Source organism: Leptosomus discolor, chromosome 9, assembly GCF_034619465.1.
Source record: "Leptosomus discolor isolate bLepDis1 chromosome 9, bLepDis1.hap2, whole genome shotgun sequence".
In the NCBI taxonomy this organism is placed as follows: Eukaryota; Metazoa; Chordata; class Aves; order Leptosomiformes; family Leptosomidae; genus Leptosomus; species Leptosomus discolor.
This window is the reverse complement of record NC_141399.1, coordinates 47,260,402-47,404,580: the sequence shown is the minus strand read 5'-3', so window position 1 is coordinate 47,404,580 and position 144,179 is coordinate 47,260,402. Positions and strand designations below refer to the sequence as shown.

The 144,179-nt window shown below is 44.6% G+C and overlaps 1 protein-coding gene across 1 annotated transcript; it reads left to right on the top strand.

Moving 5' to 3' along the window:
• The first annotated feature begins 29,575 nt into the window (after nucleotides 1-29,575).
• LOC104352162 (vascular endothelial growth factor receptor kdr-like) lies at nucleotides 29,576-125,301 on the top strand. The gene is made up of 30 exons (XM_086470695.1): nucleotides 29,576-29,774; nucleotides 30,287-30,383; nucleotides 34,385-34,593; nucleotides 47,459-47,583; nucleotides 51,841-52,000; nucleotides 53,182-53,318; nucleotides 54,799-54,958; nucleotides 55,537-55,654; nucleotides 57,481-57,656; nucleotides 69,493-69,643; nucleotides 72,575-72,680; nucleotides 81,451-81,559; nucleotides 88,618-88,911; nucleotides 91,071-91,217; nucleotides 92,984-93,109; nucleotides 93,210-93,316; nucleotides 94,563-94,698; nucleotides 96,022-96,126; nucleotides 98,533-98,649; nucleotides 101,894-101,982; nucleotides 103,251-103,416; nucleotides 103,972-104,069; nucleotides 105,021-105,143; nucleotides 105,252-105,363; nucleotides 110,372-110,471; nucleotides 111,065-111,170; nucleotides 112,867-112,991; nucleotides 113,244-113,322; nucleotides 116,547-116,641; nucleotides 125,091-125,301. Exons 1-30 carry the CDS (start codon nucleotides 29,576-29,578, stop codon nucleotides 125,299-125,301), a joined length of 4,083 nt encoding a protein of 1,360 aa, XP_086326821.1.
• Nucleotides 125,302-144,179: the final 18,878 nt, after the last annotated feature.

The window sequence follows — 144,179 nt, the reverse complement described above, 5'->3', positions numbered from 1 at the left end:
AGGGTGTGTGTCACCAGTGTCCAGGGCTTTTTAGTGCCCCTCAGCAGCAAAGCTTTTAGCACTGAGGAGTCCTTGACATTACTGAGCAAGAAGGAAAGAACCTGGTCCAACCCTTTGAATGATGAAAGGCTGAACAAGCCAGTTTCCCTTTGCGCCCGGCAGGGAATGGCAAAAGCATATGGTCCCCAAGATTTCAAAATTCAGCCAAAAACTAAACTCAGGCCCAGAATGTAAAGGAAATATAGGGACCAGCCTTCTATTTTCAGATCATTTGCCTTTGTCTTCTGCATTTCCACATAGGTTTCCTTAGATCTTCCTGTGTTTTTCTGAACTGTGGGAACATGATTGCCAAGGAAGTAGAGAGGGGAGTTTTCAGCCCTGCCGGGATTGTTCTTGATTTGAGGGTCAAGGAAGCTTGACCTAGCCATTACCTGTTCCACTTTGTTAAAAATCGCCACGAGTCTAAAACACCTCAGTCAAAATGTTTGCTTCCTTAGAGCCCGCAGCTCCGAAGCTGCACACCTTAAACCCTTCCTTACAGACACACCGAGGTCAGTCTGCAGGAAAATCACCAACCACCATGGGGCTACTTGGCCTATTCCTCCATCCCTGCGAGCAAAATGGGACTGCTCATAGGGACATGCCACACAAGCACGCAGAAGCAGCTATTCTGCAAGGCGTTCATCCTGTTTGCCATTAACTCGTATCTCATTAACTGAAATCAGTGCTGAATACAATAATTTAGGAGTTAACAGCAATTTCCTCCCTGTCCCTGGAAGCCTACAGCGGGTGATGTGAGCATGGGGCCTCCCCAGAATCCCAGTTTTCATCCTTGATTCCCTCACAGCTACTGAGAAGGGCTCACTTTGGCCCTCTGTAGCCATAGGGATCATCCCTGAAAGCTGATACCGAGCCTGGACTTCGCCAGCTTTCGCGTTGGGTTGCGCAGGCGTCGGTGTTTCAGACTTTAATGTGCCGAGCCTACTACAGTGTGTCCTCCAGGAGTTACAAAACGTGTTTTTCCCCTCTGCTTCTTCACTTGTTCTTCCAGCTGCCCGAAGCCGGCTCCCCGAGGGGCCGTAACACATGCCCACACAGTAGCATTTGAAGTCCTTCTTGTGGGCAATCCTAATTACAATACGCCTTCGTACAGGAAATGGCTGTTGGAAGAGATTGCCCAGAACCCTGCACAGGAAAACTGTGTTTGAAAGGAGGGAAGTAAAGCACCGTGGATTATCAGTTGCAAACCTCAAGGTCTCTGTCTTTCCTTGCAGAAAAATAAATCCCACAGGTGCCCGTGTTGTCCAGCACTGGGTCACTTAGGTACATCCCCCACCTCCTCTTAGGGAAGGGCGCGCGCTCCATTCACTGCGCTTCGCTCCCGAATTAAAGCTATCACCATTGCTAATTTGCAAAGATAAGGGAAAGGACTTCATGAGTATCCACTACTTAAAAGCGCAGGTACTACTTTGCTCCTTAATCCGTGAGGAATATCGGAAGAAATAGTACTGCAGTGCCCAGATGTGGGGAGAAATGCTTTTTCCAGAGCTCCTTCTGGATGTATACGAGGCAAGGAAGTTGTATCAGCTCTTGCTGCATGACACAGCAGGACGGAGCTAAACAGCAAATTTGGCTAGTTAAAAGGGTTTTGTACTGTTACAATTAAAGGATGATTCAAGTGAATGTAAACAATGATGTCACCCCGAGAACCTTTCAAACACAATTTAAGCTATTACACGGTGTGAAGCAGAGAGAATTTCTAACCTTTTGGCCTGTCACATTTTTTTCTCTACAAATGGATGATGTCTGGATTATTCTCATTTCATGTTCATGCACTTGGGACACGCTTTGCTCTCAGTTACACAGGTTTAAAGCTGTAGCTTGGCTGAAGACAATAGTCTGTCTTTGAATTTGCCTTTGTGTGACCGAGAACATTTATTTCATTACGGTTGTTTATACATTTTGCGGTAGAATTGGAGTGAGGAAAGAACTGACTGAAAGCTGCTCTCTCACTGCATGCTTTATGAAGGTAGAGATTTTACTGATCTTGCTAGAAAATCCTGATTTGTTTTGGATGTGAAAATCACTGTGAGAAAGCAAAGTAACCTGCTTACTTTCCTGTGATGAAGGAAAGCCCATGTGTGGCCTCTGCACGGAGGCTGCAGCAACACCCAGTTGTGTGAGGCAGCACAACAACCCCTACCACTATTCCTGAACGCTCCAGTGTGTGCTCTCACTTTGCATTTATTTTGGCTTTAAAGATCCCATTCTGCTTCTGCTTAAAACAACTTTCCTTCAGTCTTGGCAAATATTCTATTGAGTAAGGACGGAGCAACAGCTAAAGCAAGAGAACAGGGTTTGGCCCAATAGGAATTACCAGAGAGAGTAATTAATCCCCAGAATCTTATGTCAGCATGAACGGAGCGGAGCGTGCAATGGGGAGGGATTCCCTGGGGCAGAGCCTCCTCTGGCTGCCATCTCAATGCCGTTGGCCCACCTCACTTTGAAAGAGCTGTGTGTTTCTCACAGCTCATCATCCCACTCAGTGATGACTTTTCCAAATATAATGATCCATGGGTCTCTGGGAAAGTAAGGCCCAGTTGTTACCGCGAAGCCGCTAATGATCTCGTTAACAGTTTTATTACTTAATCCACTGACAGATACATCAGGTTCTGACTTCACCCAGAAAGGAGATAAAGCAAGTCTTCAGTGTGATGTATTTACAGTTTGGAATTGCTGTGGGGTTTCTAGGCTGTTTCTTTGGACTGTTTTCTCATGGCTTTCCCACCAAGTCAAATAAACATGGGTGGCTTCATTCTCTGGGTCAGTTTGGACAATATCACCCTGCCCTAACGAAACAGAAGCGCAGGTCAAAACAAAAGACCCGGTATGGCACGACTCCTGGGGTGAAGGAACTGTCTGGGCAAGGTGAATTCAGGAAGAGAGCAGGCAGCTGAGCAGGGTCTGTCAAAGGTTCCCCCCATCTGGCTCCAGACAGTGTTGTACCCTGCAATCCCCATCAGGAAATTCTGTCGTTACGTTTGAAGGAGGAGGTATACAAGGCTGATTTCTTCGCCTCAGTATTATGGAGACATGGGATTATTCTGATCTATAGACTTCTCACACAGAAAGACCGGTAGAGGTGGTTGTTTATATGCTGTGGCTTACATCAGAAGAGGATTGTTAGGCTAGAAAAAGGAGCTAGACCCCGAAGAGAAATTTGGGGTTTCACGATATATTAATTGGACTGTGATCTTTATATCAAGGCTAAAAATATTTGGTACAAATTATCCATGTACTTTGCCTTTTTATTGTTGTCTACTTTGCATTTGAAACGTAATGTTCGAACCTACACGGTGAAATGCCATTATTAATTTAATTTAATAAATCATTAAGTAGTGTGCCTCCTTCTGGCTACTGAAGTTGATCTCCATTTAATTTTGTGCATAACTATGGTTGTTATATTGTGATTAAAAATAAATCACGAACTTTCTTTTCCTAATGTACTACCCAGCATGTCAGAGCTGGTATACAATATCATCTAGGGCAGGCAGCCACAAACAGGCACTACGACATCTCACAAGTCTACAAGTGCAGACTGACGCTCCCGAGAGAAAGGCTCTCCTTCTCCCGTCCCAAGAATACGTGCACAATTTGGTTTAACATTCTTCATGACAGTATCTCCAGCTTTCTGGAGAGCTTCTGGCAGAAGGACAAAAGAAGAGGAAAGGAGACAGTTTTGTCTGGGCATAAATCTCAGTTTTCATTTGCCAAACCTGCCCTGCACTTTTGAGAAAATCAGTGCAGTAAAGCTGAAAAATCTGTGCTCAAAGCGGGATTAGTGGGAAAAGCTAAAACTGAGCTAGTTTTGATTTCCATGCAGTGGAGTTTGCATAGCTGCTGTTCAAGGCCATTTGCTCTTCCACCGTCCAATACCACAGTATCAATGTACTTTAAAACATTCGTGTCGACTTTAAAATGCTACGTGGATTGTGTCTGGCATTGAGCAATGCAACTCTGACATTCTGCCTTTCTCTCTACCTATGCCTGGGACGTCCCGCAGTCTGACCACTTGACCTAAAAATTTTGGTCTCAACATTTTCCGGATTTAAGTGAAATTTGTTTATAAAAATCTTCTTTTCTAGATAGTTTAGATTACAAAGATGAAGGTAGCTAAACAGGCAGCTATTGCTTGGGAAAACAGGAATAATCATTGTAAGATAAATGACTGGGTAGAATCAGTTGGGCCAGAAATAGGAGACACAAAGCTGCCAGCATGAACCTCTCACCAGCATAAACCAGACCCCTTCGTAAACACGAGCGGGTCGCGGGGCTGCGAGCGCCCTGGGTAGCTCACACTGCCTGTGCAGCACTGCAGAACGTCCTTTAGGGGCTGGTCTGCTTCGTAAGAAAAGCCACTAAAGATTTTCTCCTTGCGCAGAGAGCGGGTAGAGGGACGTGCATCCAAACAGTAACGGTGCTGTCGCTACCCCTCCTCCTCAGGTGGCTGCTGCTCCTTTCCTGGGTCACGCCTAGTGCGACCACACTTTGTAACTGAGAAGGTGGAAACCACCTTGTCGATGAATTAGCCCTTCTCCTGAACAAAAGGCCACGTGTAATCTTTAATCCAGAGGCCAGTGCTTGACAACCCGGACAAGGGCAATACTGAAGGCTTTATTCTACAACGCTGGGGTTGCCATTACAGGATCTGGACATTTTTGATATAGTGGTTAAACTCCTTCTATGCGTTTCTTTCGCATCCTCGGAGCAGCAATTGTAGTTAATATTAACATTAGTACAGCCACCACCATTCTGGTTCAGGATAAACACTTCACCTTGATGAATCAGGTAGCTAATGCTTTGCAGAGCCCTTGTTCTGGGCTGCTGATTCTTTAATTCCCAGACTGACCAATATATCTGGTCGTGTCTGGTGTCATCATATGCAGCCTCCTTGAATTTAGAGCTAGTCTAACCAAACTTAGAAAGAGACAGTAAAAGGGATTAGAAAGCATCATTAGGAGAGCCCAAAACAGCCTAATTCCTTTAGTTGTCTTTCCTGTTTTAAAATCTTTCTGCTTATCTCGGTTCTGGTCTTGACATCTGCCAGCGGTGAAAGCAAAGTAGTGACACTTGGGCGTGGTGGGATGTAAGGAGGGTATCTCATACGCTGATCTTCTTGCAGCGTATACGATAAAGGAATCGAGAGGAATTCTCAGCATACACAGGGCAAAGGTCTCTCTCTTGTGCTCCTTCATTTAATGGTCGGAGTGATGTCCTTCAGCGTGTATTGTGCTGCTAGCCTTTGAAAGGCTGCCTTTTTGTTTTGATTCTATATTGTTCTAAGTTAAATAGTAGGAAAAGAGAAATTTGTGCCACCATAACATTCTCTTATAGGTCTATTCATTATAGATCCCGAGAGGAAACGGAGAGTTCCCCTGGACAATGGTCTGATATACAAACGAGCATACATTAACTTTCTGCGGTTGTATAGTTCATTTTGGCTGCATTTCCTTTACATTCTTAGGAACATGAATTCAGGCATAATTTGGTTTGATGTCTTCCTCTGCCTTCAACCGCTGTCTTGTTAGACCTACTGCATGTCAAGCAGCCTCTCTGCAGCAGAGGCCTGAAATGGAAGTGCTTCGGGGAGACGGGGGGGTGCACTGAGGGACACTTTCGGAGGGAGCAGGAGGAGCAGAGGAGAGCAGGCCAGGTCTGGGGGGTTTGGGCTCAACTGGGTGGGGGATGCTGGCCAGATGCCATGCTCCAAACCAACAAGGATGTCAGGTGGGTTGGACATAAGCCATGATGTTTAAGTAACTCAACTTTGGTCCCCTGTCCTTCAACAAACGGGGGGAGCTCACTTGGGGCATACCTGCAATGGCTTTGGCAGCACTAACTCCACAACAGGGGGTGCAGCAGGGTATGATACAGGAGCACCCAGAGTCTGGATGGGAAATGCCTGATTGCAATTACAGCTGTGGCGCTAATTAGCATGGACCCTTTGCTCAGGACCACAGCTCAGTTGCTGTGTGAACCGTCCTCTCCAGTTTGTAGGTACCACTCGGACCTCTCGCGCTTCGGGCGCTTTGGGTGTTGCATTCCTCTCTGGGCACAGGTACATTCTCTACTTTTGTGCCTCTGCTCTTCTCCTGTAAATCAGGGAGATTAGCACTTCTCTTCCTCCCTGGAGGGATGGGGCGATAAATGTTTTGAAGAGAAAAAGCAGCTCAGGAACTGCAGTAGATTTACTTCATCTTTCACTTCCATCATCAGAGAAAAAAAAAAAACATTTGAAGCTCCAAGGATGCTGAGGCATTTCAGGTTGTAAGGATTAGGACTGGGATACCACGATAGGCTTGGCCTGAACTGCCAGAAATGAATCCTCTCCTGTCCTCCAGACAGACTCCTATAGAAGTTGGGTTTGGCAGTGGCTCCTTTGCGCTGACATGTTGTGCTCTCACTTACTTCGCACGGGAACAGCGCCAGGGAGATGAAAAGATTAGAGACTAGATCAGCCGCTGCTACCTTGCCTTCTGTAAGCAGCTTTGCACAGTCTGCGGCCTGTGACGCCTGCTTCTGCAATGCTGCCTGTCCCATCCAAAAGGTGGGTCTAACACACCACCCCCTGCTCGTGCAGGCCCGCAGAGCCTGCTTCCATGTCCTGGGTACCATCAGGTGCCTGGCAGCGATGCACAGCACTTGCAAGGCTACAGTTGTTCTGGAATTTCTTTTAACACCCTACCTCCCTCGGCCTCTTGGCCCACACACACGTGGCAGGTTGCTAGTCTCCTCGGAGGAACAATGAAGCGCACACACGCGCACCGGCATCGGTGCAAACGGATGCAGTGTCACTCCGACTGCAACTAGAGTCCAAAAGGCCTCTTGGTTTTCATTCTGACCGTGGCTTCTGGCATAGAGAAATTTGCAAAGCTCATTTTCAGCTCCCGTCTAATGGATTCCCCTGCTGAGTGTCTGTTACAGCTAAAGGATTCCAGATTGAGAGTTTGTTCTCATCTCCCCTGTGCGCATCTACGTTGGAGGTACTGCTTGGAGAGCTGGTTAATGAGCCTGGAGTGTGACTGAGTGTTTGTGCTGACGTTCAGGAGGACTTTCCCCTCCTCCTTGGAGGAAGGTAGCCCTCACGCCCTCACAGCCCATTTGCTTTCTTACTGCTTTCACCCCAGTAGAAAGAAGGTGGTTATAGGTATCCGACTGCACAAGGGAATATTGGCTTTATCAGCTTGGGAAGCAAAAGGAGAAATCCCCCTCGCTGGGAGCTCGCTCGTTCTCCAACTTGCACGCTTTTTGGGAGGAGGGGGAGCTGCAGTTGAGCAGCATGCAGCAAGGGTTCAAACCCCACTGTTGCACTCCTAGCCCCCTGCGCTTGTGCCACTGGCCCCCCTCAGAGGAGAGGGCACTGCCATCCACACCAGACCACTGCCAGATCCTTCCAGCCCCTCTAGGAACCGAAAAGAGCCTTTCCCTGGATGATCCTGCAGCTCAGCACAGAACCCGGAGCCGACTGAGCTCTAATTCCTGCCATGCTGCAGGCTTCCTGTATGACCTTAAAGTAAGATACTTCCCAGTCTTCAGCTTCCAGCAGTCTTATTACTTACCAACCTCACAAACACGTTGCAAAGTTAAATCCCTTTGTAAGCCATCTCGTAACTAATCTTAGAAATGCAGACTGTTACGATGATGACTATTATTATTCTTGTCATTTTGTCACTGTCCTTTCTCAGCCATGGATGTTTTGCTGTGACATCTGCACTTACCCAAACCTACAGCTAAGGTTGAAGCATGTTTCCACAAAAGATCTTCTCATTTTTGAGCACAGTATGTTGGATCTTTACCCCCAAAGGCCCTTAGAAGGTGGGCATAGCCATGCAGAAAACAAAGGATGAACGGCGCACACACACACGTACCAACATGACAACCCATTTCATGTATCATCTCATACCTGGATACCTCTAATGCTTATTTTAGTATCTGTTAAGATTTTGTCTGGAGGAAGGGTGGGAAGAAAATCTGTATATTTTGACAAAAAGAGACATTGTTCCTCTTCGGAAAGTGGTGTTTGTTTTATTTTTTCCCAAGCATCTGACCAGGCAGATCTTTAAGTATTTACTTTAAGTACACATCTCTCTCTCCAGCAGGTACAAAGACATCTCAGCTGGGGTATCTTGGTAGGACAGAAGCCAAGAGGACAAAAGAAGCCCAGGTGGGGTCAGTGTTGGGCCTGGGCACTGGGTAGGGTTAGGATTAGGGTCAGGGTTGGGGTTAGGATTAGGGTTAGGAGAGAGAAGCGACAGCCTGAGTGTGAGCAGGGTTGTGAAGGGGCCAAACGAAGAAGAGGGCTGCAAGTCTCTGGGAATGAAGTGAGCAGGAGGCAGCGGAGAGAGAAGGCTGTAGTAGAGAAAGATGCCCAGGGACCAAAATGTCCCCCTGAAGCTCTGTGTGGTGGTTTCTGGAGGATGAGGGAGGCATCAAGGTGTGCTGGCCATGCCCAGCTGGTGAGGGAGAAGTCTGCCTCACAGAATGACTGTCACAGACACCTCTCAGTGCCCAAAGACCAGGGACCAGATGGGTTTATGGATGATGGTTGTCAGGAATTCCTCCCCTGGAACACAGTATGTTTGTGAAGCCAGCCTGGAAAGGCTCCTGAACACTTAGCGCTCATTCAGCTACTGCTCTGGATATACGTATATGACCAACGATCTGGCTCTTTTTCACATGTAGTTAAGCCATTTTAAAAAGATCAAATTATTGAAGAGGTAGAAAGTTGATCTTTACCTCCAGGCTAAGCTAGCTAGAGTTACAATGCCTTAGTCTCTTACTGAGCAGTTTCTCTCACTTAAAAGGGAACAGCATAAGTGAGTTTTCACTGGAATATGCTATCCTGCCATTTTAATTAAGATGAAAACATACAGGAAAAACAAAATACCTGGGCATTATCAGTTTTCATGCCTATTATTCTATTTGTCAGCTGGGGCAATCCATTTGCTGTGTGAACTGCAGCGCTAAGGGTATGGTATCTTTGTGCTCAAGAGCAACATATTCCCAAGCATGTTGTCTTTGGCATGGCCAATATTTTATCTGCCAGAGCCAACGTTAATGAAAAATTCCTGAAAAATTCCACATTTCAACACAGCAACACTCTGAAGGGAATAACAATCTCTCCTGACCTCGTTCAAAAGCAGATATCGGGCAGGATACAAAACAGGGAGGTATTACTGAACCCCCCTACCCAGGACTTTGGGTACTTTGTGCTAAGTTTGTTGTGCTTGCCTGCCTTTGTAAGTGATATCAACGCTGTCAGGTTGTGTACTCCTCATAGTACCTGCATCCAAACCCAGCCTTTCTTGGAACAGACATCCACGCAGCCAGAAACACTGGGCTGGTGAAACTAAGAGCTGCCTCCTAGTTTTGTTGCACAACAGTCTCATCTCTTTGAAACAGTCAGAGTGATGCAGCAATTTTATAATGAGACCATGAACTGAATTCACACAGCTAGTCGTTGCCCCTAGATGTTCAGAGTACCACGCACTTTCATGGTGAGCAGGGCAGCGCTAGAGGTTAGCTGGCATATGGGCCGTGCCACAATGAAATTGCTGACTTCAACAAGAGCAGAACCACCCTGAATTTCTCCTTCAGTCCCTTCGCCTGAGCCTTGCACATCCAGACCATCCTTCCTGCTCTGAAAAGGCTCCTTGTCAAGGCAGTCCCTGTGATGTGGGCAGGCCAGGCAAGGCAGAGCTGTGGGAACTGATCCCAACATAGGAAAGAGAGGCCGTTCTCCGGAGACCTCGCCACAGAGCTCAGAGAGGCGCGCTGGATTTATTCACGCAGTGTAGGTCACTCAGCAAGTGGAGAAATAAGTGAGCCTGTCAACAAGCAAGGAAAAACCCATGTATAAAGCCTCTCCACACACTGTCCTACAGCTGAAACCTTTGTGTTACACGCACACTTCGTGGACCAGAACACAGACCTACAACTAACAGGCATCCAAAGTCAGCTTATTACACCCCCCCCCCCCCCCACACCTGACAAAAGGCAGGGCAAGCAGTGTAATTTATCCCCCTCCTGTTGTCAGAGTCCCTGATAGCATCTACTATCAACAACTGTCTGTCATGCCCTAGAGACAGGAGAAAGCCTGACAGTAGGCAGATAAGAGCAGGTGCTAATTTGATGCTTTGGTCCATCACCTAGACACAATGCTGTGTAAATGCTCCTGTTTCAGCCCCTGGAAGGTCCTCTCTTGCCAAATTCTCCCCTCCTTTGGAGACTTTTTTAATGGCAGTCGCTCAGTCGGCAGTGAGAGCATATCGTGTTCCTCCTGTGTAGATGAGATCTTTGATGCGCTCACGCTCTGAGCTGCTACCTTTATTTCAGTTTTAAAGGGGATGCAAAGGGAGGGACAGGTTCTTGCCAATCACGGACTTGCCTAAATATTTATCTCTGCTAAAAACAGTTTAGGTTCTGGATTTAGCCCAGGGTTGATTCTGACAAGAGACATCAAACACAATATACATGAATCAGGGACAGCACATCTGGCATTGCCTGTGTGCTGTAGGAATACAAATAGAAGAGCCAGTAAACTCCAGCTGGTGAGTTTTTTGTACTGCAACAAGGCTGTCAGCTTTCTAATATCACCACCCAGTAAGAAGAGGGTGCCATGAATCACTTGGGGCTGCTCTGTGGTCCCCCGCTGGCATGTGTCTTTCTTCCTGCATGAGAGGACTCAAAAGTAAAGGATCATAAACACTTTCTTAAAAGCGATTTGCAAGAGTGCCGAAAAGAGTGGCGGGCCAAGCCAGCAGTGCTGCCAATATTTAGAACATTTCTCCGACATGATATTTTATTTTTGGAAGTATCTGATACAAATGTTCTTTTCCTGGAAAGATTCCTTCTCCTGGCCTGCCTCCCCCGCCTCCCGCAGACGGCTGGTGCCAATATTTCTGTTGCAACTTCCTTGCTCCCAGCCGTTTCCTACTATAGATTTCCCTCCCCTCTCTCCTGGAGCTGATGGTCCAGGTTGCACCCTGCATTGTTCTGCTGGCCTGGAAGGAGGCAAATGTCAGCGCCTGATTTCAGCTGCCTACGCAGAGGCACCCAGTGCTGCTCGGGATGTCGGCCGGTAACCCTGTAGGCTTCTGGGTAGTGCTATGGAAGGGCACAAGCATCACAGAGATGTCCTGTATCTGCCAGCCCTGGGGGGATGTCTCAGATAGCCACGCGAGCCCCTGGTCATCTTCTTCACGGTGTCAGCAGAATTTACAGCGCTGCAAGGCCTGGCGGGTGCAGGGAACGGCGGGAGCTCCGGACCTTTGTGCATGGGGGGCACTTCAGTACACGCTGCATCTCACTCCTTCCCATCCTCTCATCCAAGGGGAGCACTGCCCTCAGAATGGATAGTGTCCATTAGTGCCCTTTTACTCCATCACTCTGCACACTGATGAGTACAACCTTCAGCTGGGCAAAATTTGGCATGGAGACATGAACAGAAGCCTTGCAGCTGAGGGTTAAAAAAACCTGCAATGCCCAAAGCGTCTGTTTTGATCACTTGAAACACGATCAACATGCAGAGAGACTTACCACATGACTTCCCTGATTAGCCCAATTTTAGGTAGTGTAAAAACAGCAGAGGTCAAATTTACTATGGAGGGCAAAGACCAGTGATTCATTTTTCCTTATTCCTTATAGTCACTTTTCACCTTGAAGAACAAAAGGGCCTAAAGTCAGAGAACGTTTGTTCTTGAGTCTTGCCAAAGCCTTTTTTTTTTTTTTTTTTTTAATAAACCATCATTAAAATCTGGGCCTATTGCCTTGACAGAAGAAAAGAATATATTTGTGTATACTTAAGAGACGGGAAAGAGACTGTGCGCCAGGCCTAGTCACAGATAAAGGAATTCCGGACATTATTCCTTGTGCTCCTAGGGGTTGTGACATGGGATTTCCTTTCAAAGTGGTAAATAGACCTACAGTTGTTGTAGGACAGGGTGGGGCGATCACTGCTTTCTTTAAAACGAGGAGAGATGAAAGCACGTTATGAGAAGAAAGACAGGCTGGATACACGTGCACAATGAACCCTTGTGAATGGGGCCGAGGGGTGCAAATTCACCCCCACCCCAAGCGCCAGCTCAAAGCTTTGCCCCCATAAGCTTCCCGTGGTTTAGAGGTGCTCCCAGCTGATCTCTGCTTTGGGAAGAAGAGCTCATGTCACAGCAAAATATGTTTAACTCTTAAGAGGGAGCCAAAATCTCAGGGCTCGTCAGCACCTCACGTGTTCCTCCTAGATCCGCGGGAGACAGATGGAACTTGTGGGGAAACAGATCTCCCAAAGCCAGGCAGCCTCTCACTGCGCCCTGTGGGACGCTGACTGCCCATCCCGGCCTGGTATGGAACAGAGAGGGTGGCGAGGGTGGGATACCACGGCTGTGAGCTTCAGGAGGAGCCTCACCATGGTTTGGAACAAGAATCAGACAGTCGAGGTCTTTCGTAACTGAAAGCACCTTTCTCCCTTTCGCTGAATCCTGTACAGGATTGGGGTGAGCAGTCTCGTCTTTTATGTAAACAGAGGAGCTAAAGCTGCAGATTTTATTCTGTTTGTATTTTAAATAGAAAAACATTCAACTTTGTACTTGGATTACTTTTTCTGTTGGAGTTTGCATTAAGGACTCACCCAAGTGCACTGATGGGGGGAAGTCAGAAGGGGGGGGAAGGAACGTGAATTGCTTGATGAGGGAGAAAGGAACATCAAGCTGATTTTATATTTGGATCTGAATACAAAGTGATTTCCTTTCCTCCCTCTTCCTGTGGCTGTCCTGGAGGGTCAGCAGAGACTGCAGATTCTAAACCTCACAGTTGGAGCAGGGCTTAATGAGGAGGGGAAAGAAGATTTGCATGTTACTATTCTCCAAATCCTCAGGATTCAGGTCTTCAATAATAAATGTTCATTTAAGGTATCATCAGAGAACAGATAAATTAGCATATTGCAGAAGTTTGCAAATGAAAGGTTCCTACATGAGCCTTCTTGTTCCCTTCTATTTTATTGCTAGATATCTGAATTACAACTCTATAATCCTACCATGTAACAACACACCTGCAGAATTATTCTCCCTTTAAACTACAATGATCTCATGTCAGTATAGGGAGGCACATGATAAAACTGTAAAATGCAGCTTGTAAACTTCATGCAAAGTGGAAACATCTAAGAGGTTGAACTGCTGCTTCCAGTGCAAGAGTCAGTTTGGATCTGCTGCAAAGGATCCTGCGCCACTAGTGAGTAAGACACCCAGGAAAGGCTAGAGAGACTGAAGTCAGAGCTGCATTCAGTCCCTACTGCAACTCATTGGCTTAAGAGATTGTCTCAAGAGGGTCTAAGTCCACACACATGGAAGGTTCTCACCCAGTTCAGAACTGGAGACTTCATAGGAAAAATGACAAGTTTTCCTTCTTTTTCTTCAACGCCTTCCTAACATCCCATATTTTAATGAAAACTGGAGAAAAGAGAAAGTTTGCTTGTTCACTGCAGCTTCTAAAATAACTGTATGGCTGGTCTAAGGCACAACAAAGACAGCAAAATGAATCATACAGAGAGAATTACTCACACACACGCATTTTCAAAGAGTAAACAGGTCATGCTCAGCATTGTTAACTCGCAAGCAGGCCAGGCTGTACAGTCCACATCGCTGCTCGTGCGCGTTCGAGGGGACCAGGAGAAAATCCGTTGGTGCACAGCAGCAACACTGATCTGAATGAGGCCCTGGGACTGCACACGGTGTGGGGCTGTATGGCAGTCACACACCAGGAGAGCACCGTTATACCTGCCTGAATTGGATCGTGTTTTCCGAGCCCCACAACAGACTGTTGAATCATGCTTTTTTGATATCCTGGTACGATCACATTAAACCTCTTAAGATGAACTATATTTTCACGGCCAAAAGCCAAACAAACAAAAATCTCTGAGAAATAAACAGAGAACCCTTTTAGAAGGATTTTTTAAAAAGCTAAACAGATCTAATACTTGGGTTAGGGATTTGTAATTTTAAAATAGCTGAGATAAATCAAGAATACCAAAATTGATCTGCTGTCCCTGTTCCCAGCGGTGACGTGAGCACATGAGAGTTGGTCTTTCCTCGCAGTGGAAACTGCCCCTTAATTATGGTGTCGTTGCCCAGTGTCATGATCTCTTTGTCCTGGGCTGCAAGGTGGAGCCAGCCTGGGCTCACAGGACTATCCCCGCTGGCTGGATGTTCAGATCAACACAACAGCTCTTGTGAATAAGGTTTGCAGGATTGGTGCTTGACATACAGCTCTTTTTACTCTCAAACAGTATTTTTTTTCCTCCCAAAGCTGCTTACATTCTGTGACCTTGCACTAAAGCCCAAATGAAATGCCTCACAATTTTCCTAAATACTGTCTTTATTCTTATGGCTCCTGTATGAACCACTGCTATGCAGTTAATGCTGTGCAGTTGTTTCTACCCTAAGACCTTTCAGCCAAGGGCTTACAATTTGGCATCTGAGGTCTCAGCCTGAAAATTCATCTTTGTTTTTGTACTCTCCCCAAGAGTCTGTTTTAAATTGATATAAACATTTCGATAGCTTAAGAGTGCAACAAAATGGTCAGCCTCCCTTTCCAGCTGGAAAACACGCGTGTTTCTTTGAGTCAAAGTACTGCATGTCGCTGGCTACACTAGTGGCTTGGTCATGCAGATCCAGGCATTTGCATAACCTCATGGCACATCCAGAAAAAAAATAAAAGCCCACCAATACTTGCTTTTTCAACATGTCTGTTTCTCTGTAGTGGGTGTTGCTTCCCTCTCTTCCCGATATATGTCAGGCACAAATACCACCATATTGAGCAAGAGACGCTAGGAACCTGCGGATTTTCTTCAGCATGTGGAGAAATCCCTCAGTAACATAGTTCACATCTGCCAGACCAAAATTCATATGCTGTACTAAAAATGTTACTGACTAATCAAGACAAGAGGGAGCAGACCTCTGAAAGAAGCAAGTAAGCTTATAACCCCAGTTTATAACCCCAGCAAATGCTTGCTCTACCTTGAGAAGCTCTTTGCTTATTCTAGTCTCTCAGATCTGGGTTTCATTATTTGGATTAGTTCTCTGAAATCTTAGAGCAGCAAATCAAAGCTGTGTGTGCGGATTCAGGATGGGATTAATTGCCTGCATGCATTTGCATTATTCTTTCTTCTCCCACCTTGGTACAATCCTCATCCTGAATCCAAATGGTACCATTTTCCTTTCCTGGTGACAAAGTTTTCACTTTACTTTCATCCAGTGCTCGCTTAACTTCCATGATTCTCTTTTCTCTCAGTCATTTTCCTATAGTTCTGTAATTCTTACCAGAGCTTCCGACACTCTGCAAGAGGTACTCAGGAGACAGCTCCAAAAACAGGAGCTGTTTTCCTCATTTAATTACTTTTAGAGTCATATTTGTTGATTTTGTTGACTAGCAAGCACTAGAACTAAATTTATTGTTCAAAGGGCAACTGCACATTTTGTCTGTCTATAGGAATTGCAAAAAACTCTTGGGCTGAGGAGAGGTGAGATTTTTAGGAAAAGAAAACAGGGGTGTGCTTGTTTCTGCCCTGTTTGAAATCAATAGTAAAAACAGAACCAGTTAGGGGTTTTGTAACAGAACGGCTTTTCATTAGAAAATTACACTGTGGCAAAATTCTGTGTAGAAAGCGGCTGGGTTAGATGCAGTTTTCCAAGAAAGATTCTCCAGCCAGGATCAGGATGGTGTTTCTGGTCACAACTCAGCGATGCCACGACCTTGTCATTGAGATGCATGCGTAGGATGCTGGAGACACCACGTTCCTTGGTGGAATCAAGCCTCTAAATCTGTGTCTCCCACTACCGAGGCTGCCCTAAATATCTGGCTATTTTTAGATGAGTCTTTTTCAGTTGCTGCTTTTCATAATAAGAAAAACCTTTGAAGGATTTGTGTTTTATCCCTATGCACAACAGGAATTAAAATAAATAAATAGATCTTAAATATTTAGACATGAAGAGAGAAGAATTTCCTGCCGAGCTTTTGCTAGGCAGCGTAGGTGGCTTTAATGCAAACCCGGTCTGCTCCTGGGTACCTGGCAATGTCTTCTTGGAAGACGACTGCAGTAAAGCACCTTTAAAAGCAGGATCCCACCAAGCAAACGTGCCGTTTCCAAGATCACCGTGCAATCATCTCCCCTGTGCCATAGTTTTTCCAGATGATGAACTGATCTGCTGCAACCTAACCAAGCTGTTAGGGAAGGAAATTCTCTAGCTAAGGGGCTGCAGCAGCACGGAGGACATAGCCAGCACCAGGGCAGCAAGGCGAAAGAGTCATTCCAGTGTCTGACCCCCCGCAAAGCCCCTCAAAGTAACCCCAAAAGTCAGGATCTGGCACTAAAGAAGCAAGTCGAGCTCTGGGCAGCACACCTTGTGTATCACCCACCTGCTGTCCCTCCTCTGGGCTTGCGGGAGGCTGCACCCAGGCACCAGCAACTGCTTTTCCTCTGAACCTTCGGAGGTCAAGTGAGCTAATCTGGAAACCTGCGGGGGACAGAAGAAGGGACTTTTGTCAACAGTCAGCCATGCTATGTAGACTTGATAAATATGTGCAGCGCTAATTCGAAGCAGATTCCTGCTTTGCCACAAGCAGAATTCCTCCAAACCCTGCCATCAAAAACATTATGTCACAGCTGCGGAGAAGCCTAACAAACAGGGGAGAAGTTGGGGTCATGTCAGGGTAACAGTGTGGTGGAGGCTGTAAGGAAGTGATTGAAGCCCTGTTCCATGGCCTGATGGAGTTTGTCATTAAGAAGGATTTTACAAACGATTTGAAGCCAATTCCCTGGGTCCGATTGGTACTTTCCAGCTTAATGCAAACCAGTGAGGAAACCAGCTTCAAGACCTAGCTAGGCCAAACTACCCAGGGAGGTTGCAGGCAAGAGACAACATAACATCGCCTGGGGCTGCAGAAATGTAACTGAAACTGGGATTGGTTTTTAAGGAGATTGTTAGGTCCTCTCTCCCCATCTCGAGCAAACAGCTTTTATCTCGTCTCCCAAAATAGCAACCTCCCATCCTTCAAAACAAACAAACAAAAAAAAAGGAAAACCTCTTGAGACAGGCACACAGACAAAGCCGACAGAAGTGGAACACAGAGCTGATCGAAAACAGATTCCAGCGTCAAGTCCAAAGTCGGTTTCAGCCCATTTCTTCTTAACGGGTAAAGTTAAGAAACTGAGAAAACAAAGCAATTACCCACCAAGCAGATTTTACTGACACTGAGCATTTACGTGTTTCTGACACACGAGAGCCCTGTGAGTTGATCAAATCCGCCTCTGTTTAGCATGGCACGTCCATTGAGTTGGTCTTGGGAGGCTCTAGCTCATTTGCTTCTGGATTTATAGCTCAAGGAAAAATGATAAAACAATGCCAACAAGGGTGGGATTTTCTTCTGCTTCGCTCTGCCCATCCACCTTCCCCATTCTGATTTCATCTCCATCCCTCTTGTGGCCTTCCCTTGGCCTGCTCCTTCGGCAGGTCAGTGATTCATCACACAGGAGGACACAGATGTTCTTTACAAAGAAGTGTTTCCATGCAAGCTGATATTTTTCCTAGAAAAGAGGGCTGGGGATGAGGAATGAGATGGGGAGGAAGAATTCACCCCTGTGCAAAAGGCCTGAGAATACGTATTGCCCAATTTCCACCAGTTTGTGTGATGCTGCCCACACGACACACCAGCACCCCCAGGGAGCAGGGCTGACTGCCAGATTCACACCAGCAAGGCGCCAAGTAGGAAACCTTGGAGCACGTGGCCTGAGAAAAGAGGCAGTCTTTCTGAGCAGCTAGTCCATAAGGATTTGGTGGTCAGCGGACAGTCATCTTGCCTGGTGCCTATACCAGGATTTAGCTATGGAGCACGGAGGTTGTTTTGCAAGCCACCCTCTTATCATTCAGTAGAACTTCATCCAAATTCCCGTCAGCTCTTGCATTTCTTAGAAAACAGCCACAGTTCTCTTTTGAGGTCTGGTTTATGGACACTTTTGAGTCCAAAGCTGAGAACACCCACTCTGCCTTTGAATCTCAGCAGTGCTGAGGTGGCACCAAAGGGGAAGGGAAGAGACCTGTACCCCAGGTCAGGCCCTGGTAGGCCATCTCAGCAGAACATCATGGCCCTAATAGTGCCTAAATGTGGCAGCTGAAGCTCTTAGAGATTACTTCATGTAGGTCACCAGCAAATGTTTTCTGAAGGACATCTCTTAGCGCTTTATCTTGTCTAATTTTAAATATTCCTAAAGATAGGGCTGGCATCATTGCTTCCTTTGGGAGATGAATTACACAGGCTGATATAATTCAACCTTGGGAAGACTTTCTTTTCTCTCCCTAGACTCTTACCAGTGGCAACAGAAAAAGCAGATAAATAGCTGCCCTTGGTATCAGATCTCCCATGATTCCAACCTCTCCTGTTGGAAGGAGACACTTCAATTTATAAAAGTTTTATTATTGCGGCATCTAAAGGGCCCCCTACAGTGTGCTGTGCAAGAAAGTAGTATCAAACCTATCAAAAGGGCTCTTGGTCTTCAGGTTAAACAATGTGGCAAATAACCAGATTGGCAGCAAAAGGGATGTGGGTTTAAACCACACCGACATATTGCCTGAGAGACAGAAGACTGGCACAACACTCATACAACATTGAGGCAAAATCATCTATACAAGCACCCTTGACACCTGAGATGTCAGGGTCAAGCTACAAAACCGAGATTCGGTTGCATGTAGTTAATATCTTAACTGTTCCCTTCCTTAGATTGGGTCATTGATCGAATATCAAAGAACGCAGAGAAATGATTCTCTGAAATAATAGCTCGCAACATTCAAGTAAACTCACGTTTTCTTAAAAACAAACAGCTCTGTGGCACTGAAATATTTTTGTCTTCAGTGGAGTTGAGCCACCAGCTTAGATGTAGGGACAAGTCTCCTTATTCTTTGGCTTGTGAGCCACTAAACAGGTCTCCTTACCGAACTCTGCATGCGTTGAAGGGCCACACTAGTGTGTTTAGGAATGTGTTGGTCTCATCTAGAAGGTTTTCACCAAACCAAAACAAACGAAGGGCTGTGTTAGTCTCCCTCTTGAGCCTCATCCAGCTCTACCGACTCAAATCATTGCAAACAAATCATTTCCACATACAAAGATTTCTGGAAGGAAGGACAGGGCCCACAGCAGATCCACATGGCATATCCTGGTAATTCCCATCAGTCAGGCTTAAACCATCTTTTTTTTCAGATCTTACAAGGGCATTCTGCACTGTACAGTGCTTAAGGATACGGCACAGCTAGGTTGGGGTTTTCCCAACGGTCTCAAGCACAAGTGGCTGATGAAACAAGAAGAAAGACTTGGGAGTCGCCGATTTAGTCTGCAGATGGTAGAGACATGAGTGAGCACCTTCGTCTCATTTGATACATGCAGCAGAGGCTGAATGCTGGCAGGGACCACACAATGCTTTCGAAGAAACGTACTTTCAGCTAAACCAAAGTTTCAGGGATTTTGTAACTTCTCTCTCTTCTTCTCTGGTCTTTTTAATGTCTCCTTAGGGCACCCACCTTACACTTTTCCAAAGTCTTTTACTTAGGATGAGTTATCATCACATTTTATTGTCAAAGGAGTAAGCTGACATACAGTATAATAATTTAATTGACTCAGTAATGTTGCTTGTTAATATTACCTTATTTACATGAAAATTTCTCTGTTAATGCATGTTCTGGCTAAGAACTTAACCAGCCAGGCTAGGTGAATTCAAAGTTCTCATCCCTCCACAGCCACATAAATATGTATATATGGCAAGTGGGATTGTATTTTGAGTTAATACTGGCCAGTGCTTTAATTTGTGTGGTATGGCCAAGTGAAACAACCTCTTTAACTTAAGGAACTTTCATTTTAATCTGTTTGCTTTTAATTTACGTGAGTGTGATTTTCCAAGCCCCCATGGTACAAAGGCTGTCGTTCAGAAACAAGTCTGACAGCTCTAAATTATTATTGAAAGTTATTTCATGATTATACTTCACAGCTGAAGGGGGCTAGATTAGCTCGATGGCTCCGGGTGCTGTACAACCAGATACCAGAACAGATTTTCAACACGTGTGAAACCGGCATTATTTCAGTGAATTCTGGCAAAAATTTTGTTTCCTGACAGCAACTTTCATGGAAACCTAAGGGAAAGCCCTCCCTAATATTTTATGTCGCCAGCTTAAAGTCAGAGCCCTGCGGGCAGTGGGGATGAACTACAGGCTGATGGATGGGCGGGTTACTGCATTGCCTCCTCAACACTCAGTCAACTAAAGGCAACTTCTTGCCTACAGAAAAAGAACCCCCGCTGCCTTCTCCCCGTCTCCTGCCTTGTGAACAGCCTGACCCGCACGCAGCTTTGCTGTTGCCTTGGTGCGCCATGTTCCCTCCCTAGGAAGTGCCACCATAGTGTAGGAACCATTTCCAGACTGCCAAGAAGGGTGCAATAACGTTGTGATTAACATGTAATAAAAAAAAAAAAAAATCGAAAAATTACCATATCCTACCCACATAGAGAAGAAAATGATTATTGGTGGTTTTTTTTTAATCTGATGGCTATTGTCACTTCAATAGACAAATACGAGAAAGGTGTAAAACTGTGTAGAAGTCCTACTGAAAACTTTTCTACTGCTGCCCTAACTTAAAAGAAGTCCATTCTCTTTAACGAAATATCCTGCCTGAGAGCTGTACCCTTACCCTGACTATAGGCCGTCCCTTTAATCCAGGTTAAAAGTCCAGTATACATGTTAAAACTGGGTAGGAACAAGAGAGAAATCACTGCTTGCATCAATAGAGATTTACTACTTGTTTTTTCATGAGAGGTCCTGGCTCACACCAAGATACATTTCAATAGTGACTGATTCCTCCTGTGCACATGAGCAGGTTGGGGAATAGTTCTTGGAACAGAGTCAGCACAACAATTGCTTTCATCATTTGCAGCTGTACAAAACAAATACATTCAAAAGAAATATAAAGAGGTGCCAGACTGAATCCCATTGATGTGTGAGTGAACACAGCGTTTAGTGCTGCACCGTGACACACATGAAGTCTGTGAATTACTGCTGTTGACTTTTCAGCCTTACATGTCACCTTTGATAAATGAGCTAATCTGCTGATAGCTACTCAAAATAATAAAGTAATTTAGTTAAAAGAGTTTTAAAACATTCCTTCCTTAGCATCTGAAACTTTCTAAGTAACTACTCACCGCATACAAATTACCCTGCATAGAGCAATTCTGATTAGATTAAAGGGAGCTGAATGTAGGGTTTTGACAAGCTGGAATCATAACTCGATCCATGCTCTACTGTCTGTAGCTATGAGGAACTGTTGGGCTGACATGCCATAAAAATATCCAGCTATCTATCCGTCAGTACACAAATATGCTCTCAGGGGTTCACCTGTAGTGACAATTCTGAGTTGACACAGGGACACAGGGAATCCTGGAAAGGACGCAGCGGAGGCAGATCTCCATGGCCTTCCACCTTCCCATTTTCCTACCCAGAGCTCTGGAGAAAGGGGAGAAATCTTGGCTAGGTTCACCTCCAGATAAATGCTGTATTATATATGAAGACGGAATAGCAGTAAGTCCTCGTTTGTTGAGGCCTCTGCAGGAGGTGAAGGGCGGGCAGAACATGTGCCGTGGTGGAGTGCAGTGAGAGTGGAGGGTGAGCCCCAGGGCCAAAGCCACCAGCAGGGAGGTACGTCAGGTTCTTGCAGGGGTTGTTCCCCACGGTGGTTCATCCTAGAGACCAGTGTGCGCCCTTGTTCCTCCTCTCACTCGCAGCTTTGTCTGAAGAATGTGCCCTCTCCTCAGGATGGTCAAGTCAAGGAAGAATGAAAGCTATGTCTGGAGTGCCTATGGAGTAATCCTGTCTGGGAATCATTGGAACACTTGCATCTGCAGCCCTAAAGCTTTTCTCAGGAGACCACATTGGGGGAGAGGCAAAGACAGTTTCATACCTCACATTTTTTGATTTTTTTTTTTCCCCTAAAGTCTTTAGCACATAGTGTGGTCTCTTTTTTTGTGTGTCTCGTTCCCACTGGGTCTGCATATTTGCTAATCATGGAGATGTGCCAGGTCTTCTCTTTCCCAGAGGAATTGCCATAATTTGGACCAAGAAGTAACAACATTCCCAGCCTTTTTTTTTCCCATTGACAGGGGATTACTGCATTTCCTAAATACTTCAAACTGTGCTTGAGTGCATGGCAGATGATTTCAGACGTTGCCACCTCCTTTCCCAGATTCCATGTTTATTTTATGGCTGTAGATCCAAGTTCTCGACTTGCCATCCAGTTACAAAGAAAGGACACGTCCCCTCACTACATAACTCAACATAAGCACAGGGTGGTGATATCTCTGTCATTCTTTAGGACTCTACACTCCGCAGTATCAGAGGGAAAACAACGGCTCTGATTAATGAGCTGCTGCCGCCAAAGACCAAACAATTTTGACCTAGAGTTGCTTTCTGTGACCTCTTTCCATAAATCTGCAGCTGATACAGCGATCCATATCACGGACAGGCCAGAAAGCACATGGCATTGTATGTTCAGGGAGTTGCCTTTGAGCAGGTGTAGTCGAACTCCAAAGGTTATGTTTTGATTACAGAAAAACAGAGGAAAGTTCCTTAATTGACACAGGGGTTTTTCGGCATCAGCACACAAAGCAGTAAGGTGGCCTTGCTGAAGAGTTTCTGCTGATGACAGAAGGAAACCAGAGTGACCCTGTGCCACTTCATCAGGAAATGCTGATGCATCTACGGGTGAGGAAAAGCCTTGTAGGAACAAATCCCAAGAGCAGGGCCAATGTCTTATCTTATCGCTAAACACTTGCTCTACTTAGCAGTTGTTTTTACTGTGCTGTTGTTGATGTCTCCTCTGCTTGAGACTAATGATTTAATTTTTTGTTGTTGTCACTACGAACATTTACACCCAAACTGCTGTCTCTGGCTGAGCTACATAAAACTTCTATTTGCGGCAGGCGGAGAAGAAGAATGGGTGTGAACTACTCCCCTTTCTCATGAGTCAGCTGAACAAATACTGGCTTCTCCGGCTTGGAAAATCAATGAAAACACGAAGCCTGTTGCTTTGCCAGCAGATACTCTTGGGTTAACACTAGCATTCGAATAGCCTGAAAGAATCTTAGCCATCTCTCCTGATGAGTTTGTGATTGCTAATTTCATTTTGGATGAACTTCTTCAGCTTCTGTAGGAATGGAAGCTCTGGCTCCGGCCTACAGGTTGCTAGTTCTGTGCCCACACACAGTATTTCTCTGGGAGATTCCTGGTTGTTTCTAGGTGGAAAACAACAGGAAGACATGCTTCTTGTAACCATTCCCCTTCAACAAACAGAGAAAGCAGAAACTCTTTAAAAGTTGCTGAACCATTTCCCTTAAAATTAATTCTGCTTGAATAACAGTAGTGTGGGCAAGGGAGACAATTTTGGCAAAAGATAGTGATGGGTATTCCAGGGACCCTGGGGCCCACCTTATGTGGGCTCTTTGCTCTTCGCTTTTCTCACCAAGATGATGCGTTGGGCTTGCAAGAGCCAGCAGAGAGGAGCACACTCCTGGGTGGAGCATTTCCAGGTGAACCCTGTGCTCTGCTCGTGCCCCTGTGGCTAAGTGTGGGGGGTGGGAGGGTCCTTGCACGTTCAGCGGTCCCACGGGTGGCTTTCCCAGCTGGTAGGAAAAAGGGTGGGTTGATCAATGGCCAAATGACAGTGATGGTCCCCGGGCAATGGCATGGAGAAGCAAGCTGCCCACAGAGCGTGAGCTGGATTTTCCTGGTGGATCTGCAACCCCTTTCCCATGCACTTTCCAGGCACAGGCTTTTCAGGGAGGTTATTTTTTCCCATTAGGTCAATCCTCCTTCTTGGGTTCATTAATCATCTGCTTTCTTCGTGTTCCACTCTTCAATTGTGAGCGTTGTCACATGTCTATAGTTTGGATTCCGCAGCGAAGGTGGTGGAGCTGTCTTATTTCAGTTTGCCCAGTGCTTTGGGATAATTTTTCTTGATTTTGCAATTATCTTGGAGGTATCATGTAACTGAGATATCCAGCCTGGGCATATGGAGAATAGCTTGGCTACCAGCCTCCAGCACATGAAGCACTCCTAACTCGTGTCAGACAAGGACTGAGACAAGTTCTAAACCCCTACTCATCTCCTCCTCTAGGAAAAGTAGTTCAGCAGGGAATAAACCAGTAACCTACAGGGGTCTGGCCTGTGTCAGCACCTGATGAGGAAGTCACAGCCCCCCTACATTAAGCATTGTAGAGATGCATAGGAAAAGATGAAGGGTTTAAATCTTTACGGACAAGTTAAAGCATTATCCTAAATATACACACAGAGATTTGAGGCTTAAGAGAGCAAATAACCTGATCAAAACCAACTCCCTGAGCACATCAGGAGAGAAATGAAACGGGAGAGAGGCAATCAAACCACATGAGGTCTAGAGGGCAAGTTACCCTCAAACAACCATTTCTGACCTACACATTCCCCATCCACAGCCCATCTCGGGGGGCTTTGGCCTCTGTACTGACTCAGTGCCCATCAGGTGGCTTGACACAGAACTCACTAGCCAGCAGAAAAGAAGAAAATTGAGAGGTTTCTTCCTGACCTACAGCCAAGATCTTCACCACAAGAGCACCCCTTCTTCTTTGCTGGGAAAGTCAATGCTAGCAATAGTATTTCATGTAGAAAATTCTGCATTTTGACTAGAGAGCGTAAACCATTTTATTAATGTCAAAGCATGAGCCTAGCAGGATCAGAAATTCTATGTCCTTCTCCCACCCAATTCACCACAAAAAGGAGGGGAGGTGGGTCTTTGTAGCTATTTGCTACTGTCTTTTTAAGCCTTTAAAACAATAGAAAACCACTCAATCATACGAGTGAAAGCTGATTCCAGGAGCTGAAAGACTCAATAAACACACCGAATATTGCAAGGCCTGTGATACCACAATGCTGGCAGTATTGTCATGTCTTTTCACAGGGGGTAACCTTGAAATGAATCCTAAAATGATTACAGGCCGTTGGTTTAAGCACACGCAGCTTTTCAATGAGACCTTGAGCTTTGCAATCCCAGTTAAAATAGGATTTCCTTGGGGATATAGTAATGAAAATACCCTTTGAAACGGGTACCTGTTAATTTTTCAGGTGTGCTCACAGTGTGTGCTTGTGATGAGGTACCCTGGCACCTCAGAGGGAAGCCCATTGTCTCTCCTTCATGTCATTTACTGCTGCAGACACGAAGCCATCTGGAGAGACTGAGCTTCAACCGGTTTCTCCATGGCAGGCAGCATAGGTGACAGCTCCTCATCTGCACCATCCACATTACTGGTGACCACTGTATTACTGATGACCAGGGCCACCACGCTGTTCACCCAGCCGCCATGGATTCCAGAGCGCTTTCAGGGCACAGATTATGCTCCCGATCCAGGCTCTGACTCAGAAATGCTATAAGGTAAGCATGGCTTACCGCAGTGTCCCCAATCTATTGCCAGCAATGAACAAAAAAGTTTCTAAATGTTGTGCATATGCCTCTCCCCTTCCCCCACTAAAATCAGCTCTAAAACTCTGACTTCCAGTCCTTTCTAATAGGACCTGATGTGTCCTAGGGCCCAGATCTACGCACAAGAGTGACTTTACACACGTGAATAGTCCCCGGAGTTCAACCATGTGCAAAAAGCTATTTGTGAGCCCAAGCCCTTGTGGAATCCGGGCCTTAGTCTAACCTGCTTCATTTAGCTGTCAGCGCAGCAGTCTCTGGTTTGCCTAGCAATTATTTCTTTGCCATCTGATGCAGAGGTTAGGTGCTCTTTGATACTGTTCTTTCAGCTTTCCCCTCCTCTGTGCGCTGCGGTGCCCACAAGGGATATGTGGATCTCTTAATCAGATATCATATTGACGTTGGCTGTCACTATGCACGATACCTAGATACGTTCAATCTCACAAGCACTTGTGAGTGCTCTTTTGAGAATAGCTACTGGGTAGTTACAGTGCCTAGAGGATGCTTGAAGGAAGGCTGTTACAATAAGAAACAGAGATTAAAAATAGTTTTTATCCATGCTCACTGATGGTCCTAGCATGAACAATCAGGCATTCACTTAGCGTGGGAGGGATCTCCCTCAGCCAAGCGAGACAGAGTTAGAAATCATCTGACAGAGAGGTGAGGGAGGTCACACATTACCCTCTGCCTGGGGATCCTCCCGTGTTTAATGTTGGCTCTGCTGCAAAATCAGATTATCCCAGGAAAAACAGTTTTCAATATACTTTTCTTCCCTGGATAATGTATCAGTCAACTTTCATATTACACTCCCAAGGATTTGTGTGGTTGTGCTGTGTTTGGGGTTTTCACCACCAAAGGCAGAACGTTAAAGTCTAAACTGAAGGTAAGAATAAACGCTCAGAATTAGAAATGGTGCAGTGAGGCTCTGGACAGAAGGTCTGTCCTGACTCGGGGCTCTTCCTAAGGGCTACCTTTAGCCTGGTGACGCTACGCTCCTGAGTCTTGCTGTAGCCAACTTGCGTTGGCAACAAGTAATTGAGGGCAGGAACCTAACATCAGATGCAGCCCCTCACTTGCCAGGAGGAGCCTGTCGTTGTCCCTTGGTTTACACAGGGGATGTTGTGCTAAGACCTATTCGTAGCTCTACAGGAGGCAGTCGGCTCTAGAGCACGACCAAAAGTGTTTAGTAGAGAAGAGGAAAATGTTATTTTAGGCCTGGACATAGTAATTTGAGCTGTGCCATCAAAGCACACTAGCTTCAGCAGGACTTTGTCCAGCAGCATGGGTCTCCCACCTCTGGACAGGCTGTAGGTCTTGGTTTTACAGCGTACCACAGAGAGGTGTTCTTCAAGTCCGAGAGTTTTTGTATAAAGTGCAGAGTAGCTGTGAAGAATGTTTTCTGAGAAGTGTGAGACATTTATTGATTAACACCATAAAACCAAACCGAAATACATTAAATGGTGAACATTCACATTTCATTCTAAAAAGGAAAAGCACTGCAACTAAGCCACACGGCGTATTTAAACGACGCTTTTCTATGGGATGCTGACATTGAGTTAACTTTGCCCTTCCCAAAACCAGATCGCACCTGCCTGTGTTTCACAACTCCTGCAAGCAAAAGCTTACCAGCGAGTAAGAGACCTTCACACAATGTCCCAGAAGACTCAGTCTTTGTACAAGCTGAACAGTATCTACCTGCAACCCAGGTCTTGGCACCACTGGCCGGTGAGAATGAGAAACCAAAGCTAAACAGATGTTAGGGTGCAGGACTGTGGAAAGGGAGGGGATGCACTGCCAAGCCCGGTGCAGCCTACATGCCTGCTTCTTTCTGCCTCCTAACGCCTTCTTAAAGCCACGAGTCTCTTCAGAGATATAAAACAAATACGAAAGTGGAGTAGATCCCTTTCTTCTCCTCCAACATGCCTCGGGACTGTCCCCAGCTCTGCCTCTGAAAAATGAAGTCTAGCTCTAAAGGGACCATGGGAGCTTAAAAATTTTGCAAGGCATCATCCTGCCAGTTTTGGTGTCCTGGTGTAGCCCAGCCTAACCTTCTCCCCCACTACCCCATTTTGCCCTTCAACTTTTTTTTTCCATTCCATGCAGCTTTGGCTCTGGTGTGCCAGAAAGGGCACACGCTGTGTTGATATAAACCCTCTGTTACCTGGCAGCAGCGATCAAATGTGTGTGTGGCAGGGGAATTTCTCCTCCTGTCCTCCATGGGGTAGAAAAGCACTGAAATTACACTTTGCTTATTCTTTTCTTCAGCTCCTGAAGCCAAAAAAAACTTTGGGAAAGAAGTAGCTTAGAAGTATAAACAGAATAATTGAAAAATACGGTTCTTTCTTTTAGCAAAAACAGTCTCAAATATTATAAAAGCCCAAGGACTGCATTGCTCTCGGGTCACAATAGCAGCTCAGTCTAATGCCAGCTGCCTGGCACGGCACGCCAGACCCCTCCAACAGTGTCACACTTGCTCCTGAGAAGTAAAATTCAGGCCTGTTCAAAAGGCCAGCTCGAGACATCAGCTAAGCCCCCCTAAGCCCTAAGAACAACTGAAGGCACAAGAGGAAAGAAATAAAGGATTATTTCAAACCCCAGGATTTTCTAAGTCGAAGCAGCACCTGGCCGAAGTCACAGCATAAACAGCCCAGAGCAGATCACAGGAGTGGCTGTGTCCTGGGAGAGCGACATAGGACTCAAACCACCCCCAGCTAGCAAATTAATTGACACTTGACAAACATGTTCAAAGCTGTTGGCCATTTTTTGGATTGTTTTTGCAAAGCTCAGCGCAAAGCTCAGCTCTTAAGACGCTGAAATACCTCAGCACCGTGAAACAACACGTGCCAAAGCCCAGCCTACGTTCAGTGTGAACGGGGTGTTTCTTGAAACCGGAGGGGACTCAGAGTCAAGTGCCAGAGTGTACTTGCCTGATTGTGTCTCCTCCTGCAGAGTTTGGGGCTTTTTCTGTTGATTCTTTGCTAAATGTGATGCCACACCCTGCACGCATCATCCTGAACGTGTTTAGGAATAACGGTACCTCTTGAAAGAAACAGGGGAACTGCAAGGCTGGAACCCACCGGCTCTTTTGCTTCCACAGCATCACACGTAATAGCAGCTTTTAGGTGGGGCCATGCTAAATAGTGTCACACAGTCGCACTGGAGGGTGTTCATGTGGGCCAGACTCCAACTTCTTATTCTACCAAGAACTTTGGAGATAGAGCTACAGTGTCATCAGTTACACAAAACTGGGGGTGGTGGGTATCTCTGGTGCTGAAGCAATGGCCAGGACTAGTTTAAAGCCTCCGCTAGGGTTCAACGGGAAGGGTCAGTACGCCTTCAAAGGGAGTCCAGCAACACGCTGCCTGGGCAGGATCCCCTTGGGGAAGGATTCTCTGGTGCCATGAGATTAGCTGGCCTCCAGTGAGTTGCTGATGGGAATCTGAATGGCTCATGGAAGAAGGCAGACTCTCCAAAGTGGGAAAGATTCACTCCCCACACTGAGAGAACATGCCGGGCTAAGAGCATTTTACTCAAAATCTTTACGGCAAAAAAGAGACGAGAGTTGGGAGGTGGGAGGCAAGAAAATCACTGTTTCATCCAGTTGAAAAGTTAAACCCTAATGTTTCTCTTTTTGCTAGATATGTTATCTTCACTACTCTGCTGAGAATAATGCCTCTGTTATAAGCCCAGCTAAAGATTTCTGGCTTATCAAGTTCAAGGCAAAGGAAAAGATAGAGATTTGAAGAGCAGGAGGGGAAAAAAACCATACAGCTTTAATGTCAGAGCTCTGGAAATTGAGATACTTATCTAAGTCTGTTTTCTCCTTTCCTTGATTATGTTACTTTGAATTTGGACGAGGAAACCAGCCTGGCCAACCTCACTTCTGCTTCTTTCACTTTCTGAAAACTATATTGTCATAGATGTGCACACAGATAGGCGTCTCATTGAGGATGGTTTCGCATTCAGAAGACATTTCCTGAGCCAGGAGACGATGATCAGAGAGACCTTTATCAGTCCTGTCATTAAAGACCATTGTCATCAGAGACTCGACAAACCTTGTCACACTAGCACTGATGATGGTGTCCCGCACCCCACTGCAGATTCGCCTTGGAGCACCACACCAGCATACAGCCACGATGCCCACCAAGCACGCAGCTCGCTAGTTAGTTCAGATGCAGTATTTGTGAACGGTGCTCTGGAAAACAGCAGGGTTTTGATTTGCTTTTAATACAGCAGATGCTTCACAGTCGTGAATCAGAGAGTTGCTCCCCAGAATTGTGTTCTCCCGTTGATTAAACTGTAACGTATGAGCTCACACATCAAATTATTCCCCAAAGACCTGACTCCTTCCACTTTTATATGTGTGTAAAATCCTTTTGAAATGAATCTGTTCTCCAAAATCTGCAATAATTCAGTAAGGGAGCTAGCTCTAAATAAAAGGAGAGAAAGATTATTAGCAGGAATGCAGGTGCTCAATGTTAGAAAGGAAAGAGATTAATAAAGGAAACTGAAAAACAAACTAAGGGGATTTCATGACTAACTCCACGCTCAACTGAATTGCATCAATATAAATGCAAGCACTGTGTGGGCCCCCAAATTAGGAACTATTTACAAAACAAAAAGCTTGCCTCAACTGCATTGTGCCTGTTCTAACCATACTGAATAGCCTGCCTAATGATGATTTCTTCTTTATTTGGGTCAGGTCTTGCTGAGGAAGAATTTTTTGAGAAACCAACGCTAAGCATTGCAAAAGACCACATTGTCATCTTACCAGGAGACACCCTAAAAATAAAATGCAGGTAAGGATTGCTCCAGCAATGCTGGATTTCCTCCACTGTATTGATTGCCTTGGCAGAGCGCAGCTTCTGGGTAGGGTAGAGCAGAGACTGCTGCACGGCCAGCTGGGAACTGGAGCTGTTTACCCTCACACGCATTTCTGCGTGGAGAAGAATTTGATGGGCTGTAATACAGCAGGGAGGAAAGTCTCAGGTCAGCATTCAGCTTGGCCAGATTCTTTATGTTGCAAAGGGGCCCAAGCAAAATCCTGAGTCAGCACATGGGAAAGCTTGTGGGAGGGGGATGTACCACGCTTAAGGACATGGCTAGAAAATCCTCGGCTGGAAATAGGTTCAGATTCAGCTCCTCTGCAGCTAAAATCACTCTTTCACTCCCTGTCCATAAGTAAATGACAAACAAGATCACCAGGGCATGTCATTAGCTCTTTACATATATATATGTATGAGCTTAAACTTCCTAACCTCAAGTACCATCTAGCCTGTAAGATGACAGTTAAATAAACAGCAGTTAGTGTGTGTACATTCAAAGACCTGACCTGTTTAAACATATCATATTCTTTAAATCAAAGATAACCAGGACTCGTAAAAAAACAGACTGCTGATATTGTAAATTATGGCAGCTCTTCAGTTCTTGGCACAACGTGTAAAAGCTAGCCATGCAAGAAACAGCAAAATTTTGGTAATGACGTGTGTTTATAGGGAGATGATCCTCTGGAAATGGGGGCTATAGCATCTGCCCACAGCTGACTGGCACACAACTACATATAATACAGAGTCAGAGCACTTTCTGTTGTGTCAAACATACATTAGCTTGCCCGGTCACACAAAAGGCCTCAGACTGAGATGTACGTAGGTGCTGCTTGCTCTCAGTGTGATTTATATCCCAAGCTACTGTGAGAGGCTGTTTTATAACTTCTTCCGAGAGCGTTGTAGGAGAGAAGGCTTAAGGTAATACAGACTATCACAGTTTCTCTCTCTCTCACACACACACACATTATTTTTACACCTTCTTGCAAAGTCCCCTTGACTGTAGCCACTACAGGGGCAGTTTCCTGCAAAAGAAGTTACTGGATACAGTAAGAAAAAGCAGTGGGAAGGTGAATCTAAGCTGTAGTTTATTCTGACACATAGGTCTCTTCTGACTTTTGTCCTAGTCTATTTAATTCATCGTTATAGTGAAAGAGAAACTGACTCATACTGTGTAAATTTGTGATGTCTCCTGGAGTGTAAGGCAGTTTTTTTCCAAATACCTCCAGCTAGCCGTGTGGCTTCTGAGGTCGCAACAACCTTACAGTGGTATTTTTAGCTCGGCAAGCAGCAAGCATGATGGCAACAAAGTTTAAACAGTCCTTTAAAATCTAGACGCAGCGCTTGATAAAACACGTTACGTGGGCCTGAGTTCAGTGTAGTGCTCCAGGCCAATTAATCCAGTACTTCTCAGTTCTCCATCCACTGCCCTTTCAATCTATAGGAACACCCTATTTTTCTCATACCACCTGATGAATAAATAGATGAAGAAATTATTAGCACTTCAGTCCCAAATTGCTTTATGGATGCAAAGCAATAAATCCACACGACAGGTCTGAGAAACAGAGAAGTATGCTAGGATGCTGCTGTGCTAGCCTGGGAACAGAGGCCTGGAGCTCTTCCGTTCCTTGACTCAGGTCACACAAGAGCCGGGAATAGAAGCTACAAGTGTGATTTCTGCACTTTGAGTGCGAGATTGCCTGTATCGGGTCCTCTGCGGATCTCTGTCATCCTGTCTTCTCTGACACACCAGCATCCGCACACTCACAGATCAGCTCCGGACTGGCCCAAAGGGAGCTCTGAAGTCCTTCGTACTTCCAGAGGGCATAAGGGCTGTGTGGAGCACAGCACGAGCGAGCAGACCCAGCAGGCAGCTGCTGAAGGCTGCGTTAACTCTGTGTGAACATCCCTTCTCCCTTAAACTCCATTCATGGGAGGTTCTTGGCGAGGATTTCCTGATTTTCGGCAGCCAGGTCAAAGCTACTGCTGCGACTCCCCTCTGCCAGATGTGCGAAAATCCCAAAGCAATAGCCAAAGTCTCCATCTTCCAGCAGGATAAAGTACCCAGAAGGAAAAAGTGGGCACATGGAAGGAAGCACGGGTGTGTGAAATCCCTGACCCGCTCTGCAGAGCACCCTTGCAGATTTCCAGCCCTGAGGGACACCAGACTGGGTGACGGTAGATGGGCAGGAACGTGATGACACGCTGGGAGTTGAGTGTCCGAATGTGAAGTAGCATTGTTCCATATTCCGGGCCAGGAGTCCCCTTTCTTAAGAGGCGGTCATTACGTCATTAATGACATTAGGAAGGTAGGGAAAGAGCACCGGGTAGGGACCTCTGCGTCAAAATAATTCAGCGCTCTGAAGGACAGGAAGGGGGTATGACGGATGAGGTGGGGTTGTCCAAGCCAACAGTGCATCCAAAATCGAGGGTGAGGCTGTTCACCAGAGAGGATATTCACACTTTTCCCGGTGCTCTCATTCGGCTACGTGCTGGGAATAACCTCAAGCGTTCAGCCCCGTGTCCGCATCATCTTCAGGAAGGCGACAAAAGGACGGGCAGAAACGGGGGCCAAGAGGATGTTTGTTTAAGTGTCACTGAATTTGCTGGCAAACGCGTTCCCGTACTGCACCTACGGCAGCGCTACAAAGCCACTGGCACAGAAAGGGTAGTTGGAGTTATGAGCCAACTGGAAACTTCACGCAGCTTGCTCGCTGGATACGTTGGGTATTAGGATCTCTGTACTGAGTCCATGTGTCTAAACCGGATTTCTCCCTGGTGACACTCAGCTGGGGAAATCCAGAGGTTCTTACTCCTTTCTCAGCTCGGCAAATGCCATGGGGTCAATGGGAATTCACTGAGCGAGAAGCGGTGAGACAACCCCCTGTCCTTTCAAAGAGTGGCCTCTCTCTCTGCAAACACAGACAGACCGAACTGCCTCCCTCTAATACTAACTTCTTCCCAAGAAAAATCCATGGACGACTACCCCCATACCCCACCAGTTTCCACATTGACCACTAAAAACCAGTCTGCTACAAAAAGACCATAATCTTCATGTCATAAGTAAGTACATCATGTACCAGTACATCACCAGAGCCCTCAAAGCGCAGCCCAAGCAGACGAGAGCTCCAAGAGCCGCCACGGTGCGGCCTGGTGTGTCCAAGCACCACAGGACCAGCACAACCAGTGCCCGCCAGCGAGCTAACTTAGATCATCAGTTGGAAGCTCTCTTTGAGTCGTGCAACAGGTTACCAAAAGGCCTTGTTTTCTGTCAGTGAACTACGTAGAATTGCATTTGACGTTAGCTGTGATCTTAGATAAGAGAACGAACGCATCAGGTGGGTGAAATGGCGTATCATCTGCCCTGCGAGCTTTATGTTCTGACTGCCATGACAAGGTGAATTGAACAAAAATGTGTCTTGAGCAGATATTCTAAGATTTGTAATCTGATTAGTTCCAGACCCTTCACAAAAATCAAGATTGAGTCACTGCTGATTAAGCAAGAAAGGTGATGTGCAGTTACATAAATGTTCTCCTCTCTCCATGCAGCCTTAGCAAAAGAAAATGTAAGTTAATTTAGCTGTTAAAATATGCAAAGTCCTCAGCTTGGAAGAAACATACAATTTTATCCAGTGCTTTCTAACGTTTGAAGTGGCTAAAATATAGTGTTATAAAAACAAATTCACAATCAGGAAATTAAAATGTTAAAATAAAAATTAAACTTTCCTCCAGGAGCTAGCTTGCTACAGCTCCCACAGACTGCTCCAGGAATCTGCTCTGCTCTGGGGAAGAATATGGGGTGATCCACCTTAATTCCTTATGGGTGGAAAAGCAAGCACCCAGCAACCTTTATTATTCATTTCCAAATGACAAGAGTAGGAACACTGGGAACATCAGTAACAGTTAGCCAGAAGGAAGCCCAAATTGTGTCTGAAGTCATGACTCTTATCTCTAATTTTGGTGTGTTGTATTGACAGGGGAGCACCTTCTGTAAGCTGGCTTTTGAGGGGGGACCAGAAGAAAGATCCCCGGGTGCACATAAGTAATTGCCACAATAACACGAGGCAAAGCTGCAGCACGCTCGTCATCAGGAAAGTCACAGCTAATGACACCGGTTACTTCACCTGCATTCATGACTCCCCTTCTAACGAGGATCTCATGGCCAAGATTTATGTGTTTGTTAAAGGTAAGAATTGCACTTTATGTGGTTGTAATGGCTTTTTGGAAACATAAGTTGTTTTCAGCTGTGGGATCTGTGCTATGCGGAACAAATAATCCAGTTCAGATGCTTTCACAAATCCCACCTCCCCACTAGCCCAGCGCTGGAGCGAGCAGCAGCTCCGACATTCTGAAGTGGCTGTGAGAACCAGAAATTACCTATTTTCTTCAATTTCAGGACTTGAAAACTGGATTGTCCAATCTAGTTTTGTGTTCCAAATAACCGACACACTGATTTCTTTCGAGTTCTTTTCCTTTTAAGATAAAACTATTTTATCCTAAAGGGTTTTGCTATCATGGTGCTTTTCCTTAGGTTCATCCTGAACAGCCAACTCCTCTCTCTCTCTCCCTTCCTCCCCAGGCACGAAACTCCCCACCAACATTCGTTGTAATTCCTCTCTCTCCTACACATTTGTGTACTGCTTTGTCCTTCATATCTGTGAGATGTATTCAGTAAACGTGGATGACTGCATTATACATATTTTATTGTAAAAAATGGCCCATTGCTGGTTTTTGTCCTCTTTGAGCTGCCTCTCCCCCATGTGTCAGAATCATTGAATTCAGATCCAATAACAAATGGAAGCAGAAACTTCAGAGGAGCGTGGTCCTCTGTGATTAAGTGAATATAACATACTGAACAACCATTTCAATAACACGACTTTTTGTTAGAAGACTATTCCCCAAAAATGCTGATTTTTTTTTTTTTTTTTCCAAATCTACTTGACAAATGCATTACCAAACCACTGAATCATCTTGGACCTTTCAAGCTGAGATTGTGAGTAGTCAGCCACAGGAGCTGACTTTTAGTGCCTTGAACAGGGGATGACATGAACTCCAGTGGTGCTAAATAGGCTGACTGTTCAGCTCCCCACAAATACTCATGAAAACGAATTAATTTCATTTTTCTAGTAAATGCTAAAACGTGATTCTCTGAATCCTCTTACTAAAACAAATGCTAGAGAGGCAATGAGCTTGTCTGATACTATTTGAATAGTCCAGCAAACTTACCCTTACAGAAAACACATGTATTTGCTGGGCAGCTCTGACAGTCTCATGGTATTGCTAAGGATGGTGAAACCACCACGAGGCGTGATGTCCATCCAAGGGGACCGTGATATACCCTCACAGCTAAAGTCAACTTCTGCACTACGAGGTGAACACACCTGTGTGATTCATGTGGATGACATTTTCCTGTCTCTTTATGTCTGTCCAAAATAGTCCCATTTCTACCCTTATCCTGCTTTCCCAGCAAGTCTTCCTCTTATCGGAAAGTAGCTTTTTGGTGTTACTTGTTAGTTCCTGCAGTCATTTTTTTTCTCCCTTTCTATTTCCTTTTGCTGATTTTTTTTTCTTGTTACTCTAAGCCCTGGTTGCTTTATCCACCCTAGTTCTTGTGCTGAGCTGTTTCCTTTTCTCATCACACACTGCTCAGATGCCCCACATCTAATATTGCTAACCCAGCCCAATGCCTACGCTTCAGGAAACAGTGCATTGAAAACCCCAGTTCTCTGTCCTGATTCAGTGCCCTGGCTGGCTACCCAGGCCTTCATTACTCTACGGCGGGAGCACGTGCAGGAAATGTTATGGATCTTTTGGGACCCCCTGAGCATTTTCCTTAAGAAAATATCTCCAGTTATGAAATGCCTGCCGACGATGCACTTGGAACGGTGCTAATCTGAAAAAAAAAATCACAGGATGTCCTCTTGCTCGCCTGAGGCTGCTGGGCCAAGGTTGCACTGGATGGCTGTTTTCTCTAAATCACCCTCCGAGATTGTCCTCTCTCAGATGCAATTTAATCGTGTCATAAGCACCCCCTGCTCTAAAAGCTCTTGCTCAGAGTCCTGTGCTTTAAAAGTTACTGAGGGAAAAGTGGGTAGAAGATGAACCAGCTTGTACTAGGTGCTCCATGGGTGAGGTAGTGAGAAAGGCAAGTCAGCAGGGATCCCTCTGGTCCATGTCCTAGCGAGCCAGCTGCTCATCCACCCCAAAGCAGAGCTCTGCCACAGCAGTTCAGTCTACAAGCTTGCGAGTGCCTGCTGGGATCTGACCCGCCAGTCTGAGGAAGCTGCTTGGCCCCAGTGAAATGAAGCTATTTATACCTCAGCATGGATGCTGTCCTGAGGGCACGCTCTTCCTCCCATTCAATCCCTGTGTATATTTGTTGAAAGCCAGCAGGCTGTTTTGGGGACAAGAAACGTGTTCTTCAGTGTGGGCTCTACGAATCGTGGAGTTAAGCAAGGCATTCAGAACGTACCTACAATTTTCTTCAATATTTAAACATGCCTTTTGAAGGAAATTGGTCCAGCGGTGTCTGGACATCGCTGAGAAACCCATCAGTTGTCTTCAAGTGAAGAAACTCACAGTTCCCTATGAGTGCCAGACAAGGGTGAGGTGCAAAAGACATCTCTCTGGATGTTTTGTGGAGAGACCAAGTGCTCAGCAGGGTGTTTATGATACTGAGCCAGGTGGAGTGAGAAAACTTTGAGCCAGACCCCAAAGGCTGGAGATTCCTCTGAGGTTACAAGCCATTATTGCCAAAAAAGGAAGAGGAATGGTATTTTTTCCCTTCATTCCTGGCCTGCTGCTTGACACCGAAATGAGAACATGATTGTATCGGAAGCCCTGCTTATTGGCTATTATTTCCTGTGCTTGCTTCTGTTTTTACAGCCTCCCTGGTAGAGTTTCTAAGCTCTGTCAGAATCTGGCATTCAGCAGCTCTCCCCCCGCCCCGGTGCAATTGAGCTGTGACCCCTGCACATCAGTCAGATCATAAGGGACCCGAAGGCGGCAGGGTCAGCCGCCACGCCTCAGCTGTGCACCGACAGTCCGGAGGGAGCGAGAACTCAGGATCTTAATCCTGAATAATTGTTCCCGAGGCGTTTTCTGCTTCCCGCTGCAGCTGCAAGTCCCAAGGATCTTAATTAAAAAGCAAGACAAGCCCCTTCTCCTGTTGCCCATCTCCTCGTTGAAAATACAACACAGAACAGAAATAGCCAGGTGTTGTTTAACTGCGTGGTTTAACTTCACCGCAAGTCTGAGGGATAACCTCTGCGGTGAAACGCGGCGTCCGGTCAAACACGGCGCTGCAGTGCTGAACGGGAAGAGCAGCCAAGCAACTCTCTCGTGGCTGCTGTCAGAGACCAGGGCGACTGGGGGAAGTCCACCCTCAGTCCCCAGAATGTGACGTCTCTGCTGAGCCAGCCCTCGACCAGCAGCAATAAAGACAAGTCTTCACTGCAAACCAGCTGCCCACGTAGGAGCCCACGTCAGAAAGTCTCACGTGGTCGGCATTTCCACGGCAAATGCTGCCAAAGCCAGTCAGCCAATGTTCGTTTGCTTCTATCTATCTCCTGCAATTACCCTTCCCAACCAAATGGATACTTCCCTGTGAGGAACATACTCATTTATTTCAACCTTTGAGATCCCTGTGCCAAAGGAAAGGGCAGGCTGTCTGTTTTGTGTTAAAATACAGAGAGCCCTCTCCACAGTGTCTCCGAGAGCACATACAAAATGGAACACGGCTTCGAGAAGGAGGGAAAAAAAGACAAATCAAGCAAAGATTCACTCCACTTTCCCAAAGGGCTATCCCAGGCCCCAGCCTAGACAGAAGTCAGGACTTGCAGCTCTCAGCTATTTGAAATACTGTTACTGTCAGCAAAGCGACTGTCTCCAAGTAAGACAGTCCTCAGGGTGTCGGCTGGAAGAGCTCTGTGTACCCGCTGAAACGCTGCCTCAGCTTTTGCAGTGCTTTCCCCTTGCAGTCCTTAGCTCTGTGCAGCAGTAAAGGATTTGCTGCACTTTTTTTTGTACCACTCAGTCAATGCATCAGTAGGAAGAAGCATGAGCTCAGTTCTGTTTTGCTTCCCTCCATCAGCAACTTGTCCAACACCATTCCTGTGGTAACCGTAACCGGTCGCATCTTGCCAAACAGCGTCTAGAAAAGTTCACCCAAGTTTTCCAGCCGATTCCTGTCCACACACACCAAGGGTTCTGCTTTGGTAGAACGGCAGGGCTAAAGGAGGCAACCTCCTCAGCGCAGACGTGGGACACGCAGGCCAGCCACAGACATCCTCTATTATTTTTTATGCTTATTCTGTTTCTTGAAATAATTATGGCCATGATAGGGCTGGCTCTCAAATAACTACTTCAGCAACACGAGCCCCACCACCTCTGACCAAGATACAGTAATTGGCACAAAATGATGTATGTGAGCCCAATGCCTCAGCGTTGGCTGCTGCTCAAGGGTCCAAGTCCACTGGTGCAGAATCACCGATTCCCGTTTGTGCCTACTCTTTGAACACATAGATTGTTGAACATTTTAACAGTGTCTTCCCACCCAGAACAACTCAGCTGCTGGTGTTTCCCCATCTCAGTGTTACTGTGAGTTAGGAACACGGCAGGATTGAGGGAGTAATTTATATCCATGTATTTGGGTTTCAGCACTGATGTTCGCAGGAACACGGTGTAACTAGGAGATACCCCTGTAGAGAATTTGAGTTCTGGCTCCTTCTGAAGATCGTATGGACACCATGAAGCACCAGCACAGCAAGCCTGAGCTGTAGTGTAGTCCTGCCAGGAGTCCAGAGCACAAGAACTGGAAATCAAATTTGAAGGAAGACAGACTTTTATATGGGAGCACAAGTCCTGTTAAGGCCATTCTGAAGGGAAAAAAAAGGACACATCCAAGCAGCTTGTCCTGTCAGAGCATGCATCTCGCTGCTTCTCAGCTCCAGCAGCAGCCCCAAGGAAGGGTACGAGCTCTCCCTCACTATTGCAAAGAATGGGGAGGAGAGGTGGTACAAGCACTGCATCAGGGTAGGGTGTCACATCAACCACAGTCTCTGCCTTATCAAACAGTAGAGCCCAGAGCTGTGAAGCTCCATCTTCTTCATCCCTTCCCCACCAAGAGAAATCTGAAGAGGATGGAAGTGCATGAAAGCACCCCTCACATGAGATCATACTTGGGTTCTGATGTTCTTTGAAGCTGATTTCTGCCTCCTTAATTCTCTTGACAGTTCACAGAGATAATCCGAAAGTGAGAAGCAGAAATGCAGGGCCAGGGTGACAGCCCTGACTTGGGCTTTGGCTTGCTTTCCAGAAGATATTACCAGTGAGAACAGAGCTGGAGCTGCATTTCTTCTTTCTTTCTCGCTGGAGACACCGAGACAGCTACACTTGCTGCCAGACACTCAGCAAGCTGAGATAGGCAAATGCTGTCCTGTCTGCTCAGCGTGGAGCCCAGCAGATAAGCTGGCTGTGTCGCACAGACTGGTGGAAGGGTTTGGCACCACATCCTAGTTAACAGGGTTTAGGGCCACACGATGTGGGAATATAGGCTATGTCACTGTGCAGGACCCTCTCCATTGTTCCTCAAGCATTAAGGGCTGGATGCAAGGGGAAAGTAAGATGCTTTCAATTCTGAATCAAGACAGGCAGTATCTTCAAATCATATCCTAAAGGGTCACTTTTAAGTGGAGGCGCCTTGTAAGATACGATGTTGAGTGAGCAGCATATGTTCCTGGCACTAGGTCAGTGACAGCGCTTGACATCCCAGCAGGAAGAGGTAACGATCCCTCCTGCTCATTGATCTCTAAATGAAAGCCTGACAGCCAAAATCACACACACAGTTCCCTCACTTCTTCCTTCCCATTTCTTATCCACTCGGCAATTACTAATTGCTGAACCTTACCCAGGGCTCTGCTGCTGGCAGCTGCTAATGTAGGGGACTTGTACTTAATGACGGGACTTCAGGTAAAGCTGGTGAATATTTTCTAGGAAGTCTATGCCTGCCTAAAACCTAGTGTCGTGGGGAGTCAGAATTTATGAATTCTTCTGATGCTTGAAACGTAATTCCAGCCAAAGTATGGAGACTTGGGTTTTTTTTAAAAATAAATCTTTCCATGTTGGCTTTCATTTGTTTGGCAGTGAGAAGCATTTTGCTTCCACAATTCTTGAAGTAACACTTTTTAAAGTAATGTTTTTCTCTACAAATATTCCTGTGTTTCTAACAGTAATCTCCAGGGGAAGAATGTATTTCATTTGCCCAAAACAGAATGCTTCATGTTGACTCAGAATGGCTTCTGGGGGTTTTGCAGTCACTTTTGTTTTGCCTAAAGATAAAATATTCTGTTTTCTGTTTAATCTAAACATTCCACCACCAATTCTTTTCATTGTCCTGCCAAACTGAAAAGTCCTTTATTTTCAAAGACCCAGTTTCAAAAGAAGTGACCTTATAGAAGTTACTCCTGTACCTAGAAGAAGCTTTGATGGGTTACCAGGAGGAATACAGCAGACCAGGCAATTTCCTTCTACAGCTTTCCAAAATACTCTGACCAAAGTGCCATTTAACATGAAGAACAGATTATAAACCTCCTCTCTGTGTTTTTGACCTTGATGAAGACAAACTTCATGGGGATTATGGCAAAACATGAACTTAAAGAACCTGTGAAACTCTGCCCAGGCTTCCCAGCTAAGGTATGACTGAATGAAGAAAACGAATAGTGAGGGTGAGAGAATTCTCTTTAGCAGGAACAAAGGGAGAAGCAAAATGAGAATGGTCAGGAATTTCACAGAGACAAGCAGCCGTGGATGACTGTCCTCAAAGGCCATTTAATGCTCATCATCTCTGTGGGCTGATGGATAGTATCTGAAGGGAGAGGTGATGTTATCTCCACAGCTTTAGACATGACACAAATATCATGAGACAAATGGCCGTCACGGTGTATGAAACATGAGCAGAAATGAAAAGCACCCGAAATCCTGTACAAAACCCTGCGTGTGCGTTTGTGTGTGTGTGTGTGTGTGCCTCAGGAGGATGTTTCAAACATGCAGGCAGGTGACACAATGCTGAAAAATCAAGAGCTGTAGGAGAGAGCCTGAATCTACAACACGATGAGTTCTTGGGTGCAACGCTGGGTGGCTTTCAAGTCCCTCAGCTTCATCGGCTGGCAGGACGGGGCCGTGAGCCCTCTGGAGAGCAGGACTCAACCAGCAAGTGAGCATGACATAATGACAGGCCTCCACTGCTTCCTGGTAGATAGTCACCTATACTTACACTAATCAAAAGAACAGATGTCACCGCGAGGTGAAGGAGCCCCGTATCTGGGTTCACACGCTGCCACTACGGAGGCTTGAAGAGGGACCTGCACGTTCCCCAGGCAATTGCTGAGTTAAAAGGGACCCTCCCTAAGCTCATCTCAAGCAGCAATTAATCTCCTCCTAGACCAAACGAGAATTTAAACATGAAGGGCTTCGCTGCCTGAAGGTAAACAATGTTCTTGCAGGCACTTGACCTTTGAGTTGCTTTTGTGCGAGGCACGCTTGATTTCCCTGCCTGGCTCCGTCCCTGCGGCTGGACAGCAGGCCCCCTTCCCATCCCCTGTCCCGCTGCCTCTGCTTCCTTCGCCTCGCTGTTTGTGTTCCCTCTTGAGCCGGGCTGGGTAAACAGTAACACCCTGGTCTGGCTGCTGTTTCCTGCAAACTTCCACTGACCTGCAGAGGTAGACAGCCAGTCTGAGACCGAAGGGAAGGGGCCTTTCCCTCGCCTTGGAGCTGGTGCTGCGGCTGATAAGTCCCTAATGTGCTACAGCTCCTGTCTTTCTTCACATATAATGAGCTTTGCAGCTCATGGTAAATTATTCTTTTTAATTATCCTATGGGAATTGATGGGTGTTTCTTTCTGGGTAAGATTCATACCTTCCCAACTCAGGAGGAACAGATGTGCCAAGCTACAGGGAAATACCCCACTTTCATAAAGTGTTTCTTTGCTGAGAATTTTTTTCCCTTGGAGTTCGGTGCTGGTAACTGCAGAGAGGACGACACCTGCATTTCCCATGCCACAGCTCTCCAAATTGCAACAGTTGAGTGCAACTGATTTACACCATCTGGAATTTGAGATCCTCCTGGAGGCTAAGGTTATCGGTTTTAAAGGAAGGTGACCCCGTCCCTTTTGTTTCACAAAGTTCTGTCTCTGAGAGACGTTTTTACCAGGAGTTAACGGATTGCTGACTACCCTCAGGTGGTGAACAAGTTTGTAAAGCTGGCAGTGACACTCCCGATGTTCCAGCAGATCATTTTTCCATGCCACAGTCAGCCTGAACTACTTAGCAGGTCCATGAAGGATTCGGTTTTTTGTCTGCACAAACCATAACAAAGGTATCAGCTGGCACTTGATTAGTTCCCTATTCAGCATTTATTCTTTGTCATTTTGTTAAGACCCAAAGCTGAGCCACTTTATACTTGCTTATCTGTTAAGTGAACAGTCCGGCTGCCTGGAAAGTGCTCTTGTGGAGGGTGTCTCCTTCCCAATGCCAGTGGGGTCAGCTTGCTCCCGCCTACATACAGCCTCTTTCGGCTGAGGCTATAAACTGGATAAAGCACTGAGATAACACAAATTACAGCCATCTGCTGACTGCACAGGGCGCTAGGAAACCTGACTTACTGCAGGAAAGAGAAGGACCCATAAAATATAAAACCTTTTTCTCTCTTTTTTTTTTTTTTTTTTTCCAAAACAGAGTGAGAATAATGCCCAGGAGACCTGGCATCCACCAGAGATGAACAATCAATTGCAGCTCACACCACCCTCTCCTTTCCCAGCCCAATCTTTACAACCCAGAAACTGCCTTTTGCTGTAGTTAATTGCACAGGGACTTTAAAACACTATCTAGGTTTCAAATACTGATGGTAGAAGGCTAGATTTATATATTTTGGCTTCCAATACAGATTGTAGCTTATGATCTGGGATGGTGTCATGGCTAGACATACGGCAATTCAGGTGCAGGCTGCTATTAAAAATCAATTAGGAATGAAATACAGCTTCTGTCATATACACTGCAAATTCACGCTTCCCATTTAGGTAGTTTAGTACCACCATGATGAGTATCTGTCCTGTACAGCTGAAAAAAGTAGATCATTTTTAGGTCTGTTGTGAATCTGAAATTTTGGCAGAGGTCAGTCTTGGAGGTAGGAAGAGTTGATGGAGGAGAACGAGGTTAAATAATTATTTTTTTTTCCCCGAACAGGAAACATTTTTTGAGAAATTTTACTCTGTTTTGACTAAGATATTTCAATCATTGCGTAATTCAATATTTTCTGACATTTTAGGATTATTTAACTTTTGCTTAACTGCCTTCTTTTGATTTATGTTACTTTTAAAACAAACACTGCTATTCCGAAATTGCCTTTAAAAACACTGGCACAAATATTTTTAAATTCAGTGTTCCCATCTTTTCAGTCAAAACAGTCAAAATTTGATCCAGATTGGTGAATAGTTTGGTATCAAGAAGCTCCTTTTTTTCACAGCAAGTTTCCTCTTGGCCAATCTTCTTGTCGTATCCCCCAGTCACGTGGCACATCACTTGTTCTCTCTTTTTCTCCATAGGACTAGCTATAGATATGAACACACTTCCCCTGACACTTTTTTGCACTCCCAGTGTTTGTTGCAAACACACAAAAATCTACTTTCTCTGCTCTGTCCTATATCAGATAATCCAAGGATCTTCTTTTAATAATCCAGGGTCTTGTTTTAAGTCGAAAGGCCTTTTACCATTTGCACAAGCTTTAAAACTGGCTATAAAAATATCACCACATTTGGTACCTCTGAGTATGGTTTAGCTGGAGAGCGAGACTGCAGAGGTACTAAGCAGCACGAATGCCCAGGGACAAACACTAAGCACATTTTCGTAGCGTGACTCAATAGAAGGAATTAGCAGATCTGTTTGGGAAAGTGCATAAGACACTGGAATGAGTAGAAATATTTCCTATTAGTTTTAGGGATTGGAACAAGCTACCAGGTTGTGGTCCGGAGATTAGGTTTCTCAGCTCAAGGCTTGATTAGGATCAGCGCCTGCCTAACCAGAAAGTTCCGATGTGCATCCGAAACTCCCTAAAAGCGGGGAAATTACAGGTCTAATTTTTTCATTCGAATAATCTCTCTCACATAATGTTTCTCCAAAGGGCATGCTTTTTTATAGACCAACCCCATCAGAACAAATCAATGACATGGAATAAAAGCTGACATGAAAAGATATTACTAGAAATGATAGACATCATCCAGATTTCTGGTCTTTATCTTCTGTTTTACCGCCTCATGTTCAGTGCTGCTGCTCAGCTCCTTTCACAGCTCCCCGCAGTAATCACACATCTCTTGTACTTGCACAGTGACCCAAGGGCCTTTTGTAAAACATCACCGTAACACGTGTGACCTTTCTCATACACACAAGGAGCTCCCACCAACATCCCCCCTCATCGTGGTGAAGCACGCGGTACATTTCATCCACTAAGAATCCCATTTCCAGTTCTCAAAGCTAAAATCAAGCTATTAAAAATACAAAGGCAACAGTTCCACTCTCCGTTCTCAATCGCTGCCTTTCACCCTTCAAATTCTTTGTGAAACTGGTTTGGACTGTGGAGTGCAGGAACTCCAGCTCTGCTCCAAGCTAACTCTGTGAAGATTAATTCCAAGCGACAGCACTTAGGTATTTCCATGGCATTCCTTAAGCGAAGACTGTTGTCATTAGCCAAGAAATGAACACTGATATCCCCAGATGAACGACCTGTTCCCAGATGAGTTACCAGTCATGGGGAAATTAAGACAAAGCAAGTCAGATAACCCAACCCTATGTTTTCCTTTGTCAGTGGAGCTGTGGAAGAGCAAATCCAAGTCTCACGCTCCCATGTTCAAACTGTTCTGCAGGTCACCAATAAGCCCAGTTACATCACCTGCATGCAGAACACTCGTTACTCAGAAAAATTCAACATAAATAAGCACGTCACCAACTGTTTGATTACAGATCCTCCAGCATGGAATACACAGCTCCCTGCTAGGGTCCAAAGGGTGAACATTTGTTTTAAATTGAAAAGTGGATCCCCGCTGATTTGAAGCAAAAGACTGTTTGCCAGGGATGGAATACTGGGAAAGGAGAAATTCTGGAGGGTTTCACAACTTCAGACTCTTTGTCGAGAGTAGCCAAAATGGCCAACTCCCAGAAGGGGATACTTGGAATTTTTAAAGCTCCACGTACAGGATTTTTTCCCTCACTAGCTAAAAAAGTTAGAGAAATATTTCACCATCTTTTCATGGAGATTTTAGAACATTCCCCGTTTTGCCAACAGATGAAGGAGGGAGAGCAGCCTGATACAGTAATGCAAGGATTGATGGGAAGAATAGATAGCGTTACCCCAACACACTTAACTGGGGCTAGCTTCAGTCACAGAGCAGCTGCCACAACAACCTTAGATGTAAAATGCGAGGGTGCATTTAGGTGAAAGGACCGGGGCCAGCTGGCCTGACACAGTGGTGCTAAACCAAGACGATCACACACGTTCAGGCTCTTAAACACAGCCCGTGGCTTTGATTTTTGTGTTTGAGAGGCGTCTGCTCACAGATATACACAGCCTTTACTGCTAGAAAAGATCCACTAAGCAATAAGTAACTGATTTTTTTCTGTACAAAAAAATCCCTCAATATTACATCAGGAATTAGAGAGGAAACATGACACAAGGATACAAGGGAAGTTCAGGAAATACGTTAATGACCTTCATCAAGAAGGATAATTTTCCTCATTATACACCCGAGAACCAGTCGCCTACGCTATAGGTGTTTCCCTTTTCCAAAGCTGAAGTGTTTGGCCGTTGTTGAAGGCCTTCTACCGAGCCATAGCGATGGATGTGTCAGCCCTGGCCAACAGCATTCCTTACCAATTTAGCCCATTTGGGCAGAGGGCAGCATTCTTTTGAAAACGGATTTTAACTTCCTCGTAGCACCTCCTTTTTTATAGCACTATCAGAATACTTCAGAGCACATTTTTGCAACCTAGATTGTTCACAAACCTTTCATGTCAGCTATTTCCCATGCTTTAGGCGAAGACATTTCCAAAATGCAATGAAGTGTGCGGAGGCAGGTCCCAAGCCAAGGATAAGCAGGCTGAGGTTACAGTACAGGGTGCACATCCTTTCCTGACAACAGTATAATCCAAACCTAAAGGGGGTGACTGCCTACACTGTGTGGTGTAGATGGCATTGCATTAGCTGAATGGTATCTGACACTTTGCACCGTAGGAATATCAAGTCAAAGGATGTTTTTTAGAAAAATCTTAAACATTATTTAATTTTCTGATGACCATCACTGTATTCATACAATGAAAAATCAGTGAATGAGACTCAGAAGCTTTATTAACTTAAACTACCTCAGATTTTTATTTATTTCTATTGTATGTGTATATCCTGTCTGATTTATTGTGGCAGATCAGTAGAAGATCCCACAGTTCCCCACGAGTGTGACTAGAAAGGTTATTCTTGCCTAGCTTTGAGTATTGGGGGTCTACATTCCCCTTTTCCATGCTTTCTGCACTGTTCCAGAGGTTCTCATTTACGGAAAGAAGCTTTTTTTTCTTTCAGTAGATTTACCTTAACTGCTGTTAAGCTATTGTAGCACTTAACTGCTGCAGAATTCAGGAGTGCTGCGGTATGATATCACCTATAAAAGAAATTCAGAGGACTGGGGAAAGAACTAACTCCAGTGCCATGAAGACATGTGGAGCTGATTTATTAACGTCATTTTTACAGATGGAGAATGGATAAGAGAAGGAGTTTTTTTACAAAATTACACTGCAAACCGGTAAAAGAGGGTTAGAAATGGGGTATTCTGATTCTTGGTCATTGGCTGTAATCCCTAGATGACAGTGGCATTTGCAAACAAGCAAGCTGTGACTGGATGTCTTGTCACACGCTACAGCGAGCCTTCGACGGGCAGTTAGCTGCTCAGATTACAGGGCCCTTCTGGTCATTGATCAGCAAAGGAGCAGTCTGGCAAATCAATGTTCTTTTCCCTGCAGACTACAGAAATCCATTTGTGGAGATTCACCCGGAACACCCCGAAATAATCTACATTTTAGACGCTAAGGAAACAGTTGTCCCTTGCCGAGTTACCTCACCAGCTATCAAACCTAAGCTTACCCAGGTAAGTGACTGTTTTAGAGCAACTCAGTCAACTCAGAGGTATGGGCTGCCAATGCAATAGGTAAAAATGCAAAATAAAATGTATGGAGCTAGGCAAGTTCTAGAAAAAAACAGCAAAGACACTGAAAATCCAGAAGCACAGTCCTGCTCTTGCAGTGTACTGCTACTGAATTGTGTACAGGGGTGTTTTGGGGATTAGGTTGAGTTTATGACATATTTTTCTCATCTTGTGGCTTGATGTTCCTCCAAAAATAGGCAAAGATGGATGAAAAGGCATTATTTTTCTTCAAAATTCCTTGCATAACACCTGGCTATTAGCTATCCTCATGAAAACTTATCTCTTTTATACCTTGAACCTCCTCAGGACAGTTGCCCATTTCTGCTTAATTTCATAAATTTAAACCAAGTTTCAGCCTCAGAAGCAAATGGCTAAACCATCCATCCCTCTGGCAGCAGTTACATCTGAATGTCAAGGTTACAGAATGGTCTGTGGAGGCCAAGGCCGTTTTGTATAATAAAAATGGTAATTTAAGGTCTGGGGCTTCCTCAGTCGATGGAGATCTAGTCGCTCATTTAAAGGGCTTTAGAATTGCTCTATAGAGAAGCCTGTCATGGAGTGAGGAACAGAACATAGGTCTCCTGGCTCCAATCCTGCCTAATAGGTTATGTGCCTTCCCCTTCCCCTGCTAGGCTGACGGTTAGAGCTGTCCTAATGGGAACAAGAGCTCATCCTCATCCTCTGCCCCTTTTCCACAGCCTGGAGGGGCTGTGAGAGGCGAGGTTGTTCTGCTGGATGTGGCACGATAGCAGAGCACACGCAGATAGGCTGATGCTGTGCTGGTGGAGGGGTCTGAGACATCCTCTCAGCAGTTAGATGTCTTAGTTGTTAGATGTCTCCTTCTCCTGGGAGACAGCACGTGAAATCACGGAGGCCTGAGACAGTGCCCCGGCTCCTGCTGAGACCAATGGCAAATTTCCAGTAGACGTGCAGAGGGACAGCGCTGGCCTTATTGCTTTAGCAGATCTCTATTTTTAAATTTTGTCAGTAGGGATTAAAAGGGGGGGGGGTGGGGGGGGGATAACGCTCCTCTCTAGTTATAGCTTATCACTTTAGCCTGGATAAGTGTTATCACCTTTTCCTCCTTGGCTGTAAAAATGAAACATCCCCATCTTCTTTTAGCCTGCTTCAACCAAATTCATTGCTGGAGTACTGCTGCTGACTTCAGCACAGTCACATGAGCCTAAATGTGGCCTTGGGACCTTGACCAAGCAGCCCTCCACATTTATCCCCTTATTTATAGGCAGCCCTGCTCTCCCTGCTTGCCAGCTAACTTCTCTCCCAGTAATTTCTTCAAACACAAACTGAAGTCCTTTACCTTGCTGCAAGCTGCTGCTGGAATAAAATCTCCACTGAAATCTCCCTTTTGAATTGCAAAGAAAATTGTCCCCAGAAAGATTTTTCCCCTTCAAGGGAGAGCAGCTGGACCGCAGGGCAGGGATGTAGATGTTGAGTGCCGCTCCCCAAAGGAACCTTCCCGAGGCCGGGAGCTGGAGAGACGTCGCTACCCAAGGGGACCCGCTTTGGGAGGCGTGTGTTGGCTTTGGGAGCCGCCAGCGCCCGGCTCCATCTACGGAAAGTCACCGCTTGTTCTGCCCCGGCTGGGAACAGCGCTGTGCGGAGCCAAGGTGGCGGCTTCCCGTGCGGAGAGGAAACGGGGCAGGAGAGGGGTGGAGGTGAGGATGGGGGAGGAGAGGTGAACGAGGCGATCAGACAAATTTAGAACATCCTCTTCTTCCAAATTTAATCTCCAATAGACAACGAACTTCAAAGGGAGGAAAGCCACTGTGATTTCCTTCAAGCAGCATTGACGCTTTTTGTTTGATTGTTTAAATATATATTTTTTGAATATTTTATGAAGACGTTTAATATGTGTGTAGTGTTGAAAAGGGCCTCCTGAATAGGGTTATTTTTTCTTTCCCCTGCCCCTAGCCATCAGGGAGCAGAGCTGCCAAACCATGAAGTTCAGCTTTATCACATTTTATTATTCTTGTAGAAAATGTACTTTTTTCCACCGTAAATTAAGTTCCTTATGTTACCATTATACTTTAAAATCATTGAACTCTCTGGCCTTTAAATATGGATGGGGAAAGGTACCTCTTGCTAATACCAAGCAGATCCCAGCTAACTCTACATATCATCTTTGTTATTAATAAAGCCATGCTAAGACACACAAATCAAACCTTTAATTTTGCTTAACGTGATATTAATTCTGGGCAAAAGAAGCATTTTCAGTCTTGTCAGATCTGTTTAGTCACTGATCTGGTTCACTGTGCATTTGCCACTTACAGCTTTGACCTTCATGGGTGTTAAAGCATGATTAAGCCTCAGGTCTCAGATCTCTTTCTGTAATTTTCCTGAATTTTCCTAATGGTTCTGAACAGAGATGCCACAGCTTGATTACTTCAAAAGCATTTACGTGAAATCCGTGTTTCCTACTACTGTCAGAAGAGAATTGCTGTTGCAGAGGAAAGCAACTGTCTTGCTGTGCCTCCTTCCCCACAGCAACATCACCAGTCACTGCCCCACAGTCACAGTTCCTTTGTCTCGGCTCTGTGCTGAAAATGCAGCAGCAAGCGACCGAAACCCATGCCAACCTGATCAATTGTGTATTCATACGAGAGGTACGAGCAGCGGCTCTCAAAGCCTGAAGCTGAAATTTCTTTGGAACAGGAGTATTATTTAAACTGAATCCTATTTAAACCACACTGCCACACAGGACTAATGTTTGTTTGGAGACAGACAAACAAATCGCATCCTGCATAACAACAAGAATAAGAGCAAAACTATTACATCATTGGGGAAATTCCCACTTGACTTGCGGTCCCTACTGCAGCTCTTCCCTTGGTTAGCTCCAAAAGCTAAAACCACGTGGCTCTGAAAAGAAAAACACGGACTTGCCTGATCTTTGAGAAGCCAGTATATGGTAAGGAGGGAGAAGAGCTGTGCAGATAAAGTCAGTTATCACGTGGCAACTGTAGGCACACCGAAGTTTCCCCAAACCCTTCTTTTTTTCAACCAAAAGTGACCTCAACACTCCTACAGCGCATCCTCAGTCCTGAAGAGCCTTCCTGTGTCCTGCTGGAAGTCAGACCTACAGCCTGTGCTTCCATTCACCTGCCTGCAAACAGGCTGAAATGGCTGAATTTCTGCCATCTGCTCTTTTACAGACTCCTGAGCTATCTGTCTGCATTCAATTTCACATATTTCTGTTCTCCATTAGAACCCAGGACTTTCAAAATCATTACATTTTCTCTAGCAAATAGCAGATTTCCCTGTGTGGTAATGATAATAATAAACGAGTTATTCCCACCAACAAATGCTAACCTGCTTGACATCGGTGCTGTCCAAGGGTATATGGAGTGTTCACCCTTATTAACTGAATTTTCACTCTAGTTTATTTTCCACATTTGCCTTTCGTATCCTCACTTCTTCCTCATAAGCAGAACTTACAGTTTTTTCAAGAGTCCCAGAACATCACAAGTATTTATGAATTTAGGACAAAAAATGTCTGTGTTACCAAGTCCCCTTATTTCTGCCATCCTATTATTTACCATCCTAAGTCATCCAGGCTGCTTCCGTGCCTAGTGGAAATCAATCGGTCACTTTGAAAGTGTCTCGTCCCTTTCTGTGATAGAATCTGAGGACTAGCCATGGACCATAGCTTAGAGATGACTGTCATCAGGTGCATTAGTGACATGAATAATTCTGAGTTTTTGAGGTCTAACTTCACACAGATTTTTAAAGTACTGTGGGATCCCAGGGAAACATGTGGTAGCCACATGTAGCATTAGGAGAAGCAAATTTTGTTCTTAAACACTTCTAAAAAGATTAGCCTACAAAATTCATTATTTTCATGCTGGAAATAATTATTTCCAGTAAAGAGATGAGGGAAATAGGACCTACAATGGGTAGCACGGTATCTTGCCTAAGATCTGAGAGGACCAAGGCTACTGAATCAAAAGCCCCAGCTAGGATGTCCAAGTTTTGGATTTCAAAGACAGTCATACCTTTGGGAGGGCTTTTCTATTTGCAAATGTTGATGTTGCTTAAGATATGTGTGGAATGAGACCACCAACCACTCTGAAAGGTCAAATATCTACCCTGCCTTTAAAGCAGAACAGCCTTGGCTGGTTGCCTCTATGGTCTGAGGGGAAAGGGAATGTCTCACAAGCCTCCTATCTGTCTGTTCTCTTTCAGTATCCTCATTCTGTAGAGATGAACTTCAGGAGTATGGTGTGGGACCCAAGAAGAGGATTCGTCATCCCCCCTCATTCTTTTGTTTACTCTGGAGTACTCACATGCACTGCAAATGTCAATGGAAGTGTGTTCACCTCCTATTACCTAGCACAGAGAGTGGGTGAGTGACCGCCGGGCGCCAGGGAATGGCCACAACATTTCCATTTCATAGCTAAACCCCTGGGGATTATTTCTTGGTCAGCCCCTCTTATATTTGATAAATCTAATTGGTATGTATCTGTAGCAAGTCCAAGCTGGAACGCTGAAAGCACATTCATTCTTCCCTCTTTTTCCTATTCAATAGGATTTGGATTTGATCCATTCCTGGTTTTGAAAAATTACCAAGTGTTGAGGTGGTACAAAATAGGAGTATTTTATTCAAACCCCACCAAGGCTTTGTTTGCTTGGATTGAGCTGTATTTACACTAAAACAACTGCTGGTTTAGGATAAACCAAAGAGTAGCTTTCTTTTTGCTTCTGGTCATTAAACACACCAGATCATGGTATAAAAATCTCATTAAACTGCTAATTCAAATCTTTGCTTTTTTATACAGTTCCTCTTGGTGATTTACTATACCCTTTCCTTTGTATTTACAGCTGAGCTTCAGCTCAGAATTAAAATCTGAATTTGAAGCAACCAAACACTAAATTTTTGAGTGCTGGGGATTTATATGAAGCCCATTAGAATTAATTTTTGCTTTGTTTTCAATGTACGTTCTTTCTTTCCTCATATACTATATTTTTGACAGCGGAGAGTTTATTGTGACCTCATTCCCATTAGATCACGGCATCCTTCTATACAATTAGCACTCAGCTTTAAACAACAGGCTTGTCAACTTGTATGGCGGCCAAATAAAAGTCCTGTAAAACTCTCTCTCTCTCTTTTTCTTCATTGTTGGAGTCGTTATTTTTTACTAGAATCATGAATGCAAAGCTAAAAAAGCCATTAGGTCACTCTTCTCTGGCCCAAAAGGACCCAGGCAATACCTTACTCTACAATGAGTTACCATGCAGCGGCCAGACACGTGTTTAGTGCGGGGCACCATAAACATGATGCCGGCTTATTTCAGAGCTGAGGTATTTAAGGCATCAATACACATGGAAGACCAAGACTTTGGGATGGTGATGACCTAACGTTTCCATTGTGTGGGCATCTCCATAGAAATGACGGAAGAAGGTGAGGTGTTTTGGAAACTGCGAAAGGAGCGGGCGTTGGAGAGGCAATCAGAGTGCAGATTCCATCTGAAATGTCACTGACGGAGGGAGGGCTGCGTGGTGAGCCCTTTGCTTTTTTCATTTCAGAGGGCAGAGCACGGAACCTGGAACTGACAGCATCTTCCAGAAAACTGCTGGTTGGCCAAAACCTCACTTTGAAATGCGAAGCAGAAACCTTCATCAACGGGCGCATAGAGTTCGTGTGGACGTGTCCCAGTGGGAGAGTGAGTTAATGAAAATTCTGTATTCTGATTTCGCACAGCCTCCCCCTCCCCAAAAGAAACATCTGTTCACAGGGCTGAGTAAACCCGAACAACTACTTATTCTGAAATACAGCCAACCATTTGTAAGCCCTACAATGGATTGTGCTCTTAGTCTGGATGAATCTAAAATTGATCGGACCATCCTGAACCTGCAAATGAAACTGCAAATCTCAGGCTACACACATGCCTGCAAGAAAGCCAGGAGGGCATGTTTCCTGTGGGGAAGAAGAGCCGTCTCATTTCTTCTGGCGTCTTTGCTGATCCCGCCGTGGCAGGTCTCGAAGGCAGCCATGAAGGTGGCGAGGTGTCAGTCTGCTCAGCCATCCTGGCATTTATTAAGCAGGAAAAAGTGAAACAAAAGCCAATTGTACCTGCTGCAATCTCCACCAAAGAATTAAATTTAAATTCTGAGTGCAGGTTCTTGAGCTTTCTGTGGAATGCAATACAAAAATGCCAGATTTGAAGTAGAAACATGTAAGAGACTGAGCATTTGCTTTGATGTACTGAAACCTTTCAGTTCTCCCAAGGAAAAACAGAGGGAAGAAGGGGTATTTGCCAAATCAGTTCATTTATCTGAGATCTTACTTGCAGTTTTATTTGATGCTTAGAATTAAAATGATCGCTTTTTCTTCTTTTTAGTTCAGCAAAATATACATTTTACATATATATAAAAATATATAAAATATACATATACATCTGAGCTGCTCGGAAAAATGTAAAATGTGATTCCTAAAAAATAATTTTTTAACTTGTTTATTTACTTAAAGAATGTCTGGCTTGTTTGGGTGAAGAAACCACAGAAAATGTAACATAGAAGTGCAAGGAATATGATGTTACTGAATTTTATTTCTTGAATCTTATGTGATGGAAAAGAGCTATTTTTCTATGAACCCCCCGTAGATTTCTAACATTATAATTGCAAAATCTCTTGGCCAAATCTCTGGGATCAAAAATCCTATCAGAAGCTTTCTAAAATTCTTCCAGAATTTGCATTGGCACTTGGCTGTCATAATACATTTCTGTCAAAATACATCGTTTTTTAAGACAGCAAAATACTGACTGTGACCATAAAACCCAAGCCAACAAAAACCCCAAAGCACAACTCTGACCTCCAGATGGCAACGGCGGTTTCGCACTGAGATCCCTGGGATCTGGTCCCCGAGAAGGGCTGATCCATGCTGCATCCCCCTGTTTACCTGCCTGCCCAGATTTCAGCGGAGAAGCGCTACAGTTCCACTCTGTTTCTCTCTCTTATTAGACTTGATAATGAAACCTCACACAAGAGCTCTTCCTGCTGATCTTTTATATTATTTATTTCAGTGATGGGGAGCTATGATAATTTTGATATGAATCACTGCTTTTCTTTACGGGCAGCCTTTGAAAGAAGGAAGAAAATAATCCAGTTTATGCTGCACTTGACCCTCTTTGTTCTGATTTCCAGCACCCTTATCCTAGAAGAACAATAGACCGGAGTGGCATGATATATAAATTTGCCAGTAGCTTGGCAATTGAAAATGTCACCCTGCAAGACGGAGGCCTGTATGTATGCAAAGCATTCAACGTCACAAGGCTGGAGGCCAATGTCACAGTTACTGTGTACGGTAAGTGCTGCGGCTAAACCAGAACACCCCAAGAACCACGACTGTTACGCTTAAAGGATAATATTATTAAATCTGTTGATATGCAGATGGCATTAGGAAGAATGCCAATTAGTTAAAGCAACCATTAATCATCTATAATCTCTAATCAGTCTGTGAGAGAGTCGGCACCCAGCACTATGTTTTCAAAGAAACTTTAGAGAGTTCAAGACTGAGATGTGTCTGAGGACATGGATTAACTGGGAGCTGAACTGTTTGGAAAAAGCTGGTACCAAGCGTGGTTGCCGATGCCCTGGAAAATCTGGCATTCACATGGACAAGAGATACCTCAGGAGTTTCACACACTGCTCCAGGGGCAATGCAGATGCATATTCTCTGCTTTAAACACCAAGTCCTTCATTTGGAGATAGACCTTCCTGGCTGTGGCTCAGCTTTGCAGGGGAACTGCGGTAGCAGCTTGTCATTCCGTTTGGTTGTCTGCAGCAAAAAGCCCCGGGTAGACACAACACAATTCAAAGATGTGAGCACTGTACTGTGGCAGATCTGCCGTTACATGCCCTCCTATTCATTTCTCTTTCCAGACAAACCTTTCCTTACGGTTTCCCATAAGAAAGGGCCTTACTACGAGATTACATCAGGACACAAGTCACTGAAACTAGCTGCAAAGGTGGACGCCTTTCCTCGTCCAAATGTCACCTGGTGAGTACCACCGCCGTGAGCAAAATTAGGAATACCTGACCTTCTTTTGGGCTCCTGTCTAGAACAGATTTTCACCGTTCCTTACCCCACAGCTAAAAGACAAGAGCTGGGAATGCTCATAGCTGTGGTCTCACAGTTCAGCTAAGATGCGGCTCGTTTCTGTGTGGACATGCGCCCTGTGAAGCTGGGCAAGCCATACCTCTTTCCCATGCTGTTTTTCTCTCCTTTTCCTACAGAAAAGGTCCCTACAGGAAAAATGGGGGGTTTGTTTACCCTGGACACAGAACTGTTTGGAAGATTCAGGTAGAAAGCTATGGGGGAAGCATTGCCCGTTAACCAGCATTAGCGGTGTCAGTCTGCAGAGAGGCAGTGCGTAACAGAAAGCTGCAGGACACATTCTCACATGAGAAATCGCTTCTTTTCATATCTTTTAAATAATTTTCTCCAATCCTGTACCACCAGCCATGTCAGATCCTTGCAGACAATGCAGTGAATCTCTCGAGGAAACTAAAGGCTCTACTGGGACTCTAATGGATCAGCTTAAACGTCAGCAGCTCCAGGAGCCAGTCATTTCTCTCTTTACCCTTTCATCGCTTGTCCTCGCTCTTGCTACTTTCTCTATGCTTCATTCTACAGGGGGTCTTCAACAACCCCATCCAACACCTACATCTTTAACAGTGTGAAATCCCGTACGACATGGCATGGGTTTGCCTGCCCCGGCGGAGAAGGTGGCCTGGGTGAGTTAGCACCTGCACGGTGCACTCTTCCCTGGCCAGCTCAGTGCCGCTCGGAGGGCTTGGCAGTCAGCAACAGGTATTTGTCAGGGATGGCTTTGCTACCTTATTTTTAGCAGCGAAATAGGATGAAATTCTCTAACATTCAGTCAAATCATTGAAATCAGTGCTGCCAGGAGGTATTTTTAATTGTTGCTGTTATTTAGGAGATGGAAATGTTTTTGTGAGGTGAAGTGGGGACCGTCCCCCTTTTCTCTGCCAAGGCTTTGTTCTCAGGGCTCAGCGTGGAGCTGCTTGGTGGCTGCCTGGGACCACCAGCGCTGCCTTCCCTGCATGTTCGAAGCTACAGCTGTTGATGTTGGAAGTCTCTCAGTACAGTTGTTCAAACGACTGCAAAGGAGGTTTCCAGCGTTCTCAGGCAGTAGGACACATGCCCCAGCTTCTCCTTCCACCAAGCCTAAACTGTGTGTGGCAAAGTCTGGCCTATTTCATATTCATAAGCCAAACCTGCATATCGGATTAGCAGTGAAGAGGAGTCTGCTCATGCAGACTCTGCTATCCTACTCTTAGCTAGCGAGGATTCAAGGTTGTGAACTCCTCACTGACCTTCCTATTGACTGTAAATTCTCCAAGTCACAGACTAGCTCTTTCAGAAACAGTAAAGGGTCATATATAGATATCAAAAGACAATTGCACTCAATTAATATCTTGTTTAAAACTGATGACATAAATTTTGGCTAACCCATGACTTTCTGCATGAAGTATTGCACATCCAGCATAATTTGGGGACATCTAGATGTGTATTACTGAGCCCAATTGAGCACCTGAGAGGCACTGTTCATTCAGATCCATTAAAGTATCTTTCTCCTGTTTGTCGGAGGAAGCCATCCCATAGAACTGCAGATGCTACTCAGTTCTAGTGTGGAAGGCTAGAAGGAATAGGTGTCCAATTCAAGCAGTGATTACAGCTCTGTGTTTCCCTTGCTGTTTCTGAAGGACGACGCTTTACCCACCCTAATTTGAGTAACAGGTTTTCTGAGGGCTACCGTGCATGCATGCACATGATGAGCCTTGGTGGGACTTTCAAAACAGGTACAAAGATGGCATACTGATCAAGGACAACCACACCTGCTATGAGACGGATCCAATGAAGTACAGACTGGGCATAAGAGATGTGAGACCAAAGCATGCTGGGAACTATACCATCGTCTTGAGCAACGAAAAATACGGCCTGTATAAGAACCTCACCATGCAGCTGGTAGTAAGAGGTAAGGACTTGATGTTTCTAATGACTTCTACTGGGTTCTTTCTCATTTTTCGTGCGGTCCTACTTTACCAGTCAGCAGGAATGGGTGACGTTTCCCCGTGGTTAGCTGACAGGAGCTGATACAGCACAGTGCGTAGACTATCACCTTACTTAGGAACCACTGAAGATCCACCACGTGTTAAAATGAAGCAACAAGAATGGAGAGCTGGTATGAGGAGTTAGGTTACCTAAAATTAGGTCATCTAAAGTCACCTAAAATTAGGTCATCTAAAGTCACAGAATCACAGAATGGTTTGGGCTGGAAGAGACCTTAAAGACCATCCAGTTCCAACCCCCTGCCATGGGCAGGGACACCTCCCACCAGACCAGGTTGTTCCCAGCCCCATCCAGCCTGGCCTTGACCACTGCCAGGGAGGGGGCAGCCACGGCTGCTCTGGGCAACCTGTGCCAGCGCCTCACCACCCTCCCAGGGAAGGATTTCTTGCTAATATCTAATCAAAATCTGAACAAGGGTAGATGTAGATCAGCTATTAGGAAGAAGTTCTTCACTGTGAGTCACTTCCCACTGAGACACTGCACCTCAGACAGAGCCTGCAGCACCTTTGTGTCGGGACAGTGTCTCTGCAGAAGGAAGCAGAAACGGCTTGAGAGTGAACACACTTAATGGGACTTACATTTTAATAGGAGCCGGGGAGGATATCTAGTAGTGAGGTCTTAGAGCTACGGGCACAGTTTCCCAAGAGAAGCGATGGAAGTTTTATCCCTTGAGATTAAAAACTAGCTTGGGCAAAGCACTGGAGAACATCTGCTGGGACAGGAAAAGTCCCGATAGGGCTGACGGAAGGAACTAGATAAGCTCTCCTGTCTTTTATGTCTTTCCACCATCCTGCTACAGAAATACTTCCTAAGTCTGTATTTTAAGCATTGTCCTTTATCTGCTGGGAGCACTTGAAAGACAGGTTCATTTTCAGGGGAATCTGGAGGAAACTGAAGTAAATGGCGGTGTGCACTGAAGCAGGTTCACTTGACATAGAGGGAAAATAGATATTGGAATCACATTTATTAATCTCCCTTGCTGGGATAATGGAAGACAGAACCACATTGTCTCTTTGCACATCCACTGCCTCTTTTAATCCATTGCATTTGGCAACAGAGATTGAATCATGAGGCCAAGCAGGAGTTCAGCAAAAGTTAGCTCTGCTTCCCTTTGTATTTCCCGACGTTCACTCAGGCAGTGAGACAGATATTGAGATAGGCTTGCTTTCTTTTCTGTGGTGAATTCTTTTCTCTCCTTAGCCTCTTTACACCTAAAACTATGCTCAGTTGTCCTGTTTTGTATACTTACGTACTGTTGCATCAAGTAACTTCCAGCATTCGTGTTTTTTCTCATTTCACCTCTCAGAAAGGAATAATGCCCAACAAACCGGGAACTTGTCACTTAGGCATATTTGTCCTATTAAAAATTCTAAAATATTTCTATATCTATAGAAAATATTTCTATATCTATTCTAAAATATTTCTCTCTCTATAAAAGATACCTTAAACATTACATAAATGAATGTGTTATTTAGGAGTGGAGAGAGCTAAGAACACACTTATGGTCAGGTACTGCAGCTCAGCTGATGAGAAGGAGTGTGTTAAGCTGCGGTAATTTGTTCACTTGAGATTGTTTATCCATACAACGGTTTTGCCATCTTGTTAAGAGAACGGAAACATTCAAAGGAAGAGAAAATTAAGAATGATAATAAACTATCTTGTCAAGGTAAATACTGGTGTTTGCATGCAAAGGAGAATGTTTACTTGAAGAGCAGCCATTCCCCAAATAGGCATATAAAAAACAAACAGACCTTGTTTGTATCAGCGAGATGCTATTTCAGGATCAAACCATCCCATGCTCTTAACGACAGTACAAGCCTTTCATCTTTGTTGTATGTACAAGTATGTGGTATTCTGCCTCGCACAGACAGCGCATGCCTAGCATGGTGCTCATTGTTAGCCTTTCTGAGAGATCAGCCCAACAAAGGCTTCCATCAGGAATAATTATTTCATTGCAAACCCATCATTTCTCAAGAGTCTGCGAGTCCAGCAGCTGCAGGAATGTCACTGACTGGAGAAGGTGTTGCATGGCGAAGCACAGGAAAAATGAACAGCAAGTGTTCCTTCTCTGGTGAAAGAAAGTCATCCCAGAAATGATAGCAAGCAGAGAAGTATCTGCCCCAAAGTACCATTGTTTTTAAGCTAAAGGCTGCAAACGTTGAGGATATTTGCCTTGAGTGCAGGCAGGACTGACACAAAGCACCTAGGAAACCTCTCTTGCCTTTGCCAGGCTCCTCCCTGCAGCACTAACCTGCCGTGCTGTATGTGAAGCCCTCAGCCCAAGGAGAGGGTCATTTTGCTCAGAGGCACGTGGGTAGAGACCAAAAAAGGCAAAGTTTGCTCTTGAAGTTTACGCAGCAGCAGCAAACTGCCTTTTTTCTTGTGCTTTCAGTTAAAGGGATTGCTTTTTCAGATCGAGGCATCATTTGCTTCACTTTCCAAAAAAATGCTGAAGCTCCAAACTGAATGCAGATTGGAATTTTCCCCTTAACTCCTCGACAAACCTGACACTTTATCTCCAGTCATCATGACTGATACCCTGGTATCACACCTGAACAGATTAAATTGCTTGAAGTTTCAGCAGACATGGAGAAGGAGACTAAACCACACTTTCTGGCCATTTTATGCAGGGGTTACCTTGCCCACCACTGAAACACAGCCACCTCTGAGCTGGGAGGGTGATTAATGTCTCTGCTTAGAACCATCTGCAGTCTGCAATTACTGAAGCTGGAATTTGAACACAGGGATTAGCAGACTGGATGGCAAAATCCTCTTGGGTTTAGCAGTGAACACAGTGGTGGGAGCATCAGTTTTTGCATCACGTCTAAAAGGTAAAGCCTGCAGCAATTCGGCACCCGATAAGCCTCAAGCTGAGTACATAACCACGTACCAGCTCCCTGTTCCTGAGGAGTAACACTTCTTTTTGAGTAACAGCATTGCCCCCCAAAAGCCAGGGCCAGTCTTTTATATTTCAGACCTGCATCTGTGAAAGCGAGTGAGTTCTGATCTGTTCTATTAAAGAGAAGATGGAAAATTATTTAAATAGACTTTTGAATGAGAAGAGAAATGTCATTTGAATATGTTTTCTTTTGCTGCAAGGGGACACTGCATTGAAGAAACTATAAGTAAGCATACAGCCCCCTCTCCTGTGAGTCTCTTCGCAATAATACCTCGTTAGCGGTCCTGAGCATCTCAAATAGCATACCTGGCAGTCAGTGCGCTGTGACAAACCCATCAACTGCCAATTTGAACCAGGTGGAGAGGAAGTTTAAAGTTAATACTGTTGTGAATTGCTGTTCACGAACAAAGGATAAACACCAGCAGGGCTCATTCGTCAAATTGCACTATATTAATTTTTGCCGTGTATTTTACTCCACAATAATGCATAATTATTGCACATCGGGTAAAGAATCCGCTTTTAGGACAACAAGAAGAGGCTCCTTTAAGCAGGATGAGAACAAGATATGAAGTCATCTGCTTGAGCCCTGCAGGATAGGAGCTTATATGCAGTCTATCTCCTGACCTGCTAGAGGACCAGCACTGCTGCAGGCTTTCCTTGGAGTCACCTCCCCTAGACGTAACTGGTAGCGACCACAGTAGCTGTGACATAAAGCGTACGTTGTACGTGCGAGGTATTTCACTCCGTGGTCATGAGTGAAATGAAGCTATTTCCCCCCAAAGTTTGATATGGCCATAAAACTGATGAGTATCTGCAGAGTGCAGAGGTACCAAGTGTTTCAGCTCCACAGAGGCAAGAAGGAGCAAACTAGACAAGTAACTCCCAGAGGTGCAGGGTGGGAACTGACAGCAATGTCGGCCCCAGGCAAGGACCTGGTTGACAATGTGCAGGAAGGAGCGAGCTGCCTGGCCTGCAGGAGAATCATGCTGCTATTCAAAAAATGTCTCTTTAAGAAGTGGCTTAGCTGTGCCTCTGGTCACCTGTGTTCCCACTGCAGCTGGAATGTAATCTTGCAGGAGCACATATCTCCCTTGTGGAGTCACCTTGGCTCATTGTAGGACTCGAGTCCCCAGGAGGTAGCTGACTGCATTTTCAAAACACTCCTTCTTTACATATTTACACATCAAACACTGTCCAAGAAGCTGCGGGTTGCTGTGTTTTTGTTTTGTTTGATTAAATTCTTATTGAGAAAAGCTTCAAGAAAATAATGTCCTGAAGAATTTGGAGGGGAGTGAGCAAGGAGAAGGAACAATCCTAGCAAACAGCTGGTGGCTGCACATCTGAGCCAGCCAAGAAGGAGAAATGTGGGAGAGAAGAGTTATTCCAGGCTGGAGTACAAAGTAGTTTCAGAACAAAACACAAACAAACCCCCTCAAATCTATTTATGGGCAAGCAGGCTGCATTTCATTCTCACCCTTGTACAAGTCACCTGCATGTATCAGGGTTCTTGCTGAGCTCTCATGGAGCAGTCAGCACACTCTGACCACCACGTTGTGAGTGAAGACTGTATCGAAGCACAAGTTAATTCAAAAATAGGGTGAATAATCTCCTTCTCCACTTTGCCTTTCTTCTTTGTCCCAAAGTTTCTCTCCTGTGCTCCCTCGTGGCTCTTCCAGCACATATTGCCTTGGGTTCCAACTGCTCTAGTCAACTGGAATTACATTCCCTTGTAGAGTCCTCGATCCCCCGAGCTCTTGTGTTGTATCTGTAAGAAATGCAGGATGAAGGGCTAGAAATAGCCTCTACCATAAGCAGTAGTAATTCACAGGCTCCTTATGAACTCCCTCTCTCCTGGGCAAGGACTGGAATAAAAAGGGTGCGCGGAGAACTCACGTGTGCGTTGCCATGTGTTCCCTGTTATGTCAGCGAGGTGACCAGCTATACCTCCATTTGTTACTAGGGATAATTAGCTCCAGAGCACTTAATGATGCATATGTTGCCCTACTCTGTAGTCAGGCCAGCTCTTCATATTTGGTTTAAAATCAAAGGCAACAGGAGTTCTGTTCCTGACCTACTTTGGCTTGCAAGGGATGAGTTGACATCAAAGGAGTCCCCAGTGATCTCCATAAAAGTTAATAAATATGCAGTGATCCATGTGAACAATACCCCATCACCTCGACCAGACCCAGAAATTCATTCCCTGAAGAGGGAAATGAGCCTTCAGGACGAGGTTAATACATCTGGGCTATGCCAGTTCAGCGAAAAAGAGCCCTCAGAGCGATGGATCTCAAGCAAAGCCAGTTGAAGACAGAGGGGAGACTCCCCCAGTCTTTTGTGCATGGAAGGGCCACTGAAATCTCTAAGTTGGACACTGTTGCACTGCGAGAAACATGAACTTCTTTGGATTATTACTGCAACCCAGCTGATGTTGAGGTTAAAGGGCTGAGCCAGATATGAGAAGCAGGGCTACATAAAATGATCTACCTTCACCTTGCCTGCATGCTTCGGTATCCTGCCAGGTTTAGTTTTCCTTTGCGTATCATACCCTTCTCCTGCGCAGCTCCTTGGAGGATCACCCATTCAGGAAAAGCCGAAAGAGAAAATCTAATTTTCCACCTCCCAGGCCAGCTGTGCAAACTAGAAACCCCAAAATAAACCACAGCCTGTCTCCATCCAAGCGCTGTTCCAGCGTGTTCCTCCCCAAGCCCGTTGCTCTGCTTTCCTCCTGGGCAGTGGTAGCAATGGCTGTGGCCAATGCTTTGGGTGGCCAGGACACTCAGCTGAGAAAAGCAAGAGCAAAGAGATAGAGTGCTCCAGGCTGTCCTTCGAGGCTCATCTATCAGACACAGGCAGGAGAGAAACAACTGACTTTTTCTGGGAGATATATGAAAGGAAAGAAAAAATGTAGCAGCACAAACAGACTGCAGCGGGCCTTTCCGGCACGCTAATTATAAGCAAATTATGAAGAATTTTTTCACTGACATCATGCAAACCCTGCACACTTGCTGCTCCGCAGTCCAGCCTCCACTCGGCCTCTGTGTGCTCCCAGGAGAGCCCCTAATGAAAAAGTCAGATGAGCTATTTTCATTTTGCTGGAAGTAGCCAAAGCAATTTTAGGAAGAGGTAGGTGGGGGCCTGCTGGAGTTTGCCAAAAAAATCCGAAGCATTCAACTCACGGCTTTGCAGCAGCAATCTCTCTCTGACAGCCCTTAAAAACCAGAGTGGTGGGGGGAAGTCGGAAAGTGGCAGCATGTGGTTTCCATGCTGTCTCTCAGCCAAGCCTGCAGGTATATTAACTGTTGTTTTTCTCTTTTGAAAAGCAGGCGAAAGGGGCAGAGACAAAAATCCTAGAAAACCGCCTGCTCTGCTAAAAATTAAGCCATTCATCATTACGCATTTGCTTTTGAACTCTGTTTAGCCACAAAAAATAAGAGGGGGAGAGACAGACGAGAGAAAACCCCTTTTTTTCCCCAAAGCTTGGCTGCATCGGGGTTGAATGACAGATCTGGGAAAGGTGGTACAGGACTGGAAAAGACAGCTTTCTTCCTACAAGGTGAAGATAGACACATCCAAAAGTGACAGTATTAAGGACAGAAGAAACAAACCCAAGCTGCGCTGCCATTTAAACAACAAAATTTCGTGCAGGGTAGGTCAAGTGTCCTGTGTTTTTTCTTAATATCTGTCCATACAGTGTCCGACTGCATGATTTCTCTTCCACTCGCTGCCACCCTGCTGGCATTCCCAGCCCGTAACAGTGGGTTACAATGGAGCAGCAGGGTGTGTGTGCTAGAGATTAGGCAGGCGACCGATAATCGGTGACCCTAATTCTATTCCTGGCTGTGGCATTGACTCACGGAGAGATTTTGGCCACTCATTTCATCTTGGCATCTGCTTCCTCAGACCGACCGTGGGGACAATGCCACGCACCCACTTCACAGCGGCCTTGTGTGTAGTGCTGCGCAGAGCAAAACAAAAAAAGCAAACAGACCGGCACAAAGAAAACCACCCAGACAAAATCAGCTGGGGTCAATCACAATGTTCTGTTCAGCCTGAAACAAAAGTTTTGTTTTCAGGTCATTTAATTCATTTTTTTCCCCTTTCTTTCCTTTTAACAAAAAAGAAAATAAAAACCCAACCCAAACCACAGAGATCCCTTGTAAGCCAAACACGGACAAAGTGGTTTTACTTTGGAGGTAATTTCATCCTCTTTTTTCCATGTGGTTCGACCAGTCCAAAGAGTTCCCTATCCACCTTACAGAATATTCACCTAGCTCAGCTTGCAGAGCTTATATTTCCATTAAGTACTGTAAAAACATCAGATGAAAGACTCCAAAGTGCAAATTATTTTTGCTTTTGGGAAACAGAGAGAATAAACAGAAAACAAGTTGCCACTCTATCAACAGTTTTAATGAAGCCCCGTGTCCAGCCAAGTACATAAGGTTGAGAGCAAATGCTTCACTGGACCACTCTTATGTTATTTTAATGATGTGCTTAATGTGAAAAGATTTTTTGAAACTCAGTATAAATGGCAGGGGAGAAGGTATGTAAACAGCAGTTCAGTCACAGGTCACTGAAAGGAAAGCAAAGTTTCTATAAAAAAGGCAGGGAAACTTTCTATGTGCTGTCCTCTATATTTGGATGCTCCTCTGGCTGACAAGTGTGCAACCCCATAATAACATCTGCAGTGGATTTAGAGATAGAAGAGGCTCCTGCAGAAGGGGTAATGCCAGAGGGTTAATGTCCTAATCCTTGACATATTATTTGCTCCTAATGCCCCAAACTAAAGATCACACTAGAAAGTAAGGTGAGATTTACATAATGCTGATCAATTTGAAATTTACAGTAAGCAGAACCGCTTTTTGATTGTATTTCACAGTGCAGCAGCAGCAGAGTCTTTAGTTATTCAGGTCAGCTCTCACACCAGCAATTGCACCTCTGCAAAGCGAGTTGGGGATACGATCACACTTTAAGCCAGAGAGGACGAAAACCCATTTCTTTCGATACATTTAAAGCCATCTGAACATTGCGCGTTCCAAATGCAGCCAGAGACGAGAAAGCTTTTAAGGTTTGTTTGGCTTCTGCTTGAGAAAACTCAGCCTGGGGAGGGCGATGGCCGAGGGGTGGGAGGCGGAGGCTAAAAGCAAGCAGGCAGATCTCGGTGCAGGGGGGGAGTGGGGAGCAAGAAGTGGGATAGCGAGGGATTCTGCAGGTCAGGAACGAAGCGTAGTTCAAGACCTTGCAGCTCAGCACGACTGTGGCAGGCAATGCTGGCGGAGGCAAGGCTCTCTAGGAAGGTGTTCGGTGAGCCCCAGGTTAGGATAGCAGAGGGTGCTGTAGGTCAGGCTCGGCGCCGGCGCAGAGCTTCAAGGAGAAAGGAGGACTCCGCACCGCACTTGCAAGGCGTACTGCAGGGTCTGTGCAGAGCTTGCTTGATTACTCAACTCCTGTACTGCCATTAGTCCAATGCCTGCTGAAGCTCTCCATTCCCAACAGCTTTTTTTTTTTTTTTTTTTTTTTGCAAGCTTAAAACCCAGCAAATGTATGTGTGTTGATGAAATCCACGCTTCAGATGCATAATTTAAGGTGCAAGCAGAAATACACTTGGACTTTGGCAGTGCTTACAAATGGATTTGTACTCCGAGGCTTACCTTGCACCTAAACATGAGCGAAGATAAACAAGAGTTTGTGCATAATCCACCATGCTGCTCAGTAAGCAAACACGAAAGAGAAAGCCAAGCGCTGTTGGGAGGAGGGAGAGTTATCTGAGAAATACACTACTAGGTATACCTTGGATAGTCACTGGCTTTGGGCTAAAAACCTCCTCATCACGCTAATGCAGAGAGCCTTTTCTCAGGTGAGACTGCTGCTGATGCCAGCCCACGGAGCCAACCATCTCGTTATAGTCTGAGCAGATCTAAAAGGCCAGTGCCCACCAGAGCAGCCAGTTAACTTGTTTCCGTCACCGACAGAGGCAACTTCTGTAAATAGGATCTGGCCCAGGAGGGAGCAAAGTGAATGGAAAAGCTTCAGGGGGTAAGCTAAGAGGTAAAATGGCCATGACAGTGCACAGAGGTTTGGAAAGCCTTCAGCCCAAGAAATATCCCCCATACATCCACATCACAAACCCCCCAGTGCGCTGGGGCCAATGCCAACAGCCTTGCGGCCACGAACGAGCCACGTTCGAAATTGTGGGAGGGCCTCGTCCCCCCTGAGGCAGCGCCGCAGGAAGAGTCATTTGCAGAGTGACACCAACCCCCACTACAGCCTTGGCAGGGAGAAAGACAGACACGTAGAAAAACTGCCTCAGTTTCTGAGTGTCATGCCCGTAATTAGCTACGACCCCACACTAACTGTGTTATAAGTCACTGCGGAAGAAATGATGGGGAGGCATTTTTAGCCAGCCCCTCAAGTTTTAAGAAAATAATTGCTTAAGCCTCATAAATAATAATTATTTCAATTGATGAATCATTTTGACTCATTTTGGTCCCAAGTAATTTTTAATAGTGCCATGCAGTAAAGTAATTGTGGAATTAAGAATTCATTCGTCACTCGTGTATGTTCTTATTTGAATTAGATCAAGTTAAAATTATCTCTTTTTTAGAAGGCTAATTTAAATGACAGTCAACGTGTTCATCATTTCACCAAGACTATAGAAAAAGCTAATATTAAAAGATTGTAATCAAACCTTGTCCCACCATACTCTTTCACACACACAAAAGCACACAAACATATTGTCTCCCTCTCCCAGTGTGTAAAGATCTGTTCATATGGTCCAGAAACCATAACATTTGAGCAACCTTTCACATAACACTTGAGCAACCTTTCACACCGAACTTAGAGTCTTTCTCCAAGTGAAAATCACACTTTTGAGGTCAGTCTAGACACACCAAAGACAGGATTTGAGACTCAGAGGAACAATGTCTGAGATAATGAAAAATGTGCTTTTCTCTCTGGGGAGTTTTACAAAATTATTTTTATGATCAGAAACAATTTACTGATGGGAAATGAGATGCCAGTTACAGGAAATTCAACATTAGTCCCAATGATTTGTCCTGTGAATTGCTCAGAAATCTCAAAGCACTTGACGAGCGACACGTTGCGTAACCCAGAGCGATGTGGTGCGGGAAACCCTGGGTCCATGTTAGATGAGGATATGAGTTTGAGAGACCCGAACTGCAGCCTCAAGTGCTCTCCCGGCTGCTCCCTTCTTCATCTTCTCCTCACAAACAGACAATCCCTCTCCCTGTCTGAAGGGACAAAGGGGTGAGGAGCGGACTTTTGAAGCCTGATAGAACATCATCTGCAGGCGGACAGGGAAACAAGACTCAACCAAAGGGGAACAAAAAAGCAAAAGGGAACACAAGACCAAACCCAAACAAGGCCAGTCACTTGGGATTTTCAAGTGAAATGTTAATCAGAACTAATGAAGGTTCTTTAGGCAGCTTATGTTTTCCTATCGCATGGGAGTTAGGATATGGCTGAACCAACTACAGTCAATACTCCTTTCGTGTGGTGGAGAAGGAAATGCTGATGTATTTTCAAGCAATGATGAGGTCAGAAGATCTTTCAGAGTCTGACCTGGCAGCCATGAGAAATGGAAAGCGAGGATCCCACCAAGGCATGGGATCAGCCTGGTCAGTCAGAAGAGTAGAGGGCTGGAAGGGAAAAAAAAAGCTATTAAAAAGAAAGAGGGAAAGGGCTCAAGATTGATGAGGTGGGCAGTAGCTCATATTTACATATCTGGGGCCTCCTTGACAACAGAAAAAATAAGTTAACCCAAAAAATAGAAATCTAATCTACATTCACTTCCCAACTTGTCAAAAGCCCTCCGTGTAAAGCAGCCGCACTTGGCTGCACAGAGGTGTTCCACAGAGGGACCCCGGCCCATAAATCTGTTTGATTTCCTGTTATGAGAAGCAGACAAAGCGATACGGCTAGGGATGGGCAGAGCTGTCTGCATAAGGGAAGAGCCTGTGCTTTCACCCCAAACTCAAACGCACCCTCTCCGAGGTTAGGAAAAGTTCAGTTCACTTTGGGGATTTTTTAGCATTATTTCTCATTTTCACATGTTCCCGTGGGAGCTGGAAGTAGATGGGACAAAGCATTTCTTGCCTGCTGGCAACAAGCAGCCCTGAAAGAGTCACACCAAAGTTTGTTCTTCAGAGATTTCCAGTGCAAGAGTGTGATCTTGGATCTTCCCTGTGTGAATAACGCAGCGAGGTTTTTAATGGTTTTGCTGTCGGTGAGAATTTCTTGGCATTACTCTACAAGTGTTTTCTCCCCACCACTTCTGCCTTGCTGTCTTCACCCCTTCATCCAGCACATGTTACACATGAGCAGAAAAGGAAAGCAACGTTTTCAGCTCAAAAAGACTTTTTTTTCCGAAACCCTGGGGAGAACCTGCACAACGGTAACAGTATTGCAGAACAGCAGCTGTTGATAAGGTTCCTCTCAGGAGGTGACATCAGGAGCCGAATGCTATTTTGCCCACAGTACACAGACTCACAGCCTGATCCTGCAGTCCCTGACCAATAGATGTTTCATGGCATAAATTTTCCAGGAGTATAGCAGGTCCCCGACAACTTCTGAAAGCAATTAGGAAGGATGTGGTAGCATTTCAACGCGTTTTCTGAAACACCACAACCAATACCCACGTTTCTGCGAATGTCTACGTTCAGTATTGCTGGTAATTCCCCTACAACTTCAGTAGCCTCACCACATCATCACTTAGTGACCACAGCGAAACGTTTCAAAACCTTTGACAACAGCAGGACCGTGGCCATGGATGCTAATTTGCTCATTTGCATTTATTTTGTGGTTTTGTTTTTGTTTTTTTCTTTAGAGAGACCCAAAATCTATGAAAAGGAAACTGATTTTGATAAGATTGAGCGGGTGGAATTAAGAAGCAAACACAAAATCCAGTGCACTGTAAGCGGAAATCCCGACCCGACGATTCAGTGGAAGTGGCAGCCCTGCAGCCTCACAGACACGCTGTAAGTGGACGTTCCTGCGGGTGAACACGTTGCAAAATCGTTTGGTAGTTTCAAGGCAGTTTTTCATTCCAGTACATCTTATTTATCGTAATTAAAAATCACAAGCAGCGATTCCCCACCTAAAGATCGCAAAGGTTACGAACCCAGCAGTCATCAAGGTGTTTATGATCTTTTTGGAGTTACAAGCACCTGCTGTATGATCAGATTTGTGTCAAATGAGTTTAAAGTGACTAAAGAATCAGGCTTGAATTTTCTTTAAGTTGACCAGCAACGTCCCTCTGACTTACCAAGATCTTTTCTTACACCTCTTGGTGTCAGCCTACACAGATAGGTGCTTTCTGCGTAGAGCTAACACACTTTTCCCCCCTGTAAAAGCTATTGTCAGACCAACCTGCTAAAGGCTTGGCTTCATTTCGTTGCCATATGGAATTTATGGCACTTCCTAAGGGCTGTCTTCACTAGTGCACACCGAGCATGGGCTCCTGTGGCAGCACCTGCGCTGCAGAAGCTGGAAATGGTAGCCAAGCCTTACTGAGGGCCCTTCTTTGCTAAAGTCTGGAGGCAGCCTGAGGTGTGAAGACCCAGAAGCAAGTCACTGGGTCAAAACTGTCCAAGAGGAATGAGGCAAGTTAAAACACAAGATGCCTTTTGAGATCCACCGTATACAAGTAGCCGTTTTCTTTGCTCCTGCTGTTGTATGAGCAGAGTGATCTACAGAGAGAGGCCTGGGCTGAGGTCTGAACGCTTCCCCTGGGGCTACCAGGGGACATCCAGGAGCCACGTATAACAATCCCGAGCACTTCAACTCTTCCCTGCAATGAGAGGGCTGAAGTCAGGTATTCATTAAAAAACTAAGGCAGGTCTAGGAAGCAAGAGAGAAAATCGCTGGATGGTTCCTTATTTTCTCACCGTTTCAATGTTTTTCCAAATGCTGCGAATGGCAAGGCATGAGATGGGGGAAATGACAAAGAGAAGCTCCTTTCCCAGGTTCTCTGCTGCAGCAGTTGCAGTGCTGTTGGGTCATCTAGTCTCAGGTTGGGTCTAAAAAGTGACCTTGTGTCCCTCTATAAGGGAAATAGCCCATTACCTCGTTTAGGTCGTTTCACCGCTCCTGCAGGAACAAACCGGCAGAGAGTTGTACACTGAGGCAGGGCTGTTGGCATCGCAGGTCAGCAGAAGGCACACAAGCTGCTGCTTTGGAGGTGTTCAACAAGAGCAGAATGGAAACACCATAAGGAAACAGGTTATGCACTCTGTAGGCAAGCCACAGAGATGACCTGAAATCTTTTCCAGACCTTGCTGTCTAGGGAGAGAGAATTGGTCATGAATGCCGAATTAAGCCAGATTCGAACCACTGACCTGGTGGCAAAAGACCTCATATAACCCTTGTTCCAGCTCTCTGACTCTCTGATCTTATCAATTTAAATACAATTGCAGAGTGGCGTCTACCTCTTCTGGCCTCCGGGGCAGCCTTATCTTTCTCCAGCAGAAGCTGTAGGAGGATTCCTGTGGGAAATGACACAGACCCCACTTCCTTCTGTTGTCTCACTTCCTCTCTCTCTCTCTTTCTCTCCCCCCTCCTCACTAGTGCACTTTGAATCCCAAAACACTATCATTGTTCCTTATAGCTGTGATGTGATTTGCTTCCTTTTGAGTTTTTTTCCCTTCATCCTCAAGACAGAATCGCGCCTCGCAGGAAGTCACTCAAGACATCTTCTAATTAGGCTCTTCGGAGAGCCATAAACCCTCCCTTGACCCAGGGTGTTACCCATGTGCCTTGTGCGGATTTGGCAAAGGCACGGCTGATTTATGGATTAGTTTTCTGCAGCGTTGGCCCTCGGTCATCGCCTATAGAAGTCCATATTTATTTTACCTCCTATAATCCTAATCTGCTGCGGTGGGCTCAAAGGCCGTGGGAAGCACGGTGCCTCTGCTGGGGCAGAGGAGGCAATAAGGACACTCTCCTGTTGTGTACCATGATGACTTGTGCAAGCTGCCACTGCAGCTAGTTGTGGAACTGAACTGACTTCACTACCTTGCCGTCACGGAGTCGCAGTTCCTACCACTCGGCCATGCTGGACTGAACTGGCAACTTCACAACGAAAGGCTTCCTCCAGTTGCAGAGCTGGCAGTGCCCTCGGCCAGGAGGCCTGGAGCTCCAGCCCTGCTGAAGCCTTTGTGCTCCTAAGGATGAGGTGGCCTGGGTCTCTGCTCATTTAAATCCAAGGGTTGCAGCTAAAGAAGATAGAAAAGCCTCTCACCCTGGATGGTGCAGATGTACCTTTCCACAGGACGTGCTACATACACTGCTCTTTGCCCCTAATTCAAAAATAAAGATTGATACCTGACTGAGATACGGCTGTCTTCTGCGGAATATGCAACACTAAAGGAGCCTTCTGCGATCGTGATCCCACTATTTATCCTTTCTACTCCCTCAGCCTGCACTTCATGTCAGGAAGCCGAGAAGATACACAGACATGTTCAGCAGCATTCACCTCGCCCCAGTTTTGAATGGCTGGAATTCTGCATTTTGACATGCACTGCAAGTGCTAAAAGAGCACTTAAAAAGCCACAACTGCTCAGAGTTGGAGTATAACTCCTATCAGGCAGATTAAACTCACAGGATTTAGTTAGTTGACCACGATTTTCTATTTTCAATCTTCAGAAAGTTTGGGGAGTTTCCTTGCTGGTATATATACTGATATTTGTCTACCTCTGCCAAGGTGCTTTGTAAGTAATTTTGAAATGTTGGATGAAGGAATACAGTATTTTCATGGAGAGGTAACAATCTCCAGCAACAATAGCTTTCAGGAGTTTTTAAGACCTAAGACTATCACCTAAGCATGACATTCTGTTTCTTTAATAATGCCTCCCCGGGTTATCTGCAGCAAGTCTGGTTCTTGAACACCACCTTTGCTTTTCTACCTCCAGATGCAACCCCAATGGGCAGAAGATTGTGGTTCAGGAGAACATGTTCATAGGCAACAAGATCAGAAGCATTGAAAACAAAACCGTGAAGCATGGGGATAAAAGAAAGGTATGTGTGTGATGAAAATCTGAGCAATGATGTCATGGAATAGCAGTGGGCTTTACCGAGGGGACGCCGCGCTCACACGGAGCTCGCTCCCTGCAGTTCCCAAGCTGCTGCGGGTTGTTAGCATGCTTTAAATTCCACAGCCCTGGGATCACTTTCAGATCTCTGCTGTTTATAAATGCCGGGATTCTGGCAATGATGTCACACACCCTGTTTAAAACTCTCCAAAGACTTTTGGGTCAAAAACCTCTCTGTCTCCCTCAGTCTTGAGAAAGTGTACGACTGGTTCGGTGCAAGAGGGGTCCTGTGGAGCACACCCAACTGATAAGGCCTCTGAGTTCATCAAAAGGCTTAGCACTTAGAGAGCACTTTCTGCTGCCCAGCCTTGCCTACTCTCCCGCTAGCAGGAGTTATACAGCTGGGTCATTTAAGAGGCCTCCGGTGGCCAGAGATAGCTGGCCTGATTTTCAGAGCGTGTAAGTGCCTGCAGTACCTGCCTGTTTCAGCTCAAGTTGTCAAAGTTTCTTTACCCATTTGGATTGCCAACCATGTTACCGAGCCAATGCAGGCGGGAAGACCTCCTTCCTTCTACGCTTCCCTGCCTGCTTCCCCTTCCAAACAGCACCTGGAGCATGAACTGCAAAGATCCCAGCCACGAATTATCTGTTCAGTGCCTCCTGGACACCTATGGTGATACTGAGTGATATTGTCCACACACATCCACGCTAATCCTTGGGAAATGGCTGCAGTTGTTCTGCTGTAGTCACAGACTTCTGGCTACGCCTTGGAGAAGATGCTGTGGTCTGGCTCGGACTGCTGTTTTACTCCTGTCGGACTGACAGAGGTTTGTGGCTTTAGGAGTGGTTTTGAAGCTACAGGTTTTGAGGTGGATGCTCCAGATTATTGAGTGCCTAATCCTGCAAGGTGCTGAACGCTGCAGTTCGTATCCTGGTACACCTTTGAGCATATGATAATTCTTGGGCTACTCCCATGCTTGAAGTTAAGCACAAAGCTAAAGTGCTCTTCTGGATTGGGTCCAAACTAAATCAGCATCTGGCAGGATCAGTGCCTTAGCCATCTGCTCTTTCTCATGGAGACTTTCCAGCTCTAAACATAATCTAAAACAGAGCTCTGAAATCATGGAGGTTGGGCTGGGAAGGAGAAAAATCAGTGTTCGCATTTCATTCCTGAGTTTTCCTCTTGCTGGAAGATACGTATAAATTGGGATTTATTTAGATGGCATAGTGCCCCTTAAGGTCTGTTTTTAAGTGTATTCTCTAAGAATTTTAGATCTTAGGTAAAGCAACTACCTACAAAGTGCTAGTTACTTCTAAAAAATTGAGTTGGTGACATGTACCTACAAAGTTTCTTCCTTTTCTAAGACTTTCTGATTGCTGCATGGACTGACAGGAGTTTTGCAGCTCTCCTGGCTACCGTTTCTCTCCACATACACAGTCTGTCTAAATATGTGGTCTGGTGTCCAAGAGCTCAGTTTATATCTGATGATCAGTCCTAAAGTCATGTTAGTCCCCATATAAAAGTGAAGGGTTTCACAACTGCTGTGACTCAAAAAATATCTGTTAGTTGCTGAATTCTCCCACACACTGGGATAGCGAGTCACCTCAACACCACAAAATGAGAAACATTTTTCTTTGTCTTATGCATATGCACACCACTCCCATCTCTTCTTTTACCATCTTTGCTGAGGCAAATATGCAACTGGGTGAAATTTTGGTGTGCTAGTGGACTTCGGATGGGGTTTGGCTGCAGCGTCTGAATGAGATGTTTTCGGAGTGCCACAGAGCTCCTGGACCCAGTGGGGCACTCCAAACACACCCTCAATGTTGGTGCTGGGCTTCCCAGCTTTCCCCTATCACCTCATTTCCCCAGAAAGAAAAGGTGGAGCAATCTCCAGGTACAGCAACCAGAGGAGAAACAGTGCTCCTACCCACAGGTCAGTTCTGACAACACCATGTGCCTGTGAAACATGGTGGACACTAGGGTGCTAGGAGAAGGGAGGCACGATTGCTTAGTAGAGACAAGGACCATGAGGGAACCTCAGTACAAGGACCCCACGCAGTCCTCAAAAGGTCTCCTCTTGTTCCCTAAGAGCTTTGCCGCTGCTCACACCCTGAGTACCGCAAACAGCCCCGAAGCTGCTCCTCGCTCTGCCCTGCCCAGCCATCTGCTACTTCTATGGAATCCAGGCATCCTGAAGTATTCATGTTTTAGACATGTTCTAAAGCTCAGCCTACAAACCTTTAATTTAAGCGTTTACATATTTCATTATTAGTTCCATAAAAATACTTCTTTACAAGTTACATAAATTCTCAATTTATAGTATATTCACTATTTTCATCTTCTGCTGGTTGAAAACATATTCTGAGGTGTTTCCTAACAATTTTTATGTCCTGATTAAGATTTATTCAAATTAATAAAACTAGATTTTATGAATCTCACATTTCAGCACTTTGTCTCCCTGCTTACATTAGCAGACAATTCCTCTCCACCCCCCTTTCTGAAGTCCAAGGCTATCTGTGTAAGTGGAGTCTTTAGATAATTGGATATAATTCAAAAAAAGACACTGATGAAAACTCGTAGCCTTCAGACTTTTCCTTGTTTTTTATCAGTTGTCTTTCCCACCAGAAACTGAATAGACAGGAAACAGCCCAATCCATTCCCACCATGTCCTAGCAAGTAATTCATCTGCATTGACTAGCCAGATGAAATAATAAAGATGTTGGAGCCCGACTGAGCGTGGCTTTTATTGACTGTGTTGTGAAGCTGGGATTAGCTGAGATTGGTTATTTTTCCTGTGTGACTTGAGCCTGTCCAATGATAGCTGGAGTCTCAGAGCAGAAGGTGGAATTTACCCAGTCTCTACAATTTCTCAGCATCCCTAGAGGTCACCCTCAAAGAACTGTACCAATACATGCTGGCTTAGCAGCACATGAAAAAAATGCATTAACTTTTTAGAGCTGCTAAGAACATAGGAACAAACCCCCAGAAATTACCAGATCCAGAATCTTGCTCAAAAGCTAGCTTGCAGGGCAGCAAGCATGGATTTTTCCAGCAGACCACTGATGCTTGATGTGATCAAAGATCACATCAAGATCTTTAGGCATCTATTTGACAAAAGCAGCATGTAAAATTGAGTTCTCTTGTCATCTTCGTCATAATGATTATTCCATTATTATTCCTCAGACAGAGAAGTGAATTTCACGCCCTCCTGTCTTCTAAAGGCTGAATCTCTTTCCTGAAGAAAAGCATGTGGTTATCGTTAACGTTATGATGTATTTCACTGAAGTTTCAGTCAAATAGTGGTTGAGGCAACTGCATTGTGTTAGGTTGATTTTCCCAGTGGTTTTGAGTCAATATTGAACTTTTCACTTCGTGATTTAAACTACTGTGTAGCTACCTCTGAAGACTGCTTTTTAACATCAGGTGAAATACCCGTGACTGCACAAATTGCCTGAATTTCCTCTTCAGGTTGCAAGGAGCTGGGTTGCTATTTAATTTTCTTTCCTGTTAGTAGACTGAACATACTGGTCTGAGCTTGGGAGAACAGGACATAGCAGAAAAGAATAGCAAGATCCATACATAGTTCAGTCCTCACTGGGGTGTTCTTTTCATCTCTTTTCACCCTTTCATGTATATATGAAAGAGTGGCCAGGCCACGTGGATGTTTCTGCAACGAAACTCATACCTCTCTTTTGCTGGTGAAATTCATAACCACTCAAGAAAACTGACCCCAAAATGCCAGGTTTAAACCTCCTGAAGGAAAAAAAAGACTACATTACAGTAGTGAGATGTGTTTGGTGAAAAGTAGGTGAGCAACTCAGTGGGGCTGTTTAAATTTGTCACCCTGTGTGGGTGCCCGTTTCAGTGAGCTCCCACAAGCCCTGTCACGTTAATTCTCTGGCAGGGGAAGGTGAACAGTCACGTGGCTGGGTTTTTGAACAAAGCAGCCACTCTCTGGGAGACTCTCTGACATGTTTCAGCACTACCCAAGCACAGGAGCACATGGACTACTACACTGTCCTTGGCAAGTCTTCTTGAGAGAGCCTGGCTGGCAGCAGAGCTGTAAGAAACCTCCCTCTGCCTTCCCTGCCCTCTTAAATTCCTTAGCTGCAATCGCTGGGTGCAAGGAAGAAGCATGGGGGTGGTACTTGCTCATGACTAGCCAGCGCCTACCCACCTGCTCTACGGCCAGAGAGTGACCAGTCCATCCGTACTAAAAATGTACACCAGTTCCTCCAGAGGCACCGCAAACTGCCCGTTTTCCCCAGTTTCCTGCCCTGCCCAGCACCTTTCCTGATCACACAGTACTACCATCAGCTCTGCCGCAGTCTGTGAGGAAGGCAATGATTGTTTCCATTTTACAGAGGGAGAAACACCCACTGCCAGAGATGAGAGCAAACCCTAGAAGCTCTCAAGTCAGCTCACAGACTTCTCTTATCACTTGTCTCCAGTCCATCCTTTGGCATGGTTTTAATGAATGAACTAAGATCATGGATCAGAATTGTCAGGCTATAAAAATAAGTGTTATTCTGTGCCATTCAAGGAGATGGATTGGGAGCTAGCTGAATATTTTCTTTGCGGGGTCCCTGGTGAAGTTCCTATAATTTCATCTCCCTCTAGCCACCTCCACCCCAGCTCTGCCAGAGTTAAGACAGCTGCGAAGTTTTCCACCCACATTTTCTACTCCTCATCCTCGCCCACATATAGCTAACGAAGTGAAAGCGAGAAGAATTGTTAACTAAAGCCGTTGGAGGGAGGAATTAGACAAAGGAAAGAGAAAGCAACGAATAACAAGATATATTAATTCATGCTGGCTCCAGCTTAAGAAAAGGTCTTGCTGCTCTGTCCTTACTACAAGATGTCTTAAAACACTCATGGTACATGGCTGTGGAATGTTATTTGGCTGCTTCTATAATAGCTTGTTTTTATCAGTTCGGGAACATTACAGCGCAAGACATATGGACTCTATTGAACTATTCCATTATGAGTTTTCCAGCAGCAATGTCTATTTACTTGTCAGAGCTGTTCTTCAGAGATCAGTCATTTTATTTCTTTTCTGACTGAGTTTTAAACTTAGTTTATTCTTTTATAGTAATTATTTATTAGCTAATAATCCCTTCTTCGGGCTCGCAGTATTGGGTGGCCTTTAGGTTAAGTAATAGGAAATGGAGACCTTTACTTCCAAATTCAACACAGGCCCTCAAAACTGGTCCGAAGGATGTCTGGTGTTTGGTATGCACTCGCAGGATCTCAGCCCAGCTCCCACTAGGAAGATGTCTAGACATGACATGCCAATAATTTGTTATTAATTCCCATCGGTTCCAGCGCAGTCTGCACAGAAGCTGAGGACTGAACAAGCCACATGGTTTGTGCTACCACTTGTGGCTGGAGTACACTGGCCAGGGTTAACGTGTCGTTTAGTCTGAACTGCTCTTGACTAGGACATCCAGTGGGAGGTAAACTAAAAAGTGCAAACTTCCAGGCTGTCAATAGTTCATGAATCGTAATTTCACTCAAGAGACAATGTTTCAAGGCAATTGCGGATTTCACATCAGCATCATTATTTAGGCTAGGCAGAAAGTGCTGTGCTCTGTCTGGGAGCAGAGTTTTCTGAGAAGAAGGCATGAGAAACAGCTTTGATGCGAGCACTGTTTTGAGTAAGAGGGCGGCCAGGAGACCACCAGCGGTCCCCTGAAGCTAAGGTCTTTCTGTGATTCCATGAGTCTAGATGTGGGAAATGCCAACCTGTCCCCAACTTTTTCTATCCTGGCTTTGATTCCAGGAATGGAAAATACTTTGCCAGATGCAGGGACTAAGCACACAAAGGAGATGATCCCCTCAGAATTTTTTCCGCTCTATACTAAAGGTCCCCAAATGCTGGGGCTGTAGGGCTGTACCACTCCACGAGAGTGGAGAGAGAGAGAAGTCTGCTAACAGTTTTCACTGTTAATGATGGGAAAAGATTCCTATGTTTGGTTGCTCCAGCGCAACCCAAATGTTTCTTTCAGGTTCCTTTTGGTAAAAGACAAAACTATGGGGTCTTACAGAGGTAAGGAGGATTTGGATGCCCTTTGGTATAGCATGTTCGTGTTCCAAAGCATCACTCTGCTGAGGGCTAAACCAGGATTAGGCTAGTTTGGCAACTGAGAACTTTATTTAAGATGCCGGAAAGATAATTGGACCCCCAGTCTCAGGGATTTACCCGGGAGCACACAGCTAGAGTGAAAAGCTGATGCATAATGATTTCAAGGGATTTATCTTATTACAAGAAAATAACTCAAAATCCTTCATTTCTGCCTCTGAAAGCACATATCTTTCTCTGCTGGATGCTACTGGCTTGAAAGTCACATTTTGGAGGACTCTGGAAGGTGCTAGTTCTAAGACAAGACAGTAAAGTGCGTTATCTCTTGTGCTCAGGTCTGTAGCAAACTGGTACCCAAGTGCGCAACAGTGATTTTGAGCATACAAACAAGAAAATGACTGTCTCTCTTTTCCTCAACAAGTATTTCCCAAGAATCTGTCCCCGAGATTGTTTCCCACCATCATTTTAGTATCTTTTTCACCTTCACATCTAGCCACACTTGAGATTAGCTAAGACGAGGTCTCAGTATAGCTACTTGCTCTTTTTTTCCCCACTACCATGTCAGACTTTTCTTGAGTTATGTCGTTAGAGACGTTAGCATCTGTGTGTGCTCATGTGCGTTTACCTCGGGGCCACCAAATGCAGCTTGAGGCTTTGCATCGGTTTTTAGAAGAGTCACAGTGTCATCCCTAACATTTTGGACATATTCCAAAACGGATAATTAGATTATCCTTTTCGATTTTAACTGGCTCTACAGTATTATCCTTGACTTCCCATCTAGAGCTGTCACTTAGCAAGACTAATAGGTGTTAAATAGCTGTCCAAATTTATCCCCTTCTGTCCTCAGCACGTACATTTATATTGGCTTTTTCTATCCCCAAATATAAAATACTAAGATCCTGTAACCATGATAAGAAAGATCTTGGTCCTGATTCAGCAGTAATTCAAAAGGCAGTGTCTGCTGCTAAAGTCAGGGGTAGTGCTCTGAACATGTGCTGGTTAATTATCTGTGGCATTAGGCCCACTGCTACGGGAATAGAAAAAGGAGGAGGTGCAGACTGCTTCTCTGGGAGATTTTATACCCAAGTTAGAGCTATTTTCACATCATAAATAACTGAGAACAGCACAGCTCTTTCTTTCGTGGACACCAGAGGGAGCTGGGTTTACTGGTCTCCTGTTTTCACCCCTAAATTTGGGTTGTCCCTATTCTTGGTTAATTTCTGTGTTTGGTGCCCAGGAAAAGTAGGTACTTTGCCACTTACGATTATTCTGCTGAAAATGTTCCCCATTAGAAAGTAAAATGCACATGGGATCAAAACCTTTGAAACTCATTTCCCTACAGGCCTTAAAGTGCTAAAGCTCAGAAAAATCTTAAGTAACTCTCTGACAACATATCCAGCACAGCCAGAGAAACTCATGGTGCAGCTTTATGAGGAGTAAAGGAATGTCTTGTGTGAGTTTAGTCTAGGATATTAAAAAGAAAGTCCAGAGATGCTTTTGTGCACTTCAAAGCGCTCTCTGGAGATAAGGACAAAGGGCCAGAGGGTGTTATAAGTTTTGATTCTCAAAGTCCTTAGAGAGGATGGCAAAGAAAGTGATATTTGTTCCAAATGTGAGGGCTCAGAGTTCCTCAGGTGAATGGCTGCAGGGGAAGCAAAGTAATCTTGCAAGAACATCTCTGTCTTGGGTTAGACCCTGCTTTCTTGCTAGCAGCCCAAAGGAAGTACCAGAAATAATTGAAGGCATGACCCGTGGATAGTCCTCCACGAGCTTGTGACGTTGCATCATGACAGGGACAGGGGAGTGCTGTATGGCTGGCCCCTCATTAAGAAGGCCCTATAGAGAAGCAGGGGCTTAGGATGTTTAAGGAACACAAGTTCTTAAGGATGTGTTTGGGTTGAGCCCCGTGAGTAACCGAACCACTTCTTTTTTCTACGTGGTGAAGCTCAGGACAAGAGATCCTTCCTCCTCCTTCACCAACCTCCCCTTCCTTCTGCATTTGCCAGGTGTCTGAGCACAGGCAGCCGCTCCAGAGCTTCCTTCCTCACGGCACAAGTTCTGGCAAGGCTCTGTGGAAGGGTTGTGGGATCGAGGGGCTTCCAAGCACAATTTGTAAGAGTGAGATGGGGCCCAAAGGGGCCACATCCATCCCTCCCTTCTCTGGGGTTACAGCAAAGCAAAGCAAAATCCCACAATGTTGTTTGTACCACATCCATACGAACGACCTGCTTCCCATGCAAATGTCCTGTTACCCACCGAAACCGTAACTGAAAAGCAGAAAAGGAAATAGGTGGATGTGGGGCTTCATCTCCAGTGTCTTAGATGAATCTTCCAGGCCCTTCACTTTAGTCTTTTGCTGATGTTGTCACACAAAGACCTTGGCAGTGTGTCAAAGGGGAACCCCGTTTTTCACGGGGGAGACCGGAAGAAAAGAAGGGGAAGGTTTAGGAATGAGGAGGGAAGAGAATTAACTGAGCTGAGGTGATGTGAGATGAGAGACCAAAACCCTGACAGAAGCACTTGTCTGTCTGTGATCTTCACTCACTCTTAGAAACTCCTTTGTTAACTGTTTTTCCCCCACAAAACATATATTTATCTACTATTCTCAAGTCTGTCTGCTAAGACTACACTACACTCAAAGCCTTTACTTTTTCCCTCTTTGCTTGGCAGATTGTGAGCACACTAACCATGGAAAACTGCAGTGCATCAGGAATCTATTACTGCGTGGCTTCAAACAAGATCGGCGAAGAAGAGAGGAGCATCGAGTTCTACGTCTCAGGTAAACACCACAAGAGACACTACACCAAAACGACACGCTGATGGCCTGATTTAGCTTGAAGTTTTTTATAGATAGTGCTTGTTGAGACTTCTGGGAATCCCTGCACGTTGTGTTTTCAGAGCACTCCCAATCTCACAGTCCCAGGCTCTTCGCCACGCACAAGGCTGGGTCCCGTCTCAGTGCACAACGGAGTTTGGCATGTCCAGCATCAGACCTGATGCTCCTTTGGCCCTTTCCAAGCTGCAGATGCAGGCCTTGCGTCTAGCTGCCCGTGTCTTATTCATCATTATGTGTATTCATGATATTTGAGTGCTGTCCTCACGAAACCTCTAGCAAAAGCTAAGTCCTTTGTAGTCTTCCAAAGCCCTGAAGCTTCTCCCTGACTCAGGAGAACAGTTGGTCTCCAATTAAGTCAGCAGACATAGCAAAGGTGAGCAAGGCCAATATTCAGACCTAATCCAGGGCTGATATCACTGGGAGTTGTTGTGACATTGGATCCTTGCCTGAGCAATTAGCCTTTCCAGTGCCCTTTAAGGAGGGAGGAGGTGGACAAGCTATTTCTCCAAAGAACACAAATCCAAACAAATATCTGCTTAACCTTTCAACACAGAAATTCTTTAGTAGTGAGATCAAGACCTACATAATGCTTTTAGGAGAGATGGGAGTTTAAAAAAAAGAGAAGAGTCCAGGGACAGCCTTGTTGAAGTGCTTAACAAGAACAAACAGAATCATTTCTGTGCTCACTTTCTGGATGAGTGAATGTTGGCTGGCAGAATTTGCATCAAAATAACAATTTTTGGAACAAAGAGTGCAGAAGTGTCCTGGAAGGTAAACGTTTGATTCTCACTACTTGGTTTCTTCCCCGTGAAGCAAGTTCTGAGGGCGAAGCTTGCTCGTGGCAGTGCTCTGCACACCTCTGCCTCTCTTGCGTCCTCTGTTGTTTGACTCCATCGCTCTGAAGTAATTCAGCACGTTTCAAACAGGGCTCACCCAGGAAGGGCTCACTGTCATCGTTATTACACAGAAATGCTAATATAAAAAAATATCATCCAACAATAACAAAGCTGGTGCCATATGGGGGAAAGATTTCACCTCCATTTACAGCTTCTTTGTCCTACCCCAATGCCTTATGGAGACAGGAGAGGGTTTAAGCCTCCAGAAGATCTTTCCCAAAGCCCTAACTCTTATTTAGGAAGACGCCCTTCAAGGTGCACTTCTGGGAGATACAGCTCAGCCGTAAGAGGTCCTCAAGATGGGCAAGGCAAGCTGCAGGTCAGCTATTAATTTTACACTTCACCACTTCCAAGTGTTGAGTCTTCACGTGGGTTTGTTTCTGCTCTGAATTCTGCCAGCTATTATGTTTGGATGGGTTACTCAAAGCCGTATGTTCCCCAGCTATTTGCAGTACCTTGTAATGCTTGGTGACTAAAAGCAATGCTGCAGCAACTAAACAAGCAACTAGCATAAGGTCAGATTCAAAGGGTTCTATCAATCCACGCACCTTTCACAACTATGTTTTATTTTAATAAGAAAGTCATGCAGGGCTTTTTTCCCCCCCAGTGAGCTAATATTTCAGATTTTTTTTATTTTAAGATCAATCTAGCAATGTTTTGAGACACAAATGTTTTAATCATGCAATTTTAATTATGAAGGAAATGAATCACTGGACAAAATTACTGACAGTGGTTACGGTGGAAATGTTTCCACCAAAACAGACCAGGAGGTGAACAGGGCTTGGCAAGACAGATATATTCCTGCCTGTGAAGAAAAGACTGTGAGTCTGTGCCATTCTGGGAAAGAGGCAGCTGCTGAACGAGCACGGCTGACTTTTATAAGTGCTGCGTTTAAAAATAGTGGTGTTTCTGGATTAGAAAGAAATGAAATCTTTCTAAATGTGGCCATCCTGATCCTAAAGTAGGTCATGTTGCAGTGGTAAAATAGCAGCAAAGTGACCTGCTGCCGGGTTTCTTTACGTGATGGTCCTCTGCTGAGTAATGCATATTACTTCAACAAGTGGCCAGGCTGCTCTAAGAGCTGCTGCTGAAGGTCTGCCTCAGAGATGAAAAAAAAGCACTGTCTTCTACCGGGTGCACCTGGAGGAGGCCGAGCGACTGCCAGGTTACTCTCACCAGGAGCTGCCTCTCGTCTCAGTGAAGGAGGGACATCCAGGGACAGTTTGTGAGGTACCGAAGGGGGGAAGTCCAAAAGCATAAGGCTCCAAGCTGGCCACTTCACAATTGCTAGGCTGATTAATTTTATGCAGATTGACCCTAAAAGCTGAGATAAAGGCTGAGTTAGAGTCTGAGAGCCCACAAGCAACGCGTGGGCCTTTAGGACAACATCTAGCAAATGTTCGTAGCGCTTCACAGTGCTCTGTTCTCTGCAAAACAGCTGCTAGTTGTGGGACTCCGCAATTAATTCAGCAATGTGTTGATTTTGAAAACCTGATCTCCCATTATCTCCTACTGACAAACAAACTGGTGGATCCTGAGCTGCTTTAAACATTGTGGCTGAATTGAGCTTAATTAACTTCTCCCTGGTAAGAAATCTGAAGACGATACACAGGCTAAACTCTCCTCTTCCCTCAAAAACCTGTTCCACTAGGGCAGGGTTGAAATGTTTTGTCAGGACATGGCAGAGTGTTACAGGGAAACTTCATCAGGTGTTGTATGGGCTGCACCTGCTTTCTGGGGACACGCTGTACTTCAGTCTGGTGTTTTCATCACCATCATATTCATTTCAGAAAAATGTATTTATCCCAATGGAATAATGTCAACAGCCAGTTTGTTCTTCCACTGCAGAGCCCCCACATAAACTCCCACGGACACCAGAAATAGCACCGGTATCTATTTTTAAATCATTCCTTCGCCAGCAGAATTCATTTCAGTGAACGGTCAACGGGGTTGGGAGGTCATGCTGAAACCAAACCATATAAGGGGTCCAACGTGATGAGGAACCTTATCAGTCCATGACAGCCCTGAAGCATCTCTGAGCTCCTTCTGCAGAAGTCCTGACTGTCCACGTCCCACTGAAGCTCTCCTAGAGCTGTTCGCGGCAGCAGAAACTCAGTGCAGCAGCCGTGTTATCCATCATGCCCTGCCCTAACTCTTATTTCAGTATTTTTGTTTCGTGCAAACCCTTTTTGCTGTTTCTTGCGGAAACAAAATCTGCCTCGTGCCTACCTTGCCAGCAGCAGTTTCGAGACCAGTGTTCCCATTTAAGTGAGAGGACTGTTTTGGCACGGGCAGAGGCAATGCGGGCAAGCCATCAGGTGCTCAGGACTGCCTCGTGTCACTGTGCACCACTGATTATGCACCAAGGGACACTCAAGGCAGACTGAAACCTTCCCAGTGCCGTGAAAAGCTGACTTGATGTCTCCTGGAGGTATTCTCTGCCATGAACAAGTATTATTTACCTTCTAATCACTGGTCTGCACCTTGGAAAGGGCGACTGCCTATTACTGTAGGTCCACACTAAATCAAATTCTAGCCTTTGTATGATTGTACTACATAAACCAAAATGGGGTCCCACCCATACAAAACCTCTGAACGTTCTTGGAATATAAATTAATTATGATAAGAATAACAAATAATAACAAAAGCTCTTTTTTCAAGGGCTTATCTGATGACAAAAACTCAGAAAAATGGAGTTAAAGATTTCTACCAGAAAGAAAATATTATATTTCAAACATGAGATAAGAATCTGCCATCAGATATGGGAACAATATATGAGCTGGGCTGCTCTACAACTGCTTGCCACTCTCAATTTGCTTATTCCTGACATGTTTACAGGATTTATGAGAAGCTCTGCACTGTTTCAGATGGTAGGGCTCACCCTCTCTTTTTCTCACTCTCCTTACATGCATATGCCTGATGGCAACCCCCCCACCCTGACAGGCACAGGGATGGAATTTGGGAAAGAGCAGAAGTTTTGAATTACACAGATTATTGTGCAAAGCACAGGAAATTAAAACCAATTAATTCCTTGTAAATACAAATGGAGCCAGACTTTCTTTTGATTTATGCTGACTTTTTACCTTCCCCCAATTGCTCATTTCCCTATTTTGCCATGGAATCCTGCACAGTCGAGAGTGAAATTCGCGGCTACTACACTGTAATACAATACGAAAGACAAATGTTTGGTGACTGCTGATAAAAGAGAAAAGGCCCCATGGTGCATTCTTTTAGCCAACTTATTAGGAGTCTTATAAAACACTGTATCTGTTCAGAGAGAGGAAGTTAATGACTGCTCAGGTTCAAGATTGTGTAAGCAAAGTAGTCTAAGAGATGAACTGACTTATAATGTGCTCTCAAAGCTGCAGTTACTCCCCAGATAATCCAGGTGGGAGGAGAAAAGAGAGAGGAGAGCACTAAAGACTTTTTTTCCCCTCTCTTTTTCCTTCCACCGAAATGAAAATCAATGAATATTCTATTGGAGCTGAAAGAGCTTCTTGAAAGGCTAACAAGATGGAAGAGAATAGCACAAGTTCCAGCTAAAAATATTCAAAATGCTGAATAAAAAATGTCAGTAGAAGATATGATAAGAAAAACAAGCCAGCCCTCTGTTCCCAGAATGTTAAGGTGAGAGAAAAAACCCTGCACTGGCAAAGTCCAGCAGCAAGGTGAAACTATTGAGCATCCTTCACAATTTAGGGCTTGGAAATTAACACATCGAATTCATCAGGAATTTGCCCCAAAATGGCAGAGATCTCTGGGCTGTCTCTGCTGTGCACGAGCCAGTGCCTTATCCCAAGAGATGCAGTATTTCCCTGGTGGTGGGATTTCTCCCTCAGCCATTCAGGGAAAATCACCCTGCAAAAAAACCCAGGGCTGCAAGTCGTAAGAAGAAATTCTGCTGAAGAAAAGGCTTCCTGAGAGGCAGAAGCAAGGACAAATGGGGCTGCCAGCCTAACCACCTAACAAGGCCAAGGTTTAGCTTGCCCTGCAGATTTGCAGGGGGTCACTGGGTTTTACCCCAGGTAAGGTACCAAACTCCTACCTCATCACTTCCCCTGGAATCCCCTTATGCTTCCACTGAGCCCCAGCACTTAGGATCACAGGATAATTCAGGGCGGAGGGGATCTCAGGAGGTCTCCCAGACCACCGAGCTTACTCAAGAGCTGAGTCTAACCACAGATCCACCTACCTTTGTACTGTAACTCTTGCTGGAGCAAATGGCAAATGCTTAGAAGAGAAACTAAGAAACAGGCAAGTTAAGAGGGCGCTTTTTCCCTCTTTTGGTTTGGCAGATTCAGGAAAGATGCTGAGACGTTGCTCATGTCACATCCCAGTGTTTTCACTGGACCTTAATTCCTCCTGTTCAGGGAAGTTCTGCTGGCCTCAGCCTTTTCTGCTTTTTGATAAGCATCATCTTGATATGCTGGAGCCACAGGATATCAGAGGTGAAGAATGGATGCATCACACAAGTCACTTGGAGCGTACAGCTAGCACTAAGCAAGGAAGAGAGCAACAGAGCCTAACAAAACACTGCATAAAGTAAACCGAAATTTCACAAAAAGAAAGAAAAGAAAAATAACAATTTCCACAGCTGCGGCCTGAGGGGTGTCTTCTCTTTTTGGATCTTTCATAAAACACTTCTGGTGCCAGTCTTTAAAAACCATGGAGCACAGCTTATTGGTTCTATTCCAGATGACTTCTGAAGAAAAGAGACTTTTAATCATATCTGAATGCTCCTTCAGGGCTCCGTATTTTATCTAATAAATACACGGTTTACTATAAGGCAGATGGGTTATTTGAACAGCCTCGCTATTTGTGCTCAACTACAACTTCGGCAGAACTTTTTGCAAGTGTTTGCAGTGCGAGCCCCTGGCCCAATTCCAGCTCCCGTGTGGAATCTGTCAGATTGCAAGTGCAATGCATACTTGCTCCCCTTTAACTTCTGTCCTTCTCAAAGTGCCATCCATCTCATCCTAGCTTGAGAAAGCATCCTACTAACAGCTTGGTAACTGAAGCACCAATCTATCAGATTTATTGCAAACAGTGTTCATGTTCAGAAGGTAATCCAGAGCATCCTCCCAAACTGTCCCGTTCCTGTGCTACTCCTGGTAAAATTTACAAGGGGTTGGTTCCTCATAACCCTCAGCTGCTTGAAAATCCTGACCCAACAGGCGGAAGAATAATTCCAGGTCACTGTGGTTATCAACACACTTTCATTCAAGTCTGCTGAGCGGATGGATCACTGAAACGAACAGAATATAAAGGGAAAAGGATACTTTTCAGACACAATTTAATTGCAGGTCTCTGGTGGCTTAATGCAGTAACAGGAATGTGTCTGCAGGCCAGACGCTGGCATTCTACTCCGAAACATTTTGTCTCGTCTTCAGATGGATTCAGTTCGCCATTTCAGGAAAATTGATTTTTTTTTTTTTCTGGAGTGAAAAGTTACTAAAAACATAGCAAGAAACAGCTTATTCTTTTGTCTGATTTTTGATAGATTGGATTCATGCCTCAAAGTATTTACCTGCTAAATATAAAGGCCTGAAGGACTTATATATCGTTAGATCATTCAGCGATCAAGTAAATACCCACCAAGGCACATGTGATGAAAATAAATATTGGCACAGCTGAAACAAGAGAGAATTGGGAAGATTGTTCAGCGGGGTAGAAAGAGACTGTTACTTCTGAGAAATGGGAATAGGTTGCTTTATTCTTATGCAATGACACTTTCAAGCGCTGATTGCAGATAGAGAAAGAAGAGCTCACAAACACCTTTGTCTACCTGGATAGCAGTCTCTTTTCATTAAACTCTCTTAGTCCATTAACTACTTCTATATATAAACTTCCAAATCATTACTCAAGAATGTCATCATTAGACTGCTGAGGGCCAAATTGCCACAGGTCAGCACTGGGACGTGAGAGGTACCGTCACTCGCCTCATTCCCAAGCGCCGGTGCCCGTTTGCACACGCAAATGTGGGTCACGTTAAAATTGGTTCCTTCTGTCATGGCTGGTCTTTGAAATCTGACCGTCAAGGGGCAAACGGGCAGCCAAAGATCTCCGTTGTGGCCTAACTGCAAACGTGTCTGCTCTTTCTCCTAGATGTGCCATTTGGGTTGCAAACAGACCCACAAGTCACAACCATCGTGGGGAACGACGTCCAGCTGACCTGCTGGGCCTCCAAGTACATCTACAGTCACCTGGCCTGGTACTACCCCTCCTCAGAGGTGGCTCTCAGTGACTCAGTGATCAAGAAAACTGACAACTATTCCATTTCTTTGACATTGGTCATTCCTAACGTCACGAAGGAACAGAGTGGCCTCTACAAGTGCAGAGCCCAGAACCAGCACAACAGCACCGACACGCTGGAGCAGCACACTCAGCTCCTCGTCAGAGGTAGGTCCTGCTGATGGAAAACGGCAGGGGGACGTGCTGCCATTCTGCTGCAGGAGCAGAAATGCTCTGCATCTGCTGCTGCCTTTGAAGCCTTTCAAAGCAGAAGGTGCCCAACACTTCTTAGGGACTGTCCTAATATAGACTTTGTGCTCTGGTTTGGGGTTTTTTTCACATTACTGTATGTGGATTGACACCTACTCATATATATTACTCACCCAGCCACTGCAGGTTTTGTATAAACTATTTGCATTACACTAAAAGATGATTTCAGCTGCATTTTATCTTCCTAATTCCATGCTGGGTGCAGGTGTAGTGTTGACTGAGGAGAAAAGGCATCACCCACCATGTTACTAACAGCACAACTCTATCATTTGGGAGTGTCACCCCAGATCTATGTGCCTTTGGCAGCAGACCCCACCCGCTTACAGGTGCCAGGATGATACAGATATACCTACACAGATTTGGACCCAGCAGATGTCATCATAAATGTCACTGGTCAAGTGTATAATCAAGTGACATGTCCCAATTATTCTGGGTAAGTGGGGATGCACTTTGTTGTAATAACAGTGTCTTCTTACTTATACCCAACCCCTCAACTCTTTAATTTTCATAAAAATAGTAACCCTACAGATCCTGAAGCCTGGTTTCTTTGACTATGTGAATATAAAGGGCAGGACACCTGTTCTGGTGGAAACTCACTGGAAATTAGTGAAACTACTTTCTTCTTCTTCATAGTGAAGAAAGTGAGTATCAGCTCTAAGCCTTCTCAGAAGAAAAAGTGGCTGCTGGAACGGGTGAATGAATTAGCTATCTTCTGAGGGTGAAGAAAAGCCCAAAGCACAGAAATGGAGTAGAACTGAAATAATCAGCAGCAAGCCAGGGTGCAGAAGACAGGCTCCTTCAGAAGCTGAACCAGTGATCTTCAAATAGGCTTCTCCACTTCCACGAAGGAGACACTGAAGGGACAACTATACTGCCAGGAGCACTTGTCACTTAGGTTAAAAACCAGGCCGTGCCGTGCTGGCTTCATCCTCGTTGAAGTGAACGAGCGCACTTCCCACGCAGTCTCCTACCCCGTGCAGCCAACACCACTCTTGCAGTCCCTTCCCCCTCCGTGCAGGCACACACACGCGCAGAAAATGCTCACCCACGCCCCAGCTGTGGCTAACACAGCGCTGATACCTGAGTGGGAGGGCATTTATTTTAAGAAACGGCATGAGCACCTGCCTCTTCCTGAAGTGCGGAGGAAGGGAAAGAATCTCACCCTGGCATTACAGAGCGCTAGCGGTTTGGCTTGTCCCCACAGCTGGTACCGGAGCCACCTGCCAGCAGCACCTGACGGGGAGGCACTGGGCTTTCTCTGCACTCTGCATTCAGGCAATTCACTTCTCTCTCCCCTGGCAGATATTTTTATTCATTTAGTCAAATTTCCACCTACGCAGACACCTACACTATGGGAAAAACACAGCTAAGCTGAGAATACATCCATGGGAGAACTGGAACCTTGATCACATTCTTCTGAGAATTAACTGGGGTCTGTTATTTGCCTGGCACATGTCAGAGAGGCAATTCTTCGGGGGAATCGGCATGGAAACGTCCCTCCAAACCAGCCCTCCTTCCCCTATACAAACAAGGTCTTTCAAATGTACTAACATGCATCAGCTACTGTCCTTACTGCAGGTTTTCTGTACTTTTAATGCTGTGCTTGTGATTTCATTCGTTGCTTTCCTGTGCCTTTTATAAAGGAACACAAAGTGGAGGTTAACATGCTTTGTAAGTAGATATGTGCACTCATGATGGAGGACACAAATTCCTTAGAACTGTTTCCTCTTTGCCTCCTCCCTTCTTTTCTTTTTTTTTACATTCACTCTGCATTTGCTCTACCCACTCACTGTCCTCTGTTTTCTTCAGAAGATGAGAAACTCAAGGAGGTTTGAGTTGAAGCCAAATCTAAGCTTAGTCAGTTTGAAAATCAGCCAAATGAACTCACCCATTCCTCCCATAATCTTTTGGGGGATTTTTGCTACCACTTATCAATCAAATCTTTGCCACTTCCAGCCCAGGGAGGCCATGCAGGTGCCCTAAGGCGAGAAGATGGCAGAGCCGAAGGAGGTGCCTTCTGAAATCTTACTGTGTCCTGTTTTCCTTTGTGACCGTAGCAAAGGCAGCACCGTATGTGATACAAAACCTCACGGATCTGGAAGTTAACATCAGCGGCAAGATCATTCTGGAGTGCAAAGTCAACGGAACGCCAGAACCGCAGGTGACGTGGAGGAAGAACGGCTACCCCATCGCAGCAGCATCAGGTGAGCGCCTTTGCTTCCCGAGCGTGCTGCGCTGTTGCGGGTAAGGCAGGGGAAGGACTTGCAGGTTCACCGCGAGCACAAGACCTACAACTCCACGGCTCCTGCACGCTTGGCTGAGTCAGGATGGCGCACCACCACCTCGGGAAACACACGCACACAAATCCAAACACACCAGGCCACTGCAGTAGTCTCCAGCTCGGACTTTTGAGGTCCAAGCCGCCAGCCGGTTGCAACCCAACGCCTGCTTTTGCAGCTTGCCTTCCGCATGTGGCAGTGATCGTGCCTGCAGTCAGCCAGACAGTCCGCATGCATCAGCATAGCATTAGTAAATCAAGGAGTACAGCGTGCCGCTGCTCAGTCTGCTTGTGTGAGGCAACAGTTGGTGTGCAAAACAGGGACAGAGGGTGTACCTGCTTGTCAGGTGCGCCTGAAAACACAAGCCTGAACGGTCCGATAGCCTTGGGGCCTGAATAGGTTGCAGCAAGTTGTGGGCAGTCATCCAACAGCCAGGTCCAGGGCACGCCATGGCGTGTTACACATCCTTTCTTTATCTCCCACGACATGGTAATGAGAATGTGGGCTCAGCTCAGCTGGGACAGAGCAGGACAGATACAGTGCTACCATGGCCAGGGAGCGTGGGCTCCCTTCCCTGAGCCTGGAATTCCTTCTCGGCTCTCTGTTCTGAGATCTCCTATATATCACGGAGAATCCCATGTCAGTAGCTGGTCCTGTGACTTTAATTGTGCATCTTGGACTAGGTAGGAAATCTAGGATCATCCATAATTCAGATCAGACTGTTCTGAGAGAAACTCTTTATAGCCTCTGAAATTTTATAAATAATTCTAAAGGGACAAGCATGTAACTCATCCAACCAATGGAAACATAAATAAAATATTTGGAAAAAACACCTCAGGGTAAATATTTCAGCACAGTGCATGGCAATTATGTGCAGTACTATTGTTAACAACAAGTGCACGGCAAGTTATGTGCAGTACTCTTGTTAACAACAACAGAATTCATAGGTAGAACACCCAGAAACTCAAAATGCCCTTCCCTTTTGGATTCAAAGCCTGACCTTTTCCCCTATTTCTGCTCCAAATATATAACCTTAGTGAAACAGGTGAGCTCTCCGTTTTGTGCCACAAATCAGGAAAAATTAAATGTGGAAAATTAATCAGGAAAATTAAATGTAGAAAAGCCTCACACAGGTCATATCTAGGCAACCTCCCTCTTCCCACTCCACCTCTAGCCCCCGGCTGCCTGTGAATCCAGTATTGCTCCACGCAGTGATTTCTCCAGCAATGTGCATGACCCGATGTCCTGGTTTTGGCCAAGAGCTGATTTCCATGTTCCACACGTTAGAACACTCATCGCTTCCCACAGCCTCTGAGACATCAGTTTTCTCCAATAATTTCACTAAGTTCCCTTTTTTTTCCCAGTGTATCTTATTACTATCAGAATACCTATCTTCCCATCACTTCACTAACTTCCATGGAAGTTTTCTCAGGCTCTGTCTGCTCATAATAAACTAATGGCCACATCTGCTGCTGGTTAAATGATCCTCAAGCAGGTATTGAGGAGAAAAAAAATGTCAGGGAAAGGTTGTTGCCAGACCACAGCGAGGAGCACGGTATTCAAATGCCTCCTAACAACAGCGCCTACCAGGCCTGCGTGGATAGGAACTGCCTTTCGGTTCTCTGTCTCCTAAAAGCATTTGTAGGCAGGTGGGTTATTGTGATACTATTAACTGCAATCCCTTACAACAGGAATTTCCATGGAAAATCATACCCTGGTCATTGAGCGAGTGAAAAAGGATGATGAAGGGCTCTATGAATGCAAGGCATCCAACGACATGGGCCAAGACAGCACATCGGCCTTCATTAAAATACAAGGTGAGGTCCAAGCTAAGGCGAAATGTTGGACTGAGGAGAACTTTTGTTCAGTCATGGGCTTTGGCTACACTTAAAATTTGGTTGTACATTTAACCTACAGGTTCTGAGGAGAAGTCCAACATTGAAGTTATCATTTTGGTCTGCACTGGTCTAGCCGCTACCCTCTTCTGGCTTCTTCTGACCCTATTCATTCGGAAACTGAGAAAAGTAAGAGAGCTTCCATATTGCACAAAGGGTCTGGGATGGGGCCCAGTTTAGGTGTAGCATCAGAGTTTAGGGCCAAATGTTTGGGGCAGTTTGTAGAAAAACTGTGCAAAATGTTCCTGTTAAATTTCAGTCCAAGATTCCTGCTGATAGTCCTTTGAGTTCTCAAGAGATCACTTGCATTTGTGAGGTTTCTAGCCACTTCTATGGTAGCACAAAATCAGGCTCCTCCCTCTTTATAAGTCGAACTGGCTTGCAAGATTAGGAAACTGAAAAAAAATCCTAAATCCCCTAAAATGAGGGCTTGACTTCAGCACTTGTCCAATAAGATTCCTCTGAAACACAGGTATTAAAGCGGGCCCTGTTTTAAGAAAGATCCTAGGATGTTTCCTTCAGAAATGAGCTCAAACCACACAGCTTATTTTATCTCCAAGTCTTGCTATTCTTTCACCTCCCTTTTGTCACTCAAAAACCTAAACTTTCAGTAAAACTTCAAGGAATTTAGGTCTGGTTTTCTTAAAACAATCAGCAAACAGAAAGGCAACCACAGCTCTCTGCTCCGAAGCTCACTAAACTACAGTCTCAGTGCTGATCCCCAATACTTGAGGAAAGCTTCCCCTCCTATTGCAAATACAGTGATTGAAGTCATGTTTTCCTGCTTGACCCCAGTTAAACAGCTGTGGACAACAGTGAATTTCCTGTTACGTTTTAAACCCACGTAAGTCTGCTCACGGGACACACCAAATCACAACGTCTCACTTAGCAGCATTAGAAGTAGCAGTTTTCACTGGCTTTCAATCAATTTTAAGCGGTAACACGCAACAGCCATGAAGTGGACAACTATGGAGACTCGAGATGGCAAAAGCAAACACAACAAAAAGGCCAAAACGCTCCACAGTGCACCAGAAAGTGCAGCTCCTGGAGTTCCCAGAGAAAAGCACCAATTTCCTTTAGCAGATACAGGTAGAAGGCAGCGATAGATTTTGTGTCCTCAGAGAGTTTACCAACACTAACCAGCGACTCTTCCCAACACCCATGAGCGGCAGGCATACATAAACATTTCTTTCTCAGATATAAAAAGAGAGGCAGGAAGCTGAAGTGATGCATTCGTGGTTCTGAATACATTTCAGAGCAAAGTCTGGAATCCAGGGAACTCCCCAGCCAGCACTCAGTCTTGTAGAGACACCTCTGTCCCATTAGAATTGCAGGGTAAACTCTGTGAGTAATTTTCTCCGCACCTTGTTTTTAGCCTGATGCCACAGACATCAAAACAGGATACCTGTCAATCATAATGGATCCAGAGGAAATGCCTCTTGACGAGCAGTGTGACCGTCTTCCCTATGACAGCAGTAAATGGGAGTTCCCAAGAGACAGGCTGCGGCTGGGTGAGTGGTTCGGGTGCTCTTGCTGTTAAGACTGATCATTTCTAACACTCCTCAGTTTCAGCGGATCTGCTGCATAAGCCGAGAAGCAGCCTATCGTTTAGTGCCTATCATCCTTGGGGAGAACTGGCAGTGAGTCACAGAATTCAGGATGATCCTTAATGGGGGGGTGAAACAAGGGATTTGGTAAGAAAAACAAAGATGTTGTCTCTCGCAAAACAGCTACCACCTCTTTTTCTTTCTTGGAGAAGTGAAGCCAAACTCTTGATAGGGAAGAAAGGTACCTGCGGGTACTGTCCCGCCTGCCAAAAGTACAGTTTCACACCATAGAGGAAAAGGGAAAGAGAAGTCAGTCTGAAAGGTGACAGTCTCAGTGAATTTTATTTTGAAGAAATCTATCAATTCATCAAATAATCAATTCCTTATCAAGCATTTGAACTTGGTGTTAGGTTGTAAAGAGCTGTCATGAAAAAATGAACCAAATTTCATTGAACAGCTCAGCTCACTGGATGATGGAGCAAGAAAATGTAAAAAACAGGTTGAGTTCGTACAGAGAAACAGTAACATCTGTGTGCAATGGTGAGTGCAGGGGGTATATCTATATTCGTGTGTCCTCTTGATGCTTTAGCTGGAAAACGTGGAAGAAGGAGGAAGACAGACATAAATAACAAAAAAGGAGATGATGTTGGGACATAGGGTCAAACCAGCAGAGCCAAAAAGCCAGACCATGATGCCCAGTGTACTCTGCTGCGTTGTGGGTCAGAGCCCTCAGAGCACACTAGGTAATACAGGCATGAAAATTCAAATGAAAGGGAAAATAAAGAAAGATTATAACCTGAAATTCCATTTAGTATAGCTTTTACATCCAAGAAATGTCAGTAACGGAAGGGTTAAAGGGTTCTGACTGCCTGAGGGCCTTAGCTGGCTATCTCCATGACTATGATTCATGAGAGATCAGCTTTCCACGATCCTGCGTTCAACCCAAACTCTGACTTCCCTGGGCTTCAGGACAACTATGTAATGTTTTTACCCTTAAGCCATATATATGTATTCAGTCTCGCCTTCAGCTGAATGCAGATTTATTTACTCTACTCTGTTCTATCACACACTGTATTGCATGAAGTCATATGGATATAAATCATACCGTTTATATCCATATACTGCAAATATGTGATCAGGCTTCTGTTGACTATCGGTCTACGTCTACGTCGTGCCTGGGCACTGGAGTCTTGTATTTCTTGCATAGCTGAGAATGCATGTTCCCTCTTATCCGATGCAGACTGTCGTAAGTCCCCTTTGGCTCACTCTTGACTCTTGCTTCTCTAGGTAAAACACTGGGTCATGGTGCTTTTGGGAAGGTGGTGGAGGCGTCTGCTTTTGGCATTGATAAATCTTCAACCTGCAAAACAGTTGCCGTAAAAATGCTTAAAGGTACATATCCCTCTGAGATTCTCACAAGACTCCTCAGGGAACCTGTGGGCAATGAGGTTTCCAGTTCTCGGCTCCAAACCAGTCCCAAGTTCATTGTCTTCAGAAGGGAGTGGGTTTGTCGTATGGGAGCAATTAGTCATTATACAGTGGATGTTAACGTGTAGGAAACGACAAGCGAGCTCCATGCTGTGCTGCTGATTAAGTCTTGTATTCCTAGAGGAGGGAAGCAGCAGCTTCCAGGTCTGTGGGGTTAGGAGGGAAACAGATTACAGAATGTAATTACATTAGATAGTCTGAAATTGGATCTAAGCCTTCGATCACAGCCCTTCCAGATGTAGAACAGTTCAAGGGGCTGAAAAAAAAGCAATGCCGAGGGAGTGAATTAGAGACAACTTGCTTGCAATTATTGAAATTAAGGAAAGCTTTTACCATTCAGCGGTGGCGAAGGGGGGAACTTGGAGACTATCGTTTCATATTCTATTTACATACAAGGCCTCTGCAGACAGCTTATGAATAAGGGCATCAGTCAGTGCATTGACTCCTTGGGTTGGAGGGTTTTAACTGTTCACTTAGGATTTTTTCAAAGGTACAATCATGCTCACTGGATGGCTTTTCATAGCCCACACTGCTCTGCATTGCTGCTGCATGACAGTATTAACCCCTGCAATGCCACGATTCAGGAACTTCTATCATGGTATTTGGCTTCTGTTGCTAGCTGCCTCTCCTGATGCTCTGCTCCTTCCCATCTCTCTGAGATTTCAAAACCATCCGTTTATCATCTGTCTGGACCTCCTCCGAATCTGGTCTTCCTTCTCTGCATTAGTCAGTAGATCTTCAGAGCATCTTCTCTCCTGCTGTTGTTTCTTCTGTTCCATGCCCATCTCCAGATCCCTGAAATATCCTAGAAGCCCCTGATCCGGACACGCTCCCTTCTCCAGCCAAAACTTCCTGCCCTGGAGAGCTCTGGATTTTCATTCACTTCCATGCTGTGCTTCCCAGCTGATCCTCATGGCCACTCTACCCTGCCTGCACATATTCAGCAAACTATTCGACCATTCCTTCATCATTTTACACCTTCCTCCCCCAGTGGAGGCAGCAGCCTCCTGCTTTAACCTGTCCCTCCCCAACTAACATGCCCATAATTCATCACTTTCCCGAATAAAGCAGATTCTCCGGTGTGAGTCACTCCATTTGGGGGAAAAAAAAAAAAAAAGGCGGCTCTGGAGATGTCTGCATTTCTGGAATTCTAGTGTTATGTGTCATTTCCATGAAGTAGGCTGGTATCAGTTCTGGGTTGAAGGCTAAAACCTAACGTGCAAGATTATCTGGAACACTTCTGAGGCTGTTCTGTTTAGATTTTGCCAGACGTGTTCCCACTCATGCCAGGGTAAATCAGGAGTAACACCACCCAGGTACACACCCATCTACCAACACTGTTGACTGAAGAAATCTTGGGCTTGAAATAGATCCTTCTTTATGACACAATTTGGTGAAAGGTTTGTTTATGGAGAATTCTACGAACAGATAAAGAGGTTACATTTGTCACAACGAATGATCTGTTAAGGAACTGTGTCTTCATATTTAAATCATACATGATGCAAAGGCAGAACTGGAGGAAACAGGAGACAGCCCCTTTTGTTAAAATATATCATGAAAGTTTTGGAAAGAAGGCACAGGAAACAAGCCAGCATCTGAGCAACGTTCTGGTCTGAGGCTGCCTTCCTTGGCTTTGGCAGCAACAGAGAACGAAAATACAGCACAACTGGCCAGCCAGTGCTTCATCAAGTGTCAGGTTTATGCTCACACACAAACATGGCCTGCTCTGCTGTGCTGGAAAATGTATTTCTTGGGACAATGAGATCTCACAGGGCTGAGATTTAGTAATGCTCTACATTCTCCAGTACATTTTGGGACTCACAGATAGGTTGGATTCTCCGTCACCTGCAGCGGAGAGTTGCTCAGTACTGTCGAAAAATAGAGCCTGAGGGATTGCAAAGGAGTACTGCTAAACTGCACACCACCATCCTAGATGGAGGAACACGTTCTTCGGTGGGCTGTTGCTGCTTGGAGTGGTCGGTTGCTCCTTTGCTAAGCTTGCAAAATTCAGTCCTTGTAAAGGCTCCCTGCTATCTGACCTGGGGGGGGAGGGGTCTCCTACAGGACAGTAACCCTTCATAACCCACGCCAGAGAAAGGAAGAGTCACCCGAAACATAAAGTGTTATTCCACTTCATAAAGGTCAACAGACAATGAAACGGATGAATTATTATCTGTTTAAGAGTCTAAAAAGCAAAGATACTGCAAGTAACCTGGGTGGGTTTTGTTTCCAAGTATAAACAGGATCTTGCTGTGTCCTGTCACAAATATCCTGTTGTGTAAAGATGATTTTTTTCCTGTTTATCTTAAGCAGAATGTGCAACTACTAATGAATGCAAGGCTTTAATGTCTGAACTGAAGATCCTCATCCACATAGGACACCACCTGAACGTAGTCAACCTGCTGGGAGCCTGCACCAAAGCTGGAGGTGAGAAGTCCTCAGTAAATAGAGAGCAAAGATGAAACACTTTTCAGACACGGTGGCGTTTGGCTGTACCTGTGGTGGAGGCCAAGGCTCGTGCACGTGCAGTTAACGCAAGCGCAAACATTTCTACCTCTCTGCTCACAGGAGAGCTTCTGCTACTGCAGAGCATGGCCACACCTCATCAATGGTTTCTGAATGTCTTCGCCCAGCCAGTGGTGCCACTTCTCTCCTTTCTTTCTCCCTGTCCTTTGTAAGTTTGTTTACAAAACGGATCATGGACTGAAGGGAGGTAAGACCCTTCATTGCAATTAGGTACCCAATTCCTCCACGTAGGCACTACTGATCATTTCAGAGGTTCTTTTCCCTCTGCTTCCCTGCCTTATCAGGAGGATGCACCAGGCTGGGCACTTAGCTACTACTTTTGTGTAGTGTACAGGAAGCCTGAGGCAGTCCAAAGCTGAGTGGAGCAAGAGCATGGACGTCCAAGGGGCTGAGCTGCCACCACGGGCTGTACATCATACAAAGAATCTGTTGCAAAGTGCAGACTTAAACAAAGGACTCCATAAATCTCAGACCTTTGTCACTAAAACATCCCTTCCCAGACTGCCATACAAAGCATCCTTATCTGTTACTATGCTGCGCTCTAACTTCAAGATGCCTCTTTGCTGCTTACAATGAACCTTCAAAACATTCCCCAAAGGACAGATTTAGGAGAGCCGAGTAAAATAAATGAACAGGAAAGAGAGAGAGAGATGGTGCACACATCTGTTGTCATCTGAGACTCTGAGTCAGTGAGGTAGGTTCGGTAGGATGTCAGGAAAGAAATCTTCCCTCCAGCAAGATCCTCCCAGTTCCTCAAGAAGCAGTCAGCAACCAGCAACCACAGGTACCGGTGTAATCTGGGAGCCATGAACAGGGAACTTGCAGAAGTTGTTGTAGCACTGCAGACCCCAAAAGCTTGTGGGGGAGGATGGCCAGCTTCAGCTGGAGGGTTTGAAGATTCAGATGCATAAGCAAGGAGCCTTTGCTTGGGTCTGTGTGTAGAGGGGATTTACGAATGCCGGTGACTCTGCTCTCCTGTCAGTGAGGTGGCTTAAGACAAACGGGTGCCTAAAACATGGCAGCATTACTAAGAGACCGACAGTTTTTAACCAAAGCACTAATTCAGCCACAGAGTTCTAGTTGCGTAGCAAGACGCACCTCAGTAAGTGACCAAATACTGTGATTGTCCACTCTCTGAGGAACTTTTTCTCTTGGGAGCCTCTATTCCTCCAGCCTGCTGCATCCTGATTGCTCTCCTGGGTGAAGAGGTAACCCTCACCCGTCCCTCCTAGCTGCCCAGGAGAACCACTGTTTGCTGTGGGGAGCAGTGGACGGAGCAGAGCGGTGCAGCACAGCCTCGCAGGGCACTGAGGAGCCCCTGGGCCAGCGCTGCTTTGTTCACCTTCGAGCAATGCAACTGCAGGCTAAAGAAATATAGCCTTGAGCTCTCAAGACAGACACTGGGAGGAGAGTTACTATTAAAATGCCGTTGCAGAATACAGTGCTTTCTCCTCCCTTGTTAGGTTTTATGTAACCATATAACGGTATTCCTGATGAAGACTGAAATTAAGTATGCACATACATTATTTTAACAATATAACGAATAACAAATTTTAACACCTTGGCTGAGTGTCTGATGTTAAGCAGTTAGAACTAATGCACAGTATGTGCTTTACAATGAGGAAATAAAATATGGAGAGGCCGTGTCTAGGAAGCGTTTCAAAAACATGAATAAATCAGTAACTGGAGCTTTAAAGCTGTACTGGAATCTGCATTTCCTCGGGGCATCCATGAGGGACACTTGAGGTTCTCAGAACACCGTTCCCCAGAGATCCCTTGTGCACTGCCAGATCCCAGCAGCGCTGCCTTTAAGCCCAAGCGAGCAGCGTCGTGTGGCGGATCTGGTTTGGGGCCCGTTGTGTTTCTGCAGTCGCTGGCACAGTGTACTCAGGTGCTGAACGTAACGGCTGCAGTCAGTAGGAGCTGGAAGTCCTGAACAGCCCAAAGGTGTGTATTCAATCAAGCAGTGCCATAGGACTCGTACAAACAGCCTGGCAGAACCACGCAACGTTACTACCAGCAAGCTGTTGGTTATTATCGCTAGAATTCACCACCTCCCTTTTAACGGGAGGATCTGCCGGGTTCTCGTCACAGGATGCAGCAACCAGAATCTCTAAGGTTCACTCTCCCCTCCTCGACCCCTCCACTCGCCCTCACAGCCCTGCTCGCGGCCGTTTCAGTCGCTACCATACACATCAGACTGGACCAAGGGGCAGGCTGCAGTACGAGTCTGTCTGTGCGTTTCTGACACGGCCAGACAGAAGCGCTGCTCAGAGCTGCCTCCTTCCCCAACGGCCAAGGGCAGCTCTCAGTGCTTTCCCTTTGAAGTTTAAACTCCTAAGTCTGAACTATGGACCCTCGAGATAGCAAAAGGTTCCTGGACATGAAAGTCTGGTTGCTTAGGACTGATAACGATACATGTTTATACGCATTCTGGTCCCACGACTTCACCTTATCTTCCACCTGATGATTACAAAAAGCAGTGATTATGCTAAAGGTAGAGGGCGTAGCTTTTCCCTTTCCTAATAGCTCACACTGAAACACAAAAGCATTTTCAAGTCGATCTTAAAAGTATGCATAATTGTATAAAAGCAGCAATTGCACTGAGCTCTACAGCACTTTGCACAGAAATAAGAAAGGAAGAAATTAATAGGGCTTTCCAGGCCTTCAAAAATGTCAACTTAAGTATTTCTGCAACTTTTGATTTAGATCTGTCTATGATCCTGAATACTTTCATTGCCTCTAGTGGCATCAGCTCCACCCAAGTCAAACTGTGAAGGCAGCAGGGAAAAGTGAAGGCTGCTCCATGCTACGGATCTATGTATAAAGTAAAGCAACCTTAACAGCACACGGGATTGTGTATTGTTATTTATCATTCTGAATTTTCCTTTGTTTAGAAATAAGGAATAAATACCAACTGTTACCATCTAACAGGGAAAACTAAGAATCAGTGCTGTATCCCCTTCTCGCCATATCCACTACTGACTGCGTGCCTCTGGAGTGCCACTCCTCTGTTCCCTGATTTCCTCATCTGTTTCACAGGAACAACAGTATTTACTTATTCTGAAGAGGATGTGTGAGGATAAGTCAGTATTAAGTGCTTTGCAGTGCTTCAAAACTCATTTGACTTTCATTATCTTTTCAGGTCCTTTAATGGTCATAGTAGAATACTGCAAATATGGAAATCTGTCCAACTATCTAAGAGGAAAACGAGGCGATTTCATTGCATACAAGGTAAAGAAAAAAAAATGACAGGCTTCTCATAGTCACAAGGCAGAGCATTAACAACCCCTGACCACAAGTTGGATGTTTTCCTGCATGGGCACGGAGACAGTTTGGTATTTATGGAGGCACCTTATTCCCTCACCACATTTCAATGTGTATGAGCAAGAAAAGGAAACTTTTTTTGCTGTAGGATCTCACTCCCATTCTTTCCTTTTCTGGCACCTGCTAAAGAATTAGTTGCCAATACTCAAGCGCATTTGAGAGAGAGAGGGAATTACTTGTGAGATAGTACCCAGCACAAAGGGGGCAAGCAGAAATAGTGAAAAGCTTGTGTTAACTGAACTAGGAGAAGGTGAATCCTCACAAAATAAAAGCCCAGTTTGGGGATTTTTGTTTCTAGGCCCACACCCCTGCACCTCACCCTTCCATCGTCTGCGCATTCCCATCTTCTGTATTCTCCCTTCCCCTGGGCCAACCTAAAATCAGTGCTGGATGCAGCAAACCGGATCACAAACGTGGTCTGCATTAAAACTGAGCAAATGGTTTTGGTTCCCAAACAGCTGTCTGCATCCACACAAACATTTGTGCTAGCACAAACTGGGTTAGGATACGGGGGAAGGCACTGGAGGCCAGAACTCAGGGATGGGGAGAGGATGGGACTACCTCCTCACTGTGAAAATCCAGCATCGAAAGGGCTCTCTGATCTAAGCCCTGCCAGAAACCGGAGCCTCCCCAAGGTTATTTTCCCGGATGATGCTATTATTATTATTATTATTATTATAGCTATTGTGTACAGGTACAAAAGTACAGAAGGTACTTTGTGTAAGAGAAGATTTTCCTGGTACAGTCACTCAAAATTTCTTTTCTCACCATTGTTTTCATGAATTGCAGGGACTGTTTATGTCTCACTCCCCGGGACAGGGTGAGACAGACGCATTTCAGTGCACATCATGCACATAACTTGAACTGTGATTTTTAGCATGGTTTCCTAAGAAAGCAAGAGGTACAGAATTACAATATCTCTCTGCTCATCTATCAGTCTCACCCCACCAGCTAACGTTCACGGTGGAATATTGCTGTCAGTAGAACGGGGGGTTCTGTATTAATAAATAGCAATCCAGCTTCGTTAGTTCTGCTATTCAGGGAACATCAAGTTCAAACGTGTTTTTGAGCTCATCTTCAGAGGACACTTTCTCCATATGCCACCCTGTTACATATGCTGAATCCCCAGGAATCGCATCATCCAAAGCTAAAAATCAGGTTTGTACCATTTCTAGTCCCAGGAAAACTCTGACCAAGCAGAGAAAAGCCTGGATGAGTCCAACAGTGATTTGACTGAACTGATCAAGAGGCGCCTTGAGAGCGTTGCCAGCACAGGAAGCTCTGCCAGCTCAGGATTTATTGAAGACAAGAGTTACAGCGATTCAGAAGACGATGAAGAAGGTAAAAGAAACCTACCTACCCAGCTCTTTTATTGCAAAGATTTCTGTTACTTGGCTAGTGCCACACACACACACTGTCACACACTTTACAAGCCCTTACACAGCTTGATTTGTTCCTGAAATTGCAAATTCTTTCTCTTGCCTGTGCCCCACTCCGACTTTCTCACAAAAAGAGATTTGCAATAACGTACGCATATAAAAGCTGCTCCTGTTGTGTAAGAGGAGCAACAGCAATATTTTACCAGCAGATTCGTGAGGCCAGTCTGTTCCCAGTCCCATCACTCGCTCACTATAAACACTTTCCCTCAGTTTTATCCCCAGATGTTGTTTTCCCCATAGCTGAATGACATGATTAATGCTGGATGGAACTTTTGAAATCCTCTGATCTTCTGCCTCTAGGTCAGTGGTTCCTAAACCAGAGCTGTAATCCTGATAGAGAACTCATGTAACAAAACTCAGATGCAGGGCTGGGGTCACCAACAAGCCATTGGCACCAGTGCCAAGAAAGCTTGGAGCTGTTGCTCTAGAGTTTTGCTGTGTCTGTGATCTCTCCTAGATGCTGAGGATCTGTACAAGCGGCCCCTGACTTTGGAGGATCTGATTTGCTATAGCTTCCAAGTGGCAAAAGGCATGGAGTTTCTCGCCTCCCGAAAAGTGAGCTCATTAAAATGTCAGGGCTGAACTTCTTTCACGGAATCATGAGTATCTGATATGAAGAAAACAAAATATACTTTTGAGCCTGAGTAATCTGCTTTTTGCTCTTGTATTAAAGTGTTGGAGCTCACATTAGCTCTGGTGGTTAAGCAATAAGTAGCACTGAAGGAGTTGCGAAGGAATATCCATCATGTGCTTGGCTCCAAGGACTGGCATCTGTGACGTGAGAGTTTAGATAGAAGCAGTGAATACAGATTGTAAGACAATTTGCAGAACTGTCTCATAAATAAATGCAGAAAAGGCTTCTCATAAAGATCCTTCTAGTATGGTCAACAAAAGTACTACTGAAAAATGAAGAGGGAGTATCCAGCTATTTATTTAGGTTGTGAGGAATGTTGGAGACTATCAGCCAAATTAGCACCTCTTTTGGATACCAAACAATGATGTTTGTAGCCTGTGGAATGCCGGCTTTTCACGTACATTGAATGGAACACGCGTGCCAAAGTATGCCCAAAACCGAGAGCCTGCACTTAGCACACAGCCACCAGGGTAGCACACACAGAAACCCCGAGCACTGTTACCCCAGTCTCACACACGGGACTGCATGTGCAAATGTAGCTGCAGCTGCTTTTTGAAAGCTCCCAAATATCCTGCAGAACAATTAACTGGAAAACGGCACTCTCTGCATCTCCTCATGGCTGTGAACGTTATTAACATGGAAAAATCAGAAAACTACCTGTAATACTTGGTCTGTTCCCCAAGTTATTTTCTCTTTTGCATATGACAGTACATTTGCAGCAGATTTCCCCACACATTCTCCTTCTCTAACCTGCTCGCCACAGAAGTTAATTTATTGTTCTATTTCCAAAGGAGGTCTCATGCTTTCAACTCTAGCAGCGGCTCGTTGTCCAGGCAGACCCTCTCATCTTGCTTGTCCTCATTCCTTCACAGTGCATTCATCGGGATTTGGCAGCAAGGAACATCCTTCTTTCAGAGAACAACGTGGTTAAGATCTGTGACTTTGGACTAGCCAGGGATATTTACAAAGACCCTGATTATGTACGGAAAGGAGATGTAAGTGGAAGAAACATGAAATGTTAATCTCAAATTTTTATTCCCCTAGGGCTTGGGCAGATTAGTAACCACAGTTCTGGCCACGTGTTGTGTCTTTTGCATTCTTAGGCAAGACTGCCACTCAAATGGATGGCTCCAGAAGCTATTTTCGACAAAATTTACACAACGCAGAGTGACGTATGGTCTTTTGGAGTGTTGCTATGGGAAATATTTTCTCTAGGTAAGAACGGTTTTAAGCTCTTTTTTCCCCCCCCTAATTTATGGCTCTACTGCTAAGAAAAGCTTTTAACAAAAGCTGATGACGTGGGGCCATGTTTCTAGTTAGTACAAGTGCACAGTGAGGATCAGGTGTAAAATAAAGTCACTGGACTCCAGTCAATGAGAACTCCACCTGGCAAAGTACGTGAAAACACTGAATATCGGGGAGGGGGCAACAAAACAAAATCCCATCCCCTGGCCTTAACATTAGTAATAACGGAAACCACCAGAGCACAGGGATAATGCAAGCCTGTGCTGCTCAGGAGTGAAATGTTTCTGTGACAGCAATGAAGAGGTTTCTCTGTCAGACCCTGTTTTTCTCCAAGCAGCCTGCTTCAGGAAACCACACGGCTCAAAGGCTGCCGAGGATTTCACTGCTGTTGACGGAATGGGCTGATGCTGCTAGTGGCAGCCCGTGGAACACAAGGGACTTTGCCCACACGACATTTTATCCCAGCTTGATTATCTTCCCCACAAAATCTAAGTAAGATTTTCTAAGTAAGAAAAATGTATCGGCAGCAGCTGCCATCGGGTTGATAGGAGAACCAGTGCTAGGCTCTGCGTAAGTCATTTTGGCAGCGAGCAGGTAGAACGCGTACTCTTCTGGCCATATCACTTACAAGGCACAACATTTTTGAAAGAAGAGTCATGGTGTTCTTTATGTACTATAGATTTCATCTTACGGTGCTGTTAGAGATCCCGGGCTCACTGGGATCTGGTTACTGTCCAGCAGATAAAGCCCTGAAATTTAGACAAGGAGTCTTACAGATGGTTGGACTTTGCCGCTCTCAAACTCTCCTTGCAGAGTGGCAAGTTTTGTTTTCCTGAGGGAATTCAGGAATGTCAGCTCTGGCTTTTTAATCAGCATTCGCAGACAAAAGAAAACACGGAGCATTGTCAACTTCAGCTGCTGAATTTTACAGCAAACTCTCTAATCTCCTACTATCTTTGGTTCATGGATCAGTTGAAATTAGTGACCAGGCTCAAGATGCCAAGCCCAGACCTGGAGGCAAAGTCTGGAGCAGTTTCTATCCTATTCTTCATTTAGGGCTGGCTGCAAAGATCACAACCTGATTTCAGTTCAAGTCTTTGATTTGGACTTTTTTCTAGTTCGTATCAGCATGCAAACCAGAAAGTTCCCACTCAAATGGTTAAAACAAGTGGCAGTTATTGCTTTCTCCAGAGTTCAGTCCTATTTATTTAGAGTTTTGTTGTTTTGGTGTAACACCTCCGTGGCTCTGGCACAGCATCACCTGCTGCATGTGTTTTGAAACACCACAGAGAGACAGAGCTCCAGAAGCACCAGCAAAGCCCCAGTTCTAACAGATCATTCAAGGTGATGTATTAGCATTGGCATGCAGAGGCACACTCAGAGGGGACAGTCTCTCCATTGGGCATCTCCAAGGAACCAAAAGAACTGAGCACTGATGAATGGCAAGGACCACTGCCGGAGGCAAACTGCTTATATCATTCCCAAAGGTCCTGACAGAGTTTAACAGATGTGAACTTTGGGTCATTTGGCCTTTAATACTGACAACTAGTAAAAATTATAGTCACCGAAATCCACCTCTATTTTTAACTATTTTAAAAAATAAGCTATCTGGTTTCTTTTAATTTTAGATAACCTCTTTTCTTAATGAAGGTGCTTACTTGGAACAATAGACTGTCCTCTTCTGAATTCCGAGGAATCTACTAAATTACTCCAAGGGCTGCCATCCGTAGAACAGCCTCGGCTCTCCTTATGACGTAGATCACAAACTACTTTCTTCAATCCATGGCACAGATTCAAAAGCAGTCATTTTCTCTAAGAGGGTTTTTCATACAGATCATCCAAGCATGTCTGTGGTTTGGCACTACTCACATCTGCAGCTCACACGATAAATATTTAATTAAGGATTTGTGTCACTGATTGAACTCTCTTATATAAAAGTTTTACAGATCATTGAGAGCCGGGGGATGGAAGTTATTTGTCATTGCTACAGGGTATGTTTTGGCTCCCATTTACAACTGCTGCTTTTTACTGAGTCCCACAGACTTAGCACCCTCTAAAAAAGGAAAAAATACTGATTAGTAAAATGCACAGTTTAGTTTGGACACGGGTCCTTTCAGGCTCAGAAGCTGAACGAAGCACAATAGGCTTCCTCCAGAAAGGCTGGCAGACTGGATCCACTTTGGTGATACATAGGGAAATCGGGATTCGAGAGGCTGTTATTTTTCATTTGGGGCTGAGTCTGCACTGAGCTTTGCATTATTCGAACGGGGACAGCACACCTCGTGTCAGGCAACGCCAGCCATGTTTAATACATCTTGAAATCACTTACATGGTGCATTACAGAATGTCGGCGTCTCCTGGAATTTAAATGTGCACTGTTCAAAAAGCAATCAAAGATAATTATGTAAACAAGCACTGCCTGGTAGTATAACATCAGCATCTCATTATCCTACTAAAATAAAACCAAGATAAAAAGAGTGCTACCATATCCAATGCATGCCACATCTTTGAGCATTTTGGAAGAGATTTCCCCTAAGGAAAACGTCACGTGTAGACCTCACACCATATGTTTCAGACTACATTTCTCCCAAGCTGTCTCAGCATCCCAAATCCCAGTTACGAGGCTTACAGCATCATCCAGATGAAGCACAATGGTGAGCGGAGGTGGAAAAGGGAGAGTTCCTTGCTTTTACGATCTGAGCTGCCTCCAGCTGGTAGGAGGCCAGCTCCAGTCAAAATATACGCTTCCAAAAGATCTCGCAATCAAAAATTATTCCTCTTTGCCTTCCCTGTACTTGTGCTCACCGACATATTGCAGCTGATACGATCAATGACGTAATCAAAGAAAGGTAACTCAGACTGCGAGATCAAGTGGAATTCTCCATCCCTGCTCACCCAATTCTACCGTGATGCCCTCGAGGTCTCAGTCCCAATCGATGTATTTGCAAAATTAATTCTTATCAACAACCTCTGCTGTGTTCGTGAGCCAGATTGGCCAGTGATAACTCAGCAAACGGAGGGGTTTCTTTTGCACGTCAGCATGCTCAGTGTAAACCAGCCATTCACCAGTGGCATGCCTGCATTCAGCTCCTCCTAAAGGAAACCCGTTGGCCCCGATGGCACAACAACCATACAACGCCACTGGAGATGAGTTTAAAAGGCCATGCAGCCCATCGCCTCTCTAATGAGGGGCGTTGCTTTCAGTGGTGCCCCAGCGCAGTGACAATCCAGGGCTGACTGGATGCTCACTTCCCCTGAGAGGCTGCGCCACTGTCCAATGGATACGGAACCAACTGGGCAGGTCACAGAGGCATTCACGAAGCCTCAGCACCTTGTAAAGGTTTGTAAAGATAAATCTGCACCGCTGAAAAGACAAGCTAGTGAGAGTTCAGGAGATGTAGATGGACAGCAGTGTAGTAGCTTGGACAACAGTCAGTGCCCCCAAAGCCCGGTCCTATCCTTACCCTTTGGTCACAGTGTAACTGGGGAAAGTGACACTGTAGTTTCTACCCATCTGTTTGTTCAGAGACACCTTGGGTGCCGACAGAAGCCTGTTTTGAGATCATTGGCTAATGGGTGATGCCATGCGAGCTGAACATTTAATTAGCAGGTTATTATAATCACAATGACAGGCCAAAGACAAAACTAGAAGGAAAATCGAGATATAAAGCAGGAATGATGCTGCTATTTCCAACCTACGTAACTCCAAGAAACACCCTTAACACTGTGATCTGATCCTTGCACATCAAGGGAATTCAGATGTGCTGTGGCTAAGCGTCCCTGAGCTTCGAATGTCATTGGAGCCTGTTTGCTGTGTTGAGATACCTTCTTACGAAGCTGCCAGGATCTTTGGTCCCCAGCGCATAGTTTTGCAGATTGAGCGGTCAGATTCCCTGAGTGGAATTCTGGAAACAGCCACATTTTGGCACCCTCTTCACTGCCTAGATCCAAAGGATTTCTGCTGTGCTAGTTGTGCCCCCAAGTGCACAGCACATGATGGTGTTTCCAAATGGGGAAAAAAAACCAATGCAGGAAATAGGCAGGAATGTTATAGACGGTAAATCATACACAGATTCCTCGAGGGCTGGATACAGATCCAGATTCCATTCAATCCCCTATGTTAAGACTTGATTAAATTTTTTCCATATTCACCATCCAGCCTCTAGGATGCCAAAATGTGAAAGACAAGGGTCTCACGGCATGTGAAGCCTTTGCTGAGAAGGAAGGGAGGAAAGCTTCCAGATCCTTTAGGTCTATCCACAATAGGCTCAGTAGCCTTTCAAACTTCAGTGTGGACATCTCTTGAATTTTACCTATGAGGTCTGCATCACTTGGGTGCCAGAGCATTTTCTCAAACGATATGTTTGTTCCCCTTCTTTATGGTGCATCGTGAAGTGCAGATGTTACACAACAGAGATCACAGCCTCTGAAAAGCCCCCAGTTGTGTGGGTGGATATAATATTGCCAGTCCCTTTACAGAAGTCTGCCTCTCAAAAGCAATTACAGTTGCCACAAACTGTCCTCCCAGGTCTCGCACTAACAACTGAGTGGCCCTGAAAATAAGCAGCGTTGAATGCACACTCAGACAAGAAAACAAGGCTAAAAATTTGGAAGGTCATTTTTCATGGAAATTTCACCTGTAGGACCGCATAGTCAATATACAACACTAAAGTGGTGAACCAGGAGAGGAGGACTACAATTCCACACCTGAGGTTGAACGGCAAGGCTCTCACGGCCTTTGCAGGAGCCAGATGCCTACAGCTTTCTCTGCCCTTACTCACAGAGGCCTGTGAGGCCAGAGATTCCAAAGCAGGACTTACTGACTTTGTGTGTGTTCAGCCAGTGCAGGGTATTGGCAGTTTGGAAAACAGTATGTAACCAATTGCACGAGCGGGAAGTTTTCTACCACTGACCAAGAGGTCATTTAAAGTCTCAAACTAATAAAATTTACTTCTCTCCTCCTTACTCCTCCCATCAGGTGCCTCACCATACCCTGGAGTGCAGATAGATGAGGACTTTTGCCGACGGCTCAAAGAAGGAACCCGGATGAGATCTCCAGAGTACTCTACTCCAGAAGTGTAAGAGCTCCTGGTTTTGTATGGAGAGCTGACACATGTCATTTAAGTATTACAAAAGAGATTGTATTTAAGTGTGGAGGAGGAAGGAGGCCTCATCAGATGATAGCTATCTATTTTGTATTTTGTTTTCAGTAAACATTGTGCATATCTTGGGTGTCCTGATACCACAGACAAATGCTAAAGACAGACCAAGTCAAATTGACCTTTGCCAACAACGAGATTAACAGATCTCCCTGCCATGGCAGTTGAGGTTCATGAATCTCAGTTCAGGAGACTACTGTGTCTGCCTCGATTTCCAATTCCGTGACAGAAACTCAGCATCGACAACTATGACTTATTTCAGCAATATTAGTGGGGCCTATCAGTCAAATTTCATGTTAGGTGAAAATAAAAAACCTACAGGCTCAGTTGAGGCAGGAATATAGAAGGAAAAAGCAACCCACATAGGATAGAATTTCAGCACACGGAGATTTGAACCTGTCTTAATCCAAAATTATCCAAACAATGACCAAAACAAGCAGCAGCAGAAAGAAACAGCTCGGAAGCAAAACTCCCATCCTTTTCTTTTCTTAATACCTGTGGTTTTTATCTAGCTACCAGACAATGCTGGACTGTTGGCACGGAGTACCCACAGAGAGACCTACTTTCACGGAGCTTGTGGAGCGCTTAGGAGATCTTCTTCAAGCCAATGTACAGCAGGTACAGCAATACAAGCATTTCTTCAACAAACGTGTACATATAGTTGTGTATGTATGTGGATACGTGTACGCCTGTGCACAGGTAAAGACTGTGAACAGCAATATTCGATTTGACTTCATAACAAAGGTCACAAGGAAAATGGCTGCTGGGATGAGTAAAGAAAATGTTAACTATTCAAAGGGGATTATATTTCAAAACTAGATGTTTATCCATCCATAATAAGCAGAAACTCACATTAATTAAAAAAAACGCTCAGTTGCCCCTTAGAGGAACAATAGTGCTTTATCTCACAAACAATTTTAATTAGATTCCAACACAGTAAACTGCCAGTAGTTGGTCTGAACTTTCTCATTTTCTAAGCTTATGTTCATCAGTGCTCTTAGGAGCTTTAAAATGATGCTGTTTAAAGCTCAGAAAGTCAATTACATAATTATTAATTTCATAATAGTTAAATCAGTTGTTTTCTTCTTCAGCAAAACCAACCAGACCAGTTATGTAACTGTCAATTTAAGCAGAAACCACACTTTCTACTCCAGCTCCTTCGTGTTTGCAAACAAATTTAGTGAAGCTAAGTTGATGAGGGCCCAGTTCACAATATGAAGAGCTTGCAAGTTTATCCTATAACCACAGTAAATTAAAGAGACATTAGAATCATGATAAGGGAATAGGGCACTTAACTGCTTCTCAAAATTAAAAAAAAAAAAAAAAAAAAGGCAGAGGGAAATGTGGACAAATAGTTTTAGGTTGTAAAAGAAAAGTCATTTCTGAAGATTACTGCAGGGCTGTAATGACAATGCAGAGCTTATTAAGATGTGCACTGAATTCCATTAAACTTGCAGCATCAATTTCTTGTAAGGACACGAAATAAAATCCTTTAAGGCTACCATTTTAAGGTCCAGCTCTTCCTAAGCTGCAACTCCTTAAGCTGAACATAAACAAATGTCTATACATAGCAATATTCTTTCACCAGTTCCAAAATCTGTTGAAGTCATATCGGCCATAGGGGTTTTGTGACTTCATGCTGCTCCCTCCCAAACACATGGCTGAAACTTGGATTTAGGCGTCCCTGAGACTGGTCCCTTGGAATTCCCAAAGAGTCGAACACAACGACAGCCGAGAGGACGGCTTTCCTGAAGTGCAGATCGGTGAAGTGCCGTTCACCTTCACTGCGGCAGAACAGCCACGCATCCGGAATGCAGTAATGAGCACAAAGAGATTGCTGCAAACTCATCAAAGGTGCTGCTGGGAAAGTCAGCAAAGCCAGCTACTTTTAAACGGGATGCACGTGCACTGACACCCTCAACCAGTACAACCAGCTCGTCGCTGGGCCGTCTGTGAGGGACATTTGGAAGTCTTGTAACTGCTATAAAGACCAGTGAAGCCCAGCTCGGGCTGAAATGCCTGGAAGAGAAAACACGCTACCTGCAGATGAGTACTGGCATATTAGAGACCATTTTCAGTCGTTCTACGTTGTAGGTTTCCCAAAGTGTGCCGTTTTCCTCATACAAAGCCTCTCACACAGTAAACGTTCGATAAAGCTACACATTCTAACTTCCACATCATAATCACTTTGAAGCAACATCATAAAGTTAAAATAAACTCTAACCCTTCCTCAGTGTAAAGCTCTGTAGAATACAATAACCTTGTACATCTGAGATGCCGTACAAAATGAACTTTTATGTTATTCATTATATAGGATGGTAAAGACTATATTCCACTGAACATCACCTTGTGTCCTGATGGAGAACCTAACTCCAAAACTTGCCCTGTGGAAGAAAACTTGAACAACTCTGTTAATCGCTGGAGTGCAGTGGAAACTGGGTAAGAAAAATATAGGCAGAAGGCGGGAGGGAAAGAAAGATTTGATCTAGCCAGGCACTGTTTGTTGTCCTCTCTCAAGATGGCTGTTTTAAAGGAGTCGGATAAATTTATCAGGGCATCGTTTATTAGTTACAAGACATGAAAGAAAACAGGTCCAGGAAACTGAGCTGGGTCAGGGATGTTAATTGAGCTACGAACCGATGCAGCATCTGCTTGGGTTTTATGCTGACCCCTCAACTTTCTTGCTTTCAGTAACAACAGCAAGAAGCGACCACTGAGTGTGAAGACATTTGATGAGGTGCCAGTGGAAAAGGAGAAAGTGATGCATGAGGTAAGCGAGGTGATTGCATTCTTCTCCACTGGGTTCACAGATCGCTTGTCACCAGAAACACTTATTAGAACTTTTGAAATCCGTTTGGTAAGAAAAAGCTTTAAATCAAGCAGAAGATTCGGCCCTAGCATCTCACACACAGCTCTGTGTGGCAACAAAGAGGGACCTGCATTCAGCTTAACAAATAATTTAAAGAGAAGCTCACGCATGATTATCCTGGCTTTGATCAGGCTAAGGGGCTTTATATTACATATTTCAAAATGTTTCTTCCACCATCGGAAAATGGCAGCTCACTGAAATGGAGCCTGTTGAAGGAAACGTGTCCAGAACACATTCTGGCTGGCTGAGACAGCCAGTCACTTGGTGGTGGTGATGGTGTTCAGTTCAGGACAGACAAGACCCAAGATTCAAGTTCCTGCTTTACTTGATTCACACAAAGGGCTTTAACCGTGGATTCTCCTCGCCCTAAGTGAACATCTTTCTCGCTAGTTCAATGGCACTGCAGGGTGGGCGAGTGTTGAAAGGTTTCATCTTCGCTCCAGTGGAAAACAAAAGCTTGGTTTGTTACAGAATGATGGTTCTGCTTGTGGCTTCCTCTGAAATTACAGGTGCCAAGGGTGGAGGGTTTTTTTTCCTATTTTTTCCTACTTACTTAAAAACCCCACAAATCAAAAAAAATCCCAACTAATGAATTTCCTCCGTGGCTCAGGTACTCACCGGCTGCAGTGCCATGTGCAGGCCTCACCGCTTGCCCCAGTGACAGATTCTGGGCCACTCAGGAAGGATCGTTGTACCGCACGCCTGTTTGAGGCAGAGCAAACTTTAGGGAGGAAGCATGAAGCCCTCGGGAAACCTTCTCACAGAGGAAGAGGGCAAGCATCAGCTGGCCAGGAGCAGCAAAAGAAGCGACAGTTGTGCACAGCTTTACAGAAACAAGCCAGTCTGTCCGCTCCGCTAGTCAGGGAACCGTCCCCCACGCTCCAGCTAAGACTCCCTCCTGGACAGCCAGCCATGCCCCAGCCCAAGGCTCTTGGGAAGGGCCAAGTCTCTAGCTCAGCCTCTCCTGGCCACATCCCATGTCCTTGACAACTATAGTGCACGTCTCATCTGTTCTTCCGCGAGCACAAATTGATGCCCATTATTCCCCAGTATTTTGCCAGATGTAATTTCTGTGCCTTTATCAGTGCATCTTAGGGATTAGAAGGCTTAGAATTTTCTCTGGTTCTGCATCTTTCCTCTTGCAGGATAAAACTCTAAATCACACAAAGGCATTTACTAGACAGATCCGGTATCAGTAAGAGATTACTGCTGCCAGCATGAGCATTACTTTCCTAAACGCTCCCTGTTCATGGCATTTTAAAGTAATTCCTTAGATGAAGGGGGGAAAGTTTCAAAAAAAGGGTAATAATACATTAACAGATCAGAAATAAATGGGATATTTCAATGAGGATCTTGTAAAGCAAAATTACGGTGTGATCTACTTTTGGACAAAGTAAGTGCACTTGGGTTACTAAAATTATCTTAAATATTAAGATGCTAATTCTGATTAGGTCATTATTTCACATAGTTGTCCAGGAACTCTAAAAGCGCTCTACCACATCCTCCTGCAATTGTGCTACTTATTGGTAGTCCCTGTCGATATTCCTTTAACAATTCTTCTGTAAGCAAAATGCAAAGCAGCACTCAGATAAATTGTTTCTGGAGCATATATTTTAAGGGGAAATAGTCAAGATAAACACCAGAGAGAGAAAAGCTGGGTTCTACTGAGGTTTTGATAGACCTAATTAATTTAGGATTTTAATTTATACTTTGAAAACCAGTTTCTAGACTGATCTTATTAACAACTGATATATGGCCAAAGCACTTGTAAAAAGGTTTTTGCTTTTATTGTTATTTATTGTTTGCTGGGATCTTTTTTTCTAACTCAGTTTGACTGGTAAAATAAGACTAACTAGAGTTTCACTTCCCAGGCTGAAATCTTTTGCTTTCTTGGTTTTGACAGACAGACATACATGCAACTTTCCAGCATCACAAAATATTTCAAATGCAAAGGAACCCCCCAGAACATTTCATATTTTTTAAATTACTTAAAACAAGAACTGTGCACGTCTGTGAACTTAGCACAGTAACAGCTTGACCTTAATCGTAACCTTGAGACTCGACTTTTAGTGCAGCGGAATCACAACCCCAGCTTCAAAACTAATCAAGACTCATAAAAAAATCCATAACCAAAGTACAATGAGCCTTTTAGGCTATAGATCTTTGCAAAGCGCTTGGATTTGCCAAAATGATACTGAGCTTCCACTTCCTTAAAACTTCAACATTTCCAATAGTGTATTTCTAGTAGGTATTTAGGGTACTTTTTCTCCGAGGAGCCTAGGCAGTATTATTGGATATATTCTTTATGAATTTCTGTCTATTCATATCTCAGCTGTCCTACCTAGATGGTATCCATGTGTCATGCTTAATATCAATTTCAAGTTTGAAAATGTCAACTTATTTTTTGATATGTTCATTTTAAGGGTGCTCTTTCAAAATACAGCTCAAAAACTTTACCATCATAAAAACGAGGCAAATGTTCTCGGGCTAAATATTATCAGGAACAGTTGGGTAAAACCTGATAATACAGGCCTCGATGAGAGAATATTCTGAAGAATGGGCTTAACGTCATACACCAACCGGACACATCTATGTGTGAAGCACTTTACCAAACGGCAACAACCGAGTGTTTTGACGCAAACGTTTGCCCTCCAGGCTGTCGGCTGGAATCTTGTGGTGACATAGACTAGCTGGCAGCTCCTGCAGCAGTTCCAGCACACAAGCAGCAGTACATAACGCCGCAACCTAACAGCCACAGAGGGCCACCTTCTTGGCAGCCTCCCCCCGATAACTGCATGGACAGGGATCCCCCACCTCTGCAGAGCCCAGTGAAGGAGGCGTTGCGTTCTCCTGCCTTTGCTTCGTCTGCTCTGTAGCTGGAAACTTAGTTTTCTAAGGTGAAATTCTATCTGCTTGCCTAAAAGTGATATCATCGCAGAATAAGACAGCTGGAATTTCGTATTCTAACCAGCTCCTTGGCTTTCCTTCTCTACTGATTTTAATCGCGGTTTAGTCTGACCCTTCACCCCACTCTCCCCATGGAAAGCCATTTCTAATTTACAAGTGCTCCATGTTGCCATGACCATTTGGCGCTCTGCTGATGTTCTCTTCCTTTTGCTACTCAGGAGTCGGACAGTGGGATGGTGTTGACATCAGATGAGATAAAAAGCCCGAAGAGGCTGGAAATCCGTTCTTGGCCTTATGGGATCATGGCTCTAGCGTGAGTACTTTTTGGTATTTCTTTTTAAGACAGTGTCCCATTCAGAAAAATGCTCCCAAAATTTGCAGTTCTGTTTCTGATTCCAAAAGAAAAACTGTTAGACTATCTAAACAAACTAGAAGGAGAAGGAACTCTGGATTTCAGGCCTATAACTGAAATATTATCGTTAATATATTTTAAGATCAAGAAAGTTATCGTGTAAACTTTGCTTCCAGAAAGAAGTTGAACATAAAACAGAGTTGCAAGTCTCTGAAAGGAATGCTGCACTGTTGCATTTAAGTTACAGGAAGGTTAATTAACATGAGAAATGTTGATTTGTGAGATAAAAATGAAAATTCATTTCATCAGCTTTGAGCACATAATGTCTCATCAATCAATTTAACTCTTCTTCCAAAATGCCAAGTTTCCTTTTGATTCTGAATCACATTCAAAAACCCAAGAGAGTGCTCTCTAGGGAAGCTGGTGTCTCCCGTTCATGAGCTGAACTCCTGGGGCAGAATATTCTGCACGTGGCAAATGACAGGAGCCAAAGAGCTGAGAACATACAAATCTACTTTAGCTGTTTCTGGACTGCCTCTCCAGTGTTCTCCTTTACTGATGGAACAAAGTTTGAAGAACTCGATTTATTAATCCAGAAATCTATTGATGAGATTTCTATTAGTTTCCTCTGTATTAAACTCAATGATCTTTCCACCAGAGCAATGGCTTGTTCTATGTCAAGTCACTATTTTTCTACATTAAAGAGAAATGATAGATGAGAAAAAACTAGTGCAATTTCTGCATAGTATGGGAGAGTTCACATGAGAGTGCACAGTCAGGAGCTAACAGTATTACTTTCAGAGGGACTAACCCCCTCACCCAGAGAGAAAAGCGAGATGGAAGGAGCTTGCCTTGTCTTTTCAGGCCTTAAAACCATAAAGATGTTTGAAGGCAGGAGAGAAGGAGAAAGAGGGAAAGAGGAAAGGTTACCTAAGGAGGGCTAGAGAGCCTTGCAGACTGACAGGGAGCATTCAAATGCTACAGATTCTGCTGGACAGGAGTGTGACTTCAGGACTGACACTGTTCAGCAGAATCTCCCCTGTAGTACTGTCCCAGCGCTGTACCTGTTGGGGGATGAGCAGAGATCTAGACACAGTTCCATGTTTTCATCCCATGCACATGCTGCGAGGATTTCTGCGCAGCACAGTGCATTGCTATGGAGACCAAACGGCACCAGCTCTAAAAAAACCGGAGCTCAAACGTCAGGAACTGCATTGCTATGATGCTTCACCTGGGCTGATTGACCTCGCTTTTCTGCACGATGTCATGTTGACACAAACACAACACATACGCTCACACGAACAGCCTCCCGGATAGGATTTATCCTTCTAAAGATTTCTGTCCATCACCTCTGACTGCCGGTTCCCCTACTGCATTTCTCCCGTTTGGATAAACAGTTGGCAGAGGAAGGTTCTCTCTCTCCCCCTTCCAGACTTTCTGCTGAAAATCAGAAAAATCAACATCCAGCCAGATGTTGAAACACAAAAATTCCCTAACAGCCTGTTCGTTCGAGATTTCCAGGAAAACCTTCTGACCTGCTATCAGGCCCGCTGGGAGTGAACGTGAAGTAACACGGCTCTGCTGGGACCAGCGAATCTGCTGACCCACACCACCTGGGGCTCACCCCATTTACAGCCAACACTTCATAGGGATTCCATTCATTGCAAGATACCTGACACTTTCTGTGCCAGCCAGACCGCAAAAGACCATCTTCACAGAGGTCTGCTATCAAAGCAAACCCTGCAGCAAGCTGTGTTTGTTGTCTCCTTAGTCCCAGGGCTCCAGCTACCATCGAATGGACGGAGGTGTGCTTTTTCTTGGCCACACTCTTTGCTGAGCGTTTGAGATCCAGCTGAGAAAGCTATTTTGTCAGCTTCTTTTTTTTTTTTATTTTTTTTTTTAATCTTGCAGACTATCGTTGGCACAAGTAACATTTTTAACATAGTCACAGAGCATTCTGATGCCCTCTCATTTGAGGACATGATACCCCTCGGTGCTCCTGCACTGCTAACTTGACAAACAAGCCTCAAAAGCATATAGAATAGTCTAGGAGAGGTCAGAAGAGAGTGCTGATTTAATGGGGCAGATAAAGTCACCCTTGTTAATTGTGTATCTCTCTCTATCAAAAACATTTACCCTGGATCCTTTTCAAACAGACTTTCTTTTCTGAAACAAAACTGTTCAAAGGCTTAGCGTGTTTTCTAAACCAGGGTGGCTGCATTTATTATATTTGCCAAAATCTTGCTGTTTATTTATCTTGCATTCATTTCTCTCTCGAGTTTAAAATTTGGCAACACTACACACCACGGAGTGTCAGTGTCAAGAGTTTACGGAAGGTGAATCTGATACTCTGGGCCTGGGACCACTGTTAGACTGGACTAAGCATTTCTGAGCTCTAAGCATTTTATACTGCTAAAGTCACAACAGTAGCTGTAGTGAGAGACAGAAAGATTGACCAGGACAACGACACTGGCGTTAGCATTCAAGGGAGCACATTCAACACAGAGGGGATTTAATGATGGGATGACTCTGGTGCCACGTTCCATCTCATAATATTGCAGGCTACTGCCAAGCACTGCTTTAAAATTCTCCCCCAGACTTTATAATGAAATTATTGTTCAAAATTACAATAGGCTTGATATCTTCTCCGTTGTCCTCCCTCCATCCCTTCCCCGCAACCCAATTATCCTCAGTTGCTCTGAAATTCCTTATCTGGTTCTGGCCGAGTCCCATGACACCAGCTGACTGAGGCTCAGCTGACACGCTCTGGGCTCTGGGAGCTGTGTCCAGATCCCATCACTGAGGGCTCTGCCTTTGCCAAAGCCAAACTGGGCCGAAGGCAAGTCGATAATACTGAAACAAACTGATTTTGCTCAGGAGCATCAGGAACTCATGTCCAACTGCAAGATGCCCAACAAAAATGCAACCCAGCTGACTGGAGTAGAATCCTTTTGCACCATCTCGGGGAAAATGAGGCGTGGAAAAGTTTGCTCCGCGGCAGAACTTAGCTTCAGATGATTTTTCTTCTCTGATGAGCACGCTGAGATAGCCAAGGCACTGTTGTGTCACGCAGCACCTTGCACTGTGACCTGACTGGAGCTCTCCAAAACACAACTTTGAATGAGTAGCTACTCGGCAGTTATGTAAGCCACTTTTTTTTCTAGGATTATACAGTGACAAGGACTAAAAGGAGAATTGTGAAAGGCTGTTGTCCCCAGCTTGGTTTTGACTGAAGTGCTTTTTATCTCACTGCTTTCTGGGTGCTGGAGCTCATGTCAGGGACAGCTGACCAACTGTGCCACACATGCAAGGGTGGCTTTGGCCTGTTAAACCTTTGTTACCTGTACTTCGTATTTAGAAGTGTTCCAAAACAATGAATTCTTGACCCTAACCCCTCGAGTGCTCCATGCCAGTAGACTGCTGATGCACTGATACTGCCAGAAGGGAACCTAGGATTAAATTTTCCCTGCACAGCACCCCATCTAAAATGAATTAAAGCGAACTGTGAATCGCTCATAACTATCAGAATAAAAAATAACCCTTTTACTTCTTTTATTGCAGAAAAATTAAAAAAAAAAAAATAATCACTCTTACTCTGTGCCTCATTAAACACCTACGAAAGCCGTTATAAAGCCCTGAAGCTCCTACATGCTATTATGCGATGTGGTCATGAGACAAACCGCTCGACAAGGCGACACTCAGCCCAATTTCTCATTTTTCCCCAAGCACAGCTTCTGAACAAGGCCAGGATTTCTGCATGGACACAACAATCTATTAGTTTTTCCTGTCGAGGGCAAGATATTTGGGCATCTTACGGCAAAGCAGTAAGAGCTGCTCACAGCATGGGGAGTAAGTGCTACACTTGGTACTGCAGCCCCGCGCTGGGCAGGGTGATTTTCTTACAGCCATCTCTCTTTCTCCATGCTCTTCTTCAAGTCACTGACCCTGAGAGTTAGGCTAATAGAAACTGGCTCCCTCTCACATAAAATAAACAGCTCCAGTAATGATTTCCCAGCTGTTTGGTAATTTCAATATTTTTCTACTTCTAACCAAAATCTCTGGTTCCTATGGTAGGATGAAAAAGTCTCATTAGGTCATTGAGCGCTTCCAGCTATTACAGGATTACCCTCTGCGGTGTCTTCTAAACAACTTCTCCAGAAAACTTAAAACAGATTGTGAAAGATTATTTAATATTCAGGCTAACTTTTCCTTCATCTAGTTTAATGCCTAGACTCTTCAGCTTTGTCGGCAGCAGGAAATCTGAGATAGCACAGTAAAAACGGGAGCTGTTGATGGCTCTCACTACCCACAGTAGCACACTAAGACACACTTGTCCAAGCCTGCGTCTGGGTCATGAGAACTAGGAACTACATTGTGGCCCCACACAGACCCCTGCCTGTGCATGCAACAGCTCAGAGCCCCAGCTCTGCCATCATCGGGCTGCTTGATACAGCCCTGGCACCACCGGGCCCACACCAGCAGGTTCCTCCACCTCACTTGGTTTTACATCTAACACACTCGACACCGGCACCAGGCTCAGGGACACTATAGAAATAAATACAGCACGAAGTGTAGCAGGATTTGCTGGTAATTATGAATATCACTCTTAGCTGACTTGCTGCTACCGATTTCGTTCTTCTAATCTTTCAGTATTGGTCCCTCCAGCACTTTCATCGCTTCTGTACTTCCCCCACAAACCTCCTTAGCTCGTAGGCATCCTTCTGAAAGAGAGGAGTCCAGCGCTGTGCCTTGGCTAACTCTAGTCTCAGCTCACCACCTTCTGCAAAACCCGTTTCCCCAACCAACACTCCACAGAAACGTGCGCAGTATGAAAGAGGCTCCTTCGGGTTACAAACTCAGTTTGAGGTCAGGAAATGGCAGTGTTCAGGTTCTCACCTTTCCCCTTATCCTGCCCCAAACAGTACACACCCCTGCAAGGCCAAACGAGTTTTCAGGTTGGTCATTTTGCAAAACGTGCCTAGCTCGGGTCAGTGGGCAGATGTGTCGCAGTTGAATCTCCTGGTATTCACAGGCCTCGTCTTCAGTATTGTGCCGCGGTGAGAACACCAACAGTCAAGTGGGACTGTGCTGAGACAATCACAGTTATGAGCAGCTTTATCAAAACTGAACAACTCTTTTATCGCCTCCTGCAGCTGCAGCGCTCAGAAGTCAGGCAGAGACAAAATCAGAAAGGAAATACCTTTTGGGGCAGTGTAATGCCAACCCAGGAGAAGCACTGAACCAAGTAATGGCTAGCTTTTAATGAAATTATTTCATTACATAACCATTATTAACTTCTGCAGCCGCATAACTGTGTGATTAATCAAATCTAATGCCTTCAGTCAGAAAATGTTTATTGGTAGGGCTCAGGGAGAATTTTTCTATCTTATACAGGGTAGTACACTTGCTTCAGAGCATAAAGGGGCTTTTGCTTTCCTCTGAAGCATCAAGTGCTGACCACTGCCAGAGGCAAGACTGACGTCTGATTCAGTGCAGCAGCTTCTATGTAGAAATGAGATTCCAAGGACAGACAGAAAAGGGATGCTGCAGTCTCATTTTCCAACATACAGTCCAAGCATATATACATTCCTCTGTTGCTGAGCATGAACGGAGTAGATTGAAATGTCAGTAACACAGAGCTTTAAAGGGAAAAATGCAAAGGCCCTTGGATAGCTTTAATTTAGGAAATGCATTTAGATGAAAGGAATAGTTTTGGAAGTTAATTGCATTTTGGTCTGCCGTAAGACAGCTAATGACAAAACTTGCTTCTGACCTAACTCGTCAGCTGACATATTAGATGTCAGCGTTTAAAAGTCCTTCTTCAAACACCAGCATGATTCCAGTGATAGGCAGAGACATTCCCAGATATCCAGGCTCCTGACCCACAGGGGCAGAAACCTAACAAGAACGCTTGCTGGGAGTCTACATGGGTCTGAAAATTTCCCATTGTGTGGCCAAACTAAACCCTAATAACATTTCTTTTTCTCCAGCACCCTGAGATATGCAGGCTGGGGGCCAAGTTAAACAGATACTTTCAAGCTTCTCTCTGTCTCCACTGACGACTTTCATACCTCGCAAATTAGAAGCCAGAGCATCCATAGAATTGTCTGACACGAGTCAAAAGAACTGAGCAACAAAAAGAAAAATACATAAATAAACAGTGATGCAAAGTTGTGGTTCCATTGCTTATGCCAGGGAAGAATTTATCTCCAGAGAAAGTGTGTGTGTATAGAAAGGGACAGCTGCCAAATAGAGAGTATACAGTAGAAGTTTCCACTCATGTTTTTTTCTGGACAAAGAGGAAAAATTTAGATTATGAAAGCAGAGCCTGCTACATTTTTGTTGAAGCTCTGAGGGTTACTGTCTACTTTAGAATTTCTGCTTTGCCACTCAACGGGTTTGGTTTCAAAGCCTTGTGCAGGTCTAAAAGCACAGTAACATCAGCTTTAATCTAGAATCCCTGCCTTCCCATTTTAGAAGTCACAGAACCTTCACAGAACTTTACTCTAGACGTACGTGACACGGTGGGCTGGCTCTTACGACTCTGGAGTCCTGGGTTTGCTTCGTAGAGACAAAGCTGGAGATGCAAACATGCTATGGAAAGCCACCACAGCACGCTAACATCAGGCAGCTGGAAGCAGCCAGTCTTCCATTGCAGCCGATTAGAGTTGCAGCTGTTTGGTGTGTCTGAATTTGGGTGAACTGCTCAGCTCCTGGCTGAGAATGACCAGCTTCATGGACTATGATACCCAGAGCATCACCTTCTCCACACACTCCCCCGAGAAGAGAACTAGAGGGATAGATAATTTACAGGTGGACCCTTCAGGCTCTTCAGTGTGGTTGTGCGCAGATCATAAACCAGTGTTCTGCTCTAGCCAACGCACTGCACGCTCACGACCTTTCCAGAATTAGCAACATTTCAAGTGAAGATACTGAAACTAGTTTTGTCAGCCAGACCGAGAATATCTGCAGCTTGTGTGAAAATTGATGCGTTTGAGAGGTTCCAGATTCAGAGGCAAGATAACACAACTTCTGAAGTCATAGCAGCATAACCTAGCGGGACATATTTACCCTTTCATAGTTGAAAGGAGCTGGGTCTACCGTATATTACAATTCTGTCACGCCAGGCATCAAACTGTATCTGTCTCTTAGCTCTTGTTTTGTTTCCTGGAGCAGGAACTGGCTTTGCTTTCTTTCTAAAGCAGCACACTCTGCATCCATCATCAACTGTTGGGGACTGTAAGCACTGCAGCAGTGCAAATAAAACAAGTGTAATGAATTATATATACAATTATTTGTTGAACTGTTGATTACTCAGATGTGGTTTAGGGTCGTGAGTGCTGCCTGATTTTAAACTCTCCCAGGCACGTGCATGAGTCATTCTGAATTGAGACAGAAGCAATGCCATAACCAGTCTGTGAGTGAGGCTTATCCCAAAGAAACGCATGTTACAGGCCCCTAAGCAAAGTGGAGAAGCTCAAAAGCCATCCTCACATTGGGATCCTTTTGAGAACCAACCCGAAATTATCCAGACCTCTTCCAATGAATTCCTCAGATGGAAGAAACCAGGCTTAACAGAACATTATTTTTAAGGCAGCCTATGTCAGACAGTACCTTTTTTTTTCTCCAAAACGCTTGCTGTTCCTCGAGGTCACCTTGTGATACAAATCCTCTCCAGGGTTTCCTACTTTTAACATTGAGGTTGCTCCATGTGATAGAAGTTGTTTGTCTCCCACTGCCTCCATCACCTATAATAAGGGAAGACAGCAGAAAATGAAAGCTGTCTGTCTTTAATAGCATCAGTTACAGGCCAGCAGTCATAATGTTAAAAAGCGCTGCCCTTCAGCAGCGTACTGCTCAGTAACTTTAAAGGGCTAGAGAATACAAGAGAGATTTTGTCCTACGCTGCAAGAGCGTGTTCAACACACACTCTTGCTTTCCGTATCGTTTTACATTAGAGTCTGTCATAGATTATCCATTATTTCATCCTTTATTATACTTAAAGAAAAGTCATAGCCTTCAGTTCTGCTTTTAGAAAAGTCAGATTTTTACTGACCTGTGTCAGAACAATGAGAGAGAATAGTATTGTCTGTACAGGAGAGGTGCATTTATAACTAAGACATGTATAGTGCACTGAGATGTGGTAAGCTAAAAAGGTAAGGCAACAGGACTCCTGGATTTACTCCCAAATTGACTTTTAAAACATCCAGTTATTTGAAATACCTCATTCAGTTCCCTTATCCAACCTGTATAATGTTACTGTCTTACAGGATGCTGCAAGACTGACATGCTTTATATATATATATATATATATATTTACTTTTTTAAAACAATTTTGGCCATTAATTACACACAGAGAGAAAACCTTACAGAGACAGGGTCAATATATCATACTATTTGTTCTCAACAGGCGGAGAGCTGTCAGCAAGAGCAAAGAGTCCATCTTATCTGATCACGAGCGTGAGGCTGTCAAATACCAGCCAGCAGTACAGGTAGAAGAGGACACCATGGACTTCACACTGGAAGACTCTGTTCTCCTTCCTATGGATCCCAACCTGGAATGCCACAGCCCACCTCCAGATTACAACTCCGTCATTCACTACTCGGCCCCTCCAGTGTAAACAGCCCAGCCCGACACAGGGCACCTTGCCCCTCTCAACCACACGAGATTCCTACGCGCCTCCACGCCCGGACAAAGAGGCCGGGTAAAACCAGAAGGGAAACCTGACAGGACAATGGTCCATACGTTTCTTCTGGCACACCTCTGATGTGAATGGAAACATTTTAAGAGCCTCCTCTTTGCTATCTTTAAAGGCCAATTGCAACAGAGGCAGTAAATTAAAGTTCTATCAGAATCATAACTAGGAGCTGTAACCCAGAACTGCTTCCACTCCTCCCTCCCCTAGCTGGGGCTCTTCATTGGCATTTGCAGATTTACAGGTTCCTTCACGCACATTTTACTCCGTAAGAGTCACCAAGAGTCATGTCAAGTTAGTTGTGGGAACAAGATTCATTCTACTGGTCCCGCGCGCATCCTGCAGGGATCGTTTCATACGATGCTGTAAGGGATCGGTCGAAAACTGCCGCCACACACCCTCACGGTTTGGTTTTGGAGAAAATCCAAAACTGAAACATCATTCTTAACTCGGGATCTCACCTTCTGCAAGTATTTCGGAAATATTTTGAAATCCAAAATATTCTGGTTACAATTTGTGATGTAACAATTTCCACTGCCTACGGGATACGCTCCTAAAAACGACAGGGCACAGGGAAAGCAGACAGCGCTCGTGTACCAAGAGGCAGGCTGGTCTTTCGGGCCACCAGGGCACACAGCAGGGTTAGATCTGTTTCCCCGTGTTCTCTCCTTGCTCAAACAGTAACGCATCTGGCACACACGCAATAGGGAACCTCGGTGGAGGTGCATCTATAATGATTGCAAGGCAAAGGCACTGACTTAAACAAGAACCGTCTTAAGCTTAAACAGACGGGATTTCCCAGCGCACACGCACATGTTTGTGTGAACGTGCATAAAATACTCACGAACAACACCAGAGTTACAGATAAACGCACACACCCCCTTGAGGCACCAGCAGGGTAGCAGCATTTTTATGTTTCCTTTCTGCATGCAGAAAAAATACTAAAAAAAAAAAAAGCAAAAAAAAAAAGCATTTCCTTTGGATTCTGGGGCAGATGCCCAGCAGTCTGATCCCGGGAATACAAGCCCGTGCTAAACCGTAAGCATATGTGACACATACTTGTCTCTGACTGTCTTGCCAAGGTAAATACTGGTATGATATGCAATGCCCTCTGCATCTAAAGCCTTCATGGGTTCATGGTAACTCAAAGCTTGTTTTCCAGCCTAATAACGCAGGACTGAACGGATCACAAATTCCCACATCTGAGACATTCGCAGTGCGTTGCCCCCTGCCCAAAAGCTGTGCGTGGCAGGGACCGTTGGTCTGCAAGTATGTACACCCCACGTCCCACGCGCACCCCAGGCCTACTCACAACAACTTCAAAAATAAGCAAATAATCCTTGTCATTTAATGTGCTAGGTAACAATCCGAGTTGACTTTAGAAACCTAGGAAAGGGAAAGGTATCTAGGTTGCAAGTAGAAAAAGCCAGGGTGAGGAAGACGTTCGTTGACGGTCAAGGCCACAACCTCCTAAGCTACAAACTAGATCTGTAAATGACCCTCTGGGCAGTTTCTTCCAAGGTCTGCACAACCCTCTTCTTCTTAGATTTGGCACTGATTTGACTTCTTCAGAGAAAAAGAATTTTTCTTCATGATTACAAACCAAAGGACAAAAAAATTAATCCAACACTTGCAAAACAATTACATTACCTTGGGGAAGACAGCCTAAGCACCCCCACGGCAGCGAAGCAGACGTTTCTGGACGATCAGTTACGGTCGGTTACGTTGAAGTAAACACAAACAAGCCTCAGGTATTATCAAAGGGGGAAGCGAATCTCCAAACCCCGTACCACGTTAACTGTGAATGCTAAAGCATCTGAAGTATTCGCTCCTGGGAACTGCACTTCTCCTTGACTTCAGATTCAATGTTTTAAGGAAATCACCTGCAGTAACCCACGAGCCCCTTGTTCATAGTGGACCTGCTAGATAGCTGTGGTCTGTAGTCGCTTTCTGGTCATTTTTGCACTTCTTTGTATTTCAGTATCTATGTATTAAGTAAAGCTGGTCATATAACAGAAGAAACTACTGGGAAAGAACTCATCTGATGAGCCCCAGAAAGCTCATTGGATCGGTTTTTCATCAAACAGTAAATTAACAATCTATAGCTCTGAGCAAATAATCCATCACTTCTTTTGGAAATAATTTATTCATGAGGCAAACAGAAAAAAAGGTGCAGTTCGTCTGGCTCTGCTGTTAACGGCATCAGTGTGAGCTGGTTTGTCATTGTGCCTTGTTCTGTAGGGTAAGAAAATAACAATGTTTAAAATCCTTTGCTTATAAACTTTAAAATAAGTACATATAGGGAAAAAAAAAAACCTGCAAGTATGCTCTCTATTTTGAAAAAGAATGGGAAACACTGCTGGGTGAACTGTCTGCTTCTGAGAGAGCTGCGTGTATCATCTTCCCACTTTGACAAGGAGGAACTGTAGAGGCTTCTCTGAGAGCAGAGGAGCACGAAGCTCGTTTCCCGAGTGGGACCCGAGTGGACGGAGCACTGGTAGCCAGGTCCCTTGCTGGCTCTCCGTAACGTACACCAGCCTTCCCGCATCGCATGGGATGATGTGAGAACCGAGTGCAGGCTCGAGTGCTCAAGACACACCTTAAAACACTGGTTGCATTGACAGTCCCCGAAAAACTGAGGGCTCCTCTGCAGCGGCGAAACCAAGAGCCGCCTTGAGCAGTATCGATGGCCACTTCTCCAGAGAGCAGATACCCTCCGAACCCACGGCAACGGCCTTCGAGTGTTCTGGAAATGGCAAGTGACTGATGTTTGGGCAGCTGTGTTTCCAATGTTTATTTTGAGTGGAAGATTTTTTCCTCCTTATAGTAGATGTAACAAGCAAAAGTATTGCCTGAAAAGTATTATTGAACATATGTCTTCTATTTTATTTACTAATATTTTGTTTGTCCTTTTCTCTCCTCCCTTAATTTAATTATTGTTCTTTTCTTACAACAATGTATATAGTTTACCCAGTAGAAACAAATATAGTGATTCATTTATATGGTAAAATTTGTAACGTTTTAGTCAAAAGAGAAAGAGATACCCAGACATAACAGAGTTAAGTATTGTTACTAAACATTTCACTAACGCTTGCAGGCCAGGCTCCAGTTTACAGTACTCGACTAGTGCCACTTCACAGCAGTTCTCTTCTTGGCTGCGAGTATCTCTGGCTCTCACTTACTCTCCACGTTATTTAGTTTCAGTTAGGAAATAGGGATCTGGAGGAATCTGGCAGGTTTATCTCATTCCTGGAAGTGTCACCATGCAGCTCATGGTAAAGGCAAGGAACTTGCACTGCTCCGTTTTAACGGAAGGCTGGTGTATCGGCTAGAGGATCAGAAGGGGCCAAATTGTTTAAATGATGTAATGTTTATTATTTTTTCAGACTTCTCAGGGATTCTTACTCAACTCCTGTCAGCCACCTGCTTTATCTAACCTGACTGAGCTCAACGGTATCTGGTATTAACGCGTACCTTTGTTTTCTTTAACGGTGCTCGCTCCTACTGGCTTTGTCCTCTTGTAACCCCAGAGAATTAGGGCGAAGGAACTCAGAAATGTGTTGTCTTCTCTCCAACAATCACCTGCCACGCAGGTGCCCAAGGATAAGTGCCTTCACCTGCATGTTATTGTTCAGGCTGGTGTTTTGAACAGTCTGGTTTCCCACCTCCTCTTTGCTCTACTTTTTATCTATTTCTTGATATTTGTTCTTCACAGTCCCTTTGGATCGCTTTTCTCTGCCTTTAGAATAAGATCAGGTATAGGACTCATTTCCCTCTGCTATTTCCTGCATATTCTGTGCTTGCAGAGGCTGAAGTAGATGACTTAAAGCAAGCTTTTTTCACACTGAAATTTTTTCCCATATAGGCAAGGAAAATTAGTTTCTATTGGTTCATCTGGAAGCCTCTCTGTATCTTTCCTTAAACGAGAGACACTTTTTAATCAACTGATTTTTCAGTATTGGTATCTGGAGCAAAATGAAGGTTGGCGACTATCTATGTCAGCCTCATCTTTCTCCTAATCCTTTCTTAAACAATGAGGTTGTTCTTAGGTTCTTCCAAGTTATCCTCACAAGAAGGGTGTCCTAACCAGGATGCTGAGCCCACACCTTCTACTCAGGATATCAAGGAAGGTCAGGTAAAAACCTAAAGCCTGAGTAACAGGTTCAGACAAAACCAGTGACATTTGAACGCACGGAACGCTGAAGATGTACACTTCTAGGGCTGCCAACAGGCACAAACTGCTCTGCCTAAGATGTCCCACTAACACAAAGAGCACTTTCCAGTCAGCCTGCTTGGAGGCTGCCTAGGGAAACCCAGAGTGTCCAGGCACTTCTCCCTTTGCATTCACCCTCTGGTGTACTGTAGGAATGTTAGTCGGCATGTGAGCCTGTAACTGGCCGCTCCACAGTTTGTGACTGATCTTCTCAGTGATCCTTCGTGCTGAGCATTGGCACTGCCTTGTCACACCCTATCTCGCTTCATGAACTTGACCTGGCCCTATTCCAGCTGTAAGCACGTGGTCTTGGGTCAATGGTCTCTAGCTCCCATCAGCATGAATGGGACAACACTGGGAAACATTTGCTGGGAAACATCATTAGCGAACAGCTACATAACAAGGTAAAACATTATTGGGTTTTCCTGAGCACGGGAATTAACCAGGATCAGTATCATACTCAGAGATCGGCCAATAATTGATCATAAAGTGAATGGAAAATACAGAAGGCAGCAATAATTCTTTTGTCCTTCCCTGCAAATAGCAATGGCCAAACCCTGGGATCCATTTTCCTGGTTTATACTATGACACAAAAAAAACCAGAAAGAATTTTGCCAAAGTAATGACACCAGCACCATCTTCCACAAGTAAAATTCAGGGAGGACTTCTGGATTTGACCCTACCGAAAGTCAATGTGAGTGTTGAGCCCAAGCACTGGCTGGTTGGTTTGACACGTGTTGTTTTCATTCTGTGTTAACCTAGAAAAGAAAAACTTGCTGGATTGGGTTATTTGAGACCCCAAGCAAACTCGATGCTGCATGGAGGCCATGGTTACAGGAAGATTGGTGTGGTATGCACTGAGCAGTGTCCCACTGTCCTGCCTAATCCTCCTCTGCCACAAGAGCCAGCACCTCCTTAGTACTCAATTCATTTTTCCTTAGACCTTGAGTTGTCAAAGCAGCTAATGAAAACTGGGAGAACCCAGTAACTTGGGACTTAAAGAAAATAAACTAAGTGCCACGCAACGCTCAAAACACTAAGGAATGTTTGTCTGCCATGTTCCCGTCTGTCTGAAGAATGTATGCACTGAAAACAATGCTTTCTTATGTAGTAAAAAATTGTACTGTATCTATTAACCAAAAAATAAAAAGATTCTATATTTATACAGCCCAGGGCTCCTTTGTGTCATCTCTTGGCTTGAAAAGCGTTGTCCTTGAAGCAGAATATAAATAAATAATGCAACAGTTTTGAGAGATTTTTGCAAGGCATAGATCTCATTAATTTCTACAGGGGGTTCAAAACTCAGGACAGAAGCCTGCCACACTGTCATTGCTCAGAGGTATCTAAACACTGCATTTGCTTAAAAGATTCACAGATCTCATAAAATGCTGGCCCAGTTTGCTGGAGAAATACACAAATCTAGCTGCCGCCAAGAACAGTCCATGAAGCAGAGAGACTGCTGTCTTGTGAAATTTAAAAAATCAATCAATCAATCAATCAATCAATGGGACTGAGATGGAAGAGAGAATCAGAACTCCGCATTCTAAACAAGACCCGTGTTCACCAAACCGTGTAAGTACGCAAGTCTGTGAAGATAATTTGCAGACCACGGTAGCATCTGGGGGTTGTTCAGATTCAAAATTCCAGAAATTCTGTTTCACTGATCTTACCATAACATTCTAAAAAGAACACAATTAAATAAATATTTCTCAATACACAGCCACAACGATGTTATTGAATTCTCATTTGAATAAGCTCTGCACTGTTGAAAAACTGAATATTCCATGCTCTTATTTCGTAGTTAAGGTCTAACATTTAGAAGGCTGAGGAAAAAACCCTCCCAACATGCAGCAGGCATGCCATTTTTCTTACCAGCTGGCTAATCTTTCTGAAATACTATTTCCCCCATTCTTCTCCCCATTTTGGTGGCACAGCGGGTAGCTACTGGCAGAAAAAATATGAGAACTTTGCAGATTTTTACAGACTGATAAATATCAGTTTCTACTTATGTCTTAAAATAAATACTGTTATTAATAAAGAAAGTGTGTTAGAGTTTCAGGGCCATTCTTCCATTAGCACAGTCTTAAAAGCTACTGGTCTGTGTATTTTGCTAGTCACATTAAAAACTATGAAGCACTCAAGTCACTTCAAACATTTTAGCTTCTCTTCATTCCCTGTTCCAAACAGTCCTAGAAATAAGTGTCTAAATTATACATGTCATTTGAAATGTAGCAATCTCCTTTCATCCACATAATGAGCAAGAACATTCTTCTCTGTAAACTATAAAATGTTTTAGTTTCTTATATAACACATGAGTCATCGCACACCAGGCAATATAGAGTCTCCTTTACGGGGAAACTAATGTATTAAATGGTGGAAGGAAAATATACAAAATTAACTCTGATTTGCTTTTAGCACAAAACGTGAATTATTAATCACATACAGCTTGAGTTACACTTGTGGAAGGTACTCTGTTATGGCACGCCCTGGGAGAGAATTTTGGGAAAAAAAGTACCACACTAGCCATTTAGAAATGTAAGGTTTTCTCTTAGGTCTTGGCCAGAGTACATAACTTCACTGTCCCTTACTTTTGGCATATATGATGTAAAAGATTTTTGGTTTTACAGCAGCAGCAGCATGTAGAGATGAAGACCAGAAGATCACAGTCTAAAGTATTGAAACTTGGTGGTTTGAGGTGGCAAACACCCAACAAGAAAACAGGGACTAGCAAGAGAAAGATGTAGAAGTGAGATAAACAGATTTTGTGGCGGTCACGTTAGAAAGCCGAGAAGAGAATCCCGCTGATTTCCAGTCAGGTCCTTTTTCCTTCCTCCCATAACGCGACTTAACTTAGGAGGCTTTGTAAAGTGCAAAGGCTTCGAAAGAGCGGAAAATACTGTTAATTTTATATACCTTGTACACAGTGAGGCCCTTCAGCAGGAGGTAACAATTTTGTCTCTAAATCTGTGAAGCAGCCCGCGACTTTCACAGCTCCCGGTACACATTTCATGGCTGGCTATGGCCTGCTTGAAGCGGCAGACCGAACATCCCCTGCTGACTGTGCTGTTATGACCTTGCTCTGCCTACAGAGCAGATGAAGCCCTACAAGACCACAAATATAACCATTACTTTTAACCGTCCTGAAGTCAGTTATGACAAGTCGCAATTGTTATTCCAGCCTGACGAGTTAGTATTCATTAAAACTTAGAGAGGAGAAACTATTCTCTGTAAACCGCTTCCTTCTACAGGGACTTAGGAAACAGAACGCAGCAAATCACGGTTCTGGCAGTTCACTCCATCTTTTCTCATCCGCACTGATGCACAAAGTGAGACCTGTCTGTTCCTTTCCTCACTGCAAAGTCAGGGAGTACCTACTCTGTATCTGCACAAATCACAAGGGCAGAGTAACAGGGATTCTAAATATCCCCATTCCCTATGTTTTCAAGTGGCCTTTTGAGATAGGGCTGTTGCTCCCAGGAAGCAATAGGACTGAAGGGTGTTTCAAAATATAAGCTGTCATAAAATCAAATGCCAAATGTCAAGGTAATGAAATTAATGAGAAGAGCCTCCCAAATTCTTCCTATGCATTTGTCACTGACGATACTTAGTCTGAATACACGCTCTACACAGATTCCCTTGGGTCTGAATCTAGCCTGTTCTTCACTGAGAAGGAATAATACCCAACAAAGAAGAAATATTTCCTGACGGTTTAAGCTGTGCACCTTCTAGGTCCAGACATTTCTCTTCAGAGCGTGGGTTGCCCACAGAGGAGATATAGAGGCGGAGTTAGTCTGTCGGCCCTTCGCTGGCCAGCGAGCGTACGTAAGTAGTTTTAGTTGAAAGGAGAACGTACAACATGCCATGAAAAACAAGGAATGCATGTACCCCAACGTAGGCAAACACAACTGTGTGTCTTCCTTCAGGGGGGCTTAACAGCAGCCCCACATGCCTACGATGAGGCTGTCAAGAAGGAAGAGCCAGACTCTTCATGGTGGTACCTGGCAGGAGGATGAGAAATGAGAGAGAAATTGGAATAAGAGAGGTGCAGACAGGGACACGCAAAGGAACTTTTTTCTCCATGACAACAGACAACTCGGAGAGGCCCAGACCCTGCTCTGTGCAGGAGGATGCCTACACACCTCTTGAGGTCCTTTCCAACCTGAATTATCCTACGATCAAGTCTGACTCATTGTTTTGTTCTAACGTTTGCCTACGCAGTCCAGTAACCAGCATGAGACCTCCACGCCGCAGAGGCGCAGCCTCTCAAAGCACTAGTGACCAGTTAGAGATCGGGTGAGTGATTCCCCTTGAGCCTCAGCAGAGCTCTGGGAATCACAGGTAAAGTGGCACCTGCCAACAGTGAGGGACTTTGTCTGCGTCAGATCAAACGATGTGGCCACGCTGATCTCGCATACAGCAGTGAAATGCCATTCCTGCACACAGGTAAGCTTGCTTCTCTAAGAAAACTCACTGGTGATTTTATCTTATGGCTTCACGTACGCATTTCTGCCTTTTGTTTTTCCTTAGTGCTACTCCACTTCACTTGCCACATAACAAACAGCACTCGGTGTTCTCCCATACCATAATTTAACCATTTATCACACCTAAACAGTGACACTAGTCATTAGCTAATCACGTCCACTATATTAACTGTGGACTGCTGGTTTCCATGAACTTCTTTCAGGGTCACATTCTTACCATAATCCTGCGGAAGGACAAGTCCCCAAAATCAAATCAGATTTCTAACATCATTATAGGAAGTGTTTAAAGGTCTTCTTTGCACGTGAAGCAGGAATTTAATTTCTTCCAGGTCACACAGGGGAAAGAGGACCATGCATCTGTCAGTAATAACACACTGTTCCTTGACTGAGTTAGATATGATCAGAGTGTTTCTTTTTCCACAAATTTTTCTTTTCACAGTTATTACTGTGAAAACATTGTCATTTATACCTTTTCTCTTTTGTCCTTCTTTCTTTCACCGTAACATTGCTAGAGAAAAATTCAAACCTGCAGCAGGGAAGGTAAAAAGACCAATAGCATAATGAAGTCTTTGTTTTCCCACTGAACGAAAAAAAAATTAGCCCTGCAACTCCCATATGTAGGCCTGTGCCTTCTGCCCTTCCATGATGCTGTAGACGAGCAATATTCACATGACTTTTTAAAGCCAGGAGTAGACACTTGGTGATCTTCAGGGCCAACAGAATAAACCTGGGCATCTCTGGACACTCTCCTTGGAGTAGCAGTTGTTTATTTTTAAGCTGGACCATTGTCACAGTGAATTCCTCAAAAACTCAAAGGTTAATTTGCTTTTCATAACTATGCATTTAAAAAAAAAAAAAAACACAAGAACTTTATTCTTTCCTGGGAGAGTTTTGACCTTTTATTCATGTATATTTTTCAAATCCTGTCTTCCACTGTTTACGCCCCAAGCTAGAATGTCACAAGCCATCTTAGCACGGAGCAGAACTACAAAGACAAGCGGGGGTAAGGCAAGGAGAGCAGGTGGAAGAGGGTGAGACTCATGAATGTGGTGGATCAAGGTACTGGGCTTCCTTGATCATGTCTACTAAAACACCTGGGATGTACAGAATTACTTTCCTCTCTTGCCCCACAGCTTCTGAAACAAGCCACAAGCCATCCTCATGATACAATGCCAAGACAGAAGCGTAACGTGACTTCACGACCCCATGAAAGAAGGCTAGGGCGGTGGATCGAAGCCAAAGCATTATCTCCCCAAGCACTGAATCAGCTAGATCAAAATCTGAACGTCACAACTGACTTCGTGTCTCTCTGATGGACTGTTTCTGAACTCCACGCTGCACTGGAGGTTACATCAATAATTCCTCCTATTGTCATGAGGACTCATAAAAGGATCACACCATTGCTCTGACACCTATTGACTCAGCATCCCTCCGCTGCTGAATGATATTTTTGTCTGTGCTGGTGCAACTCTGTTTTGCCTTGATGCTAATCTTTCAATTTGTGAGATCCCAGATGCCTTCAGGATTTTGTAATAAACGGGACATGGCAACAGACTGCGAAGAAAAAAAACTGAAGTCGTCTTCATCTTCGTTCCTTCCCTTTGTACCATTATTTCCTTCCAGAAAGGAAAAGCTAGGAATTGAGAAGAAAATATGTGCTCTCCAAATGATGCTAAGGACAGTTTTGGAGGTGACCGTGATGGACTACTTCTCTCTGTTTTGTGAGTAAAGTACCCGCTTCTCACTGGTGCCAGGTCCTGCCCTGCTGCATCAAACCTCCTTAAGGGAACTTCCACCCAAACACAGAGAAGCACCGGCTCTGCAGTTCTCCACGCCGTGTCTCTGACAGCCTACATACATTTCAGTCAAGGGAAGAAAGAACATCCCCAGTTGATAAAGACAGGAAGCGAGATCGCAGAGGTACCCAAGAACAAATTTTACTTATTCAAAGTACAGCCAGAAATTTTCTCTGGACTTGAGCAAAGCACAGCTCTTTAAGCAAAAAACATGATGTAATACTGCCCTAAATCATGCTAAGTAGCTCCCTCCTCCTAACATTATCTCCAGAGTGGTACAATTAACAATAATCTGTTTCCTCAGACTTCAGTGAGCATTTAGGTGCCAGGGAGTGTTTTAGTTAAGCGGGACTAACGCCCATCTTTTTTTCTGTTTTAACCCCATTCAGTAAAGAGCAACATCTTTAATAGGTTTAAATACTAACTACTAACTGAATAGTCCACCAGCAAAAAGAGAAGTGGAACAGAGTACACAACCCTGTTCATGCTGCCCTCTTCCAGTCTGATATAACGGGAAAAGACCTGAAGAGGGAAAGTAAGTATTCACGGTAGCTTGAAAACCCATGCAAAGGCAGAAGAATCTTGGTACCGGGGCTCTTAATAAATTTTGCTTGCATCAAGGATTTAGTTAAGTCCCCCCAACACCTAACAAACCCTGATACCTGGATTAGCGTATAGTCAGACCACTGGATTCTCTCAGATTTAGTTCACAATTTGCCCTTCAGAAAATTCACTCCTTTTCTGTTCCTGTGCAAAGTGCTCCGCCACAGGGCTACAGAAAAAGGGATGTCCTCTGACGTGAAACCCAGAAACATCTCCCAGCTATTTCCTCAGCTGAGTGTTCCCTTCTGTTTTGGTCCTCCCCTTCCAACAGCAGGGCCTTCAACTGAAACTGATGGCAGAAGTTTCCCAGTGCTGGCCAAGGGTAGCGGAAAGTACTCAAGAGCGGTTCAGAGGCGAGTACACACGAACAGAACCAGAGCAATGTTCCTGTTGTACTGTGGGAAAGTAAGAGGACAGCAACTAAACTACAAAAATAAACCAAACCAAATCACAAACCCAACCAAAAAACACATTCATGTGAACATATTTACAAGCAAGTGGCGACTAAAGCTTTTTAGTTTGCGGGGATCTCTATGGAAAACGCTGTAGCAGGCTTGTGCATGGATGCGAATGGACAGCACAACAACGGTCCAAGGGACAGGGCACAAAACCAGAGCAGTACAGGGTATTCCATACCAAGACAACATTAACATAACAAGACTGTCCAGCAAGTGGTGACCAACTTGTCACACATCAGAAGACAAGAAAGAAAGACCATTCGTCTTGTCTCGAGAGACCCTGTTTCAGGCTCACTCCAAGTCCTCCCCTGCCCATCTCCACAAACTCAGGGATGGTCAGTGAAATCCCTACCAAGGGGCACTCGCTGGTGCATCATTATATGTCGCAGTTTGGCACGGACTTTATCCACTTTCCACAGGATCTCGCTGTTCATTTTTTTTAAAGGCCAGACAAACACTTGACAGTGTTCTCAGGCACATGCCAATTCAGGCTGAGTGCAACAAGAGTCACACAGGGGAAGACTACACAGTCCTTTACACGGTAATGACTGGTTTTTCTGTTTTCCAACATACAACATGCAAATATTTTTGTCTTGATAACGAATAACTAAGTTTCGTTCTGTTCTGTAGAATATTGTTCTCCCAAGACCTGAATTATACCACCACAGCATGCCACTACTAAGGCAAAACAACAAAGAAAGGTTTAAGTGAGATTTATAAAGCTCTGATAGGGATGGACCCTGTTATCCCCAATGTAAATCGTATCCCTGTTACGTACCATAACACTTAATAACAAAGAAGCTTAAACTCCATCTCTGCCTGTCTGTATTCTGTAAATCCAAATAATGGAAGACCGAGTACTTGATGGCAAGTATCTGATCAGCACCCATTGAGTAGATCTCTGCCTCCAAAAAAACTATCTCTGCAGTCATTTTGGTCCTTGAAAACGCCAGCATAAACATGGAAAATGCAAGCTGAGCCCCGATCTTCTTGCCAGTGTTGTTTCTGGTTCTGGGGAGGTGAGCACCTTCTCTAAAGTATATGGCAAGATCACAACCAGAGGAAGACTAAAGACATCAAAACGAAGCAGAGCATTAGACCATTTCATTACTCTAGTTCCCTGCCATGTATTTGGGGGTTTAGGAAATTCAAACCAAATGACTATGCAGGGAGCACACTTGATTTGCTTTAAAGGCAGACAAAGTCTGCAAATCATTTTGTAAGCACAGTACAAGTTATGTCAAAATATGTGAAAAATGCCCAGCAAAGGACAGCATAAATCCCAAGAGGGATTCAAGACCCTCCCTTTGTTTTTGAAGACTCTTCAATGGAAGCCTGAAATCTTGGAAGAAATACTGTATAGGCTGCATTTCATGGGAGTGTATTTGCTGGTGTTTATATTCCCACACTTCAGATATCATCTCACCATTCCCAGTTACTCCATTTGGGTTGGGTTAGGTCTTAGCTCTGGAGGGATCAGGCATATTTTTGGTTATTACTAATAGCTAAAAGATCCTCTCCTGAACTGTGCTGATATGTCAAGCAAGTAAACTATGTTTAATACATAATCTGTATTCACAAAACAAACAAAAAACTCCAACAAAACAACAATGACCAAAAAACAACAGGCACAGAAAAGTTTAGGTTAGGGAAGACCTAGACCAAGGACAGTCCATCCACGGCACAGGTGGCCTTTGGAACAGGTACAAACCAAGCCTTCAAAATACTGTCACTTCTGATGTGCAGGGAAGTTAAAACGCCTGAGGGCTATTGCAAAAGCAATGAACCACCAGAAAACCTTTTAGTCTCAAAGAGCCCCAAGTTGAAGAGACAGAAGGTGAAATCACACTTGAGCAGTGCTACCGCTCCAAAGCACGACAAGCAGGACAAAGGGCCGCAGCAGAGCCCAGCCAGGTCCCCATCTGCCTCCATTTTTTTTCTGAGGCCATAAGAGGCTCCTAGCAAGCTTCTAGCAAAGTCTCAGGCATTTGTGCAGCCGGTTATGTCTTTTCACCATCAAGATGTCACGATGAAGTCATACCGAAACGAAATTATGAAAATGACATTGCAGAGAGACAATTGGAATCAGGTTGGCAAAATTAATTCTTTTATATAGAAAGTAAAAGCTCTAAACTAGAATTTTTGGCATGGGATGACAAAGCCATAAAGGAAAGTGTTCTTTTTCCAGCATGGTTATATACTTAGGAGGAAATGAGTATAAGATATATTCCAGATAAAGAAAAACTCTCATAAAAGGAAGAACTCCTCAGTATTGTACTTTTATTTAAAAATCTAAGTCCCAAAAAGTGACGTGAAGCATCATATGAAATATTTCTAGTATGAAAGAACATCTCCCAGACAACTAAAAGAAGTTTGTCATATATGCCTGCAAAGAACGCTTGTTAGGACTCTATTTTAATGAGGGATGAAAGAGATTGCACAGACAGTCAATGAAATTTTAACACAGCTTCAATATTTACATTTACTGGTGAGCATAATTTGCTCACAGAAAGATCGAAAATGGAATAATGACACTTCATATTTCAATATTTTTGTTTGCCACACAGCTAAAAATGTGTATACATTTGCAAAATCATTTCAATCTATCATCACCGGCTCGTGTGTCTGACGGAGCTGAGAAAACATGTAGAAACGATGAAAATCAGTAAAACGTCAAGTTTGATCAATTCAGAGTAGACATTACTTGTAAAGATGAAGCACTCATAGTCCCAAGACAGACAAATGACCACAGTTCTTTACTGGGAAAGTTTTTGGTTACGGATTTATTAAATTGCTAAGACTTCTGTAGTTTTGTAGATGAAAGAGCCCGTGGATGGGATAGTTTGGTTTTAGTTGTGTTAGTTGATGTCTGTGAGAGAACAAGTCCTTTAAAAAAGACTTGCAGAAGGCAAATAAATATGTGCTGAATTTTTTATTTTTTGAGAAAATGACGTTAAAATCTTGAAGTCTTTAGGACTGAAAAGCCATAAAGAGAACTGAATAACTGACCTTTTTTTTTTTTTTTTCTTTTTGGAATATGTGTAAGGTTTCATCTCAACCACTTCAATGCACATTAAAGGGAAAGATAGTCCCTTTGTATACACTTCGGTTGAACTATCTGCCTTCTGACAAGACAGACTCAAATATCTGCCACACAATAGCTTGGCCCACTTCATTTAAAACAGCTGAGAAATTATACTAGCAGGGATGCAAACTATGAGAAATGCCGAAATACAATTCCCTTTCTGTTAGACTCATTTGAGTGTTGATAGAAAGATTTTAAGGCATTAAAGAGCCCTGTGATCTTGTGTCAGTCTTCTTCCCCACAGCTCTGCCGCAGATGTTGACAATTACTCCCCGGATTTACAGCTGGAACGAGAGAAGCCAATTCAGACTGGGGGAAATTCACTCAAGTCTGCATATAATGTTATTGATCCAGGATGTGCCACCATTCTGGAAGTTCCTCCCTTAAAACAGATTTTCCTCAGATCTAATACCTTGCTTTTTAGTGTTTGAATAGATTTTGGTCATTTATGAGCATTTCTTGCTGACTGATCTTCTTTGCAACAAGGTCATGGCAAAGATGAATCCAAGAGCCAGCTACAATGTGAGAGAATATTTCAAAACTCCACTAAACCACCACCGTAATGTCCTGTTTACAATCATTTGCTGTTAATTACAGTGAAGAACTACGTCTCACTGTAGTTGCAGACATTTTACTGGTAACACTTGTTCCAATCGTGAAGTAGCACGGGATATTCATCCCATTTAACTTTTACTTTTATTCTTTCAGGCAAAGAGTGTTGAATGCTTATATAACTAGGAAACAAAACTGACCTTCTCTGCCAAACATTACAAGTCAGTATCTCTTTCTAGCTCCTACACACAGGGAGCTACCGATTTTGTGCTGTATTTCATTCACTTCCCTATACGTGACACGTAAAGACCCGACACACGAACCCTGCTAACGTGAGACTACGGCACACTGCAGCTCCGCACTGAGCCACACAGGGTGTGCTGACGAACAGGGAAATCTGGCATCAGGGCAGGTTCTCTGTGGAAATTTATTCACCTCCACCAATTTCCTGATAGCATGACCAGGGTGTGCTGACTAGGTATGTTGAGAAATAGCTATGATTTCAAGAGTTGGTTTGATTGAACCAGGCCTAAACACCTTTCATGGCCTGAATCTGTTGCTGCTACTTCACTAGGCAAATGAAAAATCAAACAGAAAGAGGAGACACTCCTGTGAAGAGGAAGCATGTTTACTGGCACAGCACTGCCACCCCCAGCTGACACTATGGCAAGGGGGTTTATTCAGGTTTCCTATCTCAGCTTGGTTTGGTTTGGTGCACATATACAAGCTGCATCTACAGGGATATTTGCCCGGGCTGATTCTCAATGTATTATTAAAAACTAAAAACACAGCAAAAACAAAACAAAACAAACACACACTTGAGGAATAAAAGGAAACACAGTATCATTGTTCTCATTGTCACTGTCTTAAGGAGAGAGGGAGTATCATAAAGACCTGTGAGCAGACATGCCGAAATTCATCCCCTATAGACAACATGCAAAAGCCAAAGAAGACATTTACCCTCCAACTAATTATTCCTAGTTTTGACACTACTAAAACAGGATGCTGGGAGTTTGTCCCCTGCCGCACCATATCCCTGTTGTACAAACACAGGTAGCATGGCTCAGCTGAACCTGTTGCACAAACACAGGTAATACTGCACCGCGAAAGTTTAGGGCTTTAATTTAAGGAGCTCCCTGTAATCTGTGACATATCAAGAGTAAGAATGTACTTTCAGATCTTCCACCATCAACGTGTGAGCAACACAGACCACAAGGAAGGAGCTGATCCAAAGCTTTCAGGGAGATTTCTTTAAAGGGCGTTAAATACTGGTTTAGACTGCAAGGCAGCACAGCAGCCGCTGCAGCCCAGGAGTGCAACCTCAGCCTCAAATTGCGGGTCTGCACAGAACAAGGATCTTGGCAGATACCACAGGTTCAGCGGTTCACTGACAGCTCTTAATTCCCCGATCCCAGATATGAAAGTATTGGCAGAAACAGCCGAGAAGCAGCTTATCATTGATTCTGCATTAAGATGCTGCAACATCCTCCAGGATACAACCGAGTCAATGCTAAGGCTCGTTTCAGTCTCCCTCCAAGAAGCCCCACCAGCTGATGTCTGTGCATCTAGCACAACTGCCAAGGAAACCAGCAAGCAAGACAGGCAGCTGTGGGAACCTGCTGACATTGTGCCAAAAGTCAAAACAGAAGTGACTGTTGAAAGTTTCAGTGATTTATGAGGTGGAAAAGGGCGATCAGCATGCAAAAAGAGAAACAAGAACTTTCCACTTCCTACTTCACGTGGGTAGGGCACCGTACAGACCAACGGGTGGCACGGGGTTGGTACGTGCGTCTGAAGCGCCACGTCCCTGAAAGGAACGGTGCAAATGACACCAGCCAGACAACCAGTGACTGTGAACACAAACAACTCAGACACAGCTTACTCACAAGAGTGAACACAGGAACCAGACAGGATACTGGTGGACAGCCTGCAGGTTTGGGGGGTTTCTGAGCTTATTGAGGGTGGTGGGCACCAAGAACTCTTCTTTCACCCAACACTACAGAAAGCACCATTTGACTGTGCTTTACTCCTAAGGCAGAGGTTAAGCCAAAAAGATTAACCTTAACCATATCCTTCCCATAAAATAAGCTGCACATCTCAACCCCCCAATGTCTACAAGAAAGCGCTCTCTGAACTTCTTACACTGATGCTGTAGAAACCACTGGTGACATCAGCACGTGGTATACGTTGATTTCTCCACCAACCACTGGCCAAGGTAAATTCTGCTACCACTCAACTGTAACAACAAAAAGGTCGACGTAAAATGCAAACTTTGGTATCGAAGCATTAAGCAATCAGCTTGGCTAGCCAGTCAGATGACTCTAGAAAGCCAAGAGGGATGTGTAGAGGAAACTGAAAGTAAGACTGTACAAGGGTAAAGGGGTGAACAAAACCCTAATTAGTCTATAGATGGGACAACATATATACTAAAAGTGCTAAGTATCTTAAAACTATTGATTTCTTTTAAGCATTTGGAAATAGGAAGAACTTGAGTGAAAATTTGCAGGATTTTGTGAAGTTAATTATGTCATCATTTCTGATCTGCCCTTGAAACGTGCAGTCCTCTGCCAGGTGTCTTAGGATACCACCCACGGCACACACATATCAAACCAACAATATTTTTATAAAACATTCGTCCGAGTATTCTCTGAAAAAAGTCTGACAAAAAGCACTCATGAGTTCCAAGACCGTGGTTAGAAGTGGGAAAGGGAAGGCAAAAATAGCTGTTACCCACCTTTGCACTCTGCATCAATTCAGACAAAACAACGACTTCTGATTTACTTGGGAGCCAGCAGCCTTAGGGCTGCTGTAACTGCACTCAGAACACAGAGGCCAGCAGCAGATAATCCCCACGAATGGCTGGCACGAAGCACGCAATGCATTCTGGCCTTTCTCAGTACACCCAAAACAACAGTAGATGTTGAGATGAGTCAGTGCCGGGGGATTCCTGGGGTTTTTTAAGGGTCTTTGTGCAATGGAAAAATACCTTTTCTCCATAAACTCAGAAGGCTGGTGTGCACTGAATGGGTATAAGGGAATTCCAGCCTTTTTCTTCACTTCCACAGGACAGCGGCTCAAAAGCACAATGTCCTTGCTTGCAATCTTATTGCTGGCAATGCTTTTGTTAGGGTGCCTGGAGGCTTTTGTGCAGGCAACAGCAGTATGTCATTTTACTATCAACTCCTGCCCTTGGAAATTATTAAAATCCAGCACATCTTTTGAATGAGAAATGAAATGTGTTCTCCAGCAAACCCCAAAACCGCTCATGTTGCTGGCAGCTATGTTAAAACAAGGGTGTTCAAATAAAACTCCTATTAAAAAAAATTGAATTGAACTTTTCAATAGAATTAGATTTTCCTGAAATTTTATTAGCTGGCAGGTTCGTAAACTACAACAGAAACAAAGGAGGAAAACCAAATCATGCTTTATGAGCTATAAAAAGGTAGCAAAGGGGACCAAAAAAAGCACTTTTTGGAAATATTAAGTCTACAAATGGTAATTTTATCTCTTTCTGGCAGTAAATGTCTCCTACAGCTTTGTTAATGTTATAAGCTCATAAAACGCGCAGTAAAATGAGCTCTCCACTAAATTTCAAACAGCACTGCCAGCTACATT

Excerpts from the sequence above, each read along its gene's own strand:
- LOC104352162 (XM_086470695.1), top strand. The coding sequence starts at position 29,576 with ATGATCAGAGAGACCTTTATCAGTCCTGTCATTAAAGACCATTGTCAT. Across the intron at positions 52,001-53,181 it reads TTACCTAGCACAGAGAGTGG|AGGGCAGAGCACGGAACCTG; the intron begins GTGAGTGACCGC and ends TTTTCATTTCAG. Across the intron at positions 93,110-93,209 it reads GGCCTTCATTAAAATACAAG|GTTCTGAGGAGAAGTCCAAC; the intron begins GTGAGGTCCAAG and ends TTTAACCTACAG.